At 42.3% G+C, this 144,179-nt stretch overlaps 1 protein-coding gene and 2 long non-coding RNA genes across 5 annotated transcripts; 2 read left to right on the forward strand and 1 right to left on the reverse strand.

The window, feature by feature from the left end:
• Positions 1–54,727: 54,727 nt before the first annotated feature.
• On the reverse strand, positions 54,728–56,904 carry LOC147662788 (uncharacterized). Of its 3 annotated transcripts, none has more exons than XR_015305495.1 (5): positions 56,287–56,904; positions 56,095–56,152; positions 55,857–55,988; positions 55,635–55,725; positions 54,728–55,531 (listed from the first exon to the last, which is right to left on the reverse strand). It is a non-coding gene; the product is annotated as an uncharacterized LOC147662788 (long non-coding RNA). The 3 variants fall into 3 exon arrangements; XR_015305494.1 differs by having other exon boundaries at positions 54,728–54,941; positions 55,429–55,531; positions 56,095–56,904; XR_015305493.1 differs by having other exon boundaries at positions 56,095–56,904.
• Positions 56,905–61,791: 4,887 nt separating this feature from the next.
• On the forward strand, positions 61,792–63,068 carry LOC147662789 (uncharacterized). The gene is made up of 3 exons (XR_015305496.1): positions 61,792–62,601; positions 62,708–62,839; positions 62,971–63,068. It is a non-coding gene; the product is annotated as an uncharacterized LOC147662789 (long non-coding RNA).
• A 14,783-nt stretch (positions 63,069–77,851) lies between these two features.
• On the forward strand, positions 77,852–113,156 carry LOC147662790 (uncharacterized). The gene is made up of 3 exons (XM_086950901.1): positions 77,852–79,014; positions 111,873–112,005; positions 112,905–113,156. Exons 1-3 carry the CDS (start codon positions 77,852–77,854, stop codon positions 113,154–113,156), a joined length of 1,548 nt encoding a protein of 515 aa, XP_086807027.1.
• Positions 113,157–144,179: the final 31,023 nt, after the last annotated feature.

Below are 144,179 nucleotides of genomic sequence, written 5' to 3' on the forward strand. Positions count from 1 at the left end.
CTGCTGATCATTTCGGACCAGACTACCGTTGTGAGGCCCAGCCACGCTGCTGCTTTGGTGAGATACTTTTGGATGGCCTGCCTGACGGCTTTTCGCCCTAGCCGGGTCAGGTCGTTGCCCCCAAGGTGGCTGATCAGGACGTCGGGCAGCCAGGCCGAATCTGCCATGAGGCCGTCCAGCGTCGGCAGTAGCTGCTCCCATCTCATACCTGGCTGCCCTATCCAGCGGATGTACGTTGATTTGGGCCTGCTTGTGCTGTGACCCAATTGCCGCCACCAAGACTCCATTCGGGACACGAATGAATGTCCCACCACCCAGACCAGCCGCGGGCGTCCCCCTGTCGAGAGAAAGCATTCTGTTAAGGTGGCCTTCTGCGCACCGGGTGTGGTTGAGGGGGGGATATCACCCTGCCGTGCGGCATCCCAAAGTGACTACCTCCCCTTCTCCCCCCTTGGGTTTTTCTTTTTTTCTTTTTTTCTTTTTTTTATACGAGGTGAGGGCGTATGTATGACTTGTATGCCCTGGAGCTCCCATCTGCCCACCGCCTGGATCCTGTCCTCTGGCATGCCATGCTGTGCTGCCGAGGTCGCTGCGCCGATCCTGAATGAGTGAGAGGCAAACGATGCCGCGCGATACCCAGCTTTACCAAGGCCTTGGCACATTATGGCCGTAAACTGGAACTTACTCAGGTTCCTTCCATCCTTATGTATAAAGAGGAGGCCCTCGCCAGCCGGGCGAGCCCCCATGTACTTAAATAGCCAGCATACCGCGCAGAGCCCAGCCTCTGGGATGCAATGGAGACGTATCGTCGTCCCCCTCCTTGCCCTGTCTGTCTTGGACTATCTCAGTGTTAAATCCACAGCCTTCACCATTGGTTTGATGTCCCTCGCCTGCAGGCATTGCTGCGCTGGGCCCGATTTGTTGGGAGCTACCAATTCGCTGATTCGGAATGCTCCGAAGAAGGTCGTGGTGAACGCCGCCCTGAATAATAGCAGCTCATATTTATCTGATATTATGCCTGCGAGGGCTCCTAGGAGCTGCCCCAGCTTGGCGAAATCGATGGGACGCCTGTCGTCCTTCTTTTTCCCCTCAACCCTTCTCCAACCTTTTAAGGCTGTCTTTAGATAGGCCGAGGTAGTGGGGTCCTCGCCTGTGTAAAGCCTGGCAAAGTGGGCGATGGCGGCCAAGTGCGCCTGGGCCCACGATCTCGTTTTCTTCAAGTTGAATGCCCATTGTACGAATTTCTCGACTGCTGTGCGAGTTTCTGCCCTGTCTTCCAGCGATTTTATGCCCCCAACTCTCATTACCGTGCTCGCGTAGGTCCTGTATCTTCTGTTTGCCTCTGCGGTAAGCGAGTGCCCTATTAGCCAGGACAAGTCTACTCCCCCAGGTCCCACAGGCACAGTGGAAAGGGGGTAATCTCCCTGTCCGCCCCGGGTACCAGTTCTCTGAACCGCTTCATTTGGGACCGGGAAAGTGCATCTGCTGCCGTGTTCTCTGACCCTGGCACGTGGCGTGCCTTCAGCTCCAGATTCCCCTCCAGCTGTAATTTAATTAACCGCCGCATTAACCTCAACATGTCAGGGCATCTCGCTGCGCCTCTGTTAATGGCCTGCACTACTCCCATGTTATCTGACCAAAGCGTGAGTTTCAGGTTTTTTATATTTTCCCTCCAGATGGTCAGTGCCACAATTATCCGGAACAGCTCGAGAAACGTGATGTTCCTAGTGAGCCCCTGCGCATGCCACTTGTCCGGCCACTGGCTGGCGCACCAACGGTTTCCCAGGACCGCGCCGAACCCCAGGCTTCCGGCTGCATCCGTGTAAAGAGCTATCTGTTCGGCCGTCACCCAACCCTCTCTCCAAATCCGCACCCCATTGAAATCCTGTAGGAACTCGTCCCACACCTGCAGGTCCTGTTTCACGCCTGCACTCAGCCGGATGTGGTGGTGTTTGTGGGTGACGCCGGCCGTTAGCCTTGTTAGGCGCCTAGAAAATACCCTGGGGGGAGGGATTACCCAAGCCGCGAAGTTAAGTCTACCTAATACTCCTTGGATATCCCTCAGGGTGGCTTTCTTCCGACCCTGTAGCTTCGATACTTCTTCGCGAAATTCCTTTACTTTGTCTGGAGGCAGCCTGGCCGTTCCTGCTACAGAATCCAATTCTATGCCCAGGAACGTGAGTCTCGTGGTCGGGCCTGTCGTTTTCTCCTTTGCGAGGGGGACCCCTAGAGACCTGGCTAATTCCTCGAAGGCTGCCAGTGTACTAGCGCACACCGAGGATCCTGCCCGGCCTGTGAACAGGAAATCGTCTAGGTAGTGCAGTTTTCCACCTTCCTGGTGCCGGTCGTGAAGCGCCCATTCTAAGAACGTGGCGAACCGCTCAAAATAGGCGCATGATATTGCGCAGCCCATGGGCATGGCCTTGTCAATAAACACATCCTCCCCCCATTGGAAACCCAGTAGGTGACAACTGGAGGGGTGGACTGGCAATAGGCGGAACGCTGATTCAATATCCGCTTTCGCCATGAGGGAGCCTATGCCTGACGCCTTCACCAGCTCAATTGCGTCGTCGACTGACGCGTAGCCCACTGAGCAAGCTTTGGGGTCAATACCGTCGTTCACGGATGAACCTTCCGGAAATGATAGGTGGTGTATCAGCCTGAATTGCCCTTTTTCTTTCTTGGGGACCACGCCCAGCGGGGAGACGACTATGCCTCCGTGCAACTCCTTTGGGAGAGGGCCCTCGACTCTACCCAGGTTCAACTCTTTCTCTATCTTAGCGCTAACAACCTCGGGGTGTTGCATTGCTGACTTCAAGTTGCTCGCCCCCGCTAAGGGGAGAGGGCCCTGGAATGGGATAACAAAGCCTTCCTCAAAGCCATCCACCAGTAACCTGGCATCTGCTCTGTTCAGATATTTGTTCGCCAATCTGCGCAGCTGTTGTGTACTAATGGGGGATCTGGCCAGCTGGCACTTACGAATGTCCACCAGGTCCCCTCCTCTCCCTGCGTTGGGGCTAACGCTTCTTGCTCTTCTCTTTCTTTTCCCCTTTTGACTTGCGCTTGGAACCTTTGCATGCAACGGTAGCGTGCCTGCCCCCGCAGCTAGCGCATGCGTGTTGGAACTTACAAGAAGAGCCCCATGAGCAATCCCCCGCCTTGTATCTCCAACAGATCGCCTTCGTTGCGGTTGGGGAGTAAGATCTCCCGGTAGACCGCCTCTGATATGTACTATTCTTCCCCTTTTGGTACGAGCTCCGAAAGGGCTGGTCGCTTTTGCCCGCCCAGGCCCTAACCTCTTTGGCTGTAAGCATCTTGTGAATGAACCCCGAGACATCTTCCTCATTCCACTCCATTTCGGGGTGCCTCTGCATTTTTAATCTAAACCCTTTATCGTACTCTAACCAGGCATCCCCAGGGAACTGCCTCTGTGCTAGGTGGATGTTGGCCTCGTACAGCCACAAATCAGCAGCGCAATGGGGGAACCTTTCCACTACAATGCATGCCATGATTCTGAATGCATCTAACCAATTGTCGAAGGTGCGCTCCTTTCTGGCCCCGTGCCTTTCTCTCCTGTCCTCGTCCTTCCTGTCGCACGTGGTTAGATCGAGCCCCTCGAGCTGTATTTCCAGTAGCGAAAATATGTCTAAGAATTCCTTGCGCCATATCCTCTCTTTAACCGCAAGGGGGATGAGACATGCTAAGCCGGTGGCTTTCATAGTCAGGGACGCCGGACCAGGGGATGGCCTGATGTAAGGGTCGCTGACTAGCCCGCCCGGAGGTGGGCTTCCCGACACGGGGCCGTAACCCCACCCGGGTAGCGGGGAAATTTGTTCACCCTGGGCGGACAAGCCTGCCTGCTCTTGCACTCTTGTCTGCCGGGCCCACCCCGGGTCGACCATATGCCAAGTCAGACCTGCCGCTTCTTCTGCGCGCTGCTCCCTAGGCCCTGCTAGTACTTGCCCTGTGCCATTAAGTAACCCCGGCGCCAGCGATTTCAAGCATTCTTTTACGATCTTGCTAATATGCTCACCCTTTTTCTTTTTGCCGGTCGTCTCGCCCTGGTCGCCGCCCTCCGGTCTCGACGGAAGAGGTTTCTGACGTACTTTCCTCGGAGGGTTCCTCTTGGATATTCTTTTCATCGGCGTGCTTTTGGGCTTCTTGGGTGCGGAAGGCCCTGGTTCTTCGTCTGCCTGGTCCACTGGTCTGTTCTCCTTCCCTTTACCCAAGTGAGGGTGGAGCCAGTCGTCACCGTGGATGGCCGATAATTTGCGGATCTTCTTCAGTACCTCTGCCATCTCGTCTGGCTGGCCTTCCGACAAGTGAGTCTCTGCGCACTTTTGTGTGGCTTCTTGGTTTCTCGCGTCTGCGTCAGGCCGTCGGCTGGGGCACAGCCAAATGCGTGTGCTCACCCCGGGCTCTGAGCTTGCTGCCGCTTTACCTGATGCGATCTGGCGCCTTCGAAACCTTCGCGCTAATTTTTGCTTCGGGGGAGCTGGCACGGCGCGCCGTACTCCACGAGGTGTCCTCGGCGACGATGACCTGGACCTCCGACAGGGCCTCGCCTTCTTCAGCTACGTCCTCCGCCGCGTCGACTCCTTCCCTTCAGTCGTTGCTGTCGCGCCGTTCTCCCAGCTCCTCGAAGGCGTTGTGATTCTGCTGGGAGGGCGGCGTCGCTTTAATCCTCTTGGGCCCTCCATGAAGGCCTCAGGTGAGTCCCCCTGATTGGGGGGTTCAAATAACGCCAGGTTGACCATTGGGCGCCCTCTGGGGGCGCCCGGGTCAAGAGGTCACTTCCGGTCGGGTGGCTGGTGCGCACCCCGCTTCCGCTGGTTCCTGGGCACATCAAGGCGCCCAGAACCAGTTTACCCCGCTGGTGGCACCACGAGGATTATGGCGCCAGCCTTCAAGCCTCCCCCCCCCTACGGGGGGGTGCGGCGGCCTCTGCAAATAGCAATGTATGACTACAAATATGATTGCTGATAACTGCTATCAGTAGCATGATGGAAACTCTTATATCCCTTGTATTGATTCTATTTGATTTGATGTAACTGAATAAAATTTGTTTACAAAAAAAGATAAAATCCAGAAATAGTAAAGTGCAGAAGCAGAAAATGTCATTTAAATGCTTACAGTCATTGCCCTGAAGGCTCTCAGTGATAGGAACAATGCAGAATATTAGGCAAAATCAGAAATAGATTATGAGTTTGGCAGTCCAGTGGACCGCCAAATCCACGGTGGTGACGCAGCAACCACCACACTGGCTATCCGACTGCTGTATTATGACTTTGGCGGTCGGACCAACAAAGGACCACCACATCCCACAACTGCTGGGTAACCATGTTCCCTCTCTGCATATTCTGAGTTTCCTCACAGCCACAGTTTGCATGGCAGTGAGCCCACCACGAAAGCAACTAAGGGTGCCCTACAGGGGCCCCTGTTGCCTCAGGGCCATGGCGTGAATGCAGGAGGGCACATGTTGTGAGTATGTACCCCAGCTCCTGTATGACATGGACTGCGCCACTCCATGCCGTGCAGAAACAGGTTTTGGTGCTCCGATTGAGTTGCCCTTATAACAAGCATCGCTGTGAGACCCCCAAAGCACCACTTGCCAGACCACAAAGTAACTTGTAAACGAGTTTGGCGATGTGGGAGCAGGGCCTGGCATGGTGGTCTGCTCCCACATCACCAAAATGCCTAATCAGGCCCTAAGTCTCAATGGGCAGCAAAATCGGTATGAAATAGGGCAGCATCCCTACTAGAGACCAAAAAATGTGGCACACCCTCAAATTGAAGGGTTTATATAGCCATTTTCTCCATAAAAAAGCATTCGAACTGCTCGCTCATCATGTTGTGAGCAAAGAATCACATTTTCAACAAATGAGCTTAAAGAATTATAAATGGTCATATAACCCTACCACATTAGCAATAACCCACTACATGAATATAGATTTAGAACCTCTGACCTAATGTCACCTGAAGATGTCAGAACAAACTAGTTACATGAATAACAGTGAACCATTGTGAATGAATGTAACACTTTGTGCAAGAGGAAGGTCCTTGAGAAACTGTAACAAAGCTAGAGGCCCTTCCTCGAGAACAGTGTCAATCAGAAATGAACAATCCACATCTTGCTGCATGTAGTGTCAGGAAGAAATTCAAAACATAATAAACATGGTGATGTGAGATCAATTTTAGACAAGATGGTGCTGAGGCCTAATTGAGGCCTAGTGAGCATAAGCCAGGAAAAGACACTTTAACAGGTTATAGCAAATTTGCTTTAACTGCAATAGTTACATGTCAGTGGAATTCACGTTTAGAATTGGTATGCACACTATTATTACCATCTCATTAAAATGCACAAAAGCTCTGCATATGCAGCACAAAATTCCTGTAAGTAATCACCAAATCCCCTTGTGAAAACAAGTTGCAGTAACCTTTCTGCCCCTCTTCCATATGACCATCTGAAATGTTATCAAATAATTGGTCAGTCCCATCCAGGATAGAACAGGTTCTACTGCCCCAAAGAAAAAAAAATATTGGGGCAGATTTACAAGCCCTGTATGCCACTTTTGCGCTGCCGTTGCGTCACTTTTGTGGTGCAGGGTGGCACAAAGCCAGCGTCATGCTGCGGAGTATTTACAACGTGACGCATCTAGGGAGATGCGTCACGTTGTAAAGCCCTGTGCCACATGAAACCTGCGTCAGGTTTCATGTGGGCGTTCTGGCGCAGGGGGGGGGGGGGGGGGGGGGGGGGTTCATTAAGGAGCAGGAACGCCTTGGAAAAGTGGCTGAGTGAAATCTACAAGATTTCACTCAGTCACTTTTCCAACCCCGCTGCATCAAAACCTTACGCCTGCTTGTAGCAGGCGTAAGGAGTGACGCAGCACAGCTAGTATAGGGCGCCCCGAGCAGTGCTGGAGTTGCATAGCGCTTGCGACATGACTCCAGCACTGCGTCACCTTTACGGCATCAGATATGTCACGCGTCTGCCCCTCCTTGCACCATTGTGCGCCGTCTTGTAAATGCGATGCATCCGTGGTGGTGCAAGGGGGGATTACGTGACACATCTGTTCTGGCGCATTCCTGCTGATTTGCAGAGATGCGCCAGAAGTCGTAAATCTGCCCCATTAAGTTTACATTTGAGGCAAATGTGTGAACGGCAGGTATGTGATTCTCGCCTCTTCTCCCATCACTCTCGTACTCACAAGGGCATAGAAATTCATGGGATAAAATAGCTCTCACTATTAAATAATGAACTAATATCCATGTCTGAAGCTCCAATGACTTCATGTCAGTGAATTGCAAAGTATTATAACTATCTTAACAATGGTACCCTTCTACGACATTTTCACACACTACTTATATCTAATAAAGACTTGAATGAAAATGTAAGCGCACACACTTACATTTGCTGTGAACCCTGAAATACACAATAGAAAATCATGTTTCTTTTACCTACCCTTAATCAATACTGTATTTAAAATCAAGTAATCCCACTGCACTTCGACGATCAGCATTCAAATATGGAAGACGGAGTACAGCAGAATAGTTATGAAGAGAGTTTAGAATTATGTGTATTGCAGTTGTTTAAAGGAATCTGGTGCTGTGGAGTGGCATACCAATCCATCCAAGTATCTTCAATGCCATCTGTGCCCAACTAAAACACACAATTTGGTATTGTAAATGGCACGCCATGCCCCTGCTCCAAGTAAGGTGTTCTTCATAAAATGTTCTACTGTTTCTTGGAACATGACATTCTTATTTAAATGAAGAGAATTTCATTATTAATGTGTTTTTAGAGCGCTGGTTGCCATCTTGCAACCACTTTGGAGTGCTCCATGACATAATCTGTAGTCCATGCCAGTGACAACACATGCCAAGCTCATGCCTACCCTAATTACGACATTAGTGTCGAATTACACACCTGTCACATGACATGAAATATGTTATTCTATGTTTGTTGATACTTTTTCACCTCTGGCATATTTATATGCTAGAAATGCAACAAAAATGTGTTCATGCAGTACAGTTCTGGTGCAAAATCTTCTAATTTCTTCATCAACTATGCACTATAAATTCTGTCGCTGTGGAACAAATGGTGTCAGACTGGTAGAGTTTGCCCAGTAGATTTTCATCATGTTATTCCAACCATAAATCAATGGAAATTGGACTTCTGTCACAGTTATAAAAAAGCATCACGCTTCCCATTCGCATGATCAGATGTGTGCACTTTATTTCTTTGGTCACATGACTGGCGAGCACGTTCACTTCTTTTACGTGCTGCACACATTTCAGTCACAAAACACAATTGTTCTGGTGAAGGCACGGGACATTCTTTTCTTTTTTGGGGGGTGTTAATATAATGCAGATTTTCGCAAGACACTGCAAGGCTGTTTTATGTCGGAAAATTGTTAGACAGCTATGGGCGCGCAAATGAAAAGCATGTCAGCAGTGGGATTTCTTTTCTGTTTTAGACAGTTTTCTGGCATTAAACATTTTCTTTCGGGGCACTATATCATGAAATCTGCTAAAAACTAAAACGAATTCACGGGTTTACTTTAAGAAAGACCTAAAAGGTGGTCTTGCCTGCAATCAAACCCTGCTGATAGACTTTGGCAGTTAAAATAGATTGTGGTAGGCCTGTCATTTTTGACTGTTTAAGTAAGTCGCTTGTGATTAGCGGTGACCAGCGTGTTTTCTTTTTCCCCTTTTGCTTATTTATACTTTAGAGTCAGGTGCCAAAGGCAGGCTAACATTCTAGTAAACTACTAGAAGAGAAATGAAAATATGTGGCGAAATATGCCTTTATTCTTTATGCTTTTTATGGGCTAGGTCACTACTTTTGTTAGACGAAATAAAAGAATACCTCTTTGTTAGGCGCGTTAAAGGAGAATATAGATATTCTTGGGATAGTGTGCTTTTATAATATTTGAGTTTCTCTCTTTATACTATTATTGCTCAACTAAACATTTGACAACTCTCTACAAACTGCAAGCTATACAGATTTTGCTCACATTATTTATATTACTCAGAATTAATACTGTGGGCAGGGTCTCCAGTTTGTACTGTTGTCCTAGTGATAGTTAGGCAAGTAGGGCTTCATATGCAAAGAATCGAGTCTGTAAAAGTGGCCACAAATTGCTCACCAACCTTTACCGCATTACGTTTGCTTTTGTTAACCGGCCTCTGTACTAAATAGGTCAGTTTACAAATTGCAGAAAAATCGAGGGTCACAATCCTACTTGCCTCATGAATATTCATTAGTTAGGTCGCATATTGCGACCTATGAAAATTGGCCAAAATCACAGTGATAGTGACCTGCTGGGGTCAGAAGACGACCCTGTTCTATGACTGCTTTTAAATAAAGCACATTCCTTTTTTTAAGCAGTTTCCTTAAATAAAAATTGAATGCATTTAAAAAATTCAAAAGTTGCACAGACCTTTTTTTTTAGGAGGAGGCACACTGCCTATTCCTGCTTTTTTTTAATAAACGTTCACAAAAGGGATACAAATGGGATAACATCTCCTTTGAGTTGGGGTAAAATAGTAATAATGGAAAAATGTTTTATGAATCGCTAATTGACTTTAGTACATTTCAAAAAGTGCTTTATCAGTCGCAAACCCTCATATTTACCAAATCTGAGTGTTTCTGACATTAAAACACTCGTAGAAGAGGCTCATAGTCACAACAACGTTTTTAGTAGTCAAAATGCACAAATTTAACCCCATGTGAGAAAGAAATGTGGTAAGTTAAATATGAGCAATGTAGTTTTAGAAGGCGGTCATCCCAAGTGTATATAGAGTGTGGAGTGTCTGCCTATGGGAAAATGCTATATAAAATGTTTAGAAGATGTGTTTTTCTTGACGAACATAATTATTGGCATACTTATGTGCCGAGGACATTTCCAGTATAGAAATTCCCCTTGGCCTCATGTTGGTAGAATGGGATTAACAATTATGTCATATACCTCCTTAATAAAATCAATCATTATTTCAAAAACCGATGGGAAGGTACATTTGGTGAAACAACCTCCTGATTTAAAGAAATGTCCAAAGAAGAAGCTTGAGAAACATATAAACAAATTTAGATTTGGACTTTCAAGGCCCAGCAAATCTACAAAAAGGTACGCGGTTAAAGAATGGCTTACAAAAGCAATTGTAACGTTAAAGCAATAAGGGTCTAAACCAGCAGCCATGTGCTATCTATATCTATTGTTGCACTGGAATAAGTATTTCTCCTCACTCAACTCTAGCACAGGACACAGGCAGCTAAGAAGAAAAGATGCTGGTGCCAAAGATGGTAAGTGAATGCTTTTAGGAATAGGAGTATGAATAAATCAGATGGAGGGGAGGCAGAAGATACTACAAAAATAAAGAAGGAGGGGCAGATTTACTACTAAGTAACACAGCACGGTGCAGCATGTCATTTTCTGTGCCGTGCTGCGTTAGGTGGAAAGCACAGAGATATGACATATTTACAAGAATATGTCGCATCTCTGTGCTTCCCCTGCGCTGGCGCACAAACTGCAGCCATGCGCAGGCGCAGGCATCCTTGCACCATGGTGCAACAATGCCTGCGTCGTGGGAGATTGTTTTTGTGCAGGAAGGGACACCTTCCTGCACAAAAACAATCACAAGAGGCTTTTCCTCTTTCAATGCGTGCTGTAGAATGCAGCATGCATTGATAGAGGAAAAAACGAGGAGAAATGAAAACATTTCTCCTCATTGCGCCTCGTGGCGTAGCATTCACACGCATCTCCAGGTTTACGATTTCTCGTAAATCTGGAGATGTGTCTTGTTCCATGGGTGTTGTGTGTTAACACCCACTGCAACACTCATGGAACGTCCCTTCAACGCGCAGTGCTGCGCGTGAAGGGGCCATATTTATGAGGACAGAAAAAGTCACGCAGGGTGGCTTTTCCTCTCCTTGTATATATGGAGGAGCCCCCTGTGCCACCAGTACGTCACGAAAAGTGACGTCGTGGTGGCGCAGGGGGCTTGTAAATCTGCCCTGAAATATTTATACAAAGGCCCAAAGTCCTGGAGGTAGGCAGGAGGGAAATTCAGATGAAAAGAAGGTGGCAAGAGAGGTACTGGAGGAAAAAACGAAAACTGAGATGAGGAGGGGTGGTACTGAAAAGAGAAGGGGTAGGAGTAATTTCACTTAAAAGACAGTGGAAAATGACTGGTGGAGTATGAAATATTAAGCGTTGGATGAGGAAAAGGATGAAAATGATCAATGGACGCAGCGAAACAGGAGGGACAAAGCTCAGGGTTGGTAATAAAAAGAGAGGTGGGCAGGAAGGAATTTCCTTCTAAGCGCAAGAAAAGGTGACAGGTTTAAGAAAAAGAGATATACTGCTGGGGTCTCCACCCAAAAAGCCTGAAAGGGATTATGAGAAAATAGACTTGTCAGAAGAGACACAGCTTTTCAATAATAAAAATCCGTTGAATGTAAGTGTTAGCAAAGTTTTATCTGGTGAAAGATTCACTGAGATTGCATGTGATGAGATTATACAGAATTGATGAAACACAATAACATTTGTTTCCACCAAATCAATAAACTTTGTTTTTAACTTTTTGATTCATTGTAGTAGAAATGTGTCGAGTCCTAATATCAGGCAGAGGTTTCAAACATTAGATTAGAGAAGCTAGACCCTCATTTTGTTAAAGAATTTCAAAAGTGTAGCAAGAACCACAACTAACGATTTCTAAAACGAGAACTGTTCTTTCCTGTAGGATCTGAATGGCGTAATAGCAAGTCCTCAGGGCCGGACTGGGAACCACAACCAGCCGTGGCAAAGTGCTCGGCTGGTCCCCCCTCCCCACTCAGGGGGGGTTGGAGGTGCCGCCGAGCTCTTTTCCGGGGCCGGTTTTTGGCCGATTTTGTTACAGTGCCGATTTTGCAGCAATGCTGCAAAAACGGCCCTGTAACAAAAACGGACCGCAGGGGACAAACACCGGCCCCCACCCATGCGGCCCACCGGGGAATTGCCCGGTGCTTGCTATGGCCAGTCCGGGCCTGCAAGTCCTATTAGCTACACAGCTACAAAGCTGAGTTAGACTATGTCAGGAAGCACTATATAAAGCATGCTCTACTTTTTCTTCTTTTTTCTCCTCTTCTTTTATTACTATTATTGTTGTTAATATTATTATTAATATTATTACACTTAGAAATATTTCAAAATGTATAGTATTAATAACTGTAATTAATATGCTAATGCTAGTAATGTTGGTGAAGTAATTATTCTAATTATCATTATTTAATCATTATTATGCAATTTGTATTGTTATCATTATGAATACTCTGACAGTAATCAGTCTATCATAACGATATGAAATCAAACCATGGTTGACATTTACTTGCTCTATCAACTCTATACAAAAATGCCAAAAGATTCTATTAAGAAAGGGAGCACGCTGCGTATCAGCTGCATGCCCATGCAAGGTGGGAGAAATATCAGTGTAGCCAAGTCAAACGAAATATCTTATTGTACTGTCTGTTTTCAATAGTCAATGTTTAACCAGCACTGGCCAGAAACTAACTATAGAAGTCAGCACCCTTCTCTGCTGCTACTCAATAAAATGGCCAATGCAGAATTTTAGATGATCTCTCCAAAGTGTACAGGTTAAAATGTAGGCAGTAAACATTCCACTGTCTCTGGCTGCAGTAACATGAATCATAGACAGACAAGTATCCAACAATTGTATGTAAATATCTTCTCCACTTTTGGGAAATTTTTCATCTTTTTGCATAATATTCCTCCTGGTAAGTATGCTTAGCAATGACAGCTTCCTTCCAGAATTACTAGCTCTTTGATGCATCTATGCACTAAACATGTCATGTCTGACAATCACCCCCTCAAGCAAAGCCACGATTTGACAGGTCACAAAACACAAGAACACATTTTTGTCTGAACCACTTCCTGCATTGTCTGCCAAGTAAGCTGAATCAAAATATGACTGGTCTCTGCATTCCTCCAATATTTGACACCAGATTTTCACAACAGATCTGTGCGTGTTAATTAATTAAATCTGATAGAAAATGTTGCATTGAGTGTATCAGGATACTTTATATGAAAGTAAACATTTCTTACGATAAAACAAATTTAGATTAGCACAAGCACTGATTTCTTCTACTTGTTGACTCTCATCAGAACTATGATAAAACAGTATTGTACATTGGGTTAATAATGCCGCCACAAAAATCAATATCTACGCAATTTTGACATCTCCCAGAGGGATATATTATTATTTACTAAAATACAGTACCATAAAATAGTACATGAAGCCAACCTGGAAGAACATTCACCATTTGCTACAGACTCTGATAAACTGAGAAGCAAAAAGGTGCAATTTTTATCAGTAATACTAAGTAAAATGTCCTAACAGATATTATTTTAGTTCTATTTTATTTAATAGTTCTAGGTAATATTGCATATCAGACACATTGAACAAAAAGTGACCTTAAAACAATACTATAATGCAAAAAAGATGGAACACGATTAGCAATACAAAATAATTTAATAATACATAACGTATGCGTCAGAAAGTAAAGTTGCACAAAGTTATCTCACGAAGAAGGAGAATAAATTAGGGTGAATTTGTTGAAAGATGAGGGTCTAGTACATATTGGACCTCCAAAAAATCAAAAACTAAATCAGAAATTGTTATTGTTTAATAACTTAAAAAGATCTGTTGGAATGCTCAGCAAATGCAATCTTATCCAGACCTTGCAAAATGTCAGGATTTTTTCCATATTCGTTGGCCGCATTTAATGGCATTTAGACAAAAGTCTCTTTAATGTATGCTACCATTGGCTAGGCAGATGTTGACCCTATGCATCCAGGCAATTGCCAACGTCTGTCCTGAGCCTTGATTGCTAATTCCTTGAGGCCTTGGCAAATCCCAGGTCAGTATTTTTTACAGAGTTTGCATATATGTTGGAGAGAACTCTTTCCAATGTAATTTCACAAATGGGTATCACATTAACGGCACACAAGATGTAGAGAAACTAATAAGATGTGGGAAGATATATTTTGGGGCCCGTGTTTGGGATTTTATTTCCCCTTTTCATCTCATTCAAGCCCTCATTATGCTTAACAATATTGAATTATTAAATGTAACCTTTTGTTTTGAGTTTGGCTCTAGATGCATTACGTGCAACAATATTTTATATGGCTCCCATTTTAGGAAAAATGTGTAAAAGGTGACTTGTTAGATGTTTATTGGACTAGTGCTTTAAATTAAAATGATGCTACATTGGTCCAGGGAAGTCATTTATACAAAAAGTAAAAGAAAGAACTGAAATCACTATGACCAAATCAATCAATTTAAATATTATATTAAAATAAGTCATATGTACATAGCACTTGAAATTGTGGTTGCTGAATATTTCTAATCACAAATATATCTTCCCTTCACTACTTCTTTTACAGTAACAGTGAAAATCAAAACACTGCTCTGAGGATTTTTCAGCTTTCCATCAGTCACAATCTTTTAACTTTCTCATAATTTCTCTTGCCCTGCCTTGCCTCTGTTCTTGTCTTTATACCGGTGCACATCTTTGGCTACGCAGTAACCTGTGGCTCAGCTCGGCAAGAGAATAAGGCAGGATTCAAGAGCTAGACAGAGACAAATAGAACGGGCTATTGAGAGATGTGAAGAAGACAGGCAGTAGAGATAGAGATGATGTAGAAAAATATGTGAGTTAGGAAGAAGGTAAAGTAAACAGAGAAAGGTGGGATTTACAGAATGAAATATAAGTATCAGCAGAAAGCAGAAAGAGGTAGAGAAAGAGAGGCAAAAAGTAGGTACGGTTTTAGAGTTTCATAGAAGAAAGAGTAAGACATTTTGATAAGTGAAGAAAATGGAATAGAAGTTGAATGAGAGAGGGACCAGATGGAGAAGTGAATTTGTGAACTAAATGGTAGGTAAATTGTGAGGTTAGGTAGCGAGAAAGAGAGCAATCGGATATAGAAGGGCAAAGTAGTTTGAAGATGTGGGGTACAGATAGAGTTGTGAGGGGAGGTGGCCAGGTAGCAAAAAAGCAGCAGCGACAAGGAGAGAGAGGTAAAGACAGAGATGGGTCTGTGTGAGAAGCGAAGCATATGAACAAGAGATACAGGGAGGTCAGATAAAAGAAGTGCAGTGAGGTACAGAGAGATAGAGGAGGCAGAGCGACAGCTGAGGCAGAGAGAAGGGATCAAGAGTGATTAGTATATATATATATATATATATATATATATATATATATATATATATATATATATATATATATATATATATATATATATATAGAGCGAGAGAGAGAGAGAGAGAGAGAGAGAGAGGGGACAAAGTCATGAGAGAAAATAATGTGTGTCAGAATATAGAAAGTAAGAACATTGTTTTTAGGTATTTAATATTATGTTGCAAGTATTATATATATATTATTGTTAAATTTAATATCATTGCCTAATGAAACATATATTCATCATTATATTGTTTCAGGTATTAGTATTATGATAATTGTGTTTTAAGTATGCCCTTTTTAATGCATAATTTAAAATTGTTATAAGTTAAATAGTACTTTTCAATTTAGCAGTGGGTTGTTGAGTTTGTAGGGAGTTAAGGTAGGGTGTTATTTAAAATTTAAATCATTGTTTTAATTCATTTTTATGATAAATAACTATTGAATTGGTTCTGCAAAATAGTCAATTGTTTAATTATTTGAATTATTTTAGTGTATTTGAATGCTGCAATTCAGGCCGGTTGCCCAGACTCTTGAGCCTTGTTGAACATTGTCGAACATTTTCCTGATTTTTAAAAAGGGAGACCGGGACAGTACCCTTTGCTACAGGCCCATTTCTCTTCTGGACTCTGTGGTAAAGGTGGTGGGTCACATTGTTCTAGGTAGACTTGTATCTTGGGCCGATGAAAATAACTTTTTAAGGGACATTTAATATGGCTTCCACCCAGGCCATTCCACTGTGGAACAATGTTTAAATCTGTACATGGTTCTGACTAAGTATACTGTGGCGCATTCCAGCACCATATACCTAGCCTTTATGGACCTATCCCAAGAGTTTGATTCTGTGAATAGATCTGACCTATGGCAGTTGATGTATACCATTGGCCTTGATAGTAACATTATCTTATTTCTCAAGGACCTTCATCGAGACTCAAGGGCGGCTGTTCGCTATACAAAAGACATGGAAGTAACCCGGCAAATAAACATTAAGTCAGGGGTGTGTCAGGGGTGCATACTAGCACACTTCCTTTTTAAGATATATATTAACTCTCTAGAGTAGGCCATTTTGGCCAAAAAAGCCGATTGTCCCCAGGTAGGCAAGCGCAGTCTGCCAGGCCTACTATATATGGACGACGCTGTCCTCATGGCGAGGACAGCAAGGGGCCTACAACTTTTATTGAGTTCTTTTACTCACTTTATGGAGGAACTGGACCTAACGGTTAATCACCCAAAATTGTTTATTATGCAGGTGGGACCTCGTACAGCAAAGCAGTTTACCTTTAAGCTAGGATTATCACCAATACCCAAGACTAACGTCTTTTCCTATTTGGGAGTTTTGTTCGATGACTACTTGAGCTGGTCCCCCTTGCTTACTTGGAAGAAAGGGGAACTAGTGAAATCTTCTGCCGCTGTTTTTAACTTTGCCACTAGAGAGGGAGGGAAACCAATAGGGGCACTCTTAATGATTTACCAAGCAAAATGTATTTGAAAGGCCAGTTACGGGTGCGAGGCCTGGGGCCATATTGGGGTCGGGCCCTGCAAATCGCCGAAAACTCTTTCCTGCAACAGGCCCTTTCTGTGCCGCAAAGTATTTCTTCGTACGTTGTGCATGCAGAACTTGGAATGCCTTTCCTCTCAGATGAATTCGCTTTTCGTCCCCTGGCATTATGGCTCAGGATTCGGGCCAAGAAAGAAAAGAGTGTTTTTCAAGAAGGATCCGTTGGGAAAGAACGGAAGTAGAGCTGTGCAAGTCAAGTGTGAGTAGGCACATTATGTTAAAAACTGTGCCAACCACAGAACCATACCTTTTAGGGCTCAAAAGCATTTATGATCGTTTTTTATTGACGACGTTTCGGCTCGATATTTTCCACTATCTCCTGGCTCAACCGCGTGGCTCCTACAGAGGTCAGTGTCTCATTCACTGTGGCTGTGACAGAGAGTCTCCTCAGGACATGATGCACTTTTTAATGTTTTGCAGTTTTTATGATCTTCCAGAATATTATTTATTATCCCTATCCTTAAAAAGGCTGGTTTCAGGAGGGTTAAACCAGCTTTTATATTTTTACAACTTCTTTCTACAGATACTGTTTTGTACACTCTTAGCTTTTTAAGGGCAGCCCTAAGAGTCAGGTCAAGTTGTGATTAATTTCTACACTGTAATCTATGTATTTTAGTTATAACCCAGTGTAATTTGATGTATTAACAGTTGTTAACCTGTATTGTGGAACACATTTTTAATCATGTTTGTTTGACTTTTATGGTTTTACTCATAAAAAAATAATAAAGTTTGTTGATGATGATGATGAGTGTATTTGATCATGTGATATTTTTTATTGTAATAAAGAATTAGTAATTATTTAAGTACATTGTTTAATTCTTATGTAATTATTTGTTGAGCTTTAATTACTTGTTATTTTGTTCATCAATGTATTTAATAATACCATTTTGAGAAATTGCTTTATACCTATTATTTAGTTTAACTTTTCTTATAAATGTTTTACACTAGAATAACATTTTGAAAACATTCGAATTTTTTATTTATTTTAATTGCATTATAACTTTCTTTCACATTTTGTATGCTGTTTAGGTTTTTGGGTAGTCTTGAGGGAATTGAGTTTATTTTTAATATTTTTAATTTGTTTTTGTATTTTTTGAATTATTTTATAATAGGTTTTTTACCATTCCATTGTATTTATCTATATTGAATACTTAAAAAAAATATGCTCAAATATTTTGTATTTTGTTATGTATTTAAATGATTTTTTTTAAAAAAAAGATTAGCAAATAGATCTCAATTCTTCAAAGCACAACATTTGTTCTACAGTTGCAAAACTGGAATGGGAATAGTAAATCTAAAAACTCCAAAGTCCAAACTTGTTCCCACGTTTGCTTACCTTAGAGTGGGAACTGTAAATGTAAACCCTCCAAAATCCAACACTTTCCCTGTTATTGCTTAGATTGGAGTGGAAATAGGAAATCTAAACACTCCAACGTCTAACACTTTCCCTATTATTGCTTAGATTGGAGTGGGAATAGGAACTCTCAGCCCTCCAAAGTGTAAAACTTTCCCTAGTGTTACTTAGATTGGAGCCGGACTGCTAAATATAATCCCTCCAAAGTCTAACACTTTCCTTACTTTTGCCTGCACTGGAGTTAAAATAGTAAATTTGACTTTAAAGTCCAACACTTTCTCTGGGGTTGTTTCTTTTGAATTGTTATAATTTGTTTTTTAATCATTGTTTGCTGTTTTTGTAGTTAATGTTTAAATTATTCCTTGAAATGTGATGGTTTTCATTAATTTAATTGTTTAACTTCCGTTAGCTATATGTTATATATAGTTAGCTGTGCACCTCCAGGCATGGTATTGTCCCTGCCCCCACAATCAACATTCTCTCAATTATTCAGTCAGCTTCCTTGGCAATTGTACAGGGCTCCATCTGCCCTATATATCTATTGCTCCACCTCCAAGTGTGTCCTGCACAGACCTTCAAGGAAGTAAGAGACCATGGACTATTGTGTCAATATTTCTTCCTTGGGCTACCCTATATTCTCAAGTCCTGAGGATGAGCCCAAGACTCTCACAAGGATTGACATTTTAGCGATTTTAAACATTAACCCTACATATTTTATATAGAATAATGGGTCGTACATTTCTTATTCATACTCAGGGCTAAGAAAAGAAGTGGGGGACGAACCAAGTTAGGCAGTATGCAAGTGACACCATGCCACATGCCATCACAGTGCATGACATCATAAAGTGTTACATTGCATGTGGGATCACAGAAAGTTACCTCACAAGAAGCGACATCAGATATTAAGACCTCACACATATGTTTATCAGGTATATCATAAGTGCTTTCAAGCACAATATGCGATTTAACAAATTATGTTATGTTATGTTATATTGATTTTGTAAGGTGCACAGCTACCCAAAAAGGGTTTCCCAGCGCCAGCCTGAAGGAACAAGAGAATCGGAATTACTGATTGAACAACCACATCTTTAAACATTTACAGAAGTTCATGTATATTATTTAATTCCTGAGCAATATGGGAAGAGAGTTCCATTAGGTAGGACCTGTAGTAAGCAAACCTCAGCTAGGCCTACTTGGTGCAAGGGTTTGCCCTTCTCTGCACAGAGTCCTCAGACCTTAGGAAGAAGTTGGCAATGAAACTGGAAAATACAAAAGCAAAGTTTATTAAACTTTAAAGGTGGTACTACAGTCCATACAACACCCTTCGGTATTGTATCGAGTAGCACACCGAGCTAAAGCACATGGCCCCTTTTATACACAATGAGGGGCCTCAAGAAAATGCTGTTCAAAAGACAAGAGAGGATTTATGACCATACAAGGACATTTTGAAAGGCACAATCGATGAGTAGGCGGAGTTAATAGTCTCCAATAACTGGTAAACACATTCCTATCTGAAACCAATTAGTAACGGTCATTGATCCATGTCTGGAAATGCTGAAAACGTAGAATCCTAAAAATAGCCTTTTGCCGGGCAGACTTCAGGCGCGGTGAACAAGAAGGTAGGACTAAGCACATGAAGAGCACATGGCAATGTATGGCATACAAAATGTCCGCTGCAAATACAAGATGGAGTCGGCACATTTGTTACGATAATGGTCAAAACAAAGCATGTCTTCTGCTAAGGCTTAATCTAATCGTTGCTGATTTACAACAGACCGAGACAAATTAGATTTTGCCTCGAGGTTGAGCCAAAAATGTGGCGCAATCCTGACTCAAAATCTGGGCTGCAACAAATAAAAACATTTTCTAAACCCTACTACAAAGAAATTGGCAACAAGGAAAAGCATGGTAGTAGATCTGTTCTGCTTAAAGCACATCTTGTAACATGCAATTTTATGTGGATAGTTAAGTGTGTTACTGTTTTGAACACATAGATCTTTTTGTCACTTTCAGTTCATAAATTGTAATCGTACTAATATTGAATAGTGAGCTACAAAGGACTGTGACTCCTACACCTTATAACCCTCACTGTCTCATCTAACACATCTTGTACATTGATTTACACACTTACATGATCTATTGTCAATGTATAATGTGTATGTTACATAAAATGCTCTGACACTTTGCCTTGTAATGAGTAGCGCTATAAATGAAATAAAATAGTGCTATTTAAATTGTTATTTGTGTAAATACTGGAACAGACCAACATTTCTGACATTTTTACAGTGCATGCACTTATATACAGGGACTGAACCAAATCAAGAGTCCACTTCTCTTAAGTACCTGTGAAGAGATAAGAAGCTGTGCGCGTTTGTCTCTCCTCTGTTGCATTTGCATTTAATTGTGAGTTCCCAGCCTGCATCCAATCAGGATCCTCGATCAAGAGGAGGCCTGATGGCCCCTTATTTTTGGCCTTTATCTGAGACACAGCTGGAGGTAAAAATAAAAAGCCCCCCATTTCTGCCTGCACGTTGCTGCTGGGAATGGAAAGACGACAATGTGCAGGCGTAGCCGAAGGTTTTCTGGTGTCTGGCAATTACACTGGGACAAGTTCAGCATATTTCTGTGGGGTCCAACTTCTTGACAGGGTGGACAGTGTTTCTTTTAGAGGATATGTTTAGATGAACACAAAAATTGCTTGCATTCTAAGATGTTTGTACCGCAATGATTTATTCAGCTGGCTGAATCGTTTCAACCTGGCAGCCTTTGTCAAAGCTGTACATAGCAGTGAAAGGTACCCCAGTTCCCTTAAAAAGAAATAAGTCATGTGGTCTAACGGCTACAGTGGTGGACTTTGGAGATGGGGAACCAGGTTTGAGTCTTGACTGGGATTCTCAACATCCTTTGATTCTGGGAAATTACTTAATCTCCCTGTGCCTAACAAAAATGAATGTGTCCATGTGTAACGCAACTGGTGCTCTGATACCTTCGGGTCGAGTTTGCACTATATAAAACTTTATTATAGATAAAAAGGCACATGTTGTTATTAGACTAAGATTGATTGTTACAATTGTTGCAACATTTAACAATGACTGCTTACACATTTCACACAGCTGCCAAGTGCTAGAAATAGATTTGTATCTGTTAAATATTAGGTTAAAGCATCACCTTTACAAACCCACTGGTCTCTGGAGATAAAAGATTATAACATGATCATTTTATTGTACTGCCAAGTGGCAGAAAAATACATTCATACATTCATTGCTCTTCAGCTTCAACCAGTGGTTTCAAACCCACATGTCTGTAAAAAGTAGTTATATTCAAAAGTTATTACATACCACAACAAGTTGCTCTATGACTCACATTTTAAACTAATATAAGACTTTTATCTCTAAAAAAATGTATAACACAAAAAAGAGTGAACTATAAGTGCTAAGCAAAAATTGCAAAAGGAAAAAAGACAATACACTCATCAAAAGTGAGTATGGGCATTATCTGCGATTTAGGCAAATATGCAGAACCATCAAGATGCAAATGCCTATGACAACAGTAATATCAAAAAAACAAACCACAAAAGAGCATGAGGACTGGGGGTTATTAAAGAGACCCACAAGTGATCTCATATCCTTCAATGGTTCCTTACCTAAACAATCTTGAAGGTTATAACATGTGCCCATATTGTTTCTGTCTATCACCAGAGACAGGCAAATGATACACACAATTTGAAATCTCAACCATTGTGATCATGAAGTTCCTCATCTTGGTTGAGACTCCCTGGATGTTTGCTATTGAGCATGATGATGTATTCTGACTCAATTCTCCTCAAAGTGTGCTCCCTGTCACCTCCTCTTATATTCATCTTATATTCATCATGACTCAGTCAACTCCAAAATAGGAAATCTCATTAGTATTCAATACGTGTACCTGGTTCCAGTGCTGAGCAAGGGCGTAACTAGGATCTTTGGTAATTATTGCACACAAGTGCTACAAAATTATTTTCTTTACAGGACAAAATTGTGCTTGCTACATACTGGAGTCCACAAGGGCAAATCAGGACAATACCACAATGTTGCTGTTGCAGTTTATGCATTTCTTCATTTTAACCTTTCTGCCTGTGGGCAATGTGAATGGTTACTGTTTGGTGCTCTGGGTTCACACTTTACAAGTCCTGCATTTAAAGAAACCCTGTTATAAGTAAGCTGTCCCTGCTCGCACATGAGGCCTTCTCACAGGCTGCCCTCATCACTTTCCCTGGCTATCCTCTGGCTTGAACTTTTCATCATTCTACTCTGTTCCATCTCAGATGCCTGTGGAGTACTGCTGTTTTTTTTTGCCCGTAGCATTATCGCATAGGGGATGCTCCACTTACGGCTAGGGGGTGATGACTACTGTCATGTAAAATACTATTGCCTGCAGTGCTCTTCCTAAATAGGCTATTGTGATTGTTTTCCCTCTCTCTCAACTGTAACTTGCACATCAAGAAATTACATGGTTGTCCTGTGTGTCTTGTGTGTGAACCGAAGATTTAGATCATTGTCAGTGATCCTAATAAGAAATGCATCTAAGATCTTTTGTGGACAATCCCAAATAATAAAGAGGTAATCGATGTTGTGTACTCAAAACACTAGATGTTGTGTCCTTCTTTCATTAGTTTCTGTCCAAATGTGCTGTGCCTATCACCAAGATTCCAGCATAACTGGGAGCGAAGCAACTTCCCTTCGCAGTACCATTTAGTTGCTTATGCCATTGGTCTTCAAAAAGTTAAAAGTTGTTTTACAGGCAAAAATGTAGGATACTGAGAAGCATCATGGAATAAACATACAGAAACAAGGGATTATCCCTAAAAAGTATCTACAGGCCTGTATCCTCAAATTGTGATCAATGCATGTGCACAAGGACACAACATCAATGGTAACCAGAATGTAACTTGGTTTCCAGGGAATGTTCAGTATTTTAGTTACAAAATGCATACTGTCCCTGCAATATGCAGGAAAATTCACGACATAATGGCATAAGAAGTAGTATCATTATATAGATGTATTTTCTAAAAGACTACTGTTGGCAGAAATAATGGGCCGGCCTGGTAGGTCTGTGCTGTGTGTATGGATTTTTGGCAGCATATAAAAACATGGTGCAGTTGCTTTGTTAAGCACATAGGACCTTTCATAGCTCCCTGACAGTTTCAACTGCCTTTCGCCTTCCTGTTTGCATTTATTCACACCATACAGGACATTACAACCCTTATCCATGGGATTAATGACAACTGTGGTAGTTCTACGTAAGGGTTCTAGAGCTGCGTTCTGCCCTTAGGTTAAGTTTTTGGCACAATTGTTGGATTTAGGTCTGAAATCATTCCCGCTAGATCTATCGATTTCTAGGCCCAAATTGGAAAGCAAAACTCTAATAAATTCCCAATCTTTGCTACCATTTTCAAATTCCCTTAATGCAGCCAAGCCCTCTGTAGTGCCAGGCATTTGTAGAATTGTGAGGTGTCATTTGACGTCATGTGGAATGCTCAAGGGTCATAATGTAGGTCTCCAAGAAGATGGGGATCGCACTGCTGGGAAGTGTCGGCTGGCAATTGAGGTGCCCAGCAGCCAGTCCTATTACCTGCCTAGTCGCAAATAAAGTACTGCTACTTACTATGGTGTGGCGTCATCACTACACATTTGTGGTGACGATTTAGAGACTAGGAGGTGAACTCTACGCGTGCCTGGAGCTGCGATCCCTGTTGTAATTCAACGAGCCTCACCACCCTGCTGGACAGAGCGACGGCGCATGCTCCGATGCCCAAAACTGCTTTCTTTCCTGCCAGAATGGGCATCGTCGTCACACGAGGAAGGAAAAGTGTGGTTTTCCCTTTTTGTGCTTTTCATTTGTTAAGCGTTGCATGTGAGCACTTTGTTCAGGATTGACATAAGCTAAAACACTAGGCTTGTGCATTGCCTAACAACTATTGGGCTGCTCCTTCCTACTACTGATGAGCGTATGGCATTTGGCCTCAACTATCGGCTTTTATTGAAGCTTTTACTGCTTGTTGTCTGGTAACCACTAGCCAGTGCATCTTGGCCATCAACATTATTCAATGTGTTTCATTACATCCGGTTTTTCCTGCCAAGTAGTGCAGTTCTATTGCTGGTCTTGTACTCGCTGATCCGCACAGCATATGCGTTTTGTGGATGTTATAATTTTTTGGAGATCCATATTTTGTGAGTCAGCTGTTGTAATTAGCTGATTCGCACAGCATATTGTGGCAGCAATTTCCTTAAAGAATTCAGCAGTTTATAGCTTCTGCATCGACTTGCACGACACTTTATTCTGGAGTGCAATTTATGTTCGCAGATTTGCCCAGCAGGCCACAGTTTATTCCTGCTGTTTTGCACATCAGTGCACAGCATATTATAGCCTATCACAAAGGAGTGCAATGCAGCAATACCAGTTTGCTGATTCGCACAGCATAATTTGACAGCATACTCTTAAGTGGGGTTCAGTGGTTTATATTTCACTGATCCGCACAGTATGATACAGTATTCTTGAGTGCAGTTCAGCAATTTATGTGTCGCTGATTTATACAATAGGCCACTGTATGCTTTAGAGTTTACGCTGACCCGCACAGTTGATTGGTACAGAATCATATTTATGTGGTCCAGCAGAATTCTTTCTTTCACTGATCTGCTCAGCATATGTTCTTTATAGTATTTAAATTACTTTTTGTACAGTATTTAGTCACCTGTGATAAGTTTACAGGATCAGTTTACTAGTTTTTATTTTCAGAAGAGTATAGTGATTGATTAGTTTCAACTCAACTTATTGGGAAAAAAAACTAAATAAAATTAAAGAAGGTTAAAACGTTCTAACCATGGCAACTCCTGCACCGGTGAATCCACTCAAAGAGTTCCTATGTATTCCAGGGTATCCACCAGTTCTGTGGTTACAGTGGAAAGAATATTTTTGAATTATATCTCCACTATTGATCATGCCACCAAACTATCTGCAGAAAGAAAAAAGGGATTCTTACTACACTCTTTAGGCCCTGAGGGTTTGAGAGTTTATAACCAACTTAACAAGGATGACAGTGCCAGAGATGAAACCGTCTTTAGTGAGGTTCTTAGACAATTGGACACTTATTTCTCTCCAAAAGTATGTATAGGAATTACGTCTTTCAGAAAGCAGGAGAATAATGAGTCAACAACTAAATATGTTAACTGCTTTGAAAAAATGAGAGTTGGATTGTCATTTTGGAATTATACAAGAAGAACTAATTAGTGACCTAGTTGGAATGCACACCCATGATCCATCTATCCAGGAGAGGTTGTAGATAAATGGAGACTGTCCTTTGAAAGATGTAATGTCTGTCGTGAGAATAAGTGAGCTATTGGGCAGGGGCACCAAAGCACTCAAGAAAGATAATCCACGATAAGAACATGAAACAGTAGCCAGAATTATGGCTAACAAAAAGTATTTAAGCCAGCAAAGGTGTACAGAAAAAAGAAGGGAATAAAATACCTGTAAGAAGGGAACTTAAGTATTTTAAGTAGGAAAGTAAGAACCATCTGGCTAACAATCGGAATTTTACTGTGATAACACAATAGTGCAGTATTTGCATAACAATTGGACATTATGTTTGTGTGTATAAAACCTAAATTGTTAAGAAAAGACAAAGTCAAATGTATTGAGCCAGGTGGGACAGATTACTTTTTCTGAATGTACAAGAGAAAGCGGTACTAAACATTGAAAATGGGAACAACAAAAGTAAACAGATGTGTTTTATGAAAGTAGGTATTCGCATTGCTGCAAATTCTAGTTCACCATTCACTATTGTGAATGAGTCAGTACAGAAGAAAATATTTGAGTAAAAATTGGGTTCAAATCTTCGTGAAACAGATAGTGCACCAAAGGGTTATACTGGCGAAACAATAGAAATGTTAGGGCACAGAAATCTACTTTTAAGATTTAAGAAAAGGAAGGTATTAGGTAAAGTGTATATTTCCAAGAAAGTTACTTCAATCCTGGTATGGCGAGATAAGTGGAATCTTAACATCATTCTTGATCCCAATGGTATAGAACAAGTATTGGTGCTTGATGAGGGGGAGGTTGTAGGAAAAGACTGCATGATGAATTTCTGAAAGTTTTTGCTGGAAGCATTGGGAAGATGGAAGGATTTGAACGCAAAGGGTCTCATTATGCTGTTGAAGTCTTTCCACCCGACATCATAGGTTTCCGTCCAACCATCGTATTATGATACTGGTGATCAGAGGGAAATCTGAAGGGGAATTGCGCTCTACTTTCAACGGGCTCATGGAACCCATCAGGGTGGCAGACAGAATTGTAATCCCAAAATGGCAGCGGAGCCAGCCTCGGCTCTGCTGTCAGGATTTAATGTCGCTTTTCAACTGCCCTTTCAAGGTGGTCTGCCTGCCATCAAAAGGCAGGTGGAAAGTGACTTTTGGGGACACAAAGGGCCCGCTTTCCCCATGGCCCTCTGCTATGGTGCCTGCCACATGGTGCAGGGATGTTTGAAAACATAAATTTCTCTATAGCAGCTTGTGCTAATGTCCTTTTCCGGCTGCCGCACAAGATGCAATACAAAAATGGATCTTTTTTGACCGCTCAAAGGGTGGTGGCATCCAAAAACTACATGTAGAACTGCCAACTATTAGTCGGACAGATTCTATCCTGCTATGGTGTCGGACTTCAAAATCGGCCCATAATTGTTTTGAAAGAGAGTGCTGGTCCGAAAATACATAAACTCAGGAATGTGTCCATAGCAATAAGGGAAGAGGTAGAAAAAGAATTGGAATGATTAGTAAAGGACGGTGTGATAGAATTAGTTGAGTTATTGCAGTAGATAGCTCCATTAGTGTTTGCATGGAAGGCTAATGGAGTAATCTGATTATGCATTGATCTTTGTCACCTGAATGCTAATATTTTGTTTGACCAATTTCCATTATCTATAATTTATGTGATGTTGACTAAAACAAGGGACATGGAGTTCTTTTCCACTATAAATTTATCACAAGCATATCACCAAATATCTCTACATGAGGATAGTGCGTTCAAATCTTCGTGAAACAGATAGTGCACCAAAGGGTTATACTGGCGAACCCATAGAAATGTTAGGGCACCGAAATCTACTTTTAAGATTTAAGAAAAGGAAGGTATTAGGTAAAGTGTATATTTCCAAGAAAGGTAGTTCAATCCTGGTATGGCGAGATCAGTGGAATCTTAACATCATTCTAGATCCCAATGGTATAGAACAAGTATTGGTGCTTGATGAGGGGGAGGTTGTAGGAAAAGACTGCATGATGAATTTCTGAAAGTTTTTGCTGGGACCATTGGGAAGATGGAAGGATTTGAACACAAAGGGTCTCATTATGCTGTTGAAGTCTTTCCACCCGTCATCATAGGTTTCCGTCCAACCATCGTATTATGATACTGGTGATCAGAGGGAAATCTGCAGGGGAATTACGCTCTGCTTTCAATGGGCTTATGGAACCCATCAGGGTGGCAGACAGAATTGTAATCCCAAAATGGCAGCGGAGCCAGCCTTGGCTCTGCTGTCAGGATTTGATGTCACTTTTCACCTGCCCTTTCAAGGTGGTCTGCCTGCCATGAAAAGGCAGGTAGAAAGTGACTTTTGGGGACGCAAAGGGCCCGCTTTTCCCATGGCCCTCTGCTATGGTGTCTGCCACATGGTGCAGGGATGTTTGAAAACATACATTTCTCTATAGCAGCTTATGCTAAAGTCCTTTTCCGGCTGCCGCACAAGATGCAATACAAAAATAGATGTTTTTGACCGCTCAAAGGGTGGTGGCTTCCTAAAACTGCACGTAGAACCGCCAACTATTAGTCGGACAGATTCCATCCTGCTATGGTGTCGGACATCAAAATAGGGCCCATAATTGTTTTGAAAGAGAGTGCTGGTACCAAAATACATAAACTCAGGAATGTGTCCATATCAATAAGGAAAGAGGTAGAAAAATTAATCTGCCTTCATTTTTCTCCCCTATGAGTAAGGCTGATTCAGCAGCCGAAATGCATCTGGGAGAAATTAAGAACTGCTGCCTTTTTAACTAGTAAAAGCATACATGTCTCCAGAGTTGGGCTTCAGTTTTTTCTTTTAGTAAAGGTGCTACAGGAGGTCGCTCTAACTCTGTGCTGCCGAGGACACCCTCTCAGGGTTGGGGGCCCCTTATTAGAGAAAGTTGTATTGGATTTCAATGTGGGGGCATGACCCCCTAGTCTCTCCTAATGACTGCAAAAGGATGAATCTAAAACGAAGATCATCTTTGAGGTGAGCAAGGGATGCTAAAGGAGTATTGCAGCTAGTCGGTGTACACTGGAAATGTATGCTTTTAAAACTTATCATCGTTGTACAGTGGATTGTAACTGAGGACTGCAGAGCAGAAATGCAGGACGAACGTATCATTTTAAAATGCTGCCAAAGGTGCATTGTAGATAATGAAGTTTCAACAAACACTCAGAATGAATCTGCCTTCATTTTGCTCTCCAATGATTAAGGCTGATTCATCAGCCGAAACACGTCTGGGAATAACTGTCACCTTTTTAACTAATAAAAGCATACATGTCTCCAGAGTTGGGAGTTGGCTTTTTCTTATACATATTTTTTGTAAACAATATTTTGTCACACAACCAGCCTGTAGTCAGAGCAATTTAATGTGCACTGAACCCAGACGGTCAAAATGATAATTGATTACTTACATGGAGCCAGGTTCCCAGTCTGACTATGGATGACTATAGATGGTTCTGGTGCTAGTACACCAGTATATAATGCACTTGGGCACAATTTACGTATAAAGAACAATGTCTCAAGAATCACAAGTCACAGTTCAATTGTTATGATGCCATAGTGACCACTAGACCATGGAATGATTGCAAACACAGCTGAAAACAAAATAGTACCTAGCCAAGGTTCAAATTCTTATATCTCTGCAATCACACAACCATTTGGATGTGGCTTGCATCCATTAATCAGTGATGTCACATCCAGCTACCTCACAACTGTCCCCAAGGCTATGGGTACCTGAGGAGGTCTTAAAGGTTCCATGAAGGCAAATGAAGGTGGAAGTGGGCTACCCTAATCTGGATAGGATCAGCAATCAGACAGACTGTGATGCTGGAATGAATTTCTCCTTAACAGTTTGGTGAACATCTCTTTCTGGGATTCTGGCACATTGTTCAAGCTGGCCAGTATTTATCATCAGAACTAACCAGAAGTTGAGTGCACAGGAGCTATTAAGAATAACTTCTGCAAGCTTTTCTTATTCAACCAAAATAGTTCAGATGCATTTTGTTAAAAATCAAGTGTTTAATGTCAACCCTAAGTTGCTTCTGGCTGAATGGAAAGGTAAGAGGTCTCCTGTTCTGTGAAGAAAGAGAAGGGCGATACAGCTACAGAAGAAAATACAGCCTACAGGAAGCTTACCACCTTAAAGACATGTAAAAGTGTGTAACTGGTTTAAGGCTGCTTAGGGGTCAATATAAGCATAAACTGATAGAAAAATGGGAAAACATCTTAAATCATTGTTTATCACATTTCTAGTTCCTAAAATTTGAAGCCTTACTCCCCTCCCACACATTTAAATGCATCTTGCATAGTGCATAGTATTCTGACATGCTTGGGACCGCAGACTTCTCTTCTGGCAATGTTGTGTTCTAGAAGAACCAAGTATCAAGAACTACTGATAAAATAAATCAACGTCGAATACTCTATTGTTTAAGCGCAGGTCTTCTGAAACATTCTTCTTGGCGACTTTTAGTTTGAAAATATGGTCTTTTGCTTTTTATCAGGGTCACAGGAGTTGAAGCCTATCAGCCTGCATGTGTAACATTTTACTTTTATGTTTATGCTTAGACCATTAGACCATTTTGCTGACATACTGTGGACATGTTAAACATGTGTAGTGAATGAGCCAGAGTAATAGAGGCTAGTGAGATGCATTATCGACACCTCTGGCCTACACAAGATGAAGGGTGAGGTCTGTGCACTCAGATAAAATGTATTTCCTGCATTCCTGTTGCTGGAGGGAGGAGGGTCTGACACTGAAGTGAGTAGGGTAAAGATAAGGCTACTCTCAGAAATTCCACAAAGCCTTTTGTTTGGCAAGGAGTTGCTGATTAGTCTTCCTGAGCATTACCATTTAGTGGATAGTAGGGATGAGGGGTGGTACTGCAGACTGTGTTGTGAAAGGTGGAATCTCAATTTGAGGCTTGCCCTTCTGTCTTTCCCTGATTACTCCTTCAGTTAGGCTGATAGCCAGGTGTAGAACCCTCACATCTATCATTCCCGTATACCTACAACGTGCTGTGGCAAGCATCACTTTACACAAAAGCTGTGTCAGTCTGGAGAACAGCCTCAAAAGAATGCTTGAAACGAGAACTACCCCCAAAGTGGTTCTTGAGTTTTAGAGAGTCGATCCACACTCCCATCTAGAATCTGCATATACAAGTATGACACAACCTGGCCCACTTGGTTCCAGTGCCAAGTTCATCCTGTCCAAACAAGTGATTTCTCTGCAGAGTAGTCAGAGGACTGCTGTACAACTAGGGCTGGTGCCTTCCTGACATCCAGTCTCCCAGAGGTGAGGGGATACCACCTGAGTTCTGAGCTTCCTACTGGAAAAGCTGTAAATCTACCCTGGATCACAAGGAGGTCTGCCTGCTTGTTGGGAGAGGGAGGGAGTCTTCCCAGCCCTGCTGGAGGAGAAACTGTCCAGGAGAAGTGAGGTGCTGTGTAGCCCCAGTGTTTATGGGATATTCAAGGAGATTAGACTGCTTGAGAATGAACCAAGAAGGACTCTTGTGCCTGTGAGCCCCAATGTCTCTTTTCTCAGTTCATGGAAGCAACAGTTGCACAGTAGTCCTTATTGGTCCTGTCCAGTTTGGGACTGCATAACTGCGGAAGACAACAATTCATTTGGCTTCGAGCAGAATACAAATATATACTTACACTCAACAAGTTCTGCTTCTTGGAAGTTGTGATGCCACTGTATATGGCAAGAAAACAATAGAGTTCAGGTGTCACCACACATTGAGTGGATATTCACAAAATACCACAGCTTTTACTCATTTGAGGACCTGCTGTACATTGGCTGTGCAACAGACTTATTATTAGTGTTTCTGGCTTGTATTGCAGAATCTTTAAAAGTGTGCTCAGTGAGGATTTTCTTAAGGAAGTAAAGATATTGTTCTCTCACACTATAAAATAAATTGTTTACACTTCTGCCCATTTACAATAGTTAAAATATTTTAGAAACTCTAAACATACCATTACAAATAGACAACAAAGGGGTTCATGAAAGGATTGCTCTCAGATTACAGATATTTGGTCATCTCACATATTTAAAAATGCTTCAAACACAGGCCTTTGCAAACTGTGTTAAACACCTTAGTTTCCTAATACATTATGATGGTTGCAAAAGAAAGGGATCTCTGTTTGGTGATAGTGTCTGCATTTGGTCATATGGCCGGGATGCCTCTCACCCCCTCCCAACACAATCCCCAAGGATGGGAAGACGGATGCAGTTCTGAACTTTTGGAAGGCGGGAGGGAGTTACCCTCCCGGCCGTATTTATTAAAATATGAAACAAAATTAAAACCTTAAAATAACAGTTTCATATCATGTACAATTTTCCATTTATACATTACGATGTTTATTGGCTAACCTTAACAAATCTCTAATACAAAGGTTCTCCTAGCCGAGTCTAAACATCCTGCAAATGCATACTTTCTAAATAAAAATTGTACATCCTAACATTACGGGCCAACGGCAAGGTCGTAACCGGTGTCAGATCCCAACTACCAGAATTCCCCCCTCACGTGTGAGGGGCGGGCGCACAGAGGACTGTACCTCTGTGCCAACTTCCAATTTCCCTTGTCTTAGCGGGGGCCCCTTACTTAACTCGACGCCATCTTAATGGTCGTCCGAGGACTCGTGTGAAGTGTCTAGAAGGTAGCGTGGACCCCCCTCTCACCCCACACTGTTCATCACATCCGCCGTCGCAGATATCCTGGCCCCGGGAAATTCCTAGGAGGGGCATCGAGCCGCCTCCTCCCCTGGGAGGGGCCTATGACTGCCTTCCCTTCGGCGACCCCATACTTAGTGGGTGCCGCCTCCCCGTGTGAGGGGCTCATGGCCACCTCCCCCCCGGGCGCTCCCATCCATAATGGGTGGCGCCCCTCCTCTAGGGATCTTGAAATTACTGCTCACCGATCATGACCTTACCGCCACAGGCCGGATAGTTGACCGGCTATCCGGACCCCCCACACTCCTACTAAAGGTCATGACTACACAAACCCCTTAACCACGCTATGAAGTCTCCTATGAGTAAGACATTCCCCTCCCGGGACAAATGAACCCCATCCTCTAGGTACATGTTATCCCCCCGAATACATCCATGCGGAATACAGTGCAACTGTCCTGAACGAAACAATCTACCCAGTTTGTTATTGACTTTCTTTACTGAATGATTCAAAGCTGACACAGAGAGGGCCCCCCGCCACACCTTCCTTGGAATCATGTGTGACCATGCTATCGTGCACCCCGGAACCCTCTTTGCCAACCAACTAACAGTGGACAGGACACGCTCGAGGAGTACTCGCCGACCGAGCGGCACCAAATCATTGCCTCCCACATGCACTATGATTATAGACGGCGGTGACCTTGTCCGCCCTAACAGTCCCTCGACAAAACCTTGAAACTGGTCAATACAGAGCCCGCCCCTTCCGTGGAAGGTCACCCCGTACCCGTATTCCCCAGCTGCGTGAATCATGTCACCTGCCTTGAATACGTCAGAGGCACGCCTCACGTATGAGTGGCCCACGACCCACACCACTCTCTCCTCAGCCGATGTTCTTTGACCGCTGGTCCCCAGGTGTCGGGTCAACTGCACAGTCCGCCCCGCCTCGCAAGCTCGCGAAACTGTAAACCAAACAAAGACAAGAAGCGTGAGTGCATGACATTAGCTTCACAACATGTGCAACCGCACATACCTTTTATAACAATTCGAGGACCATCGCCCCAAGTGTTTTACCATTTCAACACTCTGACCCCTGGCTGTAGCCTCTGTAGCAGCCCCTATCCTGAAGGAATGGGTCCCAAAATCGCTCGGGTTCAAGCCCGCTGCCGCGATTGCCAAAGTCAACACCCGCTGAAACTGAAACCTTGTCAGTGGGGTGGCGTCGGTGTGTCTCAGCAAGCTTCCCCCCCATGCTGCCGCCCTCTGCGCCAGATATTCCTCAACGCACTGCACCGGGCACATGGGGGACCCTCGCATGCGCTGGACCACAACACTGTCCCCCATCGCACCTTGATCAGTTTTCGACCTGGCGATTGTGATTACCATTGAATCACCCTTAATCTGTACGTGCTCCCGACACAGACCTCCCCCCACATCCTTCTTATTTTTTGCCACCAGCTCGCTCACCCGCATAGCCCCATGGAATGCTAATGCAAAAGCGGCCCGGAACAGCACTGCTTCAGACTGGGAGGAACATGTCGCGGGGAGCACCGACATCAACAGGGACAATCTTTCAAACCCAATCGGGTGCCTCTCGTCTACCCTACGACCCTCGAGGCGTTGCCACCCTCGCAGTGCCTTCTTTACCAAAAAGGACGATGTAGGGTCCTTGATACCATACGCCTGCGCCATGAATGCAATGGCGGCCCTGTGTCTATTGGCCGTCGCTGCTGATCGGCCTGCCTTGTGGAGTGCTACTAAGAACTTCAGTACATACTCCTCCTGCCCCCATTTATCCCCTTCTGCTGGACCCAAAAATGCGCAATAGGAACGAAACGCTCCTTCGAACGCCCTCCTTGTCCTGGGGGCTAAGCTGGCTCCCACGAGGTCCTGTAATCCGGGGCACCGAGCGACCAGAGAGCTTCGGGAAATGGTGCCGCCACTAGATCCGCAGAAGGTAAATAACCCCTGAAGGCCTGCATGTGGGAACGAGAGAGTGCATCAGCTGCCTTGTTCAGTACACCCGGCACATGCCTTGCCCTAAACTGAACGTTCAGTCTCATGCAGAGAAGCACAATTTCCTTTAACAATCTCAAAATCCACTTGCAGCGTGCTGCCTGGTTATTTATGCATTCAACCACGGTCATGTTGTCAGACCAAAACACCACTGAGCGATCACGGAACTTGTCCGGCCATGCCTTTAGGGCCACCAAGACGGGGAACAATTCAAGAAACCCAATGTTACCTGTTAACCCACTGGTGTGCCACCACGTCGGCCATGTTTGCGCCAACCATCGATTACCAAAGATGGTGCCAAATCCCACGCTCCCTGCCGAGTCGGTCCATAAACCCAGCTCGTCCGAGGATGCTGGTGGTTTACTCCATACCACTCGACCGTTGAAATCCACCAGAAATGCCAACCATATGTGCATATCCCGGCGAACCTCTGCCGACAGTCTCGTGCGGTGGTGTCCTTCCTTGAGACCGACCATGGCTTGTGAAATAGAGCGGGAAAAGGGGCGGGCCATTGGTATCACTCTGAAGGCAAAGTTAAGCTGGCCCACCACTTGTTGCAACTGCTGGAGAGTTACCTTTTCCTTGCTAATGCACAATTCTAGTGAGGCCCTGAATTTCATTACTTTGTCCCTGGGCAAACGGAAGCATCCCTCCACTGAATCGAGCCCAATTCCAAGAAACTCGAGTGAAGTGGATGGCCCCACCGTTTTACCTGGTGCCAATGGCACGCCAAACCGTTTCATGAGATTGCAAAATTCCATTAAAGCCTGTGCACATTTCGTGTCACCGGCTGGCCCCAAGAACAAAAAATCATCTAGGTAATGCATCACTTGTGTATAGCGCGTAGCTCTGGTGAACGCCCATTGCAGAAAACAACTGAATTTCTCAAAATAAGCACAAGAGATGGAGCAACCTATTGGCATACATCTATCCATGTAATAGCGTCCTTGAAACACAAAACCTAACAGACGCTGATCCTGAGGGTGTACCGGGAGCAACCGGAATGCTGATTCAATATCCGATTTAGCCATCAGCGCTCCGGGCCCCAGGCGATTCAACATGGCGACGGCCTCATCAAAGGATGCGTACCGCACCGAACAGACTCCTGGATCAATCGCATCGTTTACCAAAAGACCCCTAGGAGCCGACAAGTTATGGATTAACCTAAACTCACCTGGGTCCTTCTTGGGGACAACTCCCAACGGTGAACAAATGAAATTAGGAACCGGCGGGTGCCTATATGGGCCGGCGACCCTGCCCCGGGTAACCTCCTTCGCAATCTTGCTTTCCACAACCCCCGGGTGTTGCTGAACAGACAGTTGATTTTTACACAGAGATTCCCCCCGAAAATCCCCCGCTGGGATGCGGAAACCATACGAAAAGCCGTCCCGTAACACCCCAGCGGAGACATGATCAGGGTATTCGTTTAGCCAGGGGATCATTGCCATGATATCTACGGGGGTAGGTAGTGGTTCCCCTCGGCCGATATTAGACCTGTTTGGCACCTCCTCTACCCCCGGTATCCCCGTTCTTGGCTCTGCACGAACTCTCAGGTTGTGAAGAGTGCCCGCATCCTGCACACTCATGCCTGAACTTACATGTGCCCTGTGGCCTTGTACACTTGCCTCTGTTAAAATTCCAACACACCCCCCTCTTACCCCCATTCCCACCACTCCTGGGTTGGTGGTCACCAGCGGGGTTTGCTCGAAATGGCGCCACCGATTGATGGCGGGAAGGCGCCGATCCATACTCGCCGAGCGAGGACGACTTCGTCGTGCCCGGCAAGAGCTGCTTCTGCCAGGATACGGATGCGAGACAGTCCCACGTCAGAGACGAATCGTGCTCCTTGGCCTTACGAAATTTACTATCATAACCCCTCCATTGATCGCCCTCATATGTCTCATAGAAATCCATTATGCGTGTCTGATAACAGGCCAATTCACTTAAAATCTCAGGCCTACGTTCCCACATAATAGCTGTAAACATCCCAAAGGCCTTGGCCCAATTAGAGGTCGTCTCATCCACCCTGAAGCCCGCCATTTTTGCGCGCCACACACTCGGATGCAACAAATCCTTCTGAGCCTTAACATACTCAATCTCGTGATGGTCAGTCAGAAGTGAAAACATATTTACATATTTATCAGCCCAAATCATTTCCTTCGTGGCCAGTGGAATATGCTGAACTACTTTCTCCCTCCTTGAGGGCAAAGACCCCCCACCTGCCATTGGCAGTGGCTGCTTACCAGACTCCTTAGCTGGTCCCGCTGATTTCTCACCGCCTGCCGTTGGTCCTTCCGAGGGAATCTGTGTGGGGACAAGAGGGAGATTCGCCTTCGCAGCATCTCACGATTGCCGCAACTGCTTCATTAGCAACTTAGCCTCATTGGCTGTGTCTCCGGGTGCCGTCGCACCCTCGGTATTCTTCCCAAGCCACGCGGCCAACTGGGCGGCCAACTCCGGAGGCATGTCCTCCTCACTGGTGGGCGTAACTACAACCGTAAGCGGTTGGCCTGCATCCGGGATCGGTACCGGGGCTTCGACTGGACTAACCGGGCTTGCCGGGGGTGACTCGGGAACCGGGGCTTTCCCCCCCTGCCGCCCTATTCCTGGCCCTTTTACCTCTCCCTGCGGGGACTACTCCCGGCAATGCTGGCCCGATGACCTTCTTCGGTTTGCCCGTATTGCTCATTGCCGCGATCTGTTTTTTCATGCTCGTCATCTCTTTCATCAGCATGCGGAGCATCTGTTCCGTCCCTGCCTTCTTTCCGGCCTTCTTGCCAGGCATCGTCGTCGGATATTCGACCTTGCTGCGTAGCTGGCCAACGAGATCCTGGATCCAGAGGTCCGACGAAGAGAAGGCGCCTGAAAGAGAAACACAAAAATTACAAGTTCTCAAAATTGCTCCTTGTTCCGTCGAGGGCTCACGTGCAACGAGAGAGTGCAGCTTCCAAGCACCGGAACAAGAGGATGCTTCTTTGGGTTGTTGCTCCTTTTATTCCTCTTCGGGAGGGCGTGTACCCTCCTCTGGTACGCCTACGGGGCGTGGCCAACGGTGTAGGTGTCTAGGACAACCCCTCTTGGGCGGGAAAAGGCGCGCCCCGGCTACGCCGCTTCGGGCATACCAGCCGAGACACGCCCCCCGCCCAAAATGGTTTCCCGGGGGGATCCGGGCCCCCTACCATACGTTCGGGGGGACCGAGTGGTCGCCCCTTTCCATACATTGTGGCCTATTACGATGTCGGTCATTCCAGCTGGCTTCCGACGGGCTCAAGCAGCCCATCGGGCAGTTGGAACCAGTCTGCGATCCAAATGGATGGCGGATTATGTCATCTGGATTATGAGGCATGGTTTCTGGCAGGGTTTCCATGCTGGCCTTCCCGACAAGGAAACCCTGTCGGAAAGTGTGTTTGGGGGCCCCTAGCAGGGCCCTTTTCCTTTGCGGCCTTCGGTTGGTGGCTGAGGGGGCATGAATGGTTCCCCCTGTTAATCCCTGCACCCTGTGGCAGGCACCTTGAGGTGCCTGCCACAGGGTGCAAGGATTAACACCACTTCACATTTCCCTATGGAAGCATATACTACTGCTGGTTTTGGGCCAAAACACATGCTCTCATAGGTAAGTGTTGGAATGCAACTGGATGTCGGTCGGTCCCGTTTCCAAGACAGTGTCCCTGGCTTCGTAATAGGCCCCTAAGTGTGACAATAAAGTACAATATTTTTCTACCTGGGATGTGTTAAAAATCATGATGAGTTGGTGGGTGCATTTAATAACCCACATTCTACTTGATATAAAAGTGGATTCAAATTGATAGACCACCTTCATCATGAAGATTTGTCAATGCACAGAGATACCTGCAGAGAAACCTAGAGGAGTTTTGCTTGCCATTCATTGCCATAATACAATTCTTTGTCAGTTTGTGACTTATCCACATTCTTGTTAAAATACGGTTTACATTTGTGAGTAAACTTGTGAGTTGTCCTCCTATCCTCCTAAAATCCTTCAAGGAGCTACATTTTCCCTATATCAAATAGACAAATCTATATTTGCGATGCAAAAATCACTGAAAAAGTGAAAATACATTTCACAATATTTGCCATCTTTTCTCAATCGGGAAATATATTCTTCAAGGAAAATCCCATTGCCATACACCTAACCATTTCTGATGGTGTTCCCAAGCCATTCCAAACCTGGAAAAGTATTTACTCCTAAACTTGAAAGTAGTAACTCTTTGATCACTTCCATAATAGGACTCGGCGGGAAAAAGTTTGTGAATCTACACAAACTATTATATTTGTAGGTTTGCTTGTACTTTCTGAGAATGTCCACTCCTGTCCCTGAAAGCAGATTTGCTCACATGACAGTCTAAGTTTATATTGCACTTGTTCACAAGGTTTTTTCTGCTGTATGCCAAATTCATTAAACTCACACTTAAAATAGCTTTATGAATTGTGCCCTTTTGTTGACACTGGTGCAAAGACTGTTATCAAAAAGGAGGATAACTGCATTGGGAATTATCCATTCTTTGAGCTGCACCCCATTGACTTTCTGTTTTTAACATTGCAACAGTTAATGTTGAGGTGATTAACTTAATGGAACATAACATCAAAAGGTACATGTAGTCCACTTCCAGTATTAGCATCATTACTTTTAGGCTTCATAACCGTGTTTCCTTCTGGCATGTTAACTATAATGCAGCATGTTACTTAGAGTCTTCCTAACATTTATAACTGAAATGTTGCTTCATTATTTCTTATTATATTATATAAGTCAAATTGTATTTATATCCCTTGCCACTAGTTGTTCCTTCTAATTTCAGCTAAACAGCGACAAATAATCGTTTGCTGTGCCTTGATGTGCTTCTCTCACCACACAGTTGATAGGTAAAATAAAAGAATGCTTGCAGTACAGGGCTCCGAAAGCCATTTATTTCACATCCAAATGGGATGTCAAGAGTGAGTTCATGTTACGCTATTTATGCTATTCACAGTTGTAAAGCACCAGTCATAATTTCAATGGTATTAAAGTGCATTCTATATATTGTATGTAAGAGGGCTATCAATGGAACCATGGAAAATGTCATTTGATCATGTATGCCTTTTTGTTTATGTTTGGTCGTAGGTGGAGAGCTTGTTCAGTGTTAAGTTTCAGAGTTCTTTGTGTTAGCGTGTAAGTAAAGTTATATTGATTTAGGGGAATTTTTACAGTGTTTTGTGTGCATGAGTGAGAGTTTTGAAAGACTTTTAATTTTTCTCTTGATATGGGGAACCATCTGTCCACTGCTCAATCAGAGTAGTTTGCTTTCTATATATTCCTTACAACCCTGGTAGTTAAACCACGATGCAATGTGGTCCATATGAGGATGTAGTATGTTTATGTTAAATGTAAACTATGTCCTACTCATGTGTATATCACAATTTGAAACAGTTTACTTTCTGATGCACTGTGTAGGAACTCTGCTTCAGTAATTAAGACAGAAATGAAACCATTATTTTTGTTTTAAGTGCATGATGTGCAAAGTTTGCGAAATTAAAAAAAAGCTTTTCGAACTGCACTTTGTGGCAGCAGGGGAAGGTTCACATTAACATTATGGGCAACAGATGTTTTGGCTTAACTTTGCAGCCATCCTCCATTGCTTGCGCTCATCCAACACCAGCCCCCAGGCTAATTATCATCCGTGCACCATAGAACCTGCCATACGCAACACTGAATGCCTCCTAATCTCAGACCGCCTATGAGGAACACCCTCATATCTGACTGTTCCTTGTACCTCCCACACTGCCTCCTGCTGCATCTCCAGCACCTCCTATTTTGTTAAGGAGAGGAATGGTCACAGGCTCATGATCTCCTGCTGCAAACTGTCCCACCCATGAAACATTCAAAAGCTAGAATTGACTGCTGCTGCTGTGCAGCTTTATGTGCTTTGTCATAAGGGAAGTCGTTCGAAACCTGAAAATAAGTTTTACCAAGGGCAACGCTTCCACCTCCTCACAAGTTTGTCAAGCAAATTCTTCACACTTCCCTTTCCCCTCCATTGTAGACTGGCCGAGGGTTTTCAATTGTCTCTGTAGAATTCATTATCTTTGTTTTAGACTCAGATCAGGAAATATTAATTTAAATGTTAATTTAAATTTTGAGGACACAAGGATATGAACTTTACAGTATGAATAGTTATACATTTCATTTCTTCTTTAATGAAAATCCTACATAGAATGTTCACAAATGTTTTCTATTCCAAACACTTCAAATGCAAATACTTTGAATTCTTTTAACTAATCTAATTTCTCTTGAAACAGGGACAATTACTTGGCTTACCTAATAAAGCAATGTGAGATCTGTATCTAATACCTTACTTTAAATTTGAAATTCAAATATTTGTTTGGAATTATTAAAGTAATACAGAGTATGTATTCTACTGTATGAAAAGGTAGACACTTGCATTGTGTGTCTGAAAAGATATCAGAAACATCATGTTGAAATACATAGACTCAAGAGAAAATGTTAACTGCATTGCCAGAGAAATCACTGTACTTTAAATTACTCGGATTCTGACTCGCTACCCAATTACATACTCACTTTTACTTCGGAATTTAGGGGGATATTAATCTAACTTTAATGCAGTAGGATGCAGCAAGCCATTTTGCTGTGCTGCATAAACAAGAAAGGGCACAAATGCACAGTATTTAACATTATACAGCTCATTCCTGCCCTTTCATTGCGCTGGTGCACTTTAGGCTGCCTAGAGCCAACACAGGCCCCATTGCACCAACTTGGTGTTAGTTTAGGTTGTTATTGGTAACTCATCCTTTTATTTTATTTTTTAATATTTTTTATTAGGATTATGAAGAAGAATAAAAACATTACATTCATCAAATATATTACATAGCTTAGAAACTAATGAAGAAACAATACCATTGAAATAGAAAACTATAAGATTCGATCTAATAGTGAAATAAAAGAAAACAAACAGTGTACATGTTTATCTAATAATCTTCTTTTTGATTTATGGAAAAAAAGAGAAGGCGAAAAAAATGAAAGGGGTAAAAGAAAAGAAAAAGGGAAAGAGAGAAATAAAGAAAAGGTAGAGAAAGGAAAAGAGAAGAAATGTAAGAGAAAGAAATGTCGGAATTAGGATAAAAACGAGTGAAAAGACAGAAAAGCAGTGAAAGATAACCAGAGTAAATCTGATTCAATCTTCTGAGATAACAAAGATGCAGAAACATGAGATATTATATGCTCATCACAAATAAGATTCCACCATGTTAACAAATATATTTTAGAATTATCTTTCCCGCAAGTGAGTAAAACCGTAAAAGTAAGCGCAATGAAAAGGTCAAATTGCATAGGTTTTGGAGAAAGATTCCGAAAATAATCCGGCATAGAACCCAAAAAATATTTTGACTTGATAATGGGATTACTTTGAAATATCGATAAACATTTTGACCAAATAGATTTCCCAAAAATGAGTACTTTAGGACTGTAGTATAAGAGATGAAGTAAAGTGCTGTTGGAAGAGAGACTGGACAAGCATAAGGGTGAAGCAGAACAATTAATTTTATGAATAAAGGTAGGAGTGATATAAGCTCTATTACAAACAAAAACAGTAATATTGGCAGCTTTGAGAGTAGTAAAAACGTTGTGCCATAATTTATCTCACTGCTGAACAGAGAGCAATATTGAAAGGTCTTGTTCCCATAATAATTCAATAGAGGATTTAAGTCACTAGGAATAGGAGTGGATAAAAATGTATATTTGAGGGATGCTTTAGGAGTGGAATTACAAGTGATATTGTATGAAGGTATCAAAGAAGAAAACAGAGTAGAGCCAGGAGGGAAATTATTGGATAGTAAAAAAGATTGAAGTACATGTGATAGTTGAGAATATTGATGTAAACAGAGCTGGGTAAGTTATAACGCTCTTGTACTTGAGCAAAAGGTACAACAAAATTATGAAAAACTAAATGGTATACATACAAAACACCCCTACCTTCCAATCTTTGAAATAAAATGATTTATGATGAAATTTAATAAATGTGTAATACCCAATAGAAAAAACAAGAAAAGATTGCTAAAAATCAGAATTATGGGTAAATAGTGTATGCATTAAATGTTGGGAGCAGTCTAAAATCTGGGGGCATATTACCAAGCAATAGCGATAATTATCGCTATTGCTTGGTTAGAGACAAAAATTAACCGCTGAGCTGCGGCAATTTTTACCGTAAATAAACCTTGGTATTACCAAGGTTTATCGGAAATGCGATAAAAATCGTCGCAATGCATGAATATCGCTGAAAAGTCAGAGATATTCATGCATTACCGAGCTAATACTCTTAGCCATGTTATCCACCTCCCATTGGATAGCAGGTGTTAGCTTTTGGAGATATTCGCGCTTAGCGCGAATATTTCCAAAAGTTGGTAATGGGAGAAAGCGATGTTAGCGACTGTTTTCAGTCGCTAACATCTTGGCGCGCCCACTTTGCATGTCATTAGTGATAAATATCACTGACATGCAAAGTGGGGCCCAAGATGGTCGCTATCTCCTACTGGTGTTAGCAACAGCTAGGTAATAGGGAGATAATTTTATCTCCGCTTTCTTGGCTTTTAAAGCCAAAAAAGTGGAGATAAACCCCCTTGATAATATGCCCCCTGGTTTTTAGAGATAAATGTACAGTTAGACATAGAAATGACATCATGGAAAGAAAGATCATGCAGTAAAGAACGTTAAAAAATAATTAATTGAGGAATAGGACTAGTCTCAAGTCAAAGCATAAACTCCTTGAATTAAAAAAGCAGTATGAGATAACGTAAAATTTGGGAAACGTACACCAACTTCATTTTTGGGTCGAATTAGTTAAGCTAAGGCAATACAAGCTCATTTATTATTCCAAAGAAATTTATTACAAATAGAGTTAATTTAAGTAAAGTAATAATTGGGATTTTTGAAGGGTAACATAGAAAAAGGACATGTAGTACAATCATCATTTTAATGGTGTCCAATCTACCCCTCCAGGATAAATGTCCGCAGGGAGGGAGGTCTACACGGCCCAGCATTCTTAGCGTCAGGAAGACGCCTACGCCAGTTCCGCGCCCGGAGACGCATAAGAACCACTGAGAGCTCTCGCATCGCGGGACGCGTGCGGGCGGGCGCCGGGCTAAGCCTGGGCAAAGGGCGGGCCGTCTGTGGATGTCCGAGGCCAGTAGAGGAGGGCTGGACCACCCCACCAAGAGACCCTATGAGACTCGGCCACTGATGACTACATTGGTAACGCTTTGATTTATTTCTACGCCACAGTGTATTACATTGTATCAAAAGCCATTAACCGGCCCCAACTCAAATGCTTAATAGATTTTTTAATGGTTTTTATACTAAATTAGTTTTTAAAATATCTTGGCATAAATACTATTTTGTATTACGTTTGTGAATGTTCTGGACCTTGTTGTTATATTTCTTTTTTACTCCCACACTTACAAATTAATTCTTGGATGATTAACTTGAACTGTTGTATTTTAATGTATGTACTTTTATGACTCAAACAAGTTGAAATAAAGTTGCTATGATTATTTTTAATGGCACTGTTTTTCAGTAAATGTTGTCTGTCGTAGTATTGTGCTCTTTTCATAGTCTCTCACCATTTTTTTGGGGTAGCCTCGTGTTAGAAACTTCTCTTTCATACTAACAGTTTGATGTCAAAATCTTTGATGCTCGTACAGTTACGGCAGTGGTGAAGATATTGCCAAAAAGGTATGCTATTTTTTTGTGCAGGAGGATGAAAGCTGGTATAATAAAGCAAGGTATTACATGCGGTAGGCTTTGTATACAGATCTACACCTATTCTTCCATCTACATCTTTGATGACAGTATCCAGGAATTCAACCTGAGTTCTGCTTGAATTGGCTGTGAAACGTATGTTCTTGTCACATAGGTTTAACCATTCTTAAAATATTGTTAGTGTGTCAGAGTTATCTATCCAAATGAAAAAGATATCATCTATATAACGCTACCATTTGGTCACAGATTCGAAGAATGGCGCTATTTTGTCATGGATTAATCTTTTTTCAAATTTGGCCATATATATGTGCCACTGTTAGGGCACAGGAAGCCTCCATACTGACTCCTTTGGTCTGTTTATAGAGTTTATTGTTAACTTCAAACACATTATCTTCTAGAACTACTCGAAGACACTCTAAGATGAAGATCTTAGAGCATGAGATGTTAATATCCTTCATGAACCAATTAACAGCCTCAAGGGTTCCTTCTATAGGGATGTTACTATACAACGCTTCTATGTCCAAGGTAACAAAAACATGAGCATTGGTATAGAAGGTGGTATTTTCTATAAGATTGATTATGTGTCTAGTATCTTGGACATAGGAGGGTATTTGGGGTACATGAGGATCAAGAATAGCATCAATGTATTTAGACAAATGTTCTGTGACCGAACCGTTGGTTGTAACTATCGGTCTGTAGGTTGGATCAGTTCGTGTTTGTGTATCTTTGGAACACCATGGATACTAGCCATTTTTGGGTTCTGGACATTAAGGTAAATGAGCTCTTTTTCACATATGTGGTTGTCCTTAAAGGCCAAATTTGTCAATCTTTTGATCTTTTTAATCGATTTGTTGGTAGGATCACAATATAGGGGATGGTAGAAGTTGATGTCCCCCAACATGATTTCCATATTGTTGATATATGTGGTAGTGTCTAAAACCACCATGCCACCTCCCTTATCACAATTTTTAATTGTGATAGAAGGGGTCTGTTTTAGGTGAATTATGGCTTGGTATTCTTCCTTACTGATGTTATAGGGTGTTTTGGGTATACGTGTTTCCTTATTGTGACAATTTTCTCATATTCTACCTTTTCAAATACCGCTATTTCTGGTGGAAGTTGATCTAACTGCGGAGTGAATAAAGATGTTGGCGCTAACCCTGAGGTATTGTTTTGGGTAGCTCTATTATTTCCTGGGAGAAAAAAGCTTTGAGGCAGACTTTGCAGAGAAAGGCCATCAGGTCAGACAATAATTCAAAATTGTTTAGACCTGAATGGGGGACATATGACAGACCTTTTGCTAAAAGTGTATGAGTTGCTGGTGAAAGTCTCAGATTGAAGATGGGGTTCTCCTTTACTTCCTCCAGTACTGTGCATTTCATGTGACAAGGTACTGGTTGTGGTCCATCTGTTGATTTTCCCTCAATCTCTGCTGGTATTGTGTCTGCCAGTTGCCTCTCCTGGAGAAGTGTCTTCCTAAAAAAAGTTGTGTAACTTGTTGGGGTCAGTGTTGGGGTATATTGGTTTCCCCTTTGGTTATATTGATCATATTGGTTGTTTGGATTCTTATTGTCAGAATCCGACGTGTCCAAGAAAGTTGTGACTCTATGGTTGTAAGATCTGTATGTGTATTGTTCATTGGGAGGTGTCTCAGTTTGCGTATACTAATTATCTTTTAGATACGAATAAGTGTTTTCTTTACTGAAAAGACGTATATCTTTTTCAATTTGTCCATTTTTCTTTTTGTTAGATACTCCGTGTAAGAATGAAGATCTCTATCTATGTCATCGAATTTCTTTTTAGCGTCTTCTATTGCTAAAGTACTTTTGATTTTGCTTTCAAGTTCAGAGATTTCTAAACCCAATTTTTGCATAACTTCTTTGGCTGTCTCTACGATCAACATCATGAGATCGCGAGAACAGCAATTTGCAATCAATGACCATCTTTCGAGGAATTGCTTGATCTGGACGAATCGTCCTGGTATGGTTCTAACTTTGAGCCCTTGGGGGATTACTGCTGCCCTAAGATTCTCAAACATGTATTGACCATGCAATTCAATGCGCTTGATTATCTTTTTTAATGCTAGTAACTTTATTATGTTTTCATTTTTGTCGTATTTGTTGTAGCTTGTTGGCCAAATACTGTTGAGGTCCATACCATAGACGAAAAATCTTCGTCTGTGACCCCAAATGTTTGAAGGCTAGCCATGATGTATAGAGGAAGGAAGTGGTGATAAGAGCAAGAATATTTGTGGAATTAACCACAAAGAAAAAAGAAAAGCACAAAGAATGAAAATTATAATCTATAAAGAGAAGTACAATTGCTTTGGGACAGTTAAAAAAAGGTTTACAAGTGATTTGTGTTTATAGAACCCTGAAAAATATGAAACTAAATGTACAACCGACACAACTCAAGGTCTTAATGTATATAAAAAAGGGCTCCCAAAAGGATGCCTAACAAACATGCTAACAAAAGACTACCCCTAGCAGACAGGCTGCAGGTACACAAATGTGGTGAAGAACGGGGCCCCTGTACACAAGATAAACTTGCCTGTTACAAGGAAAGAAAGAATTGGAAAAATTAGGCCTCAGGCAAGAGGATGAACATTTGCTAGTTTGGGCGACCAAAACCAGAATATGTAATAAACACCAAGTGAACAATGATATCAAACTTTTGATATTAATTAATTTATTGTGTGTAAATATTAGTGTATAGTTTTCATAAACATTTTCTTATATAGTTAACATTCATTAATTTATTAATAATAATGCTCATTTACAATAAAAAGGGGCTCTTTTTATACATTACAGATGTCAAGAATGAAGATACAATGAGCGTTGTGGCTAATCTAAGTAATACAATGAATATACTAAACTGATATATGTTTTGACTTGTAAGTCTCTGATTTTTTTAGTCTAACTTCTCATATTCATCATTATATACTTTGTTTTCATCAATCTTGTATAAATAATTGACATAATAGAGTTATGAAACTGGCGGTAGGTAGCACTACGCGGGTTTCGGCATTACCTTCTTCAGGATTCCGTCTTAGTGAACTGTGCAATGATAAGATACAACAACAAAACTAGGTTTCAATGTCCAAACCAAAGCATAAACAATAACACTCTAATAAACATATGAAGGGCATCTCAAAGTATGTTGCTACATAAATATACATAGAAAAGACCCTGAAGTTGTAAACCAAATAAGAAACAGAATAGTAAGAGTTCAGATATTAGAATATATGCAGCTTTGAAATAGCACCAAAATGTGAAGAAATCTGCATGCTTTAATTCATTAGATATTTTCTCTCCTTGCATGTGGTTTGAATTCCAACACTCCTCTTTCAGTGAGTACAGATACATCGTCATCTTCTTAAAACACCACATCACAAATGAAACACTTTTCTACGTCCATTTTTACTGTATCTCACAGCAACTCGCAAGAACCTGTAACACATAAATGAAACATTTTTGATTAACAAAAAAACAAACAATAATAACAAAGTTACAAAGCAAAACACAAACAATAGCAAACTTTTTATTTCAAAAGTTAATTGTAATGTGTAATTCCTTCACACTTTGTCATATAAGTCAATGAAAAAATTATACAAACTTTGTCTATCTGACATATTCCGCGATTATTTGATAATATGGTCATCAGAAACAATTTTTGATGTTATTTTTTACTTTCCCCTCCCTGAAAGCATATAAAAAGATACCATACATGGGCATATAAACAGTTATACCCTATATCTCAAATAATGGGCAGCCATTTTGAAAAATCTGCCATATTGGATTAACACGTCATGATAGAGTGGTAGACTTTTAACCATCGTTTTCTATGGAAAATTTTCAATGAGAATCCACTCACAGAAATTGTATTGCAATTAGTTCTAGGTTAGCCCATTTTTTTACCTAATTTGACTAGACTAATGTGTCAACAATCAAATAACATGAAGAAACTACCAATTAAATAGAGAGGAGAAACAATTAAACACTCAAACAATTATAGAGAGAGTAGAAAGAAAGAGACACAAAAAAGGAAAAGGAAAAGGAAAAAGAATGGAAGAAAAAAGCAAAAAGAAGAAATAGTGTAACGAACAAATAAAAAAACAGATCAAGGACAAAAAGCAAGATCTGAAGTAAAAAAGAAGGAGAATGAGCACAAGTCATGTCAGCACCAAGAGCAAGAACGACAATGGAGAGAGACAAGAGAATATATAGAAAAAAAGCCATATAATATAGAAAAAGAAAAAAAGAAAGAGGCCATGCACAGACATAAAAGTTTAAGAACTCTAAGGATTACCATCCATAGTTTGCTATGCAATATTTTGTAGGAAAATGTTTTGTTTAATCGGATCATCAAAAGAACGTGTGGTTCCATCATAGGTGATTTTACAGAGGATGAAGAATGCCATACCAAATGTTCAGGTGACTCAGTTGAGTTCAAAGAGCCAAAATTCGTTACGTCTAGTATTTATTGCATTACAGATGACCGTAGAGGTGAAGATATTGTGTCCAGACATACTGGACAATGATTTTCCTTAGAGGCTTTCAAGACAAGCATCAAGTCAGTGAATTCCCAAAAAAAGCATTATCATACCTTGAGGTCTAGTAGAATGAGTTTGAGGATGACCAATTGGTGTGCTCGTTGAATATGAATAGGCCATGAAGATTGAAGGCCAAGAAGCTCAGGTAAAAATCTCTTCAAGAAGGTCGAAAGATAAACTGACGAAATCGACCCCATTGTACGCCGCGGAAGCGCTGGGTGGCCTATGGACGTCGAAGGGTTTTGACAGATGGGATCTCATCGGTATCAGCAGGGTGGGCGACCTTTGGGCCAAGGGTAAAGTTAAGACCTTTGAGGTACTCCAGCGGGAATATAAACTGAATGACAGGGAATATTACCGGTACCTTCAAGTCAGCCATGCGCTTAATTCAGTTTTCCCGGCTGGCACTACGATCCCGGAGTCCTCTCCTCTTGAGGATAGAGTGCTTGACGGATATGTTCCCGACAGCACGATATCTCTTATCTATAAGAAGCTGATTAACGATCGCTCGGATCTCCTTCTACAATTGCGGAATGCCTGGACCAGTGACGGGTTGGAACTGGATGATGAAGACTGGCAGGCGGCGATATCTTCCTCCAAAGAGGTCGCCATTCCGGCACGTATTAGGCTGGTGCAACTTAAAATTTTGCATCGGGTATATGTCACGGGCCCACGACTGGTACATATGGGTTTCTCTGCGGATGGGTTGTGTAGGCGCGGATGTGGTATGTTGGGTACTTTTTTGCATATCCTCTGGGAATGTCCCGAGGTGGCTACGTTTTCGCGCCTTGTGCATGCAGTTATGGGTGAGGTCACGGGTGTTGTGTTATTGCCCGAGGCTAGACGCTGTCTGTTGAATGTTTGGGAGCTGAATGACTGTACTGTTGCTCACACTCAATGGGTCACATTGGGTAATATGGTTGCTAAACGAGATATAGCCCAGTTGTGGGGTTCTCAGAGGCCGCCATCACTCCTAGCGTGGAAGGAACACATGGATTGGTCCATGTTCAGGGAAAAAACTGTATATGTCTCCCGTGGCAGACCTAAGAAATGGGGTAAGATCTGGGGTCAATGGAACGCGTATCGTGGAGAGATTTGCACCCCCCATTCACCGACATTCCAGATCCGCTTTTTCTCCCTTGACTGTGCGGTCCCACTATTTAGCCTTCGTTGACTATAATGCATTGTTTTGCCACTGGGTCCCCCCCCTCCCCTCCCCAGGATTTTTCCTCCTTTTTTATTGTAGCATGTTTTCCACCCATCCCCCACTGCCATGAGGGACAGCCAATCTGTCATAAAGTAATGCCTCGATCTTCTTTTTGTTTTGTTGTTTATTTATATAAAATATAAAATGCGAAACCTTCACTGATCCTATTTCTACCACATGCTTTTACGAGTAAACGAGATATTGCTGCCGGACCCTCGGGTTGTCGGCTGAAGAGCTGTGTACTTTGATGTGGATATTGTTGTGTGCTACTGACCAGCCTCTGTGGCTGTAGGTCTGTAATTGTCTCTTTCTTTACATAATAAAGGTTTCCCCCCCCCAAAAAAAAGAAGGTCGAAAGATCAGGGCCTTCAATGTTCCTAGGTAGACCATAAAGGCAGAGATGTATTCTGTCTATTTTGTTTTTCAATGTCCTCAATATGCAGTTTAAGTTTTAGAATTTCTTGTTCCAGCATAGGAATTTTGGTAATCATATCTTGAATATTACCAACATGATGTTCCATATCAAGCTACTCATCCTCCATAATAATCAATCAATCTTCAATTTGTTGCAATTTTTCATTGTTTGCACAGATGAATGGTTTAAGGCTACGCATTTCATCCCAAATGGAATCTAATACAAGATTATGGGATGACTGAATCTGAGATGGAGGGTCATTGTTAACTCTCTTAGGCTTAGTGCAAGACAATTATGGTTTCAAGGCAGTATGTAGGTCGCTGGACATCTTGACGTAATGAACTGAGTGCTGATTAAGCTTTTGAAAGGATCAAAGTCTGTCCATATAGTATAATAAAGGTAAATAAAAGGACGATAGTCAAGGCATTGCATGAGTAGGAGATAAGATGAGAAACATGCATTGATATATTAAAAAACAAATAATATGGAGGGATATATCAATACCACAGCTTTTATACAGAATTGAGAGCTGATAACAGTTAAACACGAGTATTTTAAGTCAGTTTTATGAATCATATAATAATTACAGTTCACTAACTTATTAGAAAATGTATTGTTGTGTTTCTAATTAACGTAAACAATAACATTTCATTTCATTTCAATACCACTGACATATCAGTATTTCATCTAAAAGATAAAAAAATATATATCGTCATGAGAAAAGAATGCAGGCCCCCATATATAGTTGAAATTCAGGAAAAATATCTAATAATGAAAAGAAATTAGGCAGGACTGCATAAAATCAGTTTGGCCAGAACATTTTAATAGAAGGAGCCAGTTACCATATGAGGCAGGGTAGAATGGAGATCAAAGACGCGAGTGGTGCACTGAGAAAATGGCGGTAACTCGTGTGTGACAGGAATTCATCGCCACGGCAACAGAGTAGAGAGGACGAGTCTCTGACGGTTCCCACCGGCTTGCAAATACACAAGAAAGTTAGGGAACAGGAGCCCTCGTCAAGGGACACCAAGCATGGCCATGAAGGGCAGTAAAAGAAACATTAACTCCGTGAATGCAAGTGAGCGCAGCGATCCGCTACTATCAGCGCCAAGAAACCTATGGTGATAGTGCGCGGTACAAATAATTTTAATAGAATAATAATTTAATAGAATATCATATTTCAGCATTGAAGCCACACCCCATAACTCATTATTTGATGTAGTTCTTTTTATTCTTGTTTTAGTTAATGACTTGAGCTCCGTTTACTAACGAGGGAGGATAGTCGAGGCTAATGTAGTCTCTACCACCTTTTCTCATTAGATGCAGGAATACCATTGTTAGTAGAAAGGGAAGAAGCTTTTTGACTCATTTTTGGTAGCCACTAGTGCATATGATTCCTACCGCTGGGAAGCAAAGTGTATTACTTCATAATGTAGGCTTAGCAGGAAGAAATAGTACTGCTAGCTTTGAAGAAGGGGACATGGAGAACCAAGGGAAATGCTTGAAATGTCAATGAAGTTGAAGAACACTTTTGATCACGCAGCAATGTTTAAGAGACATACTTTTCTGCACATATGCAAGGGAAACAAAAAGAATGGATAATTTTGTAGGGAATCTCAGAAAAATAGCATGTGCATGCAAATTTATTGATTTAATAAAATCAAGTCACTCAAGGGACCGATTAGTGTGATCCATCAATAATTCCAGAGCGCATGGCAATTTTTTGGCAAACAAATCTTCACTTTGAGAAAGCAGAAGCAATTGCTGAGGGCATAGACCACACATTGGAATGAATTAAAGAAATAAGATGGGGAAGTAATGATGTGGAGGAAGTTGCCAGTGTTAAGGATTCTAATAGTGGGTTCCCTTTTCTGCTGTCAGTCTCACCATGCAGCAGAAAAGCTTTCCTTGGTATATTGTTTTTTTTCAGTGATACTCAGTAAAACATGCATCATAAAGTCACTAAATACAAAATCAAGTGCAGCTGGAACCTAAAGGCTCCTATGAATGGTGCTCAGGACAACAGTTCACCCCTGAGCACTTGTCTCAATGGGAGAGGTACTTTGGGAAAAAGGAGATTTTCCCTTTTCCAATGGTACTGCTTACTAATAGATTCTTACTCTGGGATCACTGCAGAAGGTTAATCCCTGAACAGAACTGCTCTGGATATTTTAATAGGCAAAAACCCACTAAACATCAGGATAGACACCAAGAAACACTTTAAAAGAGGAATGGGTGACGGGTCAGCTTGTCTGTCTTTTTAAAAAAATTGTATTTATATCTTTATTGAGTAGAAATCACGAATACAAATTATAACGTACAATCTGTCATCAATCAGATGTGTGGTGCAAGAACAGTGTGCTGAGCTTATTTTTCACGGGTCAGCTTGTCTGTCATTCACATCCCAAAAGACAAAGACAGTCTTTCTGTCTCCATGGGGCAGACAAGGGCATTACCCCCTATGTATTCTACCCATGGGAGAGGGAGGGCATAAAGCCCACTACCACTAGGTGAAAAATATTTTTTATAAATCGGGTCAGGTTGACCCATACAGGCATCATATGCTAACCAACTATCTAAGACCCAGATGGACTTCTACCCCCTCAAAGTGGCAGTTTGGAGTGATTATTCATATGCACAGTACTGGCAGTCAAAAGGCCCAATGGACACCAGAGATTAGTGTCAAAAAGAGAATGGGTGGGGTGCCATCCCTTTCTCGTCATTGGCCACAACTCCCACACAAGTCTTTCTTCCCCCTTAAGGGTGCAGATTGGGGGGCTTATCACATTTCTGCCTACCCATATGTCAAAACTATGATCTAACAATTACCAATTTCCTCTCATTATTAACAGGGGTTGCTGTAGCATTTGGGTTCAGGGATGGATGGCACTCAATAAACCCTGCTCATTTCTAACAACCAGAGAGTCAACACATCTCTCCACAAAGAATGCCTTGAAAACATAAAAACTAAGGTTAAAGGCACTCATTCTCCTCTCATGTTCCAGTGGAGATGTCTTCAGTATTTGACCATGGATTCTGCCAGCACACAGAAAACTCTGCAAACCCGGGCAAGTTCTAAATATCAAGCAGATAAGAGGAATCTAGGGTAGTATTGCTGTGTTGTTCGCAGCATATTATTTTGCCCAGAATGGATATATGATCTGTATGTCTGATCATTTCATCACAACACCATGCCAAAATAAACTGCCATAATGCTCTGTAGAAGGCACTCCTCCGTGGAGCATACTTGGGACCTCAAACCTTTCTGCCTATGAGCTGCTGCCAATGCCAAACTGAGGTTGTAAGACAAACATCAAATGATATCAGTTGCTATTAAATAGGTCTGCATAGTACATTAAGACCCAACCAAGATAATGCATCCATACAAGTCCTTCAGATGCATATTGAGGTACCTGTTACGGTGGTCTTATCCACGCTTATCTCCACCAATGACTCCAATTGACATACACTAAAGATGCAGAACTTGCTTCACATATAGGCTGCACTAGCTTTCATTTGGGTGATTTTTGCTGCAAACTCTTTCTAAAGGGCAAGATAACTCACCCAGTTCAGGTGCCAAAATCACGTCATATTAATTGATTTGCAGCCAGTCTGCTCCTTGATCCTGGTCCCATTGGCAATATCCTAATGATTTTGGGTGTTTCTCTAGCTTTAATGGATTCCTACCCAGATATTGTAAAGACTTCCACAGAGACCCGTTAAAACCCACGTTTGCTTTTATTGATCAGTTGAAGATATTCTATTCCTTTTTAAAAATAAATTCACCTGATTCCATCCTGCTAGATTGTGTTCTTATTTACTAATTTATAAATAATCTTGTTTGTATTAGGAGTGCTTTAGCTCATTTCGCATCACATTCCCATATTGCAGTTGATTTAGGTATGCACTCCACCTTCAAGGGACATCTTCTCCCCCAGTGGAGGACCACATAACATATTTAGAGAGACCTGCCTTCTGGGAAAGGGATGGTAGTGGAACTATCAAGACCACATACATGCCTCCCTCAGCAGACACTAATCCTGCTTGTGTTTGGCTCCTACACAAGGGGAGTTCAGTTTTTAGATACAATCCTAAACTGTATCCTGATTCATTACCTAATTTGTTTTTACACAATTGAATAAATATGTTAAGTTTAGGATATAATACAGCAGTTTGATATTTTCAAAGGACTTTCCTAAGTCCAGCAAACAATTAGTGTTAATTACTGGATACCTTTGTTGGAATACCATTCTAGAAAATGTATAAATAAACAAATAGAAATAAATATATTTGGCTGCCCTGATAATATGACTTAGATAGAGTTCTTTTGAAATTGTTACCAATATATTCAGGCTAAAAATAATCTCCATTACAGCTTGGTGGTGGTTTTGTAGCTTTATTGCTCACATGAATTCTGAGGCTCAGTTATATGGGCAGTGTTCCATGATTTACAGCACTGCAGAAGAAACATTATTAGATGAGCTGCTCTTTTTTTGCAGTACAAGAGAAGCCAAACATTTTTTTTCTCACTAGGGCTAAAGATGGAGATGGCAACAGAACGTAATAAGTGGTCGAAATGAACTGAGCTAAAACATAGGTTGTTTGTAAAAAAGGGGTAGTTCAATTTTATTCATAAATTCTTTTAAAAAACACATTAAAATAATAATACATATTCACAAATTGTATGCGACATAATAAATCAACAATACACAGCAACACTTTAAGAGAGAAGGACAAATAATCCAACAAATGAAGGTTATATAAAATGAACACAGTTTTTAAGAGAGAAAGGTGTGGCTAAAATAATCTCTACGCGCGTTTCGGCGAACCAGCGCCTTCTTCTGGAGCAGCCACGATAGTATCTGAAATGGGAAAATTCCATAAAACAAAAAATATTATGTACAATAATGCATCAATTTATATTATGTTACACAGAGAAAATTAAAACAAACCAATGTTAGGCTAATAGTCTCAGACTTTCCATTCTATTGTGACCAAGCTTATTAATATTACAATAATACTTTGACGGATTTCTTTTCCTTGCCTTAATGATCATCAAGAAAAATAGAAAAATGGAGTGAATCCTTTTAACTCATATATTCTTATATGAGATAATGGCCAAAAAAGGGAGAAGGAGTGGATACCTTTATACTAAATAGATTATTCCCAAGTTTTGGTGGTGAGGAAGCAGGGTTCTTACATAGGATGGCAAATGCGAGGAATCAAATGATTGATATTAGTGATGGAAAATACGAAATATTCTAAATGGTGGCAATTCGCAGCGTGCTATCAACGCGGGACTTAAACAATGGTATACAATACATTCATATCATAGATAAGGTCACTTACTTAAAAAACACGGAGTATATTAATGCTATTTGATGTTCTCAATCTGGATTATCTGTATAATGACTTTCTTTTCTTTGGTTAGGTGACGAAGATATTCTAGACCCTAAAAAACATAGACATTTCATGAACATTGATTGTTGTTTTAGTGTAGTCTATGATTTTCTAACCAGCCCATAATTAATGAAAGGACCAAGCTAGTGTTTTACCTATTTTAGTTAAGGTTTGCAGATAGATATTCCATAGTCACACGATGTAATTTGTTTGTCTTGATTGTTGATTTTTGAATTTCTATATTTCCTAGAAGAAATTATGAGTTCTTTTAGTTTATTGAATCTTTTCTATTTTTGATATTTTATATTAACTAGACAGTTAGTGAGTATACATTAGTAGTTTTTTGAAAACATTTTCATTTTCGAGGATGAAGGTACCTTAAGTGAGGAGTGGGATTTCAGTTAGACCCGCCTGCCGGAGTTAAAATTTATGGCCACGATAATGAATATTTTTGTGGATCCCAAAAGATATAGTCCTCCTGATGTGGAGATAACAAATGGCGAGATTGCCTATAGAATGGATGGAAAGAATTCTGGCATCAATTTTTGGAGAATAGTCAATGCATGGCGACTTCATAGACTTACTGTCTCTTAAAGAAGAAGGACTGATAGTTACCTTTTTACTTGTGCTCAAGGAGCGATGGATTTCAAAGTGGTTTAAAATAACTCCCTGTCTGTAAAATGAACAAACAGGGGGGGGAAAGGAGAGAGAGAATTCTGTTACCCACTGTTTACTTTGGAGATTATCAGTTAACTAAACAAGTGATCAGAGTAAAATTACCGCATAGGGATTTTAGCGAACACTTACCCAATAGATATCAACAGGGCTCAGAGATTCCGGCGGCGGGACACGGGGGTTCTATGCTCCTTCCACGAAAGACGGCATTTTAAAGTGCCTTTACTTCCTGTATATATACCCTATTTGATTGGATGATTGAGTACACCTGACCTGGTGTTGACATAAAAAAAGGACCAAAAATTAAGAAGAAATGAAAAGAGGACCAGATTCTCTAGAGCAGGAATCAACAATGGCTCCCACGTAAAATGTCACTGGTGTGAACATGAAAGAAGGACCAAAAAATAGGAAGAAGTAAAAAAAGGACCAGATTCTCTAGAGAAAGAATCAGCAATGGCTCCCACGTAAAATATCACTGGATATACATCGGTGCTGATGTATAGCACAAGGATTAACCAGCTTAACCGAGTGGAAAGCAATTGGGGAGTGGAGCTATATTTTAACTTGGGACTAGAGTCAGATTTAGCTGATGTCAAATCCAAGCAAAAAGATTCTAAATATATAGCGCTTCAAGATTAGGTGCACAAAAATGACTCATTATAGATTTGGTGCTGGTTTTTTCAATATTTTTAGAGTAAAAAAGATTTCTATAGGAAAGTTATTTTTCCTGAAATTCGTAAAAACTGTACTTCCATTAAACAAAAAATAATGCGTGTGAATTTAACGAGGCTCCATGCCTTTTGTTATTTTAGAAAAGTCGAGCATTAATATTCCTTCGATCTAGTTGTTGCTTAATTACACCTGTACGACAAAGTGAGGTGCAGGGAAAGATTCCCCTAATCAGGAGCTTAAACTTTAGATAAAAAGGGAGCAGGGTGAACTACATCTTGGGAAAACACTGGGATTGACTTTTCTTATTGCTGAATGCCTATTATTAGGTAATTTAAATTTAATCATAAAGAGTGAGAAGCTGTTTTTGCTGCGGTAGGGAGAGTCAAAAGATGCTCTAGCAAATAGCGTGCTCCCATGGCAATTCGCTATTCATTCCTTCTCGAAAGGTGTTGAAGACAAATATCCAGAACACCTCTCTCTTTTTTCTGATGGCACAACCCCCATTGGAGTCTGCAGTATGAATTTTTTCTAGGACTCTCCATTTAAGGTCCTCTGCCTGATGTCCCTTTTCTAGGAAATGCTTCACCATTGGGGCAGCGAGTTTGTGGGTTCTTATCGCTGAACGATGTTCATTTAACCGTGTTTGTATAGTTCGAGATGTTTCTCCTATATACCCGAGGAGACACGGGCACTGTATAAAGTAGATCAGATTTGAAGATTTACAGTTCCACATTTCTTTTGCCACTGTTGTGTGGCCATTGTGTGTGAATTCTTTTCCTCTTATGATACTAGCACAAGAGGAACATGAGGAGCAGGGGAAAGTTCCTTTTATCGGATTGCCTGATACAATCGACCTCTGTGTTAAAAGATTTTTGTCCGATGTAGGTTGGAAACGTGAACGAACAATATGTTCTTTGATGTTTTTATTCCTTTTGTAGGCAAATAGTGGTTTAGCTAGTTTCAGTTCTGGAGTACAATTGCTATTTAAAATGTGCCAGTTTGAATTTATGACTTGTTTAATTTTTGTGTCAAGGGTGGAATGTTTAGTTACACAGACCACCTGGTTGGTGGTTTTAGCTGGCTTTTGTTGGAGCAAATAATTGCGATCATAATAGCGGGCACGCTTATAAGCGTGTCTCACTAGCCGGTGTGGGTAGCCTCTCTCGATGAATTTACTTCTCATCGCAATCGCCTGTTTATCAAAGTCTGCCAGGCTGGTGCAGTTGCGCCTAACCCGTAGAAACTGAGAGAATGGAATTGAATCTTTTTGTGATCTAGGGTGGAAACTACTGTAGTGCAGCAAGGTGTTTCTTGCTGTGGGTTTCGTATGTAGATCCATTTTTAAAAAACCATCATCATTTATAATTTCAATGTCTAAAAATTCCACCTTCTCATCACTGATATGCGACGTGAAGTGGAGATTAGGGTCTGCTTCGTTTATCCAATAGACGAACTCGTCTAGTGCCTCCCTCCCATTGGTCCAGACAAAAAAAATGTCATCTATGTATCTGGACCAATGGGAGACAGACTCGAAAAAGGGCGCCAATTCATTATAGATGTTTTTTGCTTCGAAGGCCGCCATATATATATTCGCAATCGAGGGCGCTACTGAAGCCCCCATACTTACACCCTTTATCTGGCGATAAGTATTCAAGCCAAATTCAAAAAAGTTGTCAGTTAAGACAATTTTTAGACATGCCAATAAAAATGATTTAGGGCAGGGTATGTTGTATGAGTCAATGAACCAAGATGTAGCTGTCATTGCTCCAAGGATGGGAATATTGCTATACAGGGACTCTACGTCCAATGTAACTAGAAGGTCTCTTCCAGAGGTAAAGGTTAAGCCTTCTGTCTTTTGAATCATGTCACCTGTGTCACGCACATATGACCTGATCTTAGATATAAATGGACGTAGGTGGTTATCTATATATTTGGAAAGGGGCTCAGTAGCTGTACCAATGGTTGACACTATGGGTCGATAAGGTGGATCTAAAGGGTTTTTGTGAATCTTAGGCAGCCCGTATATACAGGCTGTTTTTCCCAGATTGTGATTTAAGAATTCAAATTCTTTAAGATTGATGTGACCATCTTCTAAAGCTGTTTTGGTTAAAGATCTTATTTTTTTAGATAGATTCAGTGAAGAGTATGCTTGAGTAGGGATGTAAAAGGTCTTGTCGCTTAGCATTTTTAACATGTTTAGTTCGTATTGGGAAGTGTCAATAAGGACAATCCCACCTCCCTTGTCGCAACTCTTAATGGTAAGATCTTTGTTGGTGGAAATAGTTGATAGAGCTAGATGTTCTTCTTTGTCTATATTATAGATTGGTTTTGGAATGTATCTCAAGGCCTGGTCCAATTTCTTTAAAACGACCAGCTCAAAAGTGGCCACTTCTGGTCCTAGTTGTTCCAAAGAGGGACTAAAGGTCGAGGGAAGACATAAAGATTTGGCATTGGTTGTTTCTATATCAGTATCATCATTAGTTGAGAAAAATCTTTTCAAACGTATTTTCCGAAAAAAAGAAATTATATCGCAATATAGTTCAAAAAGGTTTGGAGTTGAATGGGGCACAAAAGAAAGACCTTTAGATAGCAATGCCAAATCTTTATGTCTTCCCTCGACCTTTAGTCCCTCTTTGGAACAACTAGGACCAGAAGTGGCCACTTTTGAGCTGGTCGTTTTAAAGAAATTGGACCAGGCCTTGAGATACATTCCAAAACCAATCTATAATATAGACAAAGAAGAACATCTAGCTCTATCAACTATTTCCACCAACAAAGATCTTACCATTAAGAGTTGCGACAAGGGAGGTGGGATTGTCCTTATTGACACTTCCCAATACGAACTAAACATGTTAAAAATGCTAAGCGACAAGACCTTTTACATCCCTACTCAAGCATACTCTTCACTGAATCTATCTAAAAAAATAAGATCTTTAACCAAAACAGCTTTAGAAGATGGTCACATCAATCTTAAAGAATTTGAATTCTTAAATCACAATCTGGGAAAAACAGCCTGTATATACGGGCTGCCTAAGATTCACAAAAACCCTTTAGATCCACCTTATCGACCCATAGTGTCAACCATTGGTACAGCTACTGAGCCCCTTTCCAAATATATAGATAACCACCTACGTCCATTTATATCTAAGATCAGGTCATATGTGCGTGACACAGGTGACATGATTCAAAAGACAGAAGGCTTAACCTTTACCTCTGGAAGAGACCTTCTAGTTACATTGGACGTAGAGTCCCTGTATAGCAATATTCCCATCCTTGGAGCAATGACAGCTACATCTTGGTTCATTGACTCATACAACATACCCTGCCCTAAATCATTTTTATTGGCATGTCTAAAAATTGTCTTAACTGACAACTTTTTTGAATTTGGCTTGAATACTTATCGCCAGATAAAGGGTGTAAGTATGGGGGCTTCAGTAGCGCCCTCGATTGCGAATATATATATGGCGGCCTTCGAAGCAAAAAACATCTATAATGAATTGGCGCCCTTTTTCGAGTCTGTCTCCCATTGGTCCAGATACATAGATGACATTTTTTTTGTCTGGACCAATGGGAGGGAGGCACTAGACGAGTTCGTCTATTGGATAAACGAAGCAGACCCTAATCTCCACTTCACGTCGCATATCAGTGATGAGAAGGTGGAATTTTTAGACATTGAAATTATAAATGATGATGGTTTTTTAAAAATGGATCTACATACGAAACCCACAGCAAGAAACACCTTGCTGCACTACAGTAGTTTCCACCCTAGATCACAAAAAGATTCAATTCCATTCTCTCAGTTTCTACGGGTTAGGCGCAACTGCACCAGCCTGGCAGACTTTGATAAACAGGCGATTGCGATGAGAAGTAAATTCATCGAGAGAGGCTACCCACACCGGCTAGTGAGACACGCTTATAAGCGTGCCCGCTATTATGATCGCAATTATTTGCTCCAACAAAAGCCAGCTAAAACCACCAACCAGGTGGTCTGTGTAACTAAACATTCCACCCTTGACACAAAAATTAAACAAGTCATAAATTCAAACTGGCACATTTTAAATAGCAATTGTACTCCAGAACTGAAACTAGCTAAACCACTATTTGCCTACAAAAGGAATAAAAACATCAAAGAACATATTGTTCGTTCACGTTTCCAACCTACATCGGACAAAAATCTTTTAACACAGAGGTCGATTGTATCAGGCAATCCGATAAAAGGAACTTTCCCCTGCTCCTCATGTTCCTCTTGTGCTAGTATCATAAGAGGAAAAGAATTCACACACAATGGCCACACAACAGTGGCAAAAGAAATGTGGAACTGTAAATCTTCAAATCTGATCTACTTTATACAGTGCCCGTGTCTCCTCGGGTATATAGGAGAAACATCTCGAACTATACAAACACGTTTAAATGAACATCGTTCAGCGATAAGAACCCACAAACTCGCTGCCCCAATGGTGAAGCATTTCCTAGAAAAGGGACATCAGGCAGAGGACCTTAAATGGAGAGTCCTAGAAAAAATTCATACTGCAGACTCCAATGGGGGTTGTGCCATCAGAAAAAAGAGAGAGGTGTTCTGGATATTTGTCTTCAACACCTTTCGAGAAGGAATGAATAGCGAATTGCCATGGGAGCACGCTATTTGCTAGAGCATCTTTTGACTCTCCCTACCGCAGCAAAAACAGCTTCTCACTCTTTATGATTAAATTTAAATTACCTAATAATAGGCATTCAGCAATAAGAAAAGTCAATCCCAGTGTTTTCCCAAGATGTAGTTCACCCTGCTCCCTTTTTATCTAAAGTTTAAGCTCCTGATTAGGGGAATCTTTCCCTGCACCTCACTTTGTCGTACAGGTGTAATTAAGCAACAACTAGATCGAAGGAATATTAATGCTCGACTTTTCTAAAATAACAAAAGGCATGGAGCCTCGTTAAATTCACACGCATTATTTTTTGTTTAATGGAAGTACAGTTTTTACGAATTTCAGGAAAAATAACTTTCCTATAGAAATCTTTTTTACTCTAAAAATATTGAAAAAACCAGCACCAAATCTATAATGAGTCATTTTTGTGCACCTAATCTTGAAGCGCTATATATTTAGAATCTTTTTGCTTGGATTTGACATCAGCTAAATCTGACTCTAGTCCCAAGTTAAAATATAGCTCCACTCCCCAATTGCTTTCCACTCGGTTAAGCTGGTTAATCCTTGTGCTATACATCAGCACCGATGTATATCCAGTGATATTTTACGTGGGAGCCATTGCTGATTCTTTCTCTAGAGAATCTGGTCCTTTTTTTACTTCTTCCTATTTTTTGGTCCTTCTTTCATGTTCACACCAGTGACATTTTACGTGGGAGCCATTGTTGATTCCTGCTCTAGAGAATCTGGTCCTCTTTTCATTTCTTCTTAATTTTTGGTCCTTTTTTTATGTCAACACCAGGTCAGGTGTACTCAATCATCCAATCAAATAGGGTATATATACAGGAAGTAAAGGCACTTTAAAATGCCGTCTTTCGTGGAAGGAGCATAGAACCCCCGTGTCCCGCCGCCGGAATCTCTGAGCCCTGTTGATATCTATTGGGTAAGTGTTCGCTAAAATCCCTATGCGGTAATTTTACTCTGATCACTTGTTTAGTTAACTGATAATCTCCAAAGTAAACAGTGGGTAACAGAATTCTCTCTCTCCTTTCCCCCCCCTGTTTGTTCATTTTACAGACAGGGAGTTATTTTAAACCACTTTGAAATCCATCGCTCCTTGAGCACAAGTAAAAAGGTAACTATCAGTCCTTCTTCTTTAAGAGACAGTAAGTCTATGAAGTCGCCATGCATTGACTATTCTCCAAAAATTGATGCCAGAATTCTTTCCATCCATTCTATAGGCAATCTCGCCATTTGTTATCTCCACATCAGGAGGACTATATCTTTTGGGATCCACAAAAATATTCATTATCGTGGCCATAAATTTTAACTCCGGCAGGCGGGTCTAACTGAAATCCCACTCCTCACTTAAGGTACCTTCATCCTCGAAAATGAAAATGTTTTCAAAAAACTACTAATGTATACTCACTAACTGTCTAGTTAATATAAAATATCAAAAATAGAAAAGATTCAATAAACTAAAAGAACTCATAATTTCTTCTAGGAAATATAGAAATTCAAAAATCAACAATCAAGACAAACAAATTACATCGTGTGACTATGGAATATCTATCTGCAAACCTTAACTAAAATAGGTAAAACACTAGCTTGGTCCTTTCATTAATTATGGGCTGGTTAGAAAATCATAGACTACACTAAAACAACAATCAATGTTCATGAAATGTCTATGTTTTTTAGGGTCTAGAATATCTTCGTCACCAAACCAAAGAAAAGAAAGTCATTATACAGATAATCCAGATTGAGAACATCAAATAGCATTAATATACTCCGTGTTTTTTAAGTAAGTGACCTTATCTATGATATGAATGTATTGTATACCATTGTTTAAGTCCCGCGTTGATAGCACGCTGCGAATTGCCACCATTTAGAATATTTCGTATTTTCCATCACTAATATCAATCATTTGATTCCTCGCATTTGCCATCCTATGTAAGAACCCTGCTTCCTCACCACCAAAACTTGGGAATAATCTATTTAGTATAAAGGTATCCACTCCTTCTCCCGTTTTTGGCCATTATCTCATATAAGAATATATGAGTTAAAAGGATTCACTCCATTTTTCTATTTTTCTTGATGATCATTAAGGCAAGGAAAAGAAATCCGTCAAAGTATTATTGTAATATTAATAAGCTTGGTCACAATAGAATGGAAAGTCTGAGACTATTAGCCTAACATTGGTTTGTTTTAATTTTCTCTGTGTAACATAATATAAATTGATGCATTATTGTACATAATATTTTTTGTTTTATGGAATTTTCCCATTTCAGATACTATCGTGGCTGCTCCAGAAGAAGGCGCTGGTTCGCCGAAACGCGCGTAGAGATTATTTTAGCCACACCTTTCTCTCTTAAAAACTGTGTTCATTTTATATAACCTTCATTTGTTGGATTATTTGTCCTTCTCTCTTAAAGTGTTGCTGTGTATTGTTGATTTATTATGTCGCATACAATTTGTGAATATGTATTATTATTTTAATGTGTTTTTTAAAAGAATTTATGAATAAAATTGAACTACCCCTTTTTTACAAACAACCTATGTTTTAGCTCAGTTCATTTCGACCACTTATTACGTTCTGTTGCCTAGATTGATACATATCAAATTATTTGCTTTTCCCTGGTCTAGGAACTTCATTTCCATGTACTCAGGGGGTCCTTGATAAATATTTACATAAAGATGGAGATGGGCCAGTCTGAACCAACAGATGTTGTCCTTCAATCCTTACCTATAAACCTGCAATCCCCACTCCAGCCTCCCGAGCCTCAGCCCTACATTCTGGTGAAGGCATAAGTGACCTTTTCAAACAAAAGGGAAGGCATATCTATCACAAAGACTGGGAATGCTTAAGAATCTATCCCTGACTCTACCCTTCCACACTGCTCTCACCAGCAGTTTTTCTCACATATGGCACTAGTACCTAAGGCATTTACAATTGAGTCCACAAATATATGGTCAATGTAAGTAAAAGAACGAAAGCAAGAGAATGAAGTGACCATATGCTTGGATGACCTAAAGAGGCTGTTGAGATGCTGTAATCACTGCAAAGCCATCAGGAGCCATGCCCTATTTGGGTTGGGGACTATAATTGCTGTAAAAGTCACAGACAGTAGTGAAGTGCTTGCTCTCTGTCAGGTGTGCACCTCACATTTCTTACTGCTTGGTGATCCAAGTAAATTCTTGTCAGGATATCAAATCATTTCTCGATCTGAAGGCATTTAATTACAGAAGTTGCAGATTTGTCCTTTAATAAGAATAACCACTGTTTTTTTTGTAATCATTGTGTATCCAAGACTGTAGATCTTTAGTGGAGCAACCCGGGCACCAAAAACATAGTATGTTCCAAGGATTTAGCAGCTTTGTCAGCTATGGGATCTGAAGTTTACGATCTTTCCTCTCCAAAATGAGACAGTTTATTTGCACTCTCCAATCAATCCTGAAACATAACATACTTTTCTAATGGCCATAACGTTTCAATCGGCAGTACTCTAACCAAAGATGGGACTCCCATCTCCACAAACACCTCAACTGTTGGGTTCTACAATTGGGTAAATCTCCCAATCCAGTTTATGACTCTATACTGGATCAGAACACTAAAATAAGTCCTCGAAGTTGAAAAAAGGGAGAAAATGAAAAAACAGAAGGAAATATGTAAAGGAAGAGAAAGAGAAAATGTAGATAGTCAAAAACTAAAAAAGAGATGAAGAAAGGCAATAATAAAAACAATCTGCTATTTCTACTACAAAGCACCCTCACATCAGCACCACTTGCAAAGTTGTATTACTCAGAGCATTTTTCTGGGAGGACAATATAAACCAATGAAACATCCTTAACCCATGATATGCTCAAACCAAGTATAAAATGTGTCTCAAACTGACCATAAATTGCAGGAAGTAAACCTTTTGCACAAAAATATCTCTTCATAAGAGGCCTAAAAGTACAGTGAAAATGAGCTACAAAAGAACAGCAAGAAGGGGTGATAACAGCAGGCCACAAATTCTCACTGGAACACTAGCTAACAAAATCATATGATGTCAGTGAGTTTATTGTCCCATAGTGAGTGTTATACATTTGGGGTTTAAATCATTATTCAGGAAAGATGTTAGTTTAATTTTTGGTTTAATTACCTACCTAGGACAGAGTAAAGAGAAAAGAGACAAGAATTGGCACATAATAAGCACATTTCAAGGCAGAGAGCAGGAAATGGTAGAATAATAGCAGAGGGGTATCATATGCATTCGAAACCATGAATGCTCAAGGCGTACAACCTTATCTCTTGTGTCATTTTCAGTCTGGAAAGAGAATGACAATCTCAGGTGAAGATGGTAGACTCCACAGCATCCATGAATCAAATATCTATAATCCTAGAATATCTGTGCATGAACACCTGGCCTAGCAGTTAGCCTGATGACATTTACTCACAGCACTGAAGGTTAAAATGAACATCATGCATCACCATGTTAGATCAACCAAATGCTGATGTGTCAATGCAGGCTGTGGTGGTAACCAAAAAACCTACAGAAGAACAATAAACAAACACATTAGGGTTATTTAATAAGAGAACAAAGGGGAAAAGGCAGAACCAGCTGTCAGGACTGGTACTTTAAAACACACACACAGGAGCAGACTGACGCCTAGTCCCAACTCCCCACTCAAGACTCAACTGCAAGGAACTAGATTCTCCGTTGCAGGTAAGTACCAAGAGGGGAAAGGGGAATGGGATAAAAGAAGAGACTGCCCTGAAGTCTTCTTGGTTCACTGTCTCTCTCGTCTTGATCTTCTTCTTAAGAGCTGTAATAAATGTACATCGGTTACCTTATACTTTTATTCTTACAGCACTATAACTTACAACTGTATTATCTCTTACCAGGAACCTTCTTAGGGCTTGCCTCTCTTCTGTTATGTTGATTGATGTTTTTTCTGTTATCATCTAGGTTAGCTAGAAATTCAATTCTATATATCTTGAAGAGGAAAATGACTTTCTCTTTTTCTACAATGTTCTTACATTATCGTGTATGTAATTTTTTCCTTACTTACTTTTTAGATCTCTAGCTTCCTCTTTTGAATATCTCCTTTGGTATTTTCAATGTAGTGTTGTTATAACTAGTTGTTCTTGTTGGCAACAATAACTCGGGGGCCATCTTATCAGCTATAACTTGAGTGACAACGATATTTCTATCTGCAACCAAAACAACTAAATACTAGTCTCACAACTGGCCTATGAACTAAGAAGGTTTGCTAACTCAGCCGAGTTAAGCTTTTATCAAATATCAAATTACGTAATCTCTAGATTCAAAGCATTGGTTAAATTCACCTTTGGTCAACTGCAGATAACGGAAAACTCTCGCCTTCTGCGGAAAACTGTAATGCTAATCTTCACACATGCGCATTCAATTATCAACGCCTACGTTTTTATTCAAACTGCGCATACTCATTCGTGACGCTTTTCCTTGGGACCTGCGCACTAACAAAACGTCCCAGGTTAAATGCGCTAAGAACCAAACACTAACCTGCGGAACACTTCCCTAAATCGAACCCAACGTTGAAGTCACAGTTTTTTATTTATTTATGCATTTTTATATAGCGCGGACTTTACCCGAAGGCGTCAGAGCGCTTCACATTAGGAACAGAAATGAAACATAATGAGAAACATTACAAAAGAGCAGATTACAAAAGCTTTGTTTTGCATTGTCCAACGGAACCCTAGCTGACTAAACACGACGTTTTAGAAGTAGGTCTTTGTGGAATCTTCTTGGTGAAGTGCTCAGAGAAATGTTAACGCGCACACTTTACCTGTGTTCAGGGAATGAGGCTAAAAACTTGACAGCTAAACGGCGGGTGTGCTGGCGGCCATCTTAGATGTCCAATTCCGCCAGCACACTCGCCAGCTCCAGGCACGATGGGCCCTGGGATAGTAAAACAGTGAAGCAGTGGTTGACAGCAGAGCTACAACAGGGCTGTGGGGAGGAAACCTCCTGTGAGCCCTGACAGTACCCCCTTCCAACGGGGTTTCCTCCAAACGAGGTTTCTCAGGAAATTTAGCATGGAAGGCCTTAATCAACCGAGGAGCATGTACATCAGAACTGCATTCCCAGGAACGTTCCTCAGGACCATACCCCTTACAGTCAATAAGGTAGAAAAGAGTAGTGCCAACTTTCTTAGAATCTAAAATGTTTTGGACCTCGTATTCAACTTCACCAAAGGTGGAGGTGGATGTGTTTCCCTCAGGGTAGGATGAACCTTCTTAAGCAGAGAAATGTAGAAAACTGAGTGAAATCTACTACTGGGTGAGTAGTTTGAAGGGTTAACCGAAAGGTTACCGGTTTAATGATTTCTGCCATTGGATAAGGGCCAATGAAACGTGGTTGAAATTTACAAGTACCTTTCAATCTCAGATGCTTAGTACAAAGCCAGACCTTGTCACCAATCTGGAGATCAGATGGGGGTTTACGTTTTGAATCAGCAAAATGTTTGTATTGTTTTTTAACTGAAATCAAACTTTGTGTGGCAGTGTGGTGAATTCTAGTTAGATGGGATGCAAGGTCTTGGACTGCTGGAACATTTGCATTGTCAAACGCTACCTGTGAGTTTGGATGTCTACTTGTATTCATAAAGAAAGGTGAATAACCAGTGGATACAGATAATCAGGCCAGTCACCTTCCTCATCTAACAGATAGAGTTGAAGATATTTTTCTAACTCCTGATTAGTTTTTTCGTTTTGACCATCAGTCTCAGGATGGAAACTAGTAGAGCAACGATGATCAACACCTAGACCTTTTGTGTAGGCCTTCCAAAAGTGGGATAAGAACTGTGAACCTCTGTCTGTAATCAAGACCTTAGGAACACCATGTAAGCGAATGACATTTTGGTTAAAGGGTTGTGAAAGTTATTTAGCTGTAGGCGTGCCTTTATGTTGGTATGAAGTGCGCCATCTTACTCAAGGTATCTACACAGACTAAAATAGTGTCAAAACCTTGTGAGGAAGGCAGATCCACTATGAGATCTAGTGACGCCGTGTGCCAAGGGTGTGGTGGTGTCGTAAGGGTCGCAAGAAACCCTTGGGGACTTGTTTCTCTGATTTCCCCATGCACAGATTCCGCATCCCAAAACATACTGTCGGATATCCCGACTCACCAAAAGCAACGCTTAACTAGTTCTTCAGTTTTTTGGATACATTTATGTCCGGCCATTGTATGAGCATGACATTCTTTCATTGCTTGTTCCTGAAGATTCTTGGTGGGCAAGAACAAGGCGGATCCGTGATACGGTAGATCATTATGGAGTGTACGTTGTGAATCTTCAGCAATACAGACTCCAATTTCCTCAATAGACATTGCTTGTCATACTTGATCTTCAAAAGAGATTTGGGTTATGGCTCCAACTATTTTGTCATCAGGAATTATTAGTTGAGCTATGTTGATGGACTTTTTATCATCCAAATCCAATCGAGAAAGAGAATCCGCCTTTCCGTTCTTAGCTCCTGGACAAAAAGTTATGACAAAATCAAAGTCAGCAAAATAGAGTGACCAGCGTAACTGTCGTGGGGTGAGTGTATGAGCTGAACGTAAAAACTTTAAATTCGATGGTCAGTGTAAACAGTTACTGTGTGTTTGGCACCAATAAGATAATGCCTCCTATCCTTAAAGGCATCTTTTATAGCGAAAAGCTCCTTCTCTGTGATGGTATAGTTGCATTCAGCTGGATTTAGCTTGCGTGATCGAAAGGCAACTGGGTGCAGTTGACCAGTATCTCTGTGTCGTTGGGAGAGGATACCTCCAATAGCTGAATCTGATGCATACGTTTCTACGTAAAATGGTTCATTTGGATCTGCATGAAGCAATACTGGGGCTGATGTGAAGCTTTTCTTTAATTGATTAAAGGCCATCTCAGCTTCCTCAGACCATGCAAAAGGCACTCCCTTTTTTAGCAAACGTGTCAAGGGAAGGATCTTTTGAGAAAAGTCGTGGATAATTCGTCGATAGAAGTTGGAAAACCCGATGAAACTTTGTACTTCCTTCACACTAGTGGGTGATTTCCAATCCATCACTGCTTGTACCTGTGTTTGATCCATCGTAATGCCTGCTGGAGACAAAACAAATCCAAGAAATTCCACTGTATCAGTGTTAAACAGACATTTCTCTAAATTAGCGTAGAGAGAATTCTCCCTCAAATGCTGCAACACAGCTCGAACTTGTGTTAGATGTTCTTCCTCAGTGTTGGAGTAGATTAAGATGTCATCAATGTATACTATAACACACTGATCGATAAAATCACTCAACACGTTGTTGATAAAGTATTGAAATGCTGCACGTGCGGTGCAGGTGCGTTGCAAAGACCATATGGCATTACGAGGCACTCATAGAGACCATACCTGGTCCTGAACTCAGTCTTCCACTCGTCTCCTTCTCAAAGACGAACCAAATGGTAAGACCCTCATAGATCTAATCGCGTGTAAATCTTGGCTTCTTTGACTTGGTCAAGGAGTACCAAAATGAGGGGCAGAGGATATCGATATTTTACTGTTATTCTGTTGATTCCTCTGTAATCAATGCAAGTTCTGAGACCCCCCCTTCTTTGTAACAAAGAAGAGCGGAGATGACACCAGTGATTGTGATGGTCTAAAGAAGCCATTTTTAAGGTTCTTCTTCAGATTTTCCTTTAGGTGGAGATTTTCTTTTTCAGTTAGAGCGTACACCCTACTGCAGGGTAAATTCGCTCCAGGCTCCAATTCAATTTTGCAGTCGTAAGATCTATGGGGCGGTAATTGTTCTGCAAAATCGTTTAATTCCTCTGGCAGTTCATTTGTCTGAATTAAACATACAGACATTCCGTTGTTACATAGGCAAGATACTACACTGGGTTCAGTCTGTAGTTCTCTTTCCTTAAAGCAGTGTTTGATACAATATTCCGAATTCAATTGAATCGTCCTGGCTGCCCAGTCAATATGAGGATTATGTTCCGTTAGCCAGGGTAAGGCAAGGATTAACTGAAATTGTGGAGCATCTATGAGGTTAAATTGGAGAAGTTCTTGATGCCCTTCCGCAGTGATTAACTGCACTGGTTCAGTGTGATTGGTGTTGGGACCAGAAGTCCATTCAGTTCCATCCACTGCTCTCACTCTTTCGCTTCTTTCCTTCTTAAACAATAGCAATCCAATATACTGATCGAATTTCTGGTCGCAAAAGTTTCCCATGGCACCTGAATCCACCATAATCATAACTTCGGTCAATTTGACATTCCGGCATTTCAAGGTCTCTGATAACGTTACATGCAGTGAAGATACTTGCAATGTATTAGCCAATTGATGGTTTGTTGGAGTTGTGTTTTCTGTTGCATCCACCAGCCCAACTCCATTCACTGGTGGTGCTGCGAGTTTTCCTTCTCTCTGCTAGGGGTTTTTGGTCTCTTTTCACAATATTTTACATAATGTCCACTTCCTCCACAATACATACAAAGTTTGTTCTGTCGTCTTTTCTCTTTCTCTTCTTTGGACAAAGGGCCACGTATTGCTCCAATTTGCATAGGTTCTCCACTTGACGCTCCCTCTGAAGTTCGCGAAGAATCTGTTCTTATTCGATCAAACCGAGGAACACTTCGTTTGAATTCTCTTCTTTATTCTCCTTTGCGTTCAGTTTTTCGGAAACTTATCTCTAACACCAAATCCACCAACTCAGATATTTCTGTAGGTCTATTGGGAATCTGTGATAGCGCATCCTTTAGTTCTTCTCTTAATCCTCGATAGAAAACAGCTGCTCTCTTGTTCTCTGGCCAGTTCGTCTCAAGATAGGTAACCAACTCTCGATTTCCCTGATTTAATTCTAACAGTTCATTATCTGTAGCCTGTGAAGCTTTTCTCCTATCGAATATTCGAAGGAACTCTTTCTTAAAATCTTCAAGATTGTATAATATTGGATCATCCGTGGTGACTAAGGGCACCACCACCTCTAAGGGTTACCTCCCAGTCAAACTTCACGCTACTTGGCGACCTTAATATACATTTTGACAATACTATGGACAACCTCACCGTAGAGATGACTGCGAGCCTAGCCGCAGTCCAGCTGGAACAACTTGTCCCATCTCCTACTCATGTCAAAGGCCACCTTCTAGATCCTGTATTCAGCAACTGCGCGCACCATCTTAGATGTCCAATTCCGCCAGCACACTCGCCAACTCCAGACACGATGGGCCCTGGGATAGTAAAACCGTGAAGCAGTGGTTGACAGCAGAACCACAACATGGCTGCGGGGAGGAAACCTCCTGTGAGCCCTGACACCAGCAGAACAAAAAGAATGACATTTTTTTTAAAACAAAGACAAAGAAAAAGATAAAGAGTGAAAGTATGAAATATGCTGGAATGAGAAATTAATTTGTGGTTTAAACAGTAAGAGTAGATGATATGTGAAAAAGGAGGAAGACATTCATCAGCTGAACTGTAACAATATATGAAGTAGGATTTGATGCAAAATTACAAGTAAAGAATCAATATGCTGTCTGAAATAATATTACTTATCAATCAATTATCCTTTCATATTATACAATAACTATGGGTGCAGACTAGAGAAAGCATTTTCCCAAGATACAGAGCAACATGCCAATGCACCATGATAAGCACGCACAGCTCACAGGCACTCAAGTTACTTAAATATCGTGTGACTAAAGTCAGACATATACATGCAGGATGTTATCAATGGCAGGCAATACCACAGCATTCCTTTCACTCAACTCACATAGGAATCAACAACATATAATAAATAGCACATTGGACCTGTATGTCAATTTAACTCTCACCCCTAATTTACCCGTTTAACTATGACTCCAAAATGCAGAATGTGTGTTACTCACAGAGATGGGAATAACTGTGCACTTAACTACAACATCCTAGCAAGACAAGATGATGGTGAGTAACATCAGGAAGAATTTCACAGGTACAGCACAATAAAACCCCACACTGTAGTCATAAAGTCATGAAATTTCCACATGAAATATATAAGAATAGCCATATATGTCAGTAGACAGACTATTTAGAGCCTCAGCACCTTTGGCACCATCCCAATACACGAGCACCAATATCGTCAGGTGTAGCAACATACCAAAAGCACATTGTAAAAGCTAACCCAGATGCTTCTTATAAACCCTACCTCAGTCTAAGTCACCAAAGGCAGGTTGCACACATAGCAATGTTAAGGAGGAAAAGTTCACAACACAATCATCACCTGTGAAGCCAGTAGCCTCTTGCAACAACTCCACCAGGTGCTCCAATCCTTAAAAAATTAACTGTCATGATAGAAGTACATCAGAAGGTTTTGAGGTGAGAAGATGGACGCACCAGAGAGTTTACTGCTCAGCATCCATGATTCCATATGCTAACAATCCCTGATGTTTAGGTTTTTTGAGTGACTTGCACAGGAGATAGGTGCATGAACAAACTGTGAAAACGTTCAAAACCAGATACATATTGCTGGGAAAGCTGCTTACCACATACTGTCAGAATGCCCTAACCTTGTACTCTGGATCCATTAAGCTCGAATAACTCTTTCATCTCTCACAGCCACCACCCATGACCACATTCAATGTGAATGTGAGGGCCAATAGTAGAAAAGGAGATAGAGGAATACGCTAAAAGAGAAAAACGAAACTCCTGGCACTTGTAACTTGCAGATCAAAGTGGGTATCTGAAGACAAGTACTTTTTTTAGTAATCTTCCATGAAAGGTCTACATCTTTATGTAACAGTGAAAAGGATATATCTTAACTGTATTGTTAAATCCAAGAATCCAATTTTTATGAAGTCTTTATTGTAGAAGCAGCACAGCAATAGGTCCTGTCAGTAGAACAGCTCCAGATCTAACTGCAGTGCACCCTGGGATTCCAAGATCAATATTCACTTGGAATCCAAAATGCACCACAAAAGACAATGGGGCATGTGCCTAGAATTAATGCTATTAATGTTAATACAGTGGAATGTAACACATATCCCATGTTACAAAATGAAACTAAAGAAACTAAAACAGGGGAACACAAAAACGATCCACATAAAACATAATAGAGACTAAGAACATTAGGGAAACCTACCAATATACAAATTATGCAAACATTATTGGCATTGCTATACTCATATGACAATCTCACACCCATATTTACTAGTAAGCAATTATGCCTCCCTTCCACATTCTCACTTTTATCCTCATGTCCACCGCCCCAAACCTCCATCTGTGTACTTATTACTTAGCCACCCTCTTCACATTTCACGCTCTACATCCTGGGTAACCACACAGTTAGAAAATATCTTTAAAACCTTCATAGCCCTGCCTAACTTAACTCTTTATTCATCATTTTAGGTTTAAGAATCCTCAACCAATTGGCAGGTTTGATATTGTGAGACTTCACTTTCCATTTGGCATCATTCCATTCCTTGGACTTGTCTTGTTTCCAGCTCACCCTTTCAGCAAAATCAGTTATTTTACACCCTTCTTCCTTACCTTTCCACTTCTCTTTAAACCACTACGGACATACGATAGAAGCTGGATCTCTGCCCTTTAGCAACTTGAAAGGACTGATTTCAGTGGTATAATGAGGAGTTATATAGTATAGCCATAATATTTATCTTAATTTGTTCCTCCAATTACCCTTGAGAGAGCGCAAATCAAATAAAATGTAGAAGTGCACCATATTTACAAGCACGTTGCACAAGTCTAGTTAAAGAAACATATAAAAGTGTTGAATTCATAGAGTGCATACGTATAAGAGTGCTTAATTAATACAGAGTGCATATATCAGTGTGAAAAGCTAATGTAGTAATGTTTAGAGATATTAGAATGATATTAAATTCCATGTTATGTGGCTGTTGCAGAGGAGAATGTAATGCTGCCAAACGTAGAAATGTGTAGGCCTCATGGCAGTTCATTAAGAAAGAAAACGTGCCTTTACAATTTCACATGAGATGGATTACTGTTGTTATAATTCAAAGTATTATTGATCATAGACTGAAAATATATGTTTTATAGAAGTGTTTCCTATAACCAGTGTGTGTAATAAGTTAGAACACTGTTTAGGCTGAGAAATAAAGGTTCATAGAGTGCACAGGCCTGTTTCATGTAATTCTAGTAGGCCTGAAGAGATAAGGACATTTCTTTTGATCTGCATGTGCTAGTTAAAATCAGGTCGTGTTAAGCATAAATTGTGGACCATGCTCGAAGGTTTATGACTTGTGAGATAAGCTGGAGGCCGGAATTTGGGGCCCACTTCATGGGTGTCTGTTTGCAGGTGCGAGGGGGTTCCAATCAAGAGAGTGATGAATAGAGCTCTGTTCTGGGAGACAGGCACAGGCCTGGAGGAGGCTTCAGGAATTTCCTGGGGGGTACCGTCTTGCCGGAGAAGAGCCTGAGAAGCAAGGTCAACGCTAACAAGGAGTCCAGAGGAGTATCAGCATGGAAAAAGCCAGAACTGACACCACGTGAGGGGTGTACGTGAGGGGCGTCTTTGAGGGGCGTTTCAACTGTAATTGTGATTTTGTATTAGGGACAGCACCCTTGGGTGGAGTTAGAGCAGATGGCCTGAGGAACCTTAGAGAGCGGATGGGTAGGCAGAAAGGGCATAACTGCGATGCACAGATTTACAAACAAAGACTAAGGGAAAGTGAGTGATCTTCTTTGGAAGTCACCACGGCTGACACCTTTTTAGGTTAAGATCCTGCTAAGTAGGGATGTCACTTAGTCTAGTGTAGGGACAGTCTAATCTGGATTTTTCCTTCCTTTTGTAAATGACGCTCAAGTTACAACTTGTGTCTATTCTTGCAAACTTGCTGATCTTTGAATTAGTCTTGGTGATATTCTTCTGTCGCCTAAGAGCATTTAGAGAATTCATGTTTGTATTGATGCCAGTGTATCTTTTGAACCTTATATTGAGATGTTTGTATCTCCAGTTATCTTTGGCTTTATAATAAAACTTTAAAACTTATTCGTGGTAAGTGGTTCTTCAGAGTTGTGTAAAGTCTTGAGCTGATTAACCTAGTAGTGGATTGCTTTTTACTCTATGACAGGTAACAAAGGTTCAGTCGACCTGAGTGGGATCTAGATCTATAGTGATCTGATAAGAGAGAAAAAATCCCGCCGTAACAGTTGGTAGCAGAGGATGGTTACCTTCTAGAGGAAGGTGATCTAGACTAGGTTAAGATTACCCCGAGGCCCCTAGAGATCGAGAGATGAGCAGCAGAAGAATCGCCTGCCGAAGAAGGTGCTGACGGTGTGAGAGAAAAGCAGCAGTCGGTCGAGAGTGAGTATAATAAGGGTCATGCGTTGTCAGATTGCGGTGTTTTGTGTTGTATCTGTATTGTAATGTCATGCGGAGTTGAATGCCTGTAGTGTGATTGAGAGAGGGTTGTGTGCGCGCGCGACCTGGTGAAAATCTTAAGTTCAGAGAAGAGCTTAAGTGGTTCGGGTGTATCGGACATTCAGAGTAATTGTCGACCATTATAAAGGGGGTCATGAGGTACCATTGATCGCCCGCAGGACCGTGATAGGGGGAATGCAAGAGTGAGTGTATGGGTAACGGACGCTGGTCGGAAGTTACTGTGTGTAAGTAACCTATCAGTTAAGGCGATTGTCTGGACGTTCGCGGAAAGACATTTCGTCAGTTAAGGTGACAATTACAGTTAGACTGTGGGCGTACAGTCAAGGAAAGTGATCGCTTGGTCGGAAGTAATCATTTTTCAGGGTATGAATGGGACGCATGCATGACCGGGAGACGAGCTGAGAAAGGAGGGGAACTGCTGCGAAGGGGAGACGAGTGATGTCAGAGAGAGCCGCGCTGTGATAGGCCGGTTGGTGTGAAGCCGCGCTGTGATAGGCTGGTTGACGCGAATCGCGCTGGGATAGGCCGGTTAGCGAGAACCGCGCTGGGATTGGTGGATTGTCATCAGGAAGTAAACGAATGCAGGGAAATAGGGGAAAATTGTAGATTTTGATCATGAAGTGTTTTAAATGCTTGAGAGCGATCTTTAAGAGAAAAAGGAGAGAATCTTATTACGGGGAAGAGGCCCTGCCAGAGGGTACAGCAGCTCATTATATGGCTACGAATGTTGGGCTGCATACTATATTGTGGCTTAGCACTTGGAGTAAGATTACAGAAGGGAACGAGGAACTGACTTTTCCGAAATACGGAACGTTTAGATTAGAAGTGTTGCACCAGCTAAAAGCAATTATGTCTTCATTGAGACCTTTGCCTAGACCAACACAGTTTGAAGCCCTTAATGCGTGGATTAGGGCGGCGCACGACAGGAATCAGAACAGACGTCAAGAAAGAGTGAGACGATCGGTAAGAGCAGTACAAGATGCCAAATTGGATGCAGAAACCAAGAAATTGAGGGTACAGACTATTGAAGTGGATAAGTTGTACCCAGTGATAGAGGTTACAGGAGACAAGAGAACCCCAGAGGAGGATGACGAGAGCGAGTCAGAGGATAGCCTAATAAATAGGTTGTTGATAGATAGACCGCCTCCGTACAATAGAGAGATGGAAGGTATCGAGCTCCCAAGGGAAGATAGGGTTGGCATAGGGGAGAATAGACCACTCCCTATAACGGATTGGGAACCTACCAAAGGTGAGGAAACACCTCAACCTAGTCCAGTACAGATAGTAGTCAGAAGGTTTGTGGTGCAGAAGGTGCCAGCAATGGAGTGTGTTGAGTCTTATGGATTGCCAGATGCTCTTCAAGTACCCGTTACCATAGGTCCTATAGTATCGATTTATAACCCAGAGAAAGTGCGAGAGGAGGAACAGGAACGGCTAGATAGAGAAAGGGCTGAAATGGAAAGGAGGAACAACATGACAAATGCCCGGAGGCAATTGCCAGGACCGAGAGAATGGAGCACCCCATTGGATTCAGCAGTGGATCCCATAACAGAACAGGGGGGTCAGAGAGGACCGATGGATCTGAGAGGACCACGGCCGAAATCCTTTAAGGAGTTGAGGGCTGCCTTGAGGGAATGGGATGCTGCCACAGAAAAACAGAATAACAGGTCAAGAGCGGAAGCTGAATGGGGAAGTCGATGCAATGGGACATTGTCTCACTGCGGGGCCAGCGAAAGCGGTCAGGAGGGGGACGGTAAGAGTCAGGAGAATAGAGGAGATATCCATCATATCCACGGTGGAAGTAGGCAGGAGCAAGAAGGTAGAAGTACAGAATATGGAGGGGCGTCTCGTCTCATTCACAGTGAGGGAGACCGAAGGACGCAAGAATACAGGGATAGCTTTAAGTGCACCCACCATGCACCTGGCGATAACGTACAGCATTGGAATCACGGGAACATGGGGAGCCGCGAAGGCCCATGCCATGCGTCGAGCGATCATGGACAACAGGAGAATTGCGAAAGCATGGGGAATAATGGAGTGTCTTACCATGCACCTAAAGAAACCAAGCAGAATGGGCAATGTGGGACTATGGGGAATAGAGCAGTGTTTCACCACACACCAAGAGAGGATGGAACTGCATGGGACCTGGAGAGATGGGAGCATGGGAGGACTCCCCATAACACGCCTGAGCCCAGACGCAGGACTCAGAGCTGGGATGGGAGAGACGTAAATGGGCTCTCTAGAGACAGCATACTGAAAGCTGTGATAAAGGCAAAAAGGCTCGATGTGACCAGTCTAAAATCTGATCTGGACGAGATAATAGATGGTGCGTTGCCTTTAGAAATGATTGACATGTACGAACAAGACGAGCTGCTGTTTATAGCTAAGGATATTACCCGAAAGGCAAGAGCAATTCACGAGAAATTGTCTGAACTGGCAGACAAGTATATGGTAGACTTGTCGAGAACAAAGGCATTACAGGGTAACCATAGGTTGCAGTATTCAGATCAGGACCTAGATGAGAGGAGGACAACTGGATTAAAAACACACATAAGGGAACTGATCACAGGAATAAGAGCATGGAGAGATCTGGACAAATGGGAAGAAAGGTGGTCCAAGAAAGGGACTGTCAGGCGAAGCACGATTGTGATGTCCCCGGAGGGAAGGCCACTGCGGATGGAGGCATTCCCTTTGCGAGAACTAGCGAATGGGAGTTATGTACATGTGCCTTGGAGTAGGGGAGATTTGGCTGCATTTACCAATTCATTTCCGAAGTTAAGAGAAAATCCCGTAGAATGGTACAAACAGGTAGAGAGGTTTGTGAAGATCTCGAAGGTACTGTGGATTGATTTGAACACTTTATTTGACATTGTGGTCCCAGGAGACTTGTGGATAGCATGCAAAGTTAGTGTCGAGTGGCCCACAGCAGAACCAGTAAGAGATGCTCGTACTAATGGACCGTCAGAAACAGTAATGACAAAATATGAAAGGGTGATGACATGGCTGAAAGGGAAGGTGCCACCGCAAGATATAGATTGGGTGAAAATAGACCGAACTAGACAGGAACCCAAGGAGACAGTCCATGAATTTTATGAGCGATTGCTGAAAACGTTCAAACAATACAGTGGATTAGATGTAATGGATCCCAAAGACATAGGACAGTTTGTATCGAAGTTCGTTTTGGGGTTGAGACCTGATATTTGTTTGATGATTCAGAAACATTTAATTTGCTGGCAAAACAAGCCATTGGATGAAATTTTGAGATACGCAAGGTATTGCAGTGATGAAATAGATTCCAAAGCAAAGAAACTTAAGGAAAAGTTGATGATGGTACAGATGCAGTCGGCTGGAAAGGGCGGACAGCAGCAACAGGGAACAGGGACAATGGGAAGGAGATCAAATAGTCAGAATAGGGACAACGAGGAAAATCCGAGACCTAGAATAGACTTTGCTACACTGAAAAAAACGACAAAGTGTCACCAGTGTCACCAGGTGGGACATTGGAAACGCGAGTGTCCCTATAACCCTGAAAATGGAGAACTGGAAGTAGAGGAGGAAGAAGTTCAGACCGTTCCAGTCCAAAGGGGGACGGTACCAAAGGGTAAGGTGGTCAAAGGGGGGACTTTGGCTCCTCGAGCCCAGTTCCCTCAACCACCAAAGATTGCGACAGGGGGAAAGGTCTATAGACAAATGCCTCTTTTAGTAGGAGGAGAAGAGTGTTACTACGTTGATCCACTAACTGGACGGCGAGTGAGTAGAGAGGAGGACTGTACCCTCGGGGCAGTTCTAGAGGTGGACCAAAGGGGACCTTTTGTTGAGGCTGAGGTGGCGGGGTGTCCTACGACATTCTTAGTAGATACCGGAGCTACCCGATCAACTTTGAGATCAGCCGTGGTTCCGAACCTGCCAATGTCGGGGGAAACAATTCAAGTGGTAGGAGTCGCAAATAGGAGAATGACTAACCCATTGACAGAACCAGTGCTAGTGAGGATAGGAAACTACAGCGATGAACATCAGTTTGTAGTATGTGATTCTAGCCCTGTGTGTCTGTTAGGAAGAGACTTATTGTGCAAACTAAATTGCACAATATACTGCACGCCTCAGGGAGTAGAGGTACAGACTAACGACGATGATGCCACCTTTAAAGTTGCAAATTCAAAAGTATGCGTAGAACTGTATCCTACCCTGACGGTGGAAGAGCTCCCTTGGGACTTAAGGGATACTGTTTCATCTGAAGTATGGGATTTCACTGGAGAAGAGATAGGATTGATTAAAGGAGTAGAACCAGTGAAAATCATGATAAAACCAAATGTTGAATATCCAAGAACGCCTCAATACAAATTGACCCCGGAGACGATTGCAGGAATAAAACCCGTGATCGACTCCATGATTAAGCAGGGAATACTGAAGGAAATCGTGGGTAGTCCATGCAACTCCCCGATTATGGGTTTGCAGAAACCTAGCGGGAAATTTAGAATAGTATAGGATCTCCGAAAGGTTAATAACATAGATGTTTCATGTTGTCCAGTGGTACCGAATCCATCAGTGATATTGTTTCAGATACCATTCCAAGCCGAGTGGTTCACAGTGATAGACCTTTGCCAGGCTTTCTTTTCAATTCCATTAGATGAGGAGAACCAGTTTCTTTTCGCATTTAAGCTGGAAAATCGCGTCTTAACATGGTGTCGTATCCCACAGGGGTATACAGAAAGCCCATCGATTTTCAACCAGCTACTGAAGAAAAATCTTGAAAGTCTAGTACTGCCACAGAACTCGGTTCTAGTTCAGTACATAGACGACCTACTTGTTGCGTCAGAAACAGAGGAAGCTTGTAAGATAGACACCATCACCTTGCTGAACCATTTAGCTGAAAATGGACATAAGGTGTCTCCGAGCAAATTACAGTACGGTCTGACAGAAGTACAGTACTTGGGTCACCGAATTGAAAAAGGAAAACGGAAGGTGTCACCAGACAGGATAGAGGCGATCATGAAGATGAACTCGCCTACGACACAAAGAGAGGTCAGGATGTTCCTAGGAATGGTTGGTTATTGCCGACAGTGGATAGCTAACTTTTCCCTGAAAGCAAAACCCTTACAAAAACTGACGCACAAGGAGGTGAGTGATCCGGTACCATGGGACAAGGATTGTTTGATGTCGTTCCTACAGCTGAGAGAGGACTTGTGTCGTGCTCCAGCTTTGGGAATGCCAGATTACGAAAAACCATTTTTACTTTACTGTTGCGAAAGTGAAGGTTGTGCTTTGTCAGTCCTAGCACAAATTCATGGAAATGCCCGTAGACCAGTTGCATATTTCTCGGCTACTTTAGACCCAGTAGCCGCAGCGTTGCCCGGATGTCTCAAATCCACTGCTGCAACGGGTGTCAGCATTGAGAGGTGTGAAAGCATAGTGATGGGACATCAACTAGTGGTGTATGTACCTCATTCTGTAGAACTGTTAATGACCTGGACCAAGACACAGCACTTGACCAATAATAGGCTCACGCGCTACGAGCAAGTTATTCTTGCTGCGGAGAACGTGACCCTTAAGAGGTGCTCTGTTTTGAATCCTGCCACTCTGATGCCACTCCCTAATGATATAGAAGACGTAGAATGTGATGATCACGATTGCCTTGATGTGATTGAACTATGCACCAAGCCAAGACCAGATATTGTGGATGAGCCGTTGACCGACCCTGATGAAATTTTCTTTGTTGATGGCTCATGTGTAAGAGACAATACTGGTCAGTTGAGAGCAGCTTATGCTGTTTGCACCATTACTGGAGTTGTGGAAGCCGCTTGCCTGGAAGGAGTACACTCCGCTCAGGTAGCTGAAATCATTGCATTGACACGTGCCTGTTTAGCAGGTAGCAAAATTCGAGTCACCATTTACACAGATAGCCAATATGGTTTCGGTGTAGTTCATGACTTTGGGCAATTGTGGTCTCAGAGAGGTTACATGACCTCCTCAGGTTCACCTATTCGAAATGGGGAGTTTGTGCGACTATTGTTAGAAGCGTTACAAGGTCCGGCAGCAATTGCCGTTGTCAAATACGTAGCACATACCAAAGGTACAGATTTTGTGTCCCAAGGAAATCGCTACGCCGATGAGGTTGCTCGCTACTGCGCAGAGCAAGGATACTCTTTCACGGAAGTGGAAGTGGGTGGGACACAGGAAAAGACAGAGTTAAACATGATGCTAGAAACAGTTGATCCTTGGGATGATTTAAAAGGCATGCAAGAGAACGCATCAGATTTTGAGAAAAAGGCATGGGAAACTGCAGGTTGTTTAAAAAGTGAAATGGATTTGTGGATTTCAGCAGATGGAAGGGCAGTATTACCAAATGAATTAGTGAGTCCAATGGCAAGACAGATACATGGTCCAGTACATTTAGGAAGAGATGCCATGCTGCGGGTATTTAGGCAGACTTGGTATAACCCCAAGTTTAGAGTAGCCGCAGAAGCAGTGTGTCAGAGGTGTGTAACATGTCAGCAATTGAACGTAGGGAAAAGGACACCAGTTACATTGAGTCATATTGGGAGGTCTGGTGGGCCTTTCAACCGGATGCAATTAGACTTTATTGAGATGCCAAAATGCAACCGTCTCAGGTATGTTCTGGTGGTTGTATGTATATTTTCCAGATGGGTCGAGGCATACCCTACACGCAGGTGCGACACACTCACAGTAGCAAAGTTGTTGCTTAGAGAGTTAATACCACGCTTCGGGGTGCCGACCTCTTTGGAATAAGATAGAGGGACACATTTCAACAGTGAAGTTGTGAAGATGCTTTGCTCTGCATTAAATATTGATCAGAAGTTGCACTGTAGCTATCGACCTGATGCCCTGCCATTGGTACTCATGAGTATACGTAGCACACCAGACAGGAGAACAGGTCTCTCTCCACACGAGGTTCTAATGGGGAGGGCAATGAGACTTCCATCTGTTCCAACTGCAGCTTTGTTGAATATCACAGATGATCTGATCCTGGAATATTGCAAGGGACTTTCTGATGTCATTCATTCTGTGTCTCTTCAGGTGCAGGCGGCTGAAATTCCATCTTCCAGAGACCTATGTAACAACCTGTGTCCTGGTGACTGGGTGCTGGTGAAGAAGCACGTCCGGAAGAGCTGCCTAGATGTGCGCTGGAAAGGACCCTACCAGATAATTCTGACAACGAATACTGCTGTCAAGTGTGGAGGGCTGCCAAATTGGATTCACGCCTCCCACACTCGAAGAGTTCCAGCACCCCTGGAAGAAACAGCTCCTCTCACAGATGAAAATCCAGCTGTGGACGGCGAACCACTAGAGGGGATCAGTCAAGCTGTGGGGGTGTCGGAGGAAGCTGGGAGTGCTTCAGATCAAGAGGAAGAAAGACCGGACGACAGTGAAACTGAAGTTGCCACAGAAGGAGAAAGTTGCTGTGAATACAGCTCAGACACTGATCAAGTCACAAGTGATCCAGAACCGAGTGTGAGGACAAGAAATAGGAGAACAAGGCGTGGAGAAGCTAGTTGGCCTGAAAGGAAGAAGAGGCCGAGCTTGAAGCCAACTCCAGAGAGAACCCTTGCTCCTATATCGGAAGACTCAGATCTGGACGAAGGTGCACAGAATCAAGAACAGGAGGGTCCAAGAAGATCAAGGAGGGTGTGAGTGCCCTGCAGAAGATACGCCACTCCTGAGTGGACCTACCTAGCAGCAGATGTCTGGTGCACGGAGATCCGGGAGGGTGAGGGAAGTGACAGTGACCAGTACTGACCCAATCATAACGTTGGAAGTGGTGTTGTTGGTACCTGGACTTGCGATCGAAGGGTTGCTGACACTCACTGTCCCCAATCCTCCATCCTCCATATCTGAGTAGAATAAGAGAACTGGTTTTAAACAGAGTAGAATTTCCGACTTTTGGTCCAACGATACCAGCACTCGAGGAGATCATTCTTCGCTTAGAAATTTTAGAATACGTGATTAGAGCAGCTGGAACACGCATGATTGTAGACAGCTAAAGACTTTGTAAATAAACAAGATTGAGAAGATAACCTAGCGCCAAGTGGAAGAAGCAGAAATTTAGGGACTCTTCCATTTAGTGGATGGAGAAGGGCTAGGGTTGTCTGTTGCTATAATTCAAAAGACTGATCTTGCAAGAAGGATTGTCAGCTTCCAGGTGTGGTTCGAAAAGATCGAATAAGCAAAGAAAACAGTTGAAGGAGCGAAGAAAAGAGACTTTGCGTTGTGGCAGAAAAATAGAACTACACTGTCTTGAGATCATGGAGGCCGGCAACCCGAACCGCAAAGCAAAATGCATAGTAGGCACACTTATAGTGGGAGTAATTTTTCTTATAGTTTTAGTAGTTACTGTATCATATATAGTGGGACATGAAAATGAAGAGAAGGCAACGAAGGCAGCAAAAGATGTAGCGACACTGAAACCTACTACTGCTGGTCAAAGGGGGAACAATACAGAGAAAGATAAAGCTTTGCTAGCAGCAGAAACTCGTAGGTTGCACGTAGATGAACCACAAGGAAATTTCAAATCAAATGCATATGCTAAATTGCTGTATGAATACATCGATGCTATGGATGCAAAGGACTGTTACGTCTGCATGCAATTGCCAGCCTCTGTAGACGAAGGTATTAGGTATCATCATCTTCCATTGACTTATGAAATTACATGTAGCTTGTTGCTTCGTATATTTTATGAACGCGATAGCTTTGAGTATTATTTTTCAAATTTTTACGCTGTTTTACCAGAGGTCCCGGCCTACAAGCATATGAATAAGTGGGACTACTATAAGAGTGAAGATAGATTGAGGAAATTTTTCATTCCTTGGAGAACGCTAGATACTTCATATGCCCGAAGAAATAATTTGACCTGTAAAGGCTTCGGGCCAATGGAAAACAGATTGGACCGAGGAGGAAAGGTCACACAAGAGGAAGGGTAGTAATGGTCCAATAGCTTTAGATCGAGTGTAAAGAGGGAAACTATGTATATACAGGGGTAAAACCTACTATGAGAATGTGTTTGTGGGAGAAGTAAGTTGTGAACATGCTTTCCAAATAGAATACTATACAAAGGATTTCTTGAAAGGAATGCAGGTGATCCCGAATGTATATTTTGTCTGTGGAAGAAATGCATACGTGAAACTACCGGATAATTGGTACGGATCATGTTATTTAGCAATTGTCTTCCCCAAAATATATCATGCTAAGGATCTAGAAATCATAGAGGGAAGAACTCAAGCCAGAGGGAGAAGGGATGTAAGCAATGATGAGGTAGTTGGAGACGTATTTGGTGCCATGTTCCCTCTTTTAGGGTTAATACTGAATGATGTCAAGATTACGAGATTGGCAACAGTTGTAGATAGATTATCTGCCAGTACTGCTAGATCATTAATGCTGGTAGAGGGAGAGATGCAATCGATAAGGGCAATGGTTCTCCAGAACCGACTTGCTTTAGACGTTCTGTTAGCCAAAGAGGGCGGAGTCTGTAAGGCTTTGAAGGTCCAGGAATGTTGCACTTACATTCCAGACAATTCAAAACCTCTTGAGAAGTATATACAGAATATCACTGAAATTCATCATGAGATTGAGGATCTGACAAAGGTGAATGTGTGGGAAAAAGTGGGTCATGGAATGGGTAAAGTTGGAGGTTGGTTTGCCAATCTAGGGAAGAGTTTCATTTGGTACATACTGAAACCTATCATCATAATAGTGATTTGTGTAATCACATTGTGGGGGTTGGTGAGGCTGTATCAATGGTATAGATCAATTAGGTTGCAAAGATCCATGAGAGAGCAGGAGCAGAGGTTAGCTGCGATGCAGGATAACCAGTACAGGAGTCTGAGGGCTCTAGAGATGATGAAGCGAGGGAGCATTGCAACGAGTTCTGTTTGATTCAATACATTCCCTCAGGGATGGTGTTGTGATGGTGATGACCTCTAAAGGTCATCAAAGGGGGGAACTGAGAGAGCGCAAATCAAATAAAATGTAGAAGTGCACCATATTTACAAGCACGTTGCACAAGTCTAGTTAAAGGAACATATAAAAGTGTCAAATTCATAGAGTGCATACGTATAAGAGTGCTTAATTAATACAGAGTGCATATATCAGTGTGAAAAGCTAATGTAGTAATGTTTAGAGATATTAGAATGATATTAAATTCCATGTTATGTGGCTGTTGCAGAGGAGAATGTAATGCTGCCAAACGTAGAAATGTGTAGGCCTCATGGCAGTTCATTAAGAAAGAAAATGTGCCTTTACAATTTCACATGAGATGGATTACTGTTGTTATAATTCAAAGTATTATTGATCATAGACTGAAAATATATGTTTTATAGAAGTGTTTCCTATAACCAGTGTGTGCAATAAGTTAGAATACTGTTTAGGCTGAGAAATAAAGGTTCATAGAGTGCACAGGCCTGTTTCATGTAATTCTAGTAGGCCTGAAGAGATAAGGTTGTTTCTTTTGATCTGCATGTGCTAGTTAAAATCAGGTCGTGTTAAGCATAAATTGTGGACCATGCTCGAAGGTTTACGACTTGTGAGATAAGCTGGAGGCCGGAATTTGGGGCCCACTTCATGGGTGTCTGTTTGCAGGTGCGAGGGGGTTTCCAATCAAGAGAGTGATGAATAGAGCTCTGTTCTGGGAGACAGGCACAGGCCTGGAGGAGGCTTCAGGAATTTCCTGGGCGGTACCGTCTTGCCGGAGAAGAGCCTGAGAAGCAAGGTCAACGCTAACAAGGAGCCCAGAGGAGTATCAGCATGGAAAAAGCCAGAACTGACACCACGTGAGGGGTGTACGTGAGGGGCGTCTCTGAGGGGCGTTTCAACTGTAATTGTGATTTTGTATTAGGGACAGCACCCTTGGGTGGAGTTAGAGCAGATGGCCTGAGGAACCTTAGAGAGCGGATGGGTAGGCAGAGAGGGCATAACTGCGATGCACAGATTTACAAACAAAGACTAAGGGAAAGGGAGTGATCTTCTTTGGAAGTCACCACGGCTGACACCTTTTTAGATTAAGATCCTGCTAAGTAGGGATGCCACTTAGTCTAGTGTAGGGACAGTCTAATCTGAATTTTTCCTTCCTTTTGTAAATGACGCTCAAGTTACAACTTGTGTCTATTCTTGCAAACTTGCTGATCTTTGAATTAGTCTTGGTGATATTCTTCTGTCGCCTAAGAGCATTTAGAGAATTCATGTTTGTATTGATGCCAGTGTATCTTTTGAACCTTATATTGAGATGTTTGTATCTCCAGTTATCTTTGGCTTTATAATAAAACTTTCAAACTTATTCGTGGTAAGTGGTTCTTCAGAGTTGTGTAAAGTCTTGAGCTGATTAACCTAGTAGTGGATTGCTTTTTACTCTATGACAGGTAACAAAGGTTCAGTCGACCTGAGTGGGATCTAGATCTATAGTGATCTGATAAGAGAGAAAAAATCCCGCCGTAACACCCTCTTGGTGATTAGCTTCATCACATAACCCTTAGACACATGGTTGAACCTTTCCACCCGGCCATTCTCATGTGGTTCGTATAATACAGGAGGTGTGTGTTTAATATTGCAATAGTTAAGGAAAGATTCCATCTCTACATTGGTAAGTTGGACACCATTATCTGTAACCAGACAGATGAACATCCTTCACGGGCAAATACCTCCTTGAAGAACTCACTGAATGCTGCAGTGGTGGCACAAACTTGACCTCTGGCCATTTCAAGTGGTAATCAATTGAAACTAAGGCAAACCTAGCATCTATGGGTAGGAAATTGAAAGGTCCAGATATATCAAATGCCTCCTATGCCATGGCAACTGCGGACGCACACAGCTTTTCATGGGTGGAGTGCTGACCTTCAACACCTTCTCACTCCCAGCACACATTTCACACTATCTCACCATCCTATCAAGCAGACATTCCTGGATGTCCTTTGTGAGGCACCTTAAGAATGGTCTCGTAGACTCCAACAGGTGGAACATATTTCCCCCTTTAAATAAGACATCACCTTAAAACACACATTCTTCAGCTACTTTGTACAAGGGCAACCATTCTGATTGTTTTCACTCCATTTTGGCCATCCTACAAGAATGATCTTCTTGGTGACTTGCCAGATCTCAACTGCTAACTCACACTCTCTCCAAAACACTTCTGAAATTTCTCCAAATTCACTTTTATAAACATCCTTAATGGTAGCAATCCTCACATCTTCTTCAGATTCACTTTCCCAAGCATGATAGAAAATCTGCTGTAACATTTTTCTTTCCAGACGCGAACTATAGTCTTGAGGTGAGCCTAGCAATACTTGCTATAGAGTTACACCCACCTCCAGGAGATAGAATGTTTACTAATGGCTTATGATCAGTCCTCAGAATAATTTGCTCCCACCAGAGATAATTTCTGAAATGTTCAATGGCCCACACACAAGCCACTGACTCTGTCTCAATTACTGTATATCTACTTTCTGTCATATTCAAAGTGTGGGACGCAAAAGCCACATTCCACTCTTCTTTTCTACACTTTTGCATGAGCACACTCCCTACCCCATACTTGCTGGCATCAACTGTGATGACACACTCCTTTCCTATGCAGAAAGGCTTCATGGTGGGTGGCCGTACTATCTCTTGTTCGATATTTAAAAAAAAAGCCTCTTGTTGTCTGTCAGACCACGTATGGTTAACATTGTGACTCAATCTTAGTAGCAAAATTCTCTATGAATTTGCTGTAGTACTCACACATCCCAGCAAATGAAAGCAACTGTTCTTTGGTGGTACGATCAGGAGCATTATCAATGGCATCAACATTACATCTCTTTAGTATCACCCCATCACCAGACAGGGTATACCTCAGGTATTCCACAGACCTTTTGAGCAATTTACATTTGTGACTACTAAGTATTAAACCATTTTTCTCTAATGTGGTGCAAACCTTGATCATGTGTTGCATATGTGCTCATTCATTGTGAGAGAAAATCAAGACGTCATCCTGAAAACACTTAACAAAGTCACCCACGTCTCCAAAAATATGAAACATGGCCAGCTGAAAGACAGAAGCCATAGAGGCTAAACCAAATCACATTCCCGTAAATTGATACAGACCCTGTGGAGTAATAAATGCAGTCAAGTGTTTAGACTCTATAGCCAAAACAACTTGATGATATGCTGATCTGAGGTCCTCCAAAGTGGAAAATATTTTAGCACCTTCTTACATGAAAATGACCTCATTGATATTAGGTAACGGATGGCAATAAATCAAAATATTTGCATTTAACGCTCTCAAATCCATCACAGATGCAATATTTGATCAGGGTTGCGGGACCAAACAATGGGAGAAAACCATTCAGCTAATTCAATCTCTTCAATAATTCCTTCTCTGACTAGTTAATTCAACATCTCTTTCAACTCACCCCTTACATTAATAGGTACACCTCTTAATTTTTGTCTAACTGATACCGCATTTCTCTTTAGCTTAATTTTATGGGTAAAATCTCTCAACCTTCCCGATACTTTCAAAAACACACCTCCAAAATGTTCCTTAAGACAGTTCTCTGTGTCACTCTCTCCAGTAGAAGGTACACAATTATCGTACCCTTCCTCACACAACATGTCAGGTTCTATGCCCAGGGATTCAGCATTATGCTCAGTTTCCACTGATCTTTACAACCCAACACATGCACTCCTTTCACAGCAACATAAAGCTTAATCTTGGAACTCCTCCCCTTAAATTCCACTATAACAGAGACATAACCATCCATAGCAATGATAGCGCCATCGAAACTCTACAATATCAGATTGATGCAAACATTCAACGTTGTACATGTCACCAAATTTCTCTAAAAAGTACTTCCTACTAATAATGGTCCAAGGCGATCCTGAATCTGCCATAAGCTCCAACTACATTCCTCAGATACATACAACACATTTTGGAGGTTTCTTATCTAATTCCTCAGTTAAATCTACTACATTTTTCTGAATAGACAACACCATACCTCTATTGATATCTGTGCTACACTTGCAGTCACAGTCTGGTTTATTTTCAGATGGATCAGCCATATATAATACTCTACCTCTAACCTGATTCCGATTCCTCCTTACATCTTTGCACATGCGTGCAAAATGACATACACGTCCACACTTTTTGCACTCTCTATTTAAAGCCTGGCACCCAGGATATGATGCTACGTGCAAATCTATAACACACGCCTCCTCTTTCCGTTTCATCAAATTTCCTGATGTTGGTATGATGGTTCCCCCGTGATACAGCATCTGCGTAGGATTCTTCTTCCCTATATTCCTCAAACCTTTTTACTACACACACATCCTCAGTGTTATCACCCATACATTAGCGCTCTTCACAGCCGACATCCATTTCTCAGATTGCTCCAATGGTTTTGCTGTAGCAATAGTATCCTGTAATTTAGGGTAAACCCTAACCCACAACTGTTCTTGAGTTTTCTTAAGGATAGCTCCTTATCTCCCAATTGCTGTCTAGCACTGGAATATTCTTTTGGGGATGAATATGCACTTTATAAATGCTATAAATAGATACACTTGTGAGATGAAAACATATATTTACATCTAAAAATAATTAATAACAAAAAACAAACTCAATCATGCAGTATATATTGGATCACCCATGAACAACAATAGAATTACTCAGAAGATAAAGAGATATCTGACACATATAAATGTTCTTCTGTTGCCACCATTTACTTAATGCCAGCACCTTTAAAAACGTATTGAATTTGCCAGTCAGATCCGTTAATTGATCTGTTAAGAGCATTGTTCATCCTAGAGGAAAATATATTGAAATATTTCTTCACAATTTGTAATCAAAGGTCCATCCTATATCCAAGACACACTCAACTTTTGAAGAAAATTTAAAGGAGTAAATCCACCATTTGATGACAGGGTGATATTGTGCCATTTACCCCGCCATATTACCATGGTGGGGTGTACCGTGGCAGACGGAAAGACCGTCTGCAGCTTTTCTGCCGGCAGGCAATCGTCACGATTGCCTGCCCCGCGGAAAAGGCCCACAATATGGTGGTGGTGCCTTGCAGGCACCGCCATCCATATCATGATGAGTGCGGTGTGCATGCCCTTCCATGGCAGAGACTCCACCATGGAAAGGCATGCGGAGCAGAGTATGACATTGGGGCCTGTTAGGGGCCCCCAAGGAGGGGTGGGTGGCTGCACTGGGGGGTACCTATTGTACCCACCTTCATTGCCATGCACAAGGGGGCAGGCACCTCCTGGTGGCTGTCACATTGTGCATGGTAATGCACAACATGCCTATTTAACATTGCAGTAAGTGCTTCTTACAGCACCACCCGCCGCAATGTTAAAGTCCAGAATGCGCCCGCCAGTGTGGTGGGTGCATCCTAATTGGCCTTGTGGGACCGCTGCACTTCTGACAGTCGGTCCCGTTTTCCGTTACGGTGCCATCTTATTTGGGCCCTAAGTCTTTATATACCCTCACAGCAAGGGCAAGGAAGCAAATGAGCAGGCAACGCTTATGGAAAGACTGACTATGTTAAAGTAAATCTTTCTTTTCCAAAATTTACATTTTAAACTACATTCCATCTACTTTAACAGACAAGTAATGGTATATACAAATGCCTGGGAGTGCAATGTGGTCATTATAAGCCTTTGCATTTTTTTTAATTTGACCACTTAAAGAGAAATACATGTACACTAGTTGATCATAATATAGGTGAATACCCCACATTTTTCTTATATACCACGTATTCCATACTTTTACAAAGCATTAACATTTTCAATAAAGAACATGACAACATTTCCTATACTATAATCACATCTGGAAAACATTATCATACATGTAAAATACAGACTGCAACAGTGTGTTGAACTGCAGCAGATTTCACAATTAGACTCTAAAAGATCATTTTATATTCTCACAACATATGTGTGTCAAAAGAGTGTTCTTGGTATGATGGGGAGTTTGAAAAGGAAATGAGAAATTCTTTTCATTTTAACAAATGGGATACACATCAACAGTATTTAGCAAATTGAAAGAAAAAATACAACCTAAATCAAGAGAGGATGTTCTGTTAATAAGTGTAAACAACTAAATAAGACACCTTTTATTTTGAAATCTCCAACAAACAGGACAAGCATAAACCATAATATTAAAGGCACTGAGTTAATGATGTGGATTTACAAAAATATATTTAAGCACTGATTGACTGAAATGTATTTGCTAAAAAAAGAGATAGACAAAGAATCGTGCTGTCAATGAAAAAGGCACATGTTCATGTTGGAATAGCTAAATTTGTGATAAACTCTTTAAAGGTGAAAAAATCCTTTACCTTCATATTGTACATAGCTTAAATCCTTCAAAACGTGAATGTTCTGTACTTGCATATGCTATTTGAAATGAACGTATGCTTGCTATGTACACCCAACACTAAATGACATGCAAATATTTGAGCCAGCAAACACAAAATTAATATTCAGATCAAGAACACAAATTCACATGTAGGAACATTGCAACACACTGGAATATCTTTTAACCCAGTTCAAATATTAAGTATTGGAAATTGTACACTTTTTCCGAAAGAGGGGATGGTCAGCGCAGATATTTATTGCAGATAGGAAAGCACTGGATGGGAAGATTAGATACGGTTAACCAGAGGGTGCTTAATTAATATTTTGACCATTCACGTTTTATTTAAAGGGTTTGTTTTACATTTATATGGCCTTATTTCATTGGAATACTGTTTAAGAACTACAATAGAAAATAACAAACAGACACACTCCAGCTAGGAAATGACATAAAAGTAAACCGCTGTCTAATGAAAAATAGAAAAGAGTCTTGACAGTTTTGTGCGTAAATGTCACAAAGTGACAGAGAAGTTAAAGTTTAGTAGGTAAGTTATTTTAATTTTGAAGTTGTTGATATGTGAAAGGTGAACCACAAGTAATGTTGGTTACAATTGTTCATATGATTTTATGCTTAGATTTCTTTACTTTTTTTCTTAATGTATTTTTTTACTTTATGTATCTGTTTTATCCCCAAAGTGGTGTACAATACATACAAGCATGATTCGTACATCAAAAGAGAAAAAGACAAAAAGTACATTGTTCATACCATTCAATTTCTTAAAAGTTCAATACTAATGTTCTGGTCAGGAAAAAACATATACAGCGAAAACAATCCATACTGAATCACAGGAGCAGCAAAGTAGGAGACAGTTAATGAAAAGAAACAGAAGGATACTATAGTCCAATTATTTCATACCCTGCCTTTCATCTGACTAAGAGGTGCTGTTTACCAACCATTCTGCACTCCTCCTTTTAGCGGTCTCCAAATGAAAAATAGAGTTAAATCTGGCCAACCATTGATAATACGTAGGGTGGTCCAGGCTTAGCCAAGAAGATGCAATACATATTCTCAATGCTGCCATGTCTACAAAAACAAAATATTGAAATTGATTGCCTACCTTTTCATCATCTGTCCTCAATAAGATAGGCTGAAGTGAAATGTGTTTGTGCAAAACAACCTCTAGAAACCCTGAAATCCCCAGTTTCAGCACGTCCAGCTTAACACAACTGCTAAACATTTGAACGAGATCTGTAGTTTGGCTTTTACATTGAGGGGCAGTTCTGTCCGGCACTTCTTTCCAAGCTAGTTAATTTGGCTGGGGTATAATAATAATTAAAAAGTGTCTTATAATCTTGTGCTTGTAGCCTGGTAGATAAAAGTAACGCTTGAACTATCACCAGTTACTCCGCAAATTGCACTTCAGTAACACCCAGACGCATACTTCAGTTCTCTGATTGTTTCCCCAAATCATCTTGCGAAAGCTCAATCAGACCTTCATAGATCTGGCTAATCTTACAATCTTTTGTTTTGCCAAGCGCGTCCATTATTGGCATCCCCTCTTCCCATGGCGTTCCCCTGGCACATTTTAGCAGGAAGTCCCTGAACTTAAGGAACTTAAAACAATCTCCCCTTTCAAGCCCATGTCCCCTTGCAGCACCTCATAAGATTTCATTTGATTAGAATTGAAAAAATCCCCAACTTTCCGTAGTCCACACTATTCCCATTTAGTGCAATACCCATCATGAAAAAATGGCTGAAAGAATCTGTGCTCTCCACAGTGGCTTATAATATTAGTACCTATCTATCCCTAACTTGCCCTTGATCTGAGTCCAAACCTTGAATGCAGATTGTGGTCTCTCAAACTTAACTTAAAAGCATGCATTGAACTCCTGCCCTATCAAAAGATCATAAACAGCGGGTAGCTTCGCTCTCATTGATCACTCTGCTGTTTTCCTACAAATAAAATCTTCAAATATTGTAGGGCAGCTGCCCAATAGAAACATTTAAAGTTAGGTATAGCCCATCTCTCTCTTGCCCTAGGTAGAATTGAATACTTAAGAGCCCTTCTGGCTCTGGCATATGACCAAATAAACTACTGGTCATACCATCCATCTGCTTAAACCAATATCCCTAAAGAAGTAAAGAATCTAGGTAAAATAATTTTTTTAATTATTTTGCTATGCCCCACTATTGATAAATGCAAATTTTCCATCTATCAGAGATCACTCTTGGTATTCTGCAGCACCGGAGATTCTACTATCTTCTCCACTTTACTCGAAATATTGGTTCCTAAGTATATGGCATGTTCAGTTCTACCATCGTCCACTAGCTGTATCCAATGATTAGTGACTATCTGAATGTCTTTCTTATTTAAAAGATAGCCACTTTACCAAATCTTATTGCCTCACCCTCCACTTCCCTTAATACGCTTTACGGATTGAGCGCGACTAGTACAATATTGGCTGTGTAGGCTTGTGAGCTTGTATGCTGTGTAGGCTTGTTCCTCTCATTATACAAAAGGTCTCCAATTCTGCACCTGCTATTTTTGATCTATTTTTAGGGTTTCTATACAATTCCCCTATCACTCTTATAAAGGCTGTGCTGAATTGATTCTATCTAAGAACCACCCAAAGGTAATCCCATGCCATCCCATCAAAGCCTTTTTCAGCATCAAGCAATATCAGAGACATGGAATCACCTTCAATTCCAGCCGTATTAAATAATGTGATTACAAGTCTGTGGGTGATTGGTAGTCCCTCTTCCAAGTATAAACCCATAATGCCACAGGGATACCAGCTTCCCGTTCACTTTACTTAGTTAGGATGCTAAAATATAAGCGTATAGCTTTGATTCTCCATTCATCATTGAGATGGTGGCTTTGTCCTCTTCTTAAACACTGTAATATTAGTGGAGACCCAGAATAACAGAGCTTGCAAGCCACCTTACAGCTCCCTAAATAAGTTAATTAAATAGGCCCATAGTACCGAACGGAATACTTTATAAAAATGTGAGTGGAATTTTGTAAGGGACTGCTGCTTTCCCAGTTGGCAGTGTGCCCAGCACTGTATCTAATTCCTCTATTTCGAAGGGTGCATCCAAGAGGGCCTTTTCATGTATATCCAGATGATCCCCTCTGTTAGGTCCAAGATATTGCCATATCTCATTTTCTGTAGGTGAAAACTCAGCATGATACAACTCCCTATAGAGCTCCTTGAATACATCCAATAGTGCTCCAGGAGAAGTAACTATTTGCCTTTGCTTATCCTTTATTTCCAAGATATTACACTGCACAGTCTTTTGTCTCATCTGTGGAGCCAGCAGTTTACCCACTTAATTCATATACAACTGTTTGAGTCATACAAGTGACTCTTTTCAGAATTAAAGCTTGGAAATCTAGAAATCCGCAGATTTTCAAGTTACGCGCTGCATCTGCAGAGCATTCCAACATCTACTTACAGCTGTTTCTTTTGCTGGCAGGCTTGTGAGAGTGGGGTGGCCCTGGGCTTACAAACAGGCAGAGACGCAGACGCCTCATGAGTGAACACTTTGGAGACTTGGTCTCAGAATGGCTTCGAAATGCTCACCGGACAATGCATGCCCATATTAGAGAATTAGCTGTGAATGATAGAAGAAACTCGATATTCACCATTCTACTACCATGCACTTATTTTTCACCCCTGTTTCATGCAATATACTGTACGTAGAAGATATACACTCTATAACCCTCACATCAAGTTTGGAATGTTTTCCATTATTAGTACTGAGCTCTAGTTTCTTCTATCTTTCAGAAATTCCCCTGGTGAAGGGCAACAGCCCAAAATGCATTGGGCAAATGAGCATATGTAAAATATTGACATATGTAAGAAAATTATCGTCATGAATGAATAATAAACAAAACAAATGAAGAAAAAGTGATACCTCAAAAAGAAATATGAAGAGAATTTATTAAGAATGGAATAATTGATTCTACAGTCACTATCGAGTGCAAGTTGGAGATGCCCCTCAAGCCTCGAGGTCAGCGGTTTAAGTGCATATTTCTATCCTCACACTCCGGAGGAATAACCAATTTGCACCACCTACCCTTCTTAGACCGATTTAAAATACACAGCAGGGAGTGCGTCGATCTATCCATTTACTGGAGTTACCTTTACTCACCATGTGGTCTAGTGATGTAACATTCAATAACAGACCGGATTTATTTCCATTACTGAACCAGAACATTGAGTTTTGGGCTGTAAATAACATGGCCATGGAATTAAACGAAGGAGGGCAACTGGGATTTCCACCCACATGCTAAAATGCATTTTCCTCCATTACAGTAAAAGTGAAACACTAGGTCAGCCCTGCTAGGATTCCAGCCTGCAGGACTTTGATCAGGGCTACATAATAAGAATGTACTGCAGTAACTTTACTGGTATTTGAAGAATAGTAACATATTCTGTATGTATTTTTCTCAAAACCTTAGAAATTAAACTTATAGTTTTGATACCTAAAACAAATTAGTTTCATCAGTAATGAAATCATTCTCATGTCCCTATGTGCTACAGTGGTAGTGCATTTCTTCTAGCGGTTCAGCCCGAAGGTTTGTTACTTTACTGCACAACGGAGAAGCAATCTACAGTGATCCATTCCCTCAGTGTAATGATGTGTTTAATGATAGAAATTTGTTCCATAAATGTGAAACTGTCATAAAAAAATTATTTGCACACTTCCAAAATGAGCACAAAAAACTCTAGTGATTGTTTTTCTGAAACCTAATTGTGTGCCAGAGAGGCTGCAGTTTAACTAATAAATCATTTGTTAATAAGACTTTATTATAGTGTATTTTATCTTGTGCCAGTATAGCTCGAGGAAGAAAGGCATAGACACATATGCAAACATAATTTTACTGGTACATACTTATTTGCCCAAAAGAACTCCTCCCTCAATCTCCCACAGAGGACTGCCACAACGAAAAAAGGGAGATTTATCTCCATCAATGCAAATTTATAAATCAAAATAAATTCTGTGTCAGTTGAAATATACTACCAGAGCTAAGTGAGATATTGTTGCATTTCAACACATACGGATTAGAGCCCCACCCATTGGTTGTGAAGGTGGGTTGCTAGGTGCAATCCTGTGTGTCTACCGCACGAGAAGCTCGATTTCCTAATGAGTGATTGCATTTGTTTTCATTTCTAAATGTTATTGTAGTCCCTGCCATAAGAAGATTGTTTTTAGAAAAAATTCTGTTTCTCTTGGCCTTATGGATGAAGTAAATAAAACAAAGACATTTGTCTTGGTACCACGTCCTTGGTTTTGTCAGCCTGAACTAAGAAAGTGTCAAATAAAAAGTAAGAAGAGGTTTTGGAACCGCTGTTATGCAATTCACTGTGCACTGACCTATGTGTACCATTTAATTCAAAGTAGCAGTTCTTCGAGCATTTTGTGTGTGCTGGCTACAGATCAATCGTTTTTTAGGTCTCATCTAGGCAGCGCTTGCGCAGGCTCTTCGAGACATGCTGTATCTAGGATGTGGGCTTGAAAAAATCTCCCATCTCTTTCATTGGTTCCTGTTGCTGTCCTTTAGAAATATTCACTTTTCATTAGTGAATAAACGTAGTAGTCCCTCCTTTTGGAATTCTGTATCCTCCGATGAGGACTTCCCTTCTTACATGTTTCTTACTGTCCAGGTTATTTATGCTTAGGGAGAACTCTTTTTTTTTAGTTGGCCTGCCTCTCTGCCTGTTAACTGCTCTGTTTACTTGTGCAATGAAACTTCTGTGTTTTCATTTGTTTGTCTTCCCTTAATCTCCCCATGCCTCCCCCTCACCTCTCCCAGAACACTGCTTGGGTTGTTTTATGTCCCTTATTCTCTCCATACCTCCCCCTTTCCACAACACTGCTCGGAAGTCCCCAGCACCCCTCTGAGGCCATTGCTATTTTGTTTGTTTTTTGGTTACTTTAGGCCTAATATGCAGTGCAGGACCCTCGTTCAATATCCCTTTGCTGTCTACCCCCATGCTCCTGTACAACGTTGCTTGCCACCCGAGATGCTGCATTGAATGCATATGTAATTTTACATATTTATATAGGCACTGGCGAATGAAACAATCAGCCCATTATCAAAGGATGTTGAGCTGACACCAGAATTGAAAATGGATCCCCAGCTCACCAGTCGGTAGCACTCATCACTGCACCATATCCTTTTCCCAGGCCTGTTACAGAATGCAGTACCATATGTAGCCAAAAGAGGTCCCAAGGGACGCCCAGTGACTGCCTGTTATATTGCACCCTCACAAAACTGCTGGATTTAACGTGGATTAGGAACTGCCATTTTTACTCTCGGTGCCAAGGCACCATTGCTGGTGTACTAGACAAATAGACACACAACTGAGTTTTTTATGTTAGTAAGTTGGGAAGGGCATATCTATTACATAGTTTTAAAAAATCATTTATAATGCCAGTATCTCCAACTCCAACAAATGCGAGAGCTATTGTATTTCCAATGCATGTTCTTATAAGGAGGAGCAGAGGGCACACTGATCCTTGTCACATTAAGTGGCCACTGCAAGTGATTAATTGTACTAGACAAATAGACACACAACTGAGTTTTTTTATGTCAGTAAATTGGGAAGGGCATATCTATTACATAGTTAAAGAAAATCATTTATAATGCCAATATCTCCAACTCCAACAAATGCGAGAGCTATTGTATTTCCAATGTATGTTTTTATAAGGAAGAGCAGAGGGCACACTGATCCTTGTCACATTAAGTGGCCACTGCAAGTGATTATTTAAGAAATAAAATTGCAGTTTTGAAATTCAGACAGTTGTAAATGGTAATCACAGGTATTTTAAAAGCATCAGCTGCTTTTAGCTGGAAATGTAACCGCGTTTGATGAGCATCTAAAGTAAACAAAAACATCTCACACAATAACATAGACAAAGTAACATAACAAAGCAAAACATAGCAGTGCACAACAAAACAGTCAAAACAGTATGCAACACAACATAGCAACCAGAGTACACCACAACATCACATTGTTGTAATACAGCACGAAAACACAGCAACAGCCAAAAAATAACAGAGCACGTGGCCTCCACAACAAAATGCCCCACAACAAATATGCACAAGCATTATTGTTACTCATTCCCACCTCCTGGAGCTTTGTATCGCTGTATTGTGGCAAGAGATGTTTTCACCAAACATTTCGTTATGTACCACCAAGGACATGAAATAGGCACACGAAAATGTTTTGCGATTCATCCACAGCGCCTATGCCTTGGGTAGTGATGTAGGTGATTGGAAGACGACAGACTAAAGGAAAGGTAAATGAACGAGTGGGATCTGCAGGGTGAAATACATTTTTATGACTACATGTTCTAGGTTGAAAAGTTTCCATTACTTAAAATAAGAATGGGAGGTACACAACAGTGTCCAAATTCTACCAATAACCTTAAGATTGTTCAAAATGCATAAAGAATGCATAGTCTGACCAATTTTAGGTAAGTTCAGATATGGAAGGTCATCTTTATTTACAGGGGAGCGACGCTTGTTGCATTACATTATAAAGAAAATGCAGTGACCCATGTTAAGAAATAACGAATGGGCTACACAAACCTAGGAAGCCTTACAAGGTGAAATGTATTTTGTGAAATGGCATACAGATTATGCACTCCTATAAATGATACACAGTGAAAAGAAAGCTCAGCAGGGCAATCAATCCTGCAGTAATATAACAACACAAACTTAAACAATAGCTATTTCCAAACCTACACACTACAAGCAAAAGCATGCTATCTATGCAAGTGTAAGTCGAGGGGAACACCCCTCTACTTTAACAACTACAGTGTTCGTTACAAGTTGAATGAAATGTCTGGTAACTGCTGCCACTGCACATATTGGAATTATGAGTTTTGGTATTAATATCGACAGGTTTGACCCCAAAAATACTGGAACATGTGCATATGTCCAGTAAGTTCCAAATCCTGCATGTTATTCCCTAGAAAATTATTATAGGTTGATAATTAGTGCAAACAATAAATACTAAATTCTTCACTGTCTTGTTTGTGATAATTATAGCTTTCTGACAAAGACCATCTCATGAAGAGGGCCTAGATGTACAATTTTTATTCAGTACCATCACACTGGCAGTGTTGCAAACAAACGCAGACTCTCATATAAAAATGACAGCACGCAACAGTTGCAAATTGTTCAAAATTGCGACTTGCAATTTGCGACTCACTAAACTTAATGTACAACAGTGTCTCAGACACTGTTTGCGATTCCCAATGGAGTCGCAAATTGCATACCTCATGAATATTAATGAGTCTGTCACAATTTGCGACACCATTGGGGATGGCTAGCACTCCCAGGGGTGGTGGCCTGCTGGGGTCAGCAACCACAATGTCTGGGACTGCTTTTAAAAATAAAAATTAAAATGGGATGCATTTAAAAAAGAAAAAATCCTTGGGACCACTGCCTGCTCTTAAAAAATATTTTCTCACACACTCACAAAGGGGAAGAGGTCCCCTGGGGACCCCTTCCTGTTTGTGAGTGGTTTACCATCTACTTGAAGTAGGTGGTAAACTGCGAGTGTTTTGCGGCTGTAAATGCAGTGGCAAAGCAATTGTACATGGTAGTGAGTCTCGCTATTAGAAAGGGATGGATGGCCCTTCCTAATACCTAGAGTTGCAAACGCTATTTTGCGAGTGAGTGACTCGCAAAATAGCGTTTGTACATGCTATTACTCTTTTTTGCAGACACAAATGGTGCAAGCGCAAAAAAGGGTACTACATCTGGCCCTTTGGGTTTAGTGAAGATTTGCAGGGTGTTCTCGCAGTTTTGTGAATTTTTTTTTATAACTTACCAAAGTTTTGGAACAATGTTTGTGAAATTTGAAAAAAGCAAGCGGAAGGAAATGTCTTGTAAATGTGTACCAGGAGTAAATGTCTGCATGAAACCGATCACTACTATTAGTAGGAAATTATTGTGCAAAATGTTCTTGAGTGACAGTTATTCTGAAAAAAAAAGTATGTGGAAAATGTTTCTTGCAAGTGAAGGTTTGTGTTGGTAAATTCAGCATGTCCCCCAAAAAGGCTGAAGAGCAATGTTTGCCAACTTCACCTATGCAAATGGAGGGAGGAGAAAGCATGCAACAGCTTAAAAAAACAGCTAATGTCATTGCTCCAAAATGTATAAAATAGTTAATGGCAAATCCAATAGATCTTGTTCAACGTGTTAACACATGCAGATTTAGCAGAATAGAGCCAGTAGCATAGCCTGCATGTCATGGGCCTTAGAATAAGGAAGGAAAAGCCCTACCCCCTGCTGGTTGAATTGTAAACTAGAGCAATGGCCAGGATTCAGTGCCACTGCACCTGTACACCAAGAAGCTGTGACTCAAGCAAAAAACGTAATAGGGAGCCAATTAAAACCCCACACGTGGCTATTGATATTAAGTACTCGTCCAGTTCATTGCAAGCATTACATTTGAAGAAGGAGGATACACGTAAGCAGTTCACAGCATTAGATGAGAGATGAATACGCCTCTGGCTGAACTAAGACCTGACAAATGTTCCTGCCAAAGGCTGAAAGTGGCTGGTCAAAAAAAGCTAATGATTGAAAGGGGTGGTCTCATGGTCCACTCTATGTAGACTCTATGCATAACAAAAAGTCTGCTTGACAGCTGTGCTATCCCAGACCTATAAGCAATATCTTGTTAGTTATCACCACAGAAACCATAATGACTTGTATATACAGAGTATCAAGACTAAACTTCAGCTATAAACACAATGGATCACTGTATCTTCATCATTACATTGAGGGAAATCTCACACCAGAGAGCTGCAGGCTATAAAACCAAATTCTGCCTAATATCCAATCTCATTCCCTTTGACTAGGCATTGGCTGAAGGTGCAAGTGAATGAGCACTTGAGTGATCTGACAGTTGCTCAGCAACATAACTCAACATTGCTAAAGTGTAGAAAATAAAGAAAATGCATTTATGCTATTCCAATACATGCAAGGGTAGCTCTCTGCGCACAAAGATCTCACAATAGGAAGCATTGACAAAGTCAATAGATCTCGCCTTTGAGAGCTATTGGCGTTGTCAGTGTTTTGTACCCATGCTGTACAGCAGCTAAAACTAATAAAAAAGCTGCATGCTCCTTAGGCAACACAGAGGATGGGCGGAAGAGGAGAGGTCAGGCGTGAGTAGATGGGGGGCACACGGACAACACAAGGTGGGAGGGACTGGGGGCCAGCAGACCGATACGGTAGGGTGGGCAATAGGAGCTGGGGGCAAGCAGACAGACAACACAGGGTTTGGGGAAACCTGGGGGCAAGCACTCAGACAGTGAAGAGTGGGCGGGGGAGTGGTGGGAAATGGACAACTGAGGGTGGGTGAGAGGGGTGACAACAAACACACAGACAACACAGAGTGGGCGGGAGAGGCTGGGGGCAAGCACACGAACAATGAAGGGTCGGTGGGAGGTGCTAAGGGCAACACTTGAACAACAGTGGGAGGGGCCAATAGAAAGTGGAAAAGACAGTCTGTGAGCAAGGAGGTGGACAACAAAGGGTGTGCAGGAGGGGCTGGATAACCAAACATGCAAAGGAGGATGGCCAGGAGGCTCTGGGTGAGGATCACAGAGGGGGAGAAGTACATGAGGGAGACAGCTGAACAGCACACACACTCTTGTAGACTGCTTAGACAAAAGAAAAAGCAGTACCTGAAAAATGAAGCAGTGGAAAAACTCAGTAATGTATTCATGGTCAAGAGTGGGACAAATAGGCAAAGATGAAGGAAACCACGGAAGCTGCCAAATAAGAAGCAAGCTAATGAGATTGACAATGAAGCTCACCAATGGTAAGCAAACTGTGACCTCTAACCCCCCTGTAAGGTAACAAAAGGTGTTACAAGAGATAGCACATGCAAAAATGAAGTGACTGGGGCCAGAGGCACCATATAAAGCATGCCCATCCATTACTACAACAGGAAACAGACTGCCCTTGTCAACCAGGGGCGTAGCTACCATAGGTGCAGCAGGTGCAATGCACCGGGGTCCAGAGTAACGATTATTGCTTATATATTTCGACCCTTGCAGCAGTCTTAGGGGCCATTTTCCTTTATTGCACCAAGGCCTTTGGCCTTCTTGCTGTTACTGCTGTCAACACAATCCTATTTGGTCAATTTACAACAACAGCAAAAATCAGCTGCACAGCGCAATACTACAGAATCTTCCACGAAAGGTCAGGGCACCACAGTTAACAGTTTTCCACATCTGAACATTGCACCATAATGCAGTACAACACTATGAAGTAGTTAACTACATTAATATGAGCTGCAAGTATTAAAAAAAAGTAGCAGGGGCACTGCTACACTGCAAAGGGGCCTGATTTAACAAGCATGCAAAACCAGTCACAGTTATATATATCTCCTGTTGCACACAGGCCATAATGTCTGCAACCAGGGGTACAGTTTTTTTTTTACTTTAACATCATGGGCCATCACCATATACCAGTATAACAAACACAAAGAATAGCAAAGGGTGACACTTTCTCCCCTCCAAACTATGAAACATGGAGCGATGGTGAACACAATAGTTTTTTACAGAGAAAATATGTAGCCTGTCGGAGAAACGATGCAGCTGGTGTCCAAAACGTTAAGTGTCAATCGCTTTATTTTTTATAATAATTCTGACTGATTTCTTTGTCAGGAGAGCAATTTGAGGAAAAGTAAGAAACTCAGATTGCTAAATGAATGTACATCATCTCATTTCAGATTACAATCTATTTCAAAACATTGGCGAGCTGTGGGAGTTAATCAGATTGAAGGGTCATTGGATACAGACTCCTATAATGAAACATTGCAGGCCATACCATGAACGTAAAAACTGAAATAACTTGCAAGGAACCATAACATATTTTTTCCAAATTAAAACATACATGTTCACATATAAAACATTAATTTGTTCAACAAAAATAAAACACAGTTCTCCCCTTGTCATTGGGCAAGGCAGCAGGTGTTTCGGGCAAATAATGCTTCTGGTCCTTGGGCAATGCCGGGTGGGGCAAGGAATGCCAGTTGCCATTGAAGAGGCTGGACTCTGAGTAGCCTTGACTGCACCAGGCCTTTGGAGACATGGGGCCAGAGGAGGGACTACAGAAGACTCCAGACTGATGTTAGGCTCCAGCTAGCAGAGACAGCCCCTGTTACATGTATTGTACTACTGAGTATGGGCCCCCAAAACATTCTGGTACAAGAATATTGAGGACAGGGTATCAAGGGACAAAATATTGACAGGTAAGTGCATATAGGGAATGTTAGACTTGTCATCCTTGGTGCGGTTTCCCCCCAAACGTTTTGCCTTTACCCCTCCTGTTTTCTGAATATTTTTTTGTTGGCATTAGGACTCTGGGTACTTTCCCAATGCTAACCAGAGTTAAAGTGCTTGTGCTCTCTCTTTAAAACATGGTACACTTGTCTTACACCTGATTTGACTATTTAATGTACTTATAAGGCCCTAGTGTATTGTACTACATGTAACCGGAGCCTGTAACTTAAATGCTACTTGTGGAATTACTGCACTCAATGCGCCTCCCACTTAATTAGCACATTTAAATATGTCTCAGGCCTGCCATAGCAGCCTGTAATGCAGTTTTAAAACTGGCAATTCAACCATGCAAAATAAACCTTTTGCCAGGTCTAAACCTTCCTTTTTAATACATATAGGTTACCCGTAAGGTAGGCCCTAAACAGCCCATTAGGCAGGGTACATTGTATTTATAAAGTAAGACATGTTTTTTGGTTTTACATGTCTTGGTAGTGAAAAACTCTTACATTTGTTTTTCACTACTACAAGGCCTAGCTGTCTGTTTGGATAACATTGGGTTACATTATTACATCTAATAAATGCTAACTTTTGATTGGGAGCATATTGGAATGTCAAGTTTTGACTCAAATGAACTATAATTAAACAGTCCTCTTTAATGGTAAAGTTGGATTGTAAATCATAATTTTGAAAATGCCACTTTTAAAAGGTCCTTTTCTTGTCCTCACCATTTGGGGGCTGCAGCCTGTGTTCTGGGTCACATAACTGCGAATATGTAAACGACAAGGAGATTTTAAACTTCAACCAGGGAAATAGGGCGCACACCCGTGTGTCCGCACGGTAGAGAGCACCGTAAAGTGGTAGGTACAGGCAAAAGGGCGAGCGGTAATCTCACAAAACCGCCCAAAGTTGGACCAAGAAGATCCACACAAGTAACAATAGAACAACAATGCCCCTGCACTATACAAGTATGTAAAACATTAAAGTAATGACATTTGTAGCAAATGATGAACAGTAAGTATACATCCACACTTTCGGAGTGACTTTATGAGGATCAATTAATCCAGGTTCAGGTACAAGAGTTCCGAAAAAGAAAGAGAAATGTTCTGTTCTTGGTGTTAAATAATTGGTTTATTGTTCCTTTGTTAATGCCAACACGTGTTTCATCGCAGGGAACCTACTGCGAATCTTCAGGGCTTTGTGAGGAAAGTATGACAAAAAATATCAGATTAGTACGAAATGTCCGTGTCTGGACAAGATTCTTGTTAGTTGATACGAGTATATCGAGGTCTGTAGCACGCTGCCTGCGTGATTAAGGGATCTTATTTAGTTTAGGTGTATATCAAAAGCCGGGAGGAGTTGACGAGAATATACGAGGTGTCTTGGTTAAGACATGGATTCCTTGACAGGCGGGTACACCTTATTAGTGCTGAACTCCCTCTTGTGGTTCCCGGTGCCGTTTTCCAATGACGGTCATTGGAAAACGGCACCGGGAACCACAAGAGGGAGTTCAGCACTAATAAGGTGTACCCGCCTGTCAAGGAATCCATGTCTTAACCAAGACACCTCGTATATTCTCGTCAACTCCTCCCGGCTTTTAATATACACCTAAACTAAATAAGATCCCTTAATCACGCAGGCAGCGTGCTACAGACCTCGATATACTCGTATCAACTAACAAGAATCTTGTCCAGACACGGACATTTCGTACTAATCTGATATTTTTTGTCATACTTTCCTCACAAAGCCCTGAAGATTCGCAGTAGGTTCCCTGCGATGAAACACGTGTTGGCATTAACAAAGGAACAATAAACCAATTATTTAACACCAAGAACAGAACATTTCTCTTTCTTTTTCGGAACTCTTGTACCTGAACCTGGATTAATTGATCCTCATAAAGTCACTCCGAAAGTGTGGATGTATACTTACTGTTCATCATTTGCTACAAATGTCATTACTTTAATGTTTTACATACTTGTATAGTGCAGGGGCATTGTTGTTCTAACATAACTGTGAATAGCTTGGCAGTTGTCCATTGTGTATTCTTTCCAGACAGTGAGACAAATGGGGATGAGGTGCGGCCAGGATGGGCCATCCTGCCCCAATGGGTGCAACAGGGCTATTCGCTGCTCCAATTACATTTCAAAGGGCTGCCTACAGCACACACACAAAGGGACCTGACACCAGTCTTTTGTTAGCCCAGACTTCTTGCAGCCTTAGCAGGGGAAGGGGAGACCTTTCTAGACCCAGACTTTGGGGTAGCTAGGATGATACCCCCTCTTCAAAGGCTGGCACCAGGTATAAATAATGGACCTCCGGGCCACCTCTGTAGTAAACTCCTGCACCTGTAGGCTGCAGAAGAAGGTCTGCCTTGTTCCCTAGAGGACTATGCTGCTGCTTTTGTCCTGCCCTGCTCTCCGAGAGAGAAGATTGGATCTGCTCCCTTCATCCCAGGCTAGCCTGAGTGACTCCAAGTGTAAGTCGAGTGACCTCCTGTTATAAGCGACAGTGACATAACAAGCTCCAGAGGCCTCCCTGCAACTGCCCAGATAATCTTTTGCCATTGGACTTGTCTAGACCTGAACCTGGACCTGCCTGACCCTTGCTGGCCTTTGCTAGAATGAATCCTAACTCCTCAAGAGGTTCTTTCCCCGGTCCTGGACCCTTGGATGGCATCAAAGTGCACTCCTTTGGAAGTACAGGAGAAATCCTTATGTTTTGGGCTCTTGGTGACCACAAACTGGCCCATTCGTGACAAGACTCTGCCACCTGTGATGACTTACAATGCAAAGCTCTGGTGAAACCGACTCTTCATGCTACAGCGACTGCCAGCGTCAACCGGCGATGCGAGATCTGCACTTCGTGCCTCAGCAATGACAGCCCGCGGTGAACACTTATGGGAAGCTCCAGCAGAGACAGTCTGCAACCCCCTTCCGGATCATTGCACTACATCAATGACCGTCAGTGGGCCTAACTTGGTCCTTGTATTCAGCCCACGCTCTATTGTGGTTGGCCTGAGCTTGTGACTTTGTCCCAGTCCCACCTGACCAGATAACCACAGCTGGCGCTTTATGCTCCTAGGCACTATTTTAACCTAAATATTCGAAATTGCATACCACTGGTTCTACTGATAGGATTTTTGTTGTTTAGGTTTCAAATAATGTGCTAAATTGTACTCAAACGGTACGATTCGCAAAAATCGTCCGTTTGTGCCCGCAAAAAGGCATTTTGCGATACATTAAAGTGTTAGGCACTTAAGGAATCACAATTTGCGATGTTGAGAGTTTCGCAGAATTGTGCATTCTAAGTTAGCTAGATGTCACACTTCACAAAACGTCATGAATAGGCAGGAGGGGACCTAGTAGACCATTTGCTAGAAGTGGCTGCATTCTCGTGGGCAAGAAGTGGGCATGAACGTGGCACCCCTGGAACCAGACCACAGATGACATCTATACTGGAGAGAGGATCGATGAAGGAATGCCCTGCTGTTCCTTGGCCCAGGAAAGAGAGACTGCCCATAAGACTGAACTGCATCTGCTGCACCTTCTGCTAGCAAAGAAAGGACTGTGTCTGTGGTGTCCTACTTGAGGAAAAGTCATCCTGATCGTCTGACAGAGAAGGTGACTCCAAGAGTCAGTTGACTGACTCCCTGTTACAGCTACAGGGCATTAAAGGATGAAGAAGCCTGCCTTGATGAGTTGGTAGCTTAGAATGCCTGATAGCCACTCACAGCCAGGGACATCGAGTCAGACCCTCAAACGTTGCACCCAAGCCGGCTGGACCCGAGAGATTTTTTAGAGTGCAATTTGGTCACTCAGAAATGAAGTTAATGCCAGATAAAGAAGCCTCAGGTTTTGCTATAACTGGAGACCAGTAGACCAGTGTCAACTGGTTTTTGGCTGGACTTCACCCGGAATTCGAGGGACATCGACCTCATGACCAAAGTCGCCCCTCTGCATCCCTTGTATCAGGACCACTCCATTGTTTTCTATGGTGATTCATCCATAGACCTGGACTGGAGACTACTCTATGAAACAAAAATAAAATAAATAAATAAGTTGGTGTCGGATTTTTATTGTTTTGCATTTTCTTCTTATTCAATGTTTTTAGTGCTTCTAGTTACTTTGAGAAGCCTGACTGGTGTGAGCCACAGCTACCTTGGACTTAGCTAAGGCTTCGCAAGCAAACCTGACTGGACCTGATTCACAATTGTGTCTTTATTACACAGGGAGGTTGCACAACCAAGTCACGTTTTGGGGTAATTTCTCAAGGTAAGATTGTTGTCTTCAGAGTAGTAGATGATGGGGAGTGCCATCCACAACTCAGGTCATTACAGTACGAAGCAAAGGACTTGATTAAAACAATATGTGATCAGTGTGTGGGGAATGTTTTTAGGACTCATCAGCAGACAGCTTGAGCTGTTTATTGTCAAAGTAGCATTCCATATTGCCGCTACATATTGCTACTGAGAAGGCTTTTCCTCCTATTTCTTGTTCCGGATTCTAGGAACCATTACCCAATTATGGTGTGCTGAGTGAAGATTTCTGAAGGGCACACCCCATTTAAACATGGCTTTAATGTCAACTGGACTTACAGCATAAAGAACTTTACATACCGTGAGCTAACTGAAGTGGGCATGACTTTTCAGGGTTGGCCATCTTTGTGATGGCAAACTTAGGAATTCTGGGATAGGGCTATTCCTACTTCCCACAGAAAGTGGTCATATAGTGAGCGTATTAACCCCAAGGCTATGTAGCCCATTGGTTACTACCCTACAGTCCCCTATTGTGTAACAGATCCTGACAACCTGAAAGAAGAAGATTGTCCTGAAGAGTAACAAGCAGCAAGAACTGAAGACCCAGCAACTGAACTGGTACCAACCCTGCCAGCCTGCCTGCTGACTTTGCCAATTGTGCAAAAAGTCGACTTGTCCTGCAGTTGCTGAGTATCAAAGCCTGGGAGACCTGCACTTCAGCCAGGAGCCAAGACCTCCTGTGGGACAGTTGAACTGTCCCCTGCATCTTGCAGACACCAAAAAGACAGACCTCGAAGACTCCGGTGCCGCCAAAATCCGACACACCCAAGCACCACTGTACTGAGCCTCCCAGCCTGTGTTGAAGTGGGCCAATGATGTAAGCATTGTTCCCCAGCCCTCAAGGGACAGAGTCCATAGTGAAGTGAACTTTTGTGGACTCCCCAATGATGCCTGAAGCCCCTGAGTGCAGGCCCCCTCAACCAGGAGTGTTGACAGACAAAGAAACTTGACACCCCAAAGACCCTCTGAACTCAGATGCCCTGTCCTGAGGAGAAGAGGACCAAATGTAGGCAAGTGGAGTATGGCTAGATAGGTATTAGCCACTCGCACTTTTTTAACACCCCGCGACCAACATGAAAGTGACAGAATAAAGCTAAGTTCTGTGTTGCTCGTGGTCTTATACATATTTGTTGTGTGACACGTATTGTGTTGTCTGTTACTCCCACACACTGAATTCCCTCACAAACACTGTTTTTGTTTGTTTTGTGGACACCCATCTTTCTTTTAAGCTTGATGGCGCCAATGATGAGATCAGGGCAATCCTGGTGAGTACCTGCCAGGTTCCCGTTGGTGGTTCGCCCGTGAGGTGCCATCTCGCTCACACACACTTTTTTCTGAACTCTCTCCGTTTACCTATCTAGGCACTTGGGTGTGTGTTTTTGTTGTCTCACAACTGGTTTATGTTTTTCAAGGGTTTGGGCATATTTTCTTTAAACTATGGCATAATTTGGATGTACCTCCTACCTCAGCAATTAAAAGAGAGGAGTATTGGGCAAAAAGGTTTGCACTTGATGGTACACCAGTAATTGATTGAATGTTATATGACTATTCGGTCTAGGTCTTGTTTTGTGAATGACTCCCAAATGATGCCTTAAGCCCCTGAGTGCAGGCCCCCTCAACCAAGAGTGTTGCCAGACAAAGAAACTTGACACCCCAAAGACCCTCTTAACTCAGATGCCCTGTCCTGAGGAGAAGAGGACCAAATGTGTCCCCACATCCACCAACATCACAAGACCCGAAGCCTCTCGGTTTCTCCGGACTGACCTCTCAGATCCCCTGCAGCCTCTTTGTGACAGGACCATTTCCAATTGGTTTGCATTGGGCACCCGATGCTGTTTGCACACCTCCACCATGTAGCTCTAGTACTGCTGGTGGTGTTTTGCTGGTGCTGCCTTGGACCTTACCCACCACTCACCTTACTCCTGGAAACTGGTCCTGTAAGTCGCAGCAAAAAACTGGTACACAGCATGTGTTTCTCATCCCATAGGTTTACATTGTAGCCTTCAAAAATTGCACTGTCAACTTTTTAAATACAAAAGAATTTCTATCTCAAAACGTATTTACCTAATTGTATTAATTCTGTTGCCTAAATATATATAAAGACATGTGTTCATTTCCTAAATTGGTGTGGATCTCCTTATTGAGTAGGGTGCATCATTTATTGACTACTGTGTGTATTTGTGAATGTCTAACACTCTCCTCTGATAAGCCTAAGGGTTCTCGACCACACTACCCTCTAGAAGAGCACTTTGGGATTGCTAGAGCAAGCCCCTGTCCACCCATAAAGCAACCCCTAGACTCTTTGCACGATATATCTCATTTTGATACATTGAATAATGAGCCCGCTTCCTAAATTGGTGGTCAGAAGTGGGACAAAAGACTAGATAGTTGCTGTACCACATGGTCAATAAATGTTTCCCCTAAGGAATTCAAAATGAGCATTAATTACAAACATTTTAAACCAATTTTGATTTTTTTCTAAATTTCTTAAAACCTAGCTGGTAGGGCATTGTGTTAAGTCTCACAGTAAAACTATTTAGAATTTTAAAAGTATTTAAGTTAGTTAGGCCTTTAGAAAGTACTTAGCAATCTTTGTAAGTTTGTGAGAAGGTCCCAACTACTTTAAAGCCATAACTGATGCAACAGTTTCTTCCAAGGAGCTCATCTTGGGGCCCAACAAGAACTTTAAGTTGGACAGACTTATAGCCCTCTGCAAAGCATGAACCTCACCATACATTACATGTGTATTTGTAAAGCGCATGTTCACCCATGGGCATCTTGGTGCTGATTAACAGATGTTTATTGGTACCCAATAGTAATCATGTTATCAACCTCAGAAGTATGAAAGACTGAGTGGACCCACCGGGATTTGAATTTGTGACCATGAGATCAAACATAGGTCCTTACAGTGGACCCATCAGTCCGCTAAGCCATCAGACCCAGCATGGGGCTTATACCCACGAAGGCACATCTGTAAAAGTTGCTTGCCGAAAATGCTAGGACCATGGCTGAGGGAGAACCCCTTCTTGAAGAGGAATAAGGGATGCTGAGGTGGATGAAGTTGATGATTATCCCAACAGCAACCCTACAGAAACCAATACCACTGGGAGTACTACTGGTAACACCCCTGAAGAAATAGATAGTAAAGATGTAGAACTTAAAAAACGAGCCAAGCGGATAACATTAGAGGTTAAACTCTTAGCTATGCAAAAGGTAAGTGCTGAGTTGGGCCCAGGACCCATCTCGGGTGGCAGAAAAATCATAAATAGGGAGAAGGAAGACACTTTCGACCCTAAAATCCCCAAAGGCATAGTCCCCAAATACACTGAAGGTGGTGATATCACCAAATGATTTACAGCCTTTGAGAGGGCTTGTAAAATTAGGCATTTCAACAAAAAGTTTTGGGGTTCTCTTCTCTTGAAATTGCTCTCAGAAAAGTGTAGGGATAGGTGCCTGGCACTGAATGAGGCAGATGCTGAGTCCTATGACCTAATGGAGGAAACCCTGATTGAGGGCTTTGGGCTCACCACTGAAGAATACAGTATTAGGTGGGAGATGACTACTGCTGAAAAACCAAGAGTCAGACATGGATAGATTTTTTTTTAGAGCTTTCAGCGAAAACACTAGGTGGCTGGTTGAAAGGAAACAATGTGCAAGATTATGAAGGGCTGTATAATCTAATCATGAAAGAGCATCTAGTGATGACTTGTGTTCCTGGGAAATTACATCAATACCTGGTAGACCAAGGTCCACTTTCTCATCAAGAGTTGGGGAAGAAGGCAGACCACTGGGACAAGACAAGAGAGACCAAAACTACCATTGATGGGGGTGACCAGACGAAACATGTTGCCAAGCCCCCACAAGGGAAAGTGGGTGATCAGTCAAAGGATAAAAACAAAGAGTCTTCTAAAGGCCCCCAAAAACGGATTCAGGAAGGTGAGCCCTGAAGCGATACACAGTTTAAGGATGGGTACCAGGGTTAGAATTGGGATCTCAAAAAGGCTTGGTGCTTTGATTGTAAGCCCAATGGGCACCAAACTAGAGACCTTAGCTGTCACAACACAAATAATTTCTCTAGTGCATCTGTGGTAAATGCAGTGGTTCATCTCTAGATTGGACCCCAGGTGAGCCCAGACCATGTCACTGAGGCAACTTTATTCCCAGAGGGTGGAGTGGATATAGCTGCCCTGGCTGTCTGGCTCAGTAATCTAGAGAAGTACAGACAACAGCCACATAATAATGAGGTTAAAGTTGGAGCACTGAGGGTTACAAGTGCAAGTGCCACTATGGTGAAGGGGAAAATTGATATCCCCAGGTCAATACCGACTGATGAGACATCCTCAGTCCTCAGTGATGATGATTAAGCTAAGATACATTGCATGGCGATTGAGGCCTTAGAGCGGGAGAGGTAACTGGCCAAAAGAAGGTGGTGGTATCCTCTGCTATTTCTGTAGATGTTTTCTAGACAATGATCTGGATTCCTCAGAATGGGCTGAGGTCTAAAGAAAGACCCATGTAACTATGCTGGGTATACCTGGATGGGTGTGTAAAACCAAGAGCACAATGCAAAGCCAAGAGTGAAAAAGAAGAGTTGGAGCCTGGAATAAAGGCCCAAACTTTCAAGAGAAAACGTAAGAAGTCCGGGAAACCAGTTTCTGAATAGACACCAGCTCAGGTCCCCTCTCCTCAGGGTGAAGACCCGTCAGTCACAGAGGGAACTGAGCCCCAGAAACTTGGGCCTTACATGGCAGAACTCCTTGGCCCAGGGGGACCCTCTAGTGAAAATCTGTGCCAGGGACAGAAGACCTGTCCCACTCTTGAAAGCCTGAGACAGCAAACTGCTGATCCGGAAAAGGGAGATGCCATTGGCTCCCACAGAACCTATTGGGAGGAGGGACTCCTTTACATTGAGACCAGGGACCCCACACCTGGTGCCACTAAGAGAGTGGCAGTACCTTAGCAGTTCCTGCTCACATTGGCTCATCACATCCCCCTAGCTGGGCATCCTCGCCGGGCCAAAACTTGGAGTAAGTTAGTCACCCACTTCTACAGGCCAGGAATGTCCCAGAAAGTGAAGGAGTTTTACAATGCTTGACTCCCACCCTCCATGTTGCTGCCTTTTGCCTGTGTGGATTACTTCTCCCCCTGCCGTCTTTGTTGCCCCCACCATCCTCTGTGTTGTTCCTGCCTGCCTTCCATGTTGCTTTCCCCCAACCATGCCCTCTATGTTGCTTTCACTCCCCGCCGACTGTGTTGCTTCCCATAGCTGCACCCTCCTTGTAGCTTCCTCCACCCACTTTTGAAAACAATTGTGCTTCCTCTTGTTTATTTACCCATCCAACTCGAATTGGTGAATAAAAAGAAAAAAGCGCACACTTCATTTTGTAGGTGTGTGCATCCACAAAATGGTGTGGCTGCAGCAGCTGTGGCATGGATGCTGTACATTATCACTAAAAACCACTGACACACAGGAGAGATCTATAGGCTTTCCCAATGCTTATTTTGAAATGTTCCGAAGGGATGTGTGGTGGGTGAGGGGCGGGGCAGGGGTAGGGAATACTCTTGACCATTTTTTTTAGAAACACCATGTTTGCCCAGTAGGTTCAATCGACTGGAGGAATTCAGATCAGCTATTTACAAGCCAGCACTTTGAACGTTCACCAGCCACCACTATAGAGAATAAATAATCACTACCAATGTCTGTCCTTCCTGTCTGTCCTTCCTGTTTATTCACATATGTTTAATCCACGTCTACTTTGGACTCACACCTAGGGGCCAGATTTCTACTCTGGTTCCCAGTACATTACAAATTGTAAGGGGATTTATTTTGGTTCCTATCTTTTATCTGCAGTCAAAGGCAGTTTGTGGCAACAAAAATCACGTGTATTTTGTTTGTATTGACAAAATGATGACAAAGTATAAACATTATTTTTTCTTGCTGCACAGCAACCATCAAGGGATATAAGAATGAGACAAAATGAAGAATGGCTCAAAATAAAAACAAAATACAGACGTTATTTTTGCCAAGGTGTAAGAGCAGTCAGAGTGGGAAAAAATTAAAACAAAGCAGAAACAGCTATATTTTCTACCACAAAACAGCAGTCAGTAACACAAAAAAGAGAGACCAAAACAGCACATGCTGACAGTATGTGATATGGTGGCAAATATTGCTTTGGGCAACACCAGCACTGCCAGGGCAAGTTATATTGCACTTGTATTTGTACTGAGCTCCCCTTCTCCTTGGGAGGCCACGTTGCTTTCCAGGTCGATTACCACTCGTTGTGCATGGATGCAGGTATGTTGGTCGCGGTGTTGCCTATGAAAGACGTGTTACATGATCCCCGCTCCAACAGCATCCAAAAGCATAATGTTTCCAAATGCGTGGTACATTTACGCGGTTTCTGCTCTTCTAAGCCGCACACGGTGCCAAAAACATATTTAAATGTCCCATAAGCAAGTCAAGTCATTCACTGTCTCCATACTTCCGTCGACGAAAACACAGAGACGGGAATTGATGTGAAAAACCCCTCATGCAATCTGTCTGCAGAGAAGCAAGCCAGCGCAGAAAAATAACACCACAAAAGGGGACTTTCACTGACGTGGATGAAAATCGACTGCGGGGCCGTCTCCAGTCTCCACAGCAAATGCGGTGGCAGCGCGCGGCGAGGGTTCGATGCCAGGCGCCCGGCTGTTTTCATTCGCGTTGACTCGCCCGGCTGTTGAAAGTTAACTTGTTCATGCAGTAATTTCAAATCTGCGGTTCACCAAAGCTTGGTTAAATTTATGTTTTAAACTCTACGCAGTGCGTAATAATCACAGCACGGTACACTAAAACCCACTCCGTTTACTGTTAATAAGCAGAGATGTTATTATGTGGCTCCAGGAGAGGTGTGGAGCGCCCGCGAGGGGATTGAACGAGATTCATTTTTACTGGCAGACTCCAAACTAACCAAAAACCTGTGGAAAGTCATGACACCAATTTGGCAAAACATTATATCTGCCTGCTTTATTGGAAACATGCTCGGCCCAAAGCATAATAAACAACATTTTATTTTTGCAGTTCACTCTGCTCTGTAAGCAAGCAAACCTCTGAGGAGTGGAGGGAATTTAAGAGCAAAATTAAATAGAGTGAGACATGGATACTTGGACCTGCTCATTTTAACAGCAAGAGCCCTGTAATTAAGGCAGGTCCCTGCCTCACGTATGGGCTAGCTGGTGTTAGTTGAAAAGCTGTATTTTATCACCTCAGACAGTGGTAAGTGGTGTTTGTCACTGGAAATTGAAAGGAATGTGTCTCTGGAAATGTAGCAGAATTAGTTAGTGTTTTCAAATAAAACAACAGAAAATTACGCAATAACATAACACAAAGTAACATTAAGAAAAACAACAAGCTTTGGTAAAGCCAGTACATTTGGAGATGGCTGCCAACTACTGGCGTTGCCAATGTTTGTAAAGGATTTTTGTGAAACTGTACAAGGAGACTACTTTTTGGTGTGTAAGCATACATTGCTCAAGAGCAGAATGCTGTCACTCGCCGAGAGGTAAGCTAATTGTTGAAGTGGGCTAACCCTCTGCCCCTTTCTATATGCTGTGGTGAGCAGAATAAATATGTGAGTGAGACACTGACAGACCGATGAATGAAGAGATGTGGATGCAAGCACATTTATGTATATTATAGCTATCATTTTATTAAAATAAATAGGTCTGGGCTAACCCATAGTCAAAACAGAGCACCACACTCAAGAGTACAACACAACAAAGCAATAATGAGACACAAACACACAAAGTAACAACATAACACATTAACGACATAACAAGACGCAAAAAATATATGTGCAAACATTGTTGTCACACCTTACAACCTCTAGAAGTCTTTTTTATGCAGTGGAAAAAACGCAATTTCATTAAGCAGTGCCTTTACCTTACCTACCATCAAGGATTTATAATAGTGCTAGTCAAAATGTCTTGTCTTACGGCCCACATACTCCAGCATATTCACCAACCATCTGAAATGAGGTACACCATACTAGTGGTGGGGGTGGCACAATTGTGTGCAAAAATTATCCATATGGAAATGCCATTATTGCATGATATTTTGCTGATTTTTGCACCTGATTCCGATTCTCCCACCTGGTAATGGTCAACAATGTCTGATAACGTTCTTCGGAAACACAGTGCATTTGATTCACTGAAAGGGAGAGGGTGTGGCGTAAGGGCCAGAGATGCAGACTTTGAAGCTGAGAATCCTGGTTCTCATTTCGGAGTCGGCTCAACATTCTGTGATTCTGGGCAAATCACTTCATCACCTCCTGCCTAGGAACAGTGCCTAAAGACTCTCACTGTGGTTAGACGCGCTCTACAAATCCTAGTATTATCTAATATCAAGCAGGAGAAACATGTGGTAAGGAAATAGTCAGAAAACAAAAAACATGTCCTAAAACCTCAATTCCCATATGTTGGTTCCCATTTTCCACGACAATCTCATACCAGCCTTCCGGGTGCTAAAGCTGGCTTTAATGAGAACTAATGACTTAGAAGTACTCTCTTCTTTTTGTGTTCGGGTCTTTAATGTTTCAAATAATAAAATGTTTCTGCATATGTGATCTGAGATAGCAGGATGACAAAGTGGCGATCTACCTATAGTGATCTCCTATCACAACATCCAAATCATTGACAAAAATGCTAAATACTATCTCTGAACTGAGAACGTTCAGTATCACAGATTGAATTGAATCACACAGAGATCTTTCCAGCCAATCCAAAAGTCTAACTTGTAGAGTGAAAACACAACTACTGGGTGTTGCTAATACTCACGGAATAGCATAATACTTTAATTCCCTGAAATACATTCTCCCAAACCAGGGATGTCAAAGTCAATGCCCAAGAGGGACAAATACAATCACAGTTTTCAGGATATCCCATAACTATATATAAGATTGATTTCTATATATTGTTTGAGAGTTCATTGTATATAGATAACATGACATTCTGTCACAGTTTTGACACTCCTGGACGACCGAGGCACTATTGCTATAAACAGCAAGAAGCTGGGTGTGTGGGAAGTTCGGGTTGGGAGTTTCTATCAAGTGTGGGGATGTAACACAAGCCATTATCCACCAACTCCTTGGTCCCTTGTCTGAGCTTTGAAAGACTACATCGATGTAAAGAAAATGAACTAGGCACAACTCACACAGCCTGTTGCCACACCTAGTTTCATCACCTTATTGTAGTATGTTACATAACTTAGACCTGGTAGCTGTTTTACAAATAAGGGAGTTTAATAGGTTTCAGTCAACCCATGTGGTGTAGAGTGTGCAATAGAATACTGAAGAAAGGTGGAGCTTCAATCTCTTTCAAGGGTCATTCGCTCTGCCTTGTTATCATCGCCTTTCCTCTTGGTCATGGTTCTCTAGCTTAATGAGAGACGCAATGGAGCTGGTGAAATATGCTGCAGACTTCATGGCCTCTTTGGCATCTATTGCCACTGGGCCAATTGCAAGTCCTTCTTCTTATCTCCAGTTTGACTCCTTAGGCTGTGAAAGACATATTGTGGGCTTACTAAGGAACACCAATTGCTTAACTTTGGTTGACAGTCCTGTCACTTTTGTTTGCCTGCGTCTTATTCAAATACCAACTTGTTAATCTTGTGTTTGATCCACCCAGGGAGCATTGCTGCTTTACCATGAGAGTACATGTGTTTTACAGCTGTCTCCATTGTGTACTTCTCCTTTTTGCACTCCATGTTGCTTCCTATCACCTGCTTGCTTCTCCCCACTCGCCTCCATGTTGAGCTCACTCACCCTCATGTACCCACCCTCATTGTTTTCTCACCCGTGTCTATCACTCAAAGCCAAGTTGCTTTCTTGCCTATTGCTTCTCCTCTTCACCCCGCTCTCTGTATGGCTTCCCAAATGCACACCCTCCTTCTTTCTTGCCTGTAGCTGCTTCTCTTCACAGCAGTGTTGCTTCCCCGTGCCTTCCTTCTCTCTCACCCATTGCTTCTCCTCCCCACCTCCACCCTCTGTGTTGCTTCTGTCTTCTGCTTGCACCCTCTTTGTTGCTTCCCTCAACCCTGGCCCTCTGTGTTGCTTCCACCCACATGTGGTTCAAAAAAAGGTATTCCCTGTTACTTATTCATATATCCACCGTGGTAAATGAAAAAATATTGTTTGCATCATTTTGTAGGTGAGTGCATGCCTACAAAATGATGCAACTGTAGCATCATAGCACCGTTTTTTAGTTTGTTTTCTTTAAGCAAGCTGCACGCCACAGGGGATGCTGGTGAGATCTATTGTCTTTGACAGTGCTTGGTTTGACCTATATGCATGTTTTCTTAGAAATTGGTGCTACTCACTCCATACTGACACCATCTACTGTTACTTCCTGCAAAATGCATGGTAGAGGTAAATATCACTTTCTTAACACATATAAGCTTTAAATCTTCCATAATGGACCTGCTACTGGGGCTTAGCATGCTGTGTTCATACATGATAGGACACATGTTTATCAAAAATCTGCATACTCTGCAGAAGCAATCCCCCAAATATTTCCAAAATTCCTACATAATCTGTCCAAATAGTGAGGAGAGAGATTCACAGAAGCAATTATGAGTATGTGATGTATTTATTTAGGAGTACTCTTTTATCTACTCTTACATGCCTTTGTGAGTCAGCCCCACAACACCCAAATCCCTATTTGTAAAAGTGCAGTTCTTTCTATTTTTACAACTTCTAGATCAACTTCTATAGACATTTTATTCATATTATAGATGTTTGGGGCCAATTCACAAAGGCATGTAAAAGTGTGTACAAGAGTACTACAGAAGTTCTACTTTACATACAAAAAAATAACTGTGTGAATGGGCCCCAAAGTACTTTGAGTGAACTGGGATTTGGAAATTGGTTGCAAAAACACTATAGACCTTCAATATGTGTTTCTAGAAATCCACCAGTCTTCCACTCTAGTCTACGCCTGCACATATGTCAATTCATGAGCCGATAGCCCCGCTACAAAGCAAATGAATGCCGCACTAGAGGCGGGCTGTAGGGCATTGGATACAACAGTTATGGGCAGGAGGGTTCACAGTAATGAGTCGACAGCAGCCCACCTAGTACTCAATCTCCCAGCCTGCTCTTCTACCTAGCCCCACCTGAGGAATCTTCATTAGCTCCCTACGCCTAAGGGAGTCTTGTTTAACCCTCTACTTACAAAGTGCTGCATAACACAGGATCATTTAGATAAACAGGACAGTCTCCTTAAATCGCACTGTGTATCCTCTGCGCTCAATCAGCCTCAGCCTTGCTTCCATCCTTAACATCAGAACTGACGGACAGTTGATGCTCAGGAGTTTCCCTCTTATATTGGCTTTGAGTGCCTCCCACAGTGTCGTGACTTCGGTGTCTTTTGTGTCATTAAATGTCAGATATTCACTAATTGCCTCTTCTATTTTGGTGATGTTTGTGGGGTTTCTAGTATGTCGCTATTGAGGCGCCATCTCCGGCATGGTATGTCATCGTGTTTCCCGCTTATGGGGAGGGAGATGTAAGAATGGTCTGAGATTGTTATGGGGCGTGTGTGTGTGTCAGACATGAGTATATAATCTATTCTGCTGTATGAGGTGTGTGGGTACGAATAGAATGTGTATTCTCTGGCGCTGGGATGCTGTAGTCTCCACGGGTCTGATAGTGCAAGTTTGGTGCATAGGTTTTTGAGTGTGTTCTGTTCTTGCGTGGCGTGGCTGGGTCTGTGTGGGTGTCTGTCTGTGGCGTTATCCATTGCTAGGTTCATATCTCCAGCTGTGATTAGCAGTTCCCCCACTGGGATGTTGCTGAGCTCACTTTCTACCTCTTCCCAGAATTTTTTGTCTGTTGCGTTGGGCCCGTATATGTTTGCTATGTGCATGGTCTCTTCCCCCCTTTTGATGCTTGTGAGTAGCCTTCTGCCTTTTGTGTCAGTTTGGTGGTCGTGGACCCTAAACTTTGCTTTCTTGCTAATGATAGTGATCACTGCTAGTGAGCACACTACCTCGCTTATCCAGTTTGCCTTGAGCCTGTTCGCGTCCTCTATGGAGACTCTGGTCTCTTGGAGGACGTATATGTCTGCTTTTAACTTATTTAGGTATTCTAGCGTCTTCCATCGCTTGGCGGGGTGATTGAGGCCTTTGACATTCAGGGATACGATCTTTATGTCCGCGGCTATCTGTGCTAGGCCCTGGTTGTTGGGTGTGGTCATGGTGCAGTGGTCGTGTCGCTGCTACCTGAGCTGGTGCCAAATTTGATGCCTTGTTCCAGTTGTGCGGCCACCGGTATTGTTTCCCACCTCGAGTGTTCAAGCCCCCCCCGGGGTGTGATAAGGAATAGGGATATGTGCAGGGATAGAAGAAAGTAGGAAAAAGAAAGTAGGTAACTCCACCAGGGTGTGATTGTCTGTGCTTCATGGCTTCCCCCCTGGCCCTCTCCCCCCTCCCATCCCGCCCCCCTGTCAACATACTGTAAACGTACGACAGCAACGGTTCTCCGCCTCCCGTCTCCCCGGGTGTGTCAAATCCTTCTCGCCCCTCTCTGTGCTGTGCATACATTAAAAGGATATTCTTTGCAGAACACTAGGCCAGCCCGTGAGTTAACACTTCCTAAGAGTTGCATAATACTGTATGTAGTAGACTTAGTTCGGAGACAAAAGGATGATAAGGTAGTACAGAGTACATTGTTCGTTGAGGTAGATGGATGATCAGTTCTGTACGGCCTGATTTCAGTGTCAGTGTCAGTTTCTTCGATTGTCTGAGCCCCTCTGTGTTCGGCAAAACTGAGGTGGCCATATTGAGGTAGTTGTTGTACAAGAACTCGTGCTGGTGCCGTGTCTATCCTCGTCCTCCTGCTTCCCCTTTTTCCCCGGTGTCTGAGCCGTCCGATGATGCCCTCCTCTTTGCAGTTCCTGGGCTGTTTTGTTCCATTTCCTCCGGCTCCGGCTCCGGTACTCGGAGGTAACTGCGTAGCTCGGCCAGGTCATCGAAAGTGTGCGTGCCTCTTCTGTCGGTTATCTTCATTCTTGCTGGCCCTGTAAAGCTGCACGTGATCTTGGCCTTCTTCAGTGTGTCTCTCAGTGCCAGGAAACCCTTTCTGGTTTCTACCGTTTTCTTCGAGAAGTCTTGGGTGATGATTATTTTTTGTCCATTCCATTTGAGTGTTTGGCTTCTCCTCGCGAAGTCGAAAATGGCGTCGGTATGGTTTGCTCTCAGGGGTCTGCAGATGATTTGTTCTGGGTCCTTTCATGTGCAGTTGCTTCACGGCCGGTACTCTATATGCTTTATCTATTTCAAAAGCTTTTTCGAAGTGGAGGCCTGTCAGTTTGGGGCTTAGGGTTTCAAGTAGGGCTGCGCATGACCCTGCCGCCACTTCCTCGTCTTCTGGCATCCCCAAGATCCTGATGTTCCCCTTTCTGCTTCTGTCTTCCTGTTCCGCATGCATTCTCTGCATATCACTCGATATCTTGGAGATATAGCGTACATCTCTGTCTGTGGTGACTACTTTGTCTTCTATGTCGCTTATTCTTCTCTCTGCCTCTCCCACTCTGCTGGCGATTCTGTTCTGGTCTGCTCGTATTGCAGTGAGCTCTAGTTGAACGTTGTCCATAGAGGTCTTGGTGGCCTTGGCCAGGTCGTTGGCTTCTGTTATCTTTTTGACGAGCACGTCCATTGCTGCCTCAGTGTTGTGGATGTTCTTCGTTTTGATTGGCGAGTCAACCAGGTCTTTCTTAATTTTTTTGTTGTCGCTGCCCAGTTTCTCCTCTCTGCCGGACATTCTGTCAAAACCTCTTCTTTCTAGGTAGATGGACAGCCTGCCTTCTTTTGCTGGTCTGCCTGCTGGATTCCCAGGTGTGGGCTGTTGAATATCTAGGCCTCCTCTTCGGGAGGGACCTTAGGTCCACCTTAGACCACAACGAAGAGGCTATGCTGAAAAAGATCAGGACCAAGCTAGACACATGGGGTCCCAAATTCATTAGCTGGTGGGGCAGAATCGAGACAGTCAAGATGATGATCACACCAATGCTAAACTACTTGCTGAGCATGCTGCCACTTACCCTAACCACCGAGTTCCACAAAAATATAGATAAAGTCATCAACACGTTCCTATGGGGGGGGGAAGCCATGAATCAGCTTAGCTAAGCTCAGATTAAAAAAAGAACAAGGGGGTCTGAACTTCCAGAACTACAAGGCCTTCCAAATGACATGCCTTGCCAAACAAGGAATACACTGGATCGCCCCTACACCAGAGTACGTGCCGGTCTGGCTGGACCTGGAAAGCGGCATCCTGGGGGGATCGGATCCAATCATGGCAATAACGGCCAACAGGCACCCAGATGCTAAAAATGCAATACTCCGGAACACAAAAACGGCGCTACTGAGAGTAGACAGAGAACTAGAAGTCAGCATCAGAGGTTCCAAATGGGAGTCGATATGGCACAATCCCAGAGTAACATACAGAGGGAAGACTCTAGACAACAAAGAGTGGTACAGGAGAGGCATCACAGTGCCGGCACAACTAGAAGCAGGAGGCAACCCACTCTCTTACAACGCACTACAGCAGATGCACAAACTACCAAACAAGGAATTCTATGAATTCCTAAAAATCAAAGCAGCCATCACCAAAGCAAACCTCACGAAACACAAACCCACCATTATACAGTACGTACAAAATTTAAACAAGATAGGCCACCAAACAGCGCAGATTTACAAACTAATCACACCACGCACCAATACTCTAAACAACAAAACAACAGCCTTCTGGGAAGAGATAATACAGAGACCAATAAACGAAGACGAGAGGGCTAGACTATGGGCATCGGCGTCCAAAAACAAAGTAACCCCACAACTTGCACAAACGAAATACTGGATACTACACAGGCTACACTGGACTCCAGCGAAGCTAGAAACAGTGGGGGCAAGCGAAAGCAGCACCTGCTGGAACTGTCACAAAGCAAAGGGAGACTTAGCTCACATGCTATATGACTATACCAAGGTTAAAAAATGTTGGAACAGAGTCCACGACTTCATAGACACGAGCACAGGTTGCCAGATACAGCGTGGCCTAGGAAGTATAGCCACAGCCTTCCTAGCTCCCCAGCTGGACTCCAAAGAAAAACGCGAACTAGTCGACGTTCTGCTCACAGCAGCCGTCAAAACAGTCCTGGGGAACTGGAAAAACACGAGCAAAGCCACCTTCAAACGCTGGTTCAATTGGGTAACATTCCTACGGGGGGCAGACAACATCACCGCTAAACACCAGGCGGCGAACCATACTGCAAGGGAAGACATGTGGGAAGCTCTTGACGCCCACCTGAGGCAGTAGACAGTATGCATCCCCCCCCTCTTCTTCTCTCTTCTTTTCTTCTTTCTCGGGCTCCACTAAGCCAAATGCACACATTTGTCGGAACTGCCAAGAAATTTGACAAACGGCTTGGTCTTTGTTTGTATATGCAAAATGTTATTTCAATAAAAATATTTTGAAATTAAAAAAAAAGAACTGACGGAGAGTGACTGTCGTACTTGCCGGCAAAGAGCTGGGCAAACTTCCTCTATGTCGACGCCAACTCCCTAGCCTTCCCTTCTTTAAGACACGGCTTAAAACCTGGCTCTTAATTGGAACTCTTTCAAATCTTCTCGGTTCGGTGAAAGGTTCTATCTCAAGCGCCAGGACACTCCAAGAGGGAAGCAGTCGAGCTCTACAAATCAAAATAACATAACATCACATTATACTTAATATGCCAATGACTCCTTTTGTAGGGAAAAGAAACATGTACTTTCTCATTCTTCAAAAGCTGAAACTTCGCAAAAGAATAACATCTGCATTGTGCAAACCACACCACACCACACTAAATTTGATTCATTAGATATCTTTTCCATTTGGACGTGGGATGACATTAACGCTGCTATGAAAGATAGGTCTTATGTCGAATGTATGTGGCTCATGCTGTTAGGATTTATAAACCAGTCCATATGAATAATTACTTGTAGGGAAAATTGGCCATACAATTCCGATGTCAAGCAGATCCTCATAAATCCAAGCAATTTTAGGAGCATATTTCTTGTTATTGCAAGGAGTTTTTCGGGTTTAAGATCATATCAGTTTGACAAATGTGGAGGATGTGAGAAAGATAAGCAGGCCAAAAAATTATCAAAGGAAAAATGCACTATCGGTGCTGACAGCATGAAGGTGGAGCGGCGCTTATCTCATACAGCAACGATGTGGGGTTTATTAGGAGGCAGCTTCCGCGTTGGCTCCGTGGTAACCCCTGGCTGCCTTCAGGCCAAGTGTTTAAACCACGGATAATGATTTTACATGTATTAGAAATATGCGTTTGCAATGAAACCTTTTAAAGGCCGCCTTTTCTCTCAGAACAGGCTCAAGATGCTTTTAACACCACCGTTATCTGATCAAGTTCAGATTGGCAAGAGATGGATGCCAGCTGCATACTCCAGCAGAGAAGTGAAGGGTCTTACAATGTTTTTGTTGATGTTATATTGTATGTGAGACCTTTCTGCTGTAAGTGTTACTTTGTACACAGTGAAAATAAAAATAGATAGTCATCTATAATATTGTTTTGAGTCTGGTGTCAGAAATGAAATATGCAGAAAAATCAGGCAATGTGTTTTGCAATATTCTTATCTGTGAATGAATGCAGCTGTGCAGGTTACTGGTTGGTCAGAGTACTAAAGTGCTGTAATCAAAATTCAAAATAAGTCTAAGGAAACAACAAGCAGGAGGCATGGAAAACAAAGAACACATGCAGGTCTTTGGACACTGACTATTAACCCTTTAGCCGCGGCCGCGATTTCCCGGGAGTGCGGCGGTTCCGCAAAATGGGCGGGCAGCGTCGGCTGTTGGACGCTCGCAGCACCAGCGAGGTAGTGCTCGCGACGGCCAACGGCCGACCGCAGCAGGGAAGGGGTTAATCTTTAGGTAAATTTCAGTTTTTGAACAATGAAAAAGTACATATTTATTTTCCCTACAAAAGTCGTCATTGGCCTATTAATATATAATGTGATGTTACTTTAGTATGGTTTGTAGAGCTCGACTGCTACCCTCTTGGGGTGTCCTGGCGTTGTCAGCATCTGAGCCCCTGGATTCCCCTGCCAGGCTGCAGATTGTTCTCCCCACATTATTCTGCCTCAAGGGGCTTGGGGAGTGCACATTTCTGAGGAATCAGGCTACCTCTCTTCCTCTCCAGTTAGGTCACTCCCGGGGTGATGCACTGTCGTTTTGTGTATACATTTATACCTTATGACACCTCTGGGCCAAGATTTACTAAGATTTGGTGCAATGCAGCAAGACAACATATTGCACAGCGTTAAAAGGAGAGAGCAGGAATGCACCATATATACCAGTATGGGGCACATTCTGACTCTCCCTACGAAGGTGCACCATGGGTTGACTAGCACCAATGCAAGCAGCCTTGTGCCGTGGTGCAAGGCTGCCTTCGTTGCAGGCAGTATTGCTTTTGTTGAGAAAGGGACATCTTCTTGCTCAAAAACAATCCTCTAGGCATTTCCTCTTTCTATGTCTACTGCTGAATGCAGCACATGTAGAAAGAGGGAATTTTGAGAAGAAATAAAGATATTTCTTCTTAGTATGCCTTTGTTGGGACGGCCTACCGTTTTGACACATTTCCAGGTTTACTAATCTTGGTAAAACTGATAATGCGTAAAAAACCACAGGTGGATTCACGGGAACACCTACTTTCCACCCATTAAATGCCTTCCCAATGCAGAGTAATGCAAGGCAGCAACTTGCACTGACTTGCGTTACTCCAGAGTTACTAAGCCATGCTGAGCCATGCACGGTGACTTTGCATGGCTTAGCAAATCTGACTTAAGGGATTGCACTCCCTTGTTTCACCTTACGTAACGCAACAGAAAAGAAAACTTACTTTTGGGCTTTTTAAATTGTAGGCAACTCTCCGGTCCACCGCGGCTGCCACTGGGGCCGTTTGTTGTGGAGAGAGGCTGCCTTTAGCATTGGACTCCGCCAGGAGCGGCGGCCATATTGGGGCGGCTGGCTGTTGGCGGTCTAGTCATCCGAGGCGGGGGTATAAGAGGAGGCTAGGCGCCAGGCGCAGCAGACACGCACAGCGGGTGCGCCGTTGGTGCGCCAAAGGCAAGCCCATCTGTGCCCGTCTGCACCTGGACGCTGCCGGCTGCCAGGAGGTCCTGCCCGGCTGGGTACTGATTGGATGCCTTTAATAAGTTACTTGAGAGAGCAACTGCTGGATATTGAGCAGAGATGGAACAGAGGCAACCCAGAGCCTTTTGAAATTTGAGGTAGTAGTTCCGGGTGGGCAGGGGTTCCTGGAGGGCAGACCAATATCACTCTCGCCCTCCAGCCAGATAAACCACTAGGACGGAAGCAGCGCAGGAAGGGGAAACCCCCTGGTCAGCAACAAAGCACAGGCAGGCTCCTTTCAGGGGCTATATATCAACACCAGGTCAATCTCCAAGCATGCGGGGGAGCTATGGGACATTCTTAAGGAGGAAAAAACAGACATATGCATACTGACTGAAACCTGGCTTCACAGCCATGCCACCCCGGTGTTAACAGTCGCCTTCCCCAAGGACTATATAGTGACAAGACTAGACAGGACAGCCAAGCGTGGATGAGGGCTGGCAGTAACAACCCTGACCCCCACCACATCAAGGTACTAGACACAGTCCTAACTTCTTATATAGAGCTTATGGTGTTTCAGATAGAGTCCCTGAAAGGGTGGAAGGGAGCTGTAGTTTACCATCCCACGAGAGAAAGTAAGCAGTTGTTTTCCTCTACCCTATTGGAAACTCTCGCCCCGTACGTACTTCAAGCAGATCACTTTGTGTTAACAGGTGACTTTAACCATCATCTTGAAGATACTGCAAATTCAGACTCTAGGGCCCTTCTGTCAGCAATGAAATCACTGGGGTTACTTTCCAGAATAAGTGAGCCTACGCATATTGCAGGCCATACCTTGGATTCCATTTATCGACTGAGCCCTCTCTCCCAGTAATCTCCCCTCAGGAATTAACCTGGACCGACCATTGGGCCTTAAGATTCTCTCTCTGCCAGCCAGAGGGTGTAATGACACCCCCAGTTAAGGAAGTTCATCAATGGTCATGGAGGAAAGTCACGCCAGAGGCCTTTGACATTGCCTTCTCACCCCCGTTGCTGGAGGGGGAGCAAAACAGTAATAGGGCCTTAGAAAGATTAGAGAGAGAGGTTGGGAAGGCCCTGAACAGCATTGCCCCGCTGAAAAGAACAAGAGTAAGAGAGAAACGGGCGCCCACACCCTGGTACTCGGAAGAGCTTAAAGTAGAGAGGGGGAGATGCAGAGGCTTGGAGAAAAGTGGAGAAAATCGAAAGATCTGGACAACAAGTCTGCTTTTGTTGTGGCACATAGAGCCTACTTAGGCCATTGCAAAATGTCCAGAAGAGAACATCTGAGTCGGCGGATAGGTGAGGCTAAGAACTTATCAAAGGAGCTTTTTAAGATATTAAAAGAATTCACCAACCCTATAGTATGTAGGACGGCAGCCCCCCAGACTCAACAACTCTGTGACAATCTAGCCACACACTTTAGGGAAAAGATAGACAAAATATATAACTCATTTGGAAGAGGAGATATCTCCAATGTGTTTACTCCCCAGCCAATTGATCCCTCACAATCCAACCTGGATTCATTTTCCACCATTACCGTGGAGGAAGTAGAGGAGGCACTTGCATTAACAAATTCAGGATCAGAGTCAGACTGTGTCTCGCCTTTCATTATGGCAAAGTAAGCCATGAGCTTAGCTGCCTCACTCTCTGCAGTTTGTAACATCTCCTTGGACTCAGCCACCTTCCCTAATAAATGGAAAAGAGCCTCAATCAAACCTCTCCTAAAGAAATCGTCGGCAGTACCAGCAGAGATGAAAAATTATAGGCCGATATCTCTGTTGCCCTGCTGTGCGAAAGTCATGGAGAAGATGATCAATGAACAACTGACTGATTATCTGGAAAAACATCAATTGTTGGATCCTGCCCAATCAGGCTTTCATGCATGTCACAGCACGGAGGCGGCTCTAATAGAAGTCATGGACAGCATCAGGATGTTCTTGGATAAAGGGATTCCCACCATGCTATGCTTCTTGATCTCTCTGCGGCCTTCGACACCATATCACATAACATCCTGCTTTGCAGATTACAGGATATTGGTGTTGGAGGTCTAGCACTAGCCTGGATCCAGAGCTTCCTGACAGATAGATCTCAGCATGTCAAGTTAGACGCATTTGGGTCATCAATCACCCCTCTGGACAAGGGAGCACCTCAAGGCTCTATCCTTAGCCCCACTCTGTTCAGCATATATGTGGCTCCGTTGTCCGCTATTATACGATCACATGGTTTTGATACCATCTCTTACGCGGACGACACGCAGGTGATTATTCCTTTTGATTCAGACCCTGCTGTCACCAGGATTAAGTTTAGGACATGTATGTTGAACATAGCTGAATGGATGGGGGACAATTTTCCTCCAACTAAATGCCAACAAAACAGAGATTGTCCTGTTCGGGAAGGCAGAGGACTCTGGTCACAGGACTGGTGGCCTACAGAGCTGGGGGAATCTCCCTCCCCTGCAAAGCAGGTCAGGAATCTGGGAGTGTTACTGGACAGCAAATTGTCATCCGAAGATCACATTAAATCACTTTCTGGTATCTGTTTTGGAATCCTGAAGATGTTAAGAAAGGTATTTCCTTGAATTTCCCTAGGATCAAGAAAGACTCTTATACAGGCGCTTATTGTAAGCAGATTGGACTATGGTAACACCCTATTGGACGGAGCCAGGGAAGATTTGCTCACAAGGCTCCAAGTGCTGAAAAATACAGCCGCAAGAATGGTCCTAAATAAACCCAGACGCTCCCCTTCCTGACCTTTGTTGCAAGCTCTACACTGGCTGCCTGTAAAGAAAAGATCAGTCGTTAAACTCCTCACTCTGGTGTTTAAGGCAACTCGAGACCTGGGGCCAGCTTACTTGAGGAAGAAGACAAGGCCTTATGTTCCTGGTCGCCTCCTCAGGTCAAGTAACCAGAATCTGCTAGTACCTTGCAGAATCCATAAAGCCAGAATGGGAGGACGTGCTTTCTCCTATCTGGCCCCGTTCCACTGGAATAGGCTGCCGGAAGAGATTTGTCGCTGTACCTCTCTGGCACACTTTAAAAAAAGCTTAAAAACCTGGATGTTTTAGGGTTCAGCACTGCTCGTGGTATCTGTCTGCTGTCATGCCTAGGTGCCGTGGGGATGATATGTTGGGCTCTATAAATAATAAAATAATAATAAAATAATAACAGTGACACAAGCCCTTACTAAATCTGGGCCCTGGTGTTCACTCTTCTGGTGATACTGCACAGTGAGGAGCAGAGCCAGCTTCCGCTTGTGCAGCATATTTAAAATGTTGGTGTGGAACAACAGTAACTTTCACTTACCCTCATAGTTGGAGGCAGTCAAATTGGCAGGGGTCATACCCTAACATCAACAATTCATGGGTTCACTGGCATTAACTGAATATGGGCATTTACTAGTGTAATTAAAGTAGCTGGGAAAATAAGTCATTTTAGGACACAATCAACTTATGCAACAATTATTTTCATTAAGTACAACATAAAGGACCAGGGCCACTTTCCCGTTCAATGAAAAGACACTTGGAAGCAAATGGCGAACACTCGCAGGAGCTACCTCAAGAATCTCAACCATCATAAGATCTTAAGACCTTAAGAAGGGTACATAAAGTGCTATATGAAGACCAATGCATACCAAAACATCAGTATGTGGGCCATTTGAAGGGCCATGCCATTGCGATTTCCATTTTTCAGTCCAGTCGTTGCTTTTATTTGGCCCGTTTGTAGTACTACGTGCAGGTCTAGCCCAACGTGTAAAACTAAAGAAAAATATGGCATGTATACAAAGAAGGAGACATAACAGATCACCACCTTTTATGTTGACAATATGGTATAATATTGGTGAATATAGCAAAAGAAAAAATTATCTGTGTTACATTTTTTCACTCACCTCAGAGGAAATGCTCTTATATTACTCCAGATGCTCCTTTGGATAACATCGGTGACGGTTTAAATGCTGTGCGTGAACCCTACAATTACCTGAAACTGTTTCCAATGTTAACAGAGTAGTCACTCATATGAGGGCAAACATATATCACATATTGTAACAATGCCCAATGTGCTGCCAACTATTCTTCCTTGGTTAGGTCATGTGGAGTGACTGCCTGGGTGTGACACTGATTTCACTGTCCTTAGTGCTCATCCAGAGGATTAGAATTACACAAACTGGGGCTGAAAGCAACAGTCTGAGCTTAAAGAGGAGGCAAATGCATGTAGGAAGCTTGGCCTTAGCACCCCTCTGGCGATCTAAGATATCAATGGTTCAGGGTTAATTGGGGTGCATTCTAAGCTGAATGCTGCACCTATAAAATGGGTAACAACTGAACTTGGATACCTTATACTTCAAAGTGTATTGGTTGCTAAAGTGCGATTGAGCATTTATGGTTAACATTGATCCATTTCTTGTACACATAAGAGGCTGCAGCTGATACTGTGGTGATTCTCTAACCCAAAGATCTTTTTGAAAATTAATGGCTTCCTCCTAGAGTTAAACAGCACATTTGACCTGCAGGTGAAATCTAAAAAGAGTTGAATGAATTACTTAACGAATGAAAGATATAAATGAAGCACAGGCTTCAATGGAGCTGTTCTATGCTGCTGTCACAGGTAGGTGTGTTTTTCTTGCTTGTCAGGGAGTACTATAGTGCTATGACAGTGAAGCACAGAATGTGTGGTATCCTGGGGCATACTACTTTGAATTAGCAGTGATACTCAAGTATGGGAGGTTAATTTATTGGGCATTGTCAATGTAGGGATAGGTGGGAAATGATTTGGCACTGTAGTAACGGTCTTACATCACCATGAGTTAATTTCATAATAAATAATGGTTTCCGTTTAACTAATGTCTGTCTTCATAGAGAAGGGCGATATTGTTGTGTATGGATGATCTGTGCTGTAAACGTAGGCAGATCTCCGAGCCACTAAATATTAAACCTACAGAGCTCCATCAATGAACCATGTACGGAACACCAATGTAAGCAGCAGTAACACATTATTGAAATGTCAATGAGGGTGAACAGCAAGTAGAACAACAAGAAATAGATACAGGTCACAGTCTTCAAGCTGGTCAATGCAAAGCAAGGCAATTGTGGTTGTTAGGGATGCACACTGCCACAGCTTCTTCAATGAATTGAGGTCTGGACAGCCTTTTGTGTACAGTGCTGCATGAGGGCAATCACACACTATTGTTGCAACATCCAGTGTGCACACGAACATAGTTGTCCACCATAATTAGTGCAAAACGGACCAGTGTGTGCCAAGAGCAAACTCTTCTTTAGCACTTCTTGAATCAAACAGATATATAGGCAAGAAGTATAGTGATTGGATAACAATCATTGAACACAATCTACAGGGAGTGATGAGCACTCCTCAAGGATGTGGCTGCAGTCTGTGCCTGATCTCCACGCTGAACACATTTATTTCCCTGGGGATCTGCTGGTCGAATTACCTACTGGCAATGGCACTGTTGTACTTCTGTAATCTGGCAAAGCACAAACACTCCATAAATGGACAGACTTTAGAAATCGTATCACTACTAGAGCTCTGCAGGAATGGATCCGAGTGAGTGAAAATTGACAAGGAATTGTTTCATGGGTGTTACTCTCTCAAATTGCTGAACATTGTTTCTGAGTACTAAGGGAGGACACGAAACCCAGGAGGAATTATTAACAAAACAAGACTTTCAAATTCCTTAGTAAATTTTACCAGAGTTTTCCATGTGTGGAATCACAAGGACTTGGTTCTGGAAAACAGGTCTTTACAGTGCAGACATCTGCCTACCACACACAGTTTAACATACACAACTAATTAACCTTGATATTCAGGAACAGAGTAACCATATGATGGTCTACAGGTATTTCGCATTACTCTCAAATTTCATACAGTTCCATTATAAAACTTTATGAGTGATAAATCCAGTTGTGAATGTAATTCATTTCAGTTCAAGCCAGCTCAATCATACTTTATTGACATACATTGCAAACCTTCAGATTCGAACGTATTGCCTCAGATTTCTAGGCCAATTTAAGAAAGCAATGAACCTGTATCCATAGAAGTACGTCTATGACTGGGTGCAGGTTGATTGGGTTGACAAGTGGCATACACACTCATTAGTATGCCTGGAAAGCTACAGCAGGCACAGGTTTCCGAGGTATTACTAGGATTGTCATGTGACATCTCCTCCGAGCTTCCATTATCGCAGTGCGTAACTGTGCATAGAATGAGGCATTGAAATTGGAGCCCACGGCGCACAGGAACACTTATTGTCTTTTTTTGCAGAGAAAACATTTTTTCAATCTTGAAAGCCCTTCCTCTACACCCCACCAAGGCTGGGGTGATCTGTTTTCCGTCCTCCATGCAAAGGGAGCTACTCTAACCTGTGGCTGGAGTAAATCTCCAGCAAAGTAGGAATGGATCAGAATGGAGTTTGTAGAGTCTGTGGGCGTTCCCAAAATTGCATGGTCAACCAGGCCTTTTTGATTTTCCATACCCGAGGGGGCTAAATATGCAGCAGTAAAATCATAGGCACCTACTAAGAATCCTTTTGCAAGTTCCTGCTAGGTGGAAATGAAGACATATTCGGCAGTAAATGTATGTTTATGTCCCAAACTATCTTTCTGAATTTGCCCTCTTACAGCTAGATTCATCAAAGTCCCGATTTGCGAGTCCTTAATAGCGATTATTAAGGAATCGCTATTAAGGACTTGCAAATCGGGATTCATGTAGAAATGGCAAAATAAATTGCGATTCCTACAGCCTCCTTATTTGCGATTAGCAAATTGCTAATCGCAAATAAGGAATAACTCCCCATTCATTCCTATGGGCCTAAAGGCCCATAGAAATGAATGGGGAGTCAATCCTTGTTTGCGTTTAGCAATTTGATAATCGCAAATAAGGATGCGATTTCAAGGGTGCCAGGGGTGTCCAAAGGACACCCTGAGGCACCCCTGAAATGTGAATTTACACTGATGTTGTGCACACACATGTCCAAAGGACATGTGTGTGTGTAACATGCAACTTAGAAAAATGCATTTAAATGCATTTTTCTAAGTTTTCGCTATTTACCACGAGGTTTGACTTCGTGGTAAATAGCGCTCCTAAATTGCGAATTCGCAATTTTTAAATGTTTCATGAGTAGCATTTAAGGAATCTCTAATAGAGATTCCTTAAATGCTAATCCTCACAAATTTGCGAATTCTTTATTAGCGATTTTTGCATTTGGGATGATGAATCCCAAATGCAAAAATTGCACTCGCAAAGGGCCAGATTATCAGAATCTGGCCCTTTTGCGAGCGCATTTCGTTTGATGAATCTGGCTGTTAGTCTTTAATTGCTGTGTTAGTTCATGCAATCCATTGAAAGTGTCTTTGTGAAATGATGTCTGCAAACAACTGTGCCAAGGTGTGAGAAAACCATACTCCCCTGTTTATTTCAGAAACAATTAGATGACAGAGAAAAACAAAAAAGTGATGCTTGAATTAATTTATCGCAGATGCAGATAATTATCCTGTGCCAAATTCCACTCCAAACTGAAGAAGGGGGCTAATATTGTGCAAACCAGCAGCCCCCAGCCCGATCTACCAGGAATTGCCCATTCTTAATATGGATAGATGATAGGTAATTTCCAATGTTGCGCGATTTTCTGGAGTAATAGAATTTCCATGTCTCTCTTTTTTAAATTAAAACAAAAACTTTTTATTAAATCAAATCATAGAGTCTTTTTCCATGTCTCTCTTGATGGTTCATTGAATTGTTTCAAGGAGACTTCTTAGTCAGTTCTCAATGTCTGGTTATCTAGGTAGCTATGCCTTGCAATTAAAGTCAGAGTTGCATGCCTTCTTCTATTGGACCGTGGCTCAATGAATGATCAGCTGCCTTCTTTCTTAGGAAATAGTTTTTTGAGACGTCTAGAGGCTCGTTAGATGCCCAGTGCATTTTTGCTGTATGTCTTTAGACAGAAAGTTTACAGAGAGAGAGGTCTTCATAAGTTAGGCGGCAGTGAACAAAATTGCTTCAGAGGAGTTCCTAGTGGGAGTTCTATCTGTTTGCTGTGATTGGGCTCTGCACTTGCACGTGTACCAGAATATAGAATTTAGTAGAAGTATGCAGTGAATATTGGCAGCAACCGCAGTTCTGCGCTGTTGCCACCTACCTTGTTGATGTCTTAAGCGTGTTGGGCCCCTATCCCACGGGTGATCGGGCTAACTGAGCAACCTGCATTCATTCCCCTGGTCATTTCAAGAGCCTCCACTGCCAGTATTAATGTCACTTTTGTGTTTGGCGTCCTTCAAGTCATCTCTCTGGTTTCGTGGTTTTTGTGCATCTGTGCTATATTTCCAGAATCTTTCACTTCAATAGGTGGTGCATGTTAATATGATGCTCTTGCTGGTATGAATACTGTGATAGGTGTGTGTGTTTAGTTCTGCCTTTCTGGATCGGCTTGTTTGGCATTCATGCATTGCTTTCATTAATTCACATACCCTTGGTGTTTAAGAAAAGTACAGCTTTTGAACATACAATTGCTCAAATAGTCATACCTGCCCCTAGTTTTGCACATGATCTTGAAATGTCTAACCTCCCGCCTCTTGCAGCCTTATGCCTCAATGTATAGTGTCATGCTACTCTCTGCTAGGTTTGTGATACATAGGTTCGACTGCTGCCACATACATTTCTCGTTGCTGTAGTAGTTTCAAGCACATAACATGGCATTAAAAACACACTAAAGGGTACATATTAAGGACCTTGGATTAATCCTCTTCCTAATTTCACTGTGTTGGGCGTGATATTTGCCTTTGCCTGTAAAGGACACAGTTTATTGAAAGTTTTCTTGCAGATTCCACAGGAATCTTGAAATGTCTATATTGGTGACTGTAACACCTGAGGCATCATTACCAATGCCCCATTAATATTCAGGGCTGGCAATCCCTGGTGCCAGCCCCATTAGAATTACAAAGTCCATAGTTTTTCCGGAGTCCCCATGGACTGGGTGTTTTCATTCAAGAAATTTCGCCAGTAAGAATCCATAATAGGAATACCAAGGCTGAATGAGGGATCACTGGGTCACTCAGGTGCAGAATTATCAATTCTCCCAGTAATTTATCAGTTCTCATGACACCTTAACGGTCCCATCCGTAGCCCACCATTACCGACGCATCAGTAATGAAGCCATAACTGTAAATTTTGCTGAATTTCTTCTCCAAAAGCTCGAAAGACACTGTGTGTGGGAAGCACGTTAACACGTCAGAAGAGGGTAACTATTTGCAGTTGTTCCTGTGAAGTATTTCAAAGGAGCCTTAACAGGATCCAGATTTTGTGAACGGAACCAGCTCGCAGAGATCGGAAGAAAACTGTTTTCTGAGCTGCCTGCTCTTTGTTATTCCACGAAGCAGCCACTGGGTAGTAATGCAACATGTTTAGTTTGACAGATCAAACAAGAACGTTTTATTAATGCAGTGCATTGAAAGACTACAACATGCGGGAAGTGATAAGCGAAGCACTAAAGATGCTATGCTAGGTAAGAAGAAACGTCAGATGCGACCAGGCCTCCGCCTTCCACCACAGTATGCAGATGACGTGTGCAGTGTAGGTTGTTCAAGAGACTCTAAAACAGCCCCCCCCTGGACAGTGCGTTGTCTCACTGAGCCACTAAGACAAGTTCACTTTTTGGGGGACTTTGAGAAGTTGTTTATTCACGTGGTATACTTTTTTTAGCATTTTAGATAATTTCCCTCAATCTTTAAAGCTAACATGCTACAGAAAGCAATCGAATAGATCCTGACACAGAGAACTGACGTCAAGCAGAAACAGTACCAGAGTGCCACAACACTGACTACCTCACCAAGGCACTGATCCCACGGCTGTAACTTTGGAAACTCTACTCATCCAGGATACCTGAATACAGCTACATAAAATTGCTGCCTGCATGATGGAAAGTGCTCAATGGATTCGTCTTTTCTCTAAAAAGTGAAGAACAAGGAAGCCTTGAGGAGTTCACGTACACACCGAAACAGTCAGACGTAGTCAGTAGGAATGCAGCAGTCCCAGTTGTGACTGGCAAGTTAAGGACACTGATCGGTTTTTCACATTTGAGGTGTTTCTGTAGCACCGGAAGCAGTGAAGCACTGTGTATGCAGATTTCCGTCAACCAGGTAGACTTTGTTAGGTACTGCACGAGGATAAGAAAAACGCAGCAAAGTAGCTGGCCTGGTGAGCGTGGTTACCGACTGCCCTCGTTATTTCTTCACATAGTTTGCAGGGAAAAAAATGCTTTTTCTGCAGCACAAGCCTGGCCCAAAGACGTTAGATCTCTTTACACCAGATTAAGTTACTTTTTTTTCTTTTAGGCATAATGAGATCAAGTAAATTTCCCAGAGCCACAGGTGGTTGAGGCTCTAAGGCCAGCAGACAATGTTGGGTTGGAAAAGACCTGGACAACATAAAAGTGTGAAACCTTTCTTTGTCAGTATCAGACGGTTAATTTCGAGGCAGAAAAATTGGCAAAGATTGCAAATCTTCATACCACTGCAGCTCATCTTCAGTCTCGTGATGCTCATCTTCAAGTCTATAGAAATATCCTTCTCATCCTCAGGTCCCTGAATCCACTGATTCCATGATTGAGGTGCCTTAGTGCATGAAAACAGTCAGATCCCAGAATGCCCTGCACTCCATCCAGCACAAACTCTCCTGCTCTTTGTTAGTGATCTTCACTTCCCAATGACAAAAGGCCCTTAAAGAACCAGGCACAGCCGCTGACATTTGTTCACCATCAGGGGCCAATGGAATGTCCTCACACTAAAGCCCTGAGGCTTCTGATATGCCCATTTCTCTCAGGTTCTTGCTTAACCTCAGGTCAATGGAGGATCCTGATACTGGAATGGCAAAGCGAAGTATGTATTGAGCGACTGCTGTTTGGACATGAAGAGCACTGGGCAAGCCATCTGTGTGCATATGTGGCCGTGGGGAATCTCCAAATTTGTAAACCCCAAAATATTACCTCAACAGCACACTGATAGGTGAATAAATCAGAGACGGTGTTAAACTTCAATTTCATAAGGTAATATGACCCTGAGATAAGGCACCTTAACCCGTCTGCTGCTTCAAACGTTCCGCGCCTGTGCGGAGCCTTCTATTAAGGGGGTGGGGCCGGGTCGGCCAACGGGCGTGCACAGAGGTAATGCTCGCGATGGCTGTTGGCCGACAGAAGCAGCAAACGGGTTAAAGTACACCAGAATACAGACAATTATCTAAGTCCAGGCCCAGTTATTGAATGTTAAGGTTTATTACAAAAATGTTAAAGGTGGAATACATAGATCATGAATACAACGGCATAAAGTCGTTCCCATAAAGGCCCTCACTAAATGAAGCAATACAGAATAAATAGCAAAATCTGAATAGCATCCTTAGTAACATTGGAAAGTTTTCTGGCTCACCTCCAAAACTGAGGGTTTATATACAGTTTTCTTGCATAGGAAATCATCAGTTTGTGCATAATCACCACGGTGTGAGCAAAAGAATTATACTCAGCAAATCTCTATTAAATGTCGTTTTGCATTAGCATCAAATCACTTTCCCACTACAAGAATATTGATTCTGCTCACCCTAAGCTAATGTCATTGGGGATGGCGGGACAAAGTAACTATATGAACAACAGCAAATAGTTTTAAATGAATGAAGTACAATGAGATGGCAGAACTGCCTTGGTAAAAGCAATATTATTGGATTGGGGTTGGAAAGTTTAGTTTGAGAACAGCAAGAACAACATCAACGGAAATAATAGACATGACTGCTTGACTGTGTGCTGCAGAAAAGATGAACAGTGAATATACAGGAGGAGACATTAATTTTGAACAAGATGGCATCTAGACCTACATTGAGGCCTTTTTCAAAGAAGCCAGAAAAAGCACACCTCTATAAATCAGCAAATTCTTTTTAAATGCAATAGCATCATGTCAGTGTGCACATGTAATTAGAAAGTAAATCCAAGTTCTGCACATTGTTAATAATGCACACAGATAGAGAATGCTCATAAACTTCTTCACATATATGTGTACTGAAAGAGACTGCAGAGTTTTCTGTGCATGTTTCAGGGTCAGATGTGTTTCGGATTCACTTGCTGAGCTATGTGTGTACAGTGTACCTACATGCCTAAACATGTGTGCACTGGCAATGCCCATGATATGTACAGGTTATGAATGAGCTGCACTGACCAAGATGAGTACACAGGGTATAGAGGTGTCAAGATTGGGGTGCATTGATAGAGCTGTGTGTATGTCAAGGTCGTTATTGAGATGAGCTTTTTGTGTGCACGATATCTGCAGGCATGGGTTGAAGTACATCAGCAGAGCTGTGAGTGCATTGTGTATGTATATCAGGTCTTTGCTGTACTGGCAGTGTTGTGTGTGCACAGGGGCGTGCTCAAAATCATGATTGACATACAAGGGCAGAGCTGGGTGTGTACATAGCAGCTTCAGATCAGTACTAAAAAGCACTGGCAAAACTGAGTCTGCATATCCTTGTGTGCAAGTCAGTTTGAGGAATATGTCAGAGCTGTGCTTTCACAGGATATGTGCCGGTCTGGGTTGAGGTGCAGTGGCAGAGCTGTATGTGCACAGGGTAAGTGCAGGTCATGATTGAGGTACACTGGCAGAGCTGTGCATACAGGGGATATGTGCTGGTCTTGGTTGGCGTTGCACGTGTATATTGGAAATGAGATGCATTGGCACAGCTGTGTGTGCACAGGAAGTATTCATATCATGCTTGAGCAACAATGGAGAGCAGTGCACAGAGCACCTGAATATCAGGACAATATACTATGCAAAATACAATTAGGGCAATGGCTGACATTTGGCCTGCATTATGTGTAATATAGTTGTTGTTACATTGTAACTGAAACTGACCTTCACATCTCATCCCCTGAGTAAAAATTCGATAACATAATTTTTTTGTTCCTGATAAAAATGAAATGTTAAATAATAAAACAGAGAAGGACTCCACTTTGCTATGAAATGCAAGGTACCACCATAACCATGACTGCACGCGAGCATATTGGATCAAGCAGTGGCCTAGCTCTCTGTAGTGGGAGCAAGTAGTGGCCGTTCCTTGTTATCAGAGAAGGAAACACAGAGAAACCTCGAAGCCCCTATGAAGGTTGAGCAGTTGAATGCAGGCAGTGGCAGTTCTGTATGGGAATTGAGACAGCACTCTCTTTTAAGTGAGAGACTCCTCTATGATGTTTGAGAAGGTATGTTTGTGGAGTAAGAGGTCAGATTATGTGGAGTGTGAGACCCTTATGGGGAGTGAGAGACCATTCAATGGAAAGTGAGTTTGCTCTGTTAAGAGTGTGTAAATCCACGTTGTGGGTAGTGAGTAACCACTCCACTGGGGAATATGAATAATCTCTGTGAATAATGTGAAGTGTGTCTTCCCCTAACTAAGAGTCGGGCAGAGCAGACGGATGCCAGAATTACTGTTTCTGGCACCATATAATTAAAAGTTAATCTGTCTGGTCTCTGCTGTGGACTAGAACTGCACTCTTTACTTATGGTATTGCTACAGGGGGAGGTGTGGTCGAAGGCATTCTGGGTCTGGGCATGGTTGTGATCTGCATCGGTTCTCTTCCTTTAGACTAGCGCATTTGATGTTCATGGTGGTAGGAGGTGATCAGCAGGGTATGGACATTCTCCTCATGTCTTAACCTGACCAAGGAATGCCCTCTGGAGAAGTAGACAGTTCTTAATTTGAGCCGGTGGTTTCCAGTGCTCGGTACCAGCACTTAATTGACAACAAGGTGGCACTGTCTGAGATGACCAACCAAAAAGTCAATTATTAATTCAATATACATTAAAAATTACTATTTCCTGCCTCCCAAGCCGTTCACATAGCTTTGAGGGCCTCGAATAGTCCGAATTGTCACACTTGTGGGAGTGTGATAGTTAGTAGTTGTGTTGTTACTATCCTTTTGCAGCATGGCAGGAGCAATGTGTGGTGCAAGCTGTAGTGGTCTCCTGACGAGAGCGCCAGCACTGTTTTTTTTTGACAAATTAAGCACTGATTTGGCTATCACCCCTTCACTGTTACTTGGAGTCAAGGGGCGGCTCTCAGTCCTGGACCTCTGTCTCTGACCCAGGACATTGCTGCTGTGTAGTGGGGATATGACCCTACTGTGTCTGGTAGAAACATTGCCTGCTTCCCTCCTCCTCCTGCTAGACTGGTCAGGGTGGAGCTAGGCTGTGTTATGTCACCAGTCCCTGCCTGCTAAGCAAATTGCCAAGTTTCCAGATCTGAATTCACACACAATAAAACTCAGACGAATTTTTCAAGTTGAATTACCTTGTCCTCTTTTTGCGTACCCAGTAAATTCAGGTCTAGAAACACTGGTTCGCTTGGAATCAGATGGAGCAAATGCTGCTTCACTGATTCCAGATAGGCTGTTGTATCCATACCTGAAATTACTGGCATTACAGCATTCCCCCTGACGACAGCGCTCCACCTGAATACTATCTGTCCCCATGCATGTTTAGAAGCTCTTCTATCATGAGTGAGTTGCAGCTCTATGAGATTTGAGCGGACTCTCTGCTGGCAGTAAAAGGCTTTTTAATAGGAAGGCATAAAATACCACAAGTATTTATAAGCATGCACCATTCGGGCATCTTCGAGCTGCTTAACAGGCGTTTATAGTTACCCACGGTAAGGTGCTCATTTTTACAACCTCAGAAGGTTGAAAGGCTGTGTGGACCCACGAGGATTTGAAGCATTAGTCATTGAGCCACCACAAGGGACCCCATACCATATGTGATACCTTCAGCTACATCTGGCTTTACATGAGACAGCAATTCCATTCTGGAGTTCTTAAATGATAAAAGTGTAAGTACTGATCCAAGAAGGCAATGAGCTCTTGGTTAAAAAGCCAGAACTGGCTGGCTAAAGTTGTCACACATGATATCAGGAATGACAAATCTTCGTTATAGTAGATAGATTGCTCTTTGGCCCCCTTTCCCACTGCCAGTTGAGTGCTGCCTCACCTTCCTGCTTCTCCAAAGCTACAGCCAGCCCCCTCCCACCCAGTGGCCTGCACACTTGTCACTTGCCTTTTATGCCAAAGAGAAGTCTCTATGGTTCAGTGATGGGGCAGCAGCCTGGCAGTGCTTTACGTTGGCTGAAAAATGTGTGTGTTTGTGCGTGCACATGGGTGTGGTGGTCTCTAAAAGGGGCATAGCCAAAGAAGCTTATTTAGGCATCCCCCCCAAGAGGTACTGCCTATCTATCTAGCAATGTGGCATAAAACATGCATGCTAAAACACATTGCATCACACAGGAAGCCACCTGACCAGTATTTAGGTGCCTCTGAGTTTTTTAGGTCGAGCCTAGCTATTGCGTAAGCAATCTCGATGCAAGATTATAGTAAAGGGAAAAGAAAAGTCTACCAAAGACCTCTGGAATGCGGTTTATGGCTAGTGCATGTGAGGCATTCAGGCGCAAAGCTGGCATCTGGCACCAGCGCAGGCTTGGCCTCACTTCCTGCTTCCCCTCTTACAGCAATTAACTTTCGTTCGCTAATACCCCATATCCTCGTTCCCGCATCAGACTTCAAAGGCTGCCGCTCCCCCGCAAACCCCCTGCCAGAGCAATGCCGAGAGCTTGTTTTGTTTCCTTTCTCCTCACCCATCTGAAGTGGCCCTCTTCAGGCCTGATGCCCGTAATGTATTTTCTTTTCCCACCACCCACACCAGCGTTCCATGGCACATTCTGTTTTCTGATTGTCAGACATACTTCACTACAACTCTATATGATGCAACAGGTGCCTATTACTCGGCCTTGCAGGATTTTGTGTTATACTTCCCACACGTGGTCAGACATACCTTACTTCAACCCCGTATTATTCAACAGGTGCTGGCACTGCCTTTTTACTCGATCTTGCATGCTTCTATTTTATATTTCACACACGTTCCTGCCGGTCTACATATTCAACAGCATCCCACCGCTGACGCTTAAACAGGTCAGACATGTCGGTGGATTCATGGATGTATCGCATTTCCATGAGCGATGTATGGCCCTTCAAGTCTTTCCACCATGGCTACTTGCCCACTTTCTTCCCGCATTTTTGGTACATATATAACAGAGAGGACAGACAAGGCCATTCTCTGACCGGATCGGGACACACCCAGGAGTACTTCTCTCACAGGTATTTACTTTCAACCGCTTTCTTTCCCACCAGCGCCTCTGACCCCCGCCAGTTCCCAACCTCCTCTAACACTGCCCTGTCTGTTTATAACCTCATCCGTCATCCCCCCTGAGTTTCTCATGCACACATCATCCCTGCGTTTGATCCTGTGCTGCCCCCACAGGGTTTGCCTGTAGTTCCGGACCCAACTGAGCCCATGCCTCTTTTTGTTCATGTCACATATGTCTCAAAACACATCACTTTTTGTTTCTTTGGTTCACACATTGTTTGCTGCTTTATTATCAAACCCTGTGCTGCACACACAGGGTTTTCCCCCGTTTCTCGGAACCTAACGATGCCACATTGGGTTACATGTTCTCTGATAATGTGTTCTGAAATACATATGGATTGCTCACTTTCTTCTCCCAGATCCACATTATGCACGTTGTCTCGTATATTTTCCCAGCGTCTATGGGGGACTCGCAGGAGGTTTTTTTTACTCCATTAAGCCGCCACGCACAGCTCCCTTCCCTCGAGACATGTCTCCCTTTTCTGGCTTCACCTACTGTGGGTTTCCATGAGCCACACACCTCTGGCCTTACATGCTGTTTTTTTTCCCTACTCAAGGAAGACACGCTCACACTTATAGGTTGTCTACTTAGGAAGGCAAGCGCCCTATACTTCTGTTCCCCATAGTATGCACATACACTGATTTTTTAGACGTGCCCGACCCTGCCTTCATCGCACCACCCTCCGAGTTTCTTGGAATTTTCCCTCTCATTCCTTTGTCATTTATCCCTTCTAGAACTGCGGATCTTGGCCCTTATCGAGGCGGTCATCACAGGTCTGCGATTACTGACAACCTGCGGAACTCACGCTTGGTTGTTACATTTCAAGACGGGCTCAACGGAGCTGGCCCGCACCACGCGCAACACAGGACACGGCTGTAGAAAGAACCTCTCTCCTCGCCATCCCACCGATCAACGATCGGTATGTACAGATTCATCTTTTTTGCACCTTCCTCTAATTTTCCTCTCTTTTTTCCTTGATTCTGCGTTC

Source organism: Lissotriton vulgaris, unplaced genomic scaffold (assembly GCF_964263255.1).
Source record: "Lissotriton vulgaris unplaced genomic scaffold, aLisVul1.2 SCAFFOLD_825, whole genome shotgun sequence".
NCBI lineage: Eukaryota > Metazoa > Chordata > Amphibia > Caudata > Salamandridae > Lissotriton > Lissotriton vulgaris.

Coding starts and splice junctions, on each gene's coding strand:
- LOC147662790 (XM_086950901.1), top strand. CDS start 77,852: ATGGGGAATAATGGAGTGTCTTACCATGCACCTAAAGAAACCAAGCAG. Junction 79,015..111,872: donor GTATCGAAGTTCGTTTTGGG/GTTGAGACCTGA, acceptor TTATCCCAACAG/CAACCCTACAGAAACCAATA. Junction 112,006..112,904: donor AACTCTTAGCTATGCAAAAG/GTAAGTGCTGAG, acceptor GTTCATCTCTAG/ATTGGACCCCAGGTGAGCCC.